This window comes from Lycorma delicatula, chromosome 3 (genome assembly GCF_047948215.1).
Source record: "Lycorma delicatula isolate Av1 chromosome 3, ASM4794821v1, whole genome shotgun sequence".
Classification (NCBI taxonomy): domain Eukaryota; kingdom Metazoa; phylum Arthropoda; class Insecta; order Hemiptera; family Fulgoridae; genus Lycorma; species Lycorma delicatula.
The window spans coordinates 62,362,300-62,488,446 of NC_134457.1; the positions used below are offsets into that span (position 1 = coordinate 62,362,300).

General features: G+C 29.1%; 1 protein-coding gene across 1 annotated transcript; it reads right to left on the reverse strand.

The window, feature by feature from the left end:
* Positions 1–2,992: 2,992 nt before the first annotated feature.
* l(2)k05911 (CLIP and Tryp_SPc domain-containing lethal (2) k05911) lies at positions 2,993–109,045 on the reverse strand. The gene is made up of 8 exons (XM_075359902.1): positions 108,911–109,045; positions 25,211–25,431; positions 23,104–23,643; positions 22,215–22,303; positions 16,930–17,065; positions 15,743–15,881; positions 9,065–9,210; positions 2,993–4,908 (listed from the first exon to the last, which is right to left on the reverse strand). The coding sequence occupies exons 1-8, from the start codon at positions 108,990–108,992 to the stop codon at positions 4,753–4,755; spliced, it is 1,509 nt and encodes a 502-aa protein (XP_075216017.1). The 5' UTR covers positions 108,993–109,045; the 3' UTR covers positions 2,993–4,752.
* Between the last annotated feature and the right edge of the window lie 17,102 nt (positions 109,046–126,147).

Consider the following 126,147-nt stretch of genomic DNA (forward strand, 5'->3'; position numbering starts at 1 on the left):
AGTTGTGATAGATTCCAAAATTTCTTATGCATTTGAATATTTAAAATGAGCACAAAAACTAGCAGTAACAAGAAAACGTCTAGAATAGAAAATGAGGATTAAAAGAGAAACAAAAACATATTTCTTGGAAATGATTAAAAAGATGAAATGTTAAACTCTTGTATTTTAGAATAGGCAGAACAAGGGACAAAGATTGTCATGGAAAACTGCTACATTAAGAGTTGTTTTGTCTTTGCTGTAAAATCAGGAATCAAAGTTTTAAATTTGTTTAATCAGAGAATAAATGTCTATACACAAAATGTAGAGAACACAGATCTAACAGTGAAATGGATATGAAAAGGAAAAAAGTGTAAATATGTGTAACAATTTTTGAAATTTGATTGAAAATATGTGACGCAGCTTACATAAAATAAGAAAATAATTATTTGAGATTATTGTAAAAGGAATAAATTATTTTTATTCTGTTTAATTAATAACTTTTTTTCCCCCTACATCCCTGGGCCGGACATCCAATTAAGTATACTCGGCCCAGAGACGTGTCTTTTTGACTCTAAGGCGGTCTTCCCGCCCACCGGTTTTACACCCGGCACGGCAGGTCAACCGCCCCGGTACTTTTACTTTTCTTGCCTGCCTCTAATTCCCGCCGACGAGGGCAAAGCCCGGCTATGCCGTTCCCCACCACCGCCGACAGAAACCGGGTCTCGGTCTTTATGCCATTTGCCTCAAACCAGCACAAGGAGCGCGCGCACCCCCAAAACCAGCCACGCCGGCTGGGTCTAGGTCTTTTAATTTTATCCCCGCGAAATCTCCTCGGAGTCCCCGTCCCCTCACCGAAACCTGCACGCCAGGGCATACAGGCTCTCAGAGACGGGGCTGTCCACCTATCCCTATTAACGATTGAACCTAACGATTCCTTCGTCGCGCCTCCTCTTCCTTAGTGCGAAGAACCGTACCGGCGAAATTGTTAAAAACGTTTCAGTTCTGCTCCCTCCTTAGCGACCACTCTACTATGTTATTCGCGTTCAGGTTATTGACTGCTATGAATTGTCTGTATTGTGCCCATCTTTTCGGCATTCGAACATCGTATGCTCTGCGTCGTCCACCTCCTGGCAGTAGTCACAGTTGGGTGTGTCTCTCTTGCCGCATCTTTTTAAATAGTAACAAAAACATCCATGACCCGACATCATCTGTGTTATGTAAAAGTTCACCTCGCCATGTTGGCGATCCAGCCATGCGTCCAAATCACTTATTAACCTTCTGGTCCAGACCGCAGTGTTAGTCTCTGCCCATACTTCCTTCCACCACTGTCGGGTCATCGCCTCGGTCTCAGCTCTACTACACCCTTCCGCTCTCGCTTTCCTGCTCTTGATCTGAAGTTCTATCGGCGGGACCGACGCAAGCACACATATAGCTTCATATGACAGAGTACGATACCCTGCCACCACTCCTAACAATGCCGTTCTGTGCATTCTTCGCAGTTTATCCTTGTTTCTTTGTATCCTGATTGCATCAGCCCAAACCGGCGCCGCGTATAACGCCGCAGACACCGCCGCCGACGCAATCAGTTTCCGTTTGGAGGCCCTCGGTACTGTGTGTTCCACGAATAATCTGATGGCTTTTATGGTGAGCCCTACTTTTTTGCACACATTTTCTATATGCCCACCAAATTTGAGACTTTTATCTATTGTCACCCCTAGGTATTTTGTATCCTTGACCTCAGTTATAACCTCTCCACGGATCACGACCCGAACGCCGCGCAGTCTTCTCCTACCCGTGAAGAGGATACACTTGCTTTTTGCCGGGGACACCTCCATGTTGTTGTTTATTAGCCAGTTGTCTATGACTTGGAGGGAGCGATTTGCTTTATCCTCTGCATCACCAATTTCCTTATCTTCCACCAATAGTGCAATGTCGTCAGCGTAAGTGACTACGCTGACTCCTTCCGGATAAGGCAACCGGAGCACCTGGTCGTAAAAGATGTTCCATAGCAAGGGGCCTAACACAGACCCCTGCGGAACTCCACCGAAGACCGGAAATCTCACCACCCCCTCCAAAGTGCGAACCTCCGTCCATCTATCAGACAGGTAGCAGTCAACCTGGTTTAGCAAGTGGTCACTAACATTCATTTCTCTGAGCGCCGCTACAATGGCCGTCCACAGTACCGAGCCAAACGCATTTTTGATATCTAACTGGACCATCAATGGGATCCTTCTGGTCCTCGAAGTACCGCTCCGTACCTCCGCCGCCCAGCTAACCACCCTGTTTATCGCATCCAGTGTCGATAACTTAGTTAAAACACAGCTAACTTAGTGAATAAACTAATAAAAAATACCTTTGATTGTAGTTAAATTTATTATCATTATTGACAAGTTTCTAAGAGCTGCAGATTACATTATAAAAAGTTTTAATCAAGATTTGTCAAAAAAAACATGTGTAGAATGTCAAAGGTTATATTCATAGAAATAAATATGTAGATATATTTATCATACATTGTTTAAGTGTTATAACCGTAATGTTTGTGGGCAATCTAACACAAATCACATGTTACTCCTGAAAATGTCTGTCACCTTCAAAAATAACAAACATTCAATACAGGATTATTAGAAAAAGTGAGGAATGTTGTGTTTACCCATTGCCTTTTCACAGAACCAAACATATTTTTCCGTATCAGCCATATCATTTTTCCATACCATTGTAGTTCTATGCTAATCTTACCAAATAATAAATATTATTACCTCATGAGTGTTGCAATCATATGGAATTGTTTACATTTCTTAATATGTCTTCAAAAAACTACATCCTATAATGAGTATATTTTAATCATACTTAACATTAGAGTGATAAGTTCAGTGTGATTATTCAACCTTTTTTTGAATATAAATTAACCTTTTTGTTAATTTTTAAAAAATAAAATATTTCATAAAGGTTTGCTTATTTATTAAAATAAGTGCACTTTTTAAAATAAATTAAAATTTTATTTCTTACACAACATATCAACTATACAATCATTTCTAACTACACTTATTTAATATCACACTTCTCCACTTAATAGTATTAAGCCTGTTTATTGTAAATTGCTTGTCATGGTAAATTAAATGTCAGTAGAATGTATTTAATTCTATCCATTTATTAAAATTAAATCTTGCTTTACATTTAAAAAATGAACACTTTCCATTGATCTGAGAAAAACTCATAAGAAATTTAATTTTAATTTATTTATACAATAAAAGTTTAAAGATTTGAATTTTTTACATTGTAGTATTTAATCACAGCTACATTTCTTTGACTAAATAGTAAAACTTTTCATAGCTGAAGTTGTTGGTGTAAAATTTGTTCATGTTTACTTCTATATATTAGCGAAAAGATAATATTTTTATTTTACAATCTGTTTTAAATCAGATATTCAAAGTAATTAACTTTAATGTTAGTAGTAAAATTATTTATTAAAATAATATGATCTATGTTTTAAGAAAATTCTGGATTTTAATTTTAAAAGATATGCTTGTGTGTGTTTATTTATTGTTACTGATCTAATTAATGTTTATTATCATACATAGTAGATATATTAAAATAATAAAAGAGTTATTTTCTGTATTTCAGTACCATCTGGAAAAAAGTTATTCTTTGAAGCTCAGTAAATTAGCAGTAATATTTAATGTATAGTTTTATGGCTGTATGTTGGTTTCAAAAAAAGTAAAACCATGAGAAGATTATGCAAATTAAGTGATCGTAGGAGGGTAAAGGACAAGGATGTTCTAAAGAGGTGATACAAGAAACGTTTAATGATATCAAGATTGGAAAATGAAACTAATTAGAGCATAACTGAGGAAGGAATATTTTATGAGGGGTATATTGGGAGGTAGAGTGAAGGTAAGTAAAAAAAAAAGAGGAAGGAGGATCAAATTTGTTTAAGATGTGAAAGGAAAATATGAATATATCAAGATGAAAAAAAAGGTGTGGATATATAACCATAGACCAACAGCTAGAACCTGAAGAGTAAAATCCAAAGATTATAACATGCAGTTTGAAAGAGTTTAGATATGAAAAGGATAAATAAAACAAAGATTTTTTAAAAACCCTAAAATTTAAGAAAATTAATTTTTATTTTATGATTTGATAATTCTACATTATCAAAGTAATTTTTACAAATAACAAGCATTAAGTGCCAATCACTTCAGTTACTCTTTTCATATTATGTTATGTAAATGAATGCAGTTCCTGTATTTGTTACTAAAAATAGTCTTTATCTTGATGTAATTTTTTAAATATTTAATAAATATACTTAAATATTTAATACTTTTTATTATTCCCTTTCTTAACATACTTATTCTAACAATTATTTTTCTTAAATTTTTTATGTAGTTTTTTAAATAAACATTTCTTAGTGTAACTGTGTAATAAAAGAAATTATTCATTAAAATGAATTATGTTCTTATTTATAAAAGTAAGAAGGTTTGTATACTAAAGATGAATGACCTAATTGGAGTGATTTATCAACTATTTTTGTAATAATCGTGATTTTATTATTTATTACAAAAATATTAATTACTGGTTCTAAACAAAATTATCACTTTTTTTTTAAATTTCCCTTGATCATAGTAACAAACATTAAAGCAGATTAGTTTTATTTCTGGTTTTTAGATTCTCAGGCGCAGTTGTCGTGATGTTAATATACTTATTGTAGTAAAATATTTTTGATTACATTGAATTGAAGTTTCTTGGTTTATTTTTATTTATTTATTTTTACACAAGTTATTTGAGATTCTTGCTTATCCAGCCCATAAAATGAGTTACTCTTGTGTAAACTCCAGGATATTGTCCTTTTCCACAACCAATACCCCAACTGACAATACCTACTTGTGTCCATTTACCACCATCATTCACCATTAATGGTCCTCCACTGTCACCCTAAAACATAAGAAATAAAGTTATATTATGAATAAAACTTTACACTTGAATTAATGCCATATCATAAACACTCTCATATAAGTTAAGATTTTGGAACTAAAATGCAATATAAAATGTAGGAGTGAATTTAAAATAATAATTCAGAGCTCAAATTAAATTGCTCTAATTTGTAGGTTATTTATTAAAATGTAGATGACCATAACAGATTTTTTCTTGTTTCTCTAATTTAGACAAACAATCTTTGTCTGAGCATGCAGCATATTTTGAATAAGGCGTTTTAAAATAATATTTTCATTTTATTCCCAGTTACAAAACAGTTTTTTATTAATACTGTACTTCAGTACCAACTGGCTACTGTTTGATTTTTTTTTCAAATATTCTATTTTAAATAAACTTAGGCATTATTTTCATGTTCTACATTGCTTATTGAAAATATTTGACACACAACTATAAAAATAAAACTATTCTGTTAAAATTATTAAATGCAAACCATTCATTTTCAAAGTACTAGACCTTTTTCAAAAGAGTACTGCTGTTAAATAACAGAGTTATTTTACTGAAAATCAAACAAATATGCTACTGAATGAACGCATACAATTGAGATTAAATTATAACACTGGCTTACAAAACTAAATAAATGGTAACTAACACATTTTCAGGAAAACAATTCAATAGGAGTAAAGATAAAATGATAAATTATTTAATGCATAATTTCAGCTAAAATATATAGAAACTTCTTTCACATTTATGGCACTTATAAATTATTAAATAACCTAGAATGTGTTCTTCCATAGGATCTTTCAGAGTTAACCAGCACTTCTTGTAGAAGTGGATTTATTGATAACGCTGTAGTTAATGGTATTTGTCTTACAAAGGTTTGGAAATCTCTCAAGCAGACAACAAAATAATATACTTGACCATGTCATGTTTTGTTTAACATATTGTTTTAGTCATCTTTGTGATCATAATTTTCAATGGTGTTCAAGTGTGTTGAGATTTGGGTTTTTATGTTCTGTGTGTAACATTTTTATATTGTATTTTATATCTTTGTATGCATATCTTGTTTCTATTAAATGATTCACAAATATTCTAACCTGTTGATGTATGTAGTTCCTGTGATGGGGTGAATGTGTGTACATCCAGTCTGTCTAACATATTATTTAGTGTAATCACTCCCAATTTAATTTGTAAACGCTTGTATTAAAGTTTCAATTTTTTTTTTTTAAATTAACTGACCAAGGTGGGTAAATTATGTATTGCTTGTTATAATCTACCTTGTAGAAGATATGAACTACAGCTTTTACTGGCCTGAAAGATATTAACCAACCTAATATAATGTATTCAGTGATGAAAATGAATTAGAAATAAGTTAAATGAATTATTTAATTAATTAAATTTTTAATTAGTTCTATTTACCTTTCTTTGGGTTTTCAACTACATCTTGCCTCAAAGTGTACTTAATTCCTTTTGTTAAGCAGATGAAAGCTGTGGAGACAAACCTGGTAAAGCCCATAAGCATGGGTTTCATAATAATAAATAATAAGAATGTTTTTTATAAGTATTACTGTATGGCTTAAACAGTGGTCATTATATAAAAAATAAATATGATGTATGTAGTCAAACGGATTTGTAAACCTACTTATGTCCAGCAGAATTTGTTGGACAACACATTGTTCTACTGTGGACAACAGAATTTGCTTACTCATCCTTAATAAATTTCAAAATTTTCAAAAAAAAATTTTGATAAAGTAACAAATCATAAATAAATATGTTTTAATATAATTATAGAATTTAATAACAACTGAAGATGCAGGATACCGCAAAAAGTGATTCTTGGAATTAATATGGTAAGTTTAACTTATCTATTTACTGTTTGGTGGTTTATATTTCATTTAATATTATATTTTATTACCACAGTGTTCATCAATATGTTGATGAATTAAAAAAAAAAATAATAAAATAATATATATATATATATATAATATATCTACAATTTTACATTGTAGAACAATAATGTTTGTTGTGGCATTTTAATAATTGATTAATTAAAAACCTAATGTCTTATTATTACTTTATTTTTAAATATTTCTAATATTGTTCTGTTCATATTATATTTGTGTTTAAGTTAATGTTGTAGAATTTTTCATAATTCATGGACTTCATTTGGTTAATAAAAAAACATTTATATATATATATATATATATATATGTATATTAAAAATTTGTGAATGATACCATTTCTTTCTCAGAGGTGTTGTAAATGTTACTACTCATAATGTACTTGTCAAAAAATGGTTAGGAAACCTATTTAGTACATGGTCAAACATAATATTTGTGTGTTGTATTTGTTCATTTATTAATTATGTGTTTTCATTAAATTTAGAATGTTTCTAAATTGTAGATTATTCAGATGTGTCAACTTTGTTACTTTTATATGTTTTGTGCCAAATTTGCATATTGTGTTATCCATTTATAATATTAAATTATGTATCCATTTGTATGAAATTATTTGAAAAAGTTACTTCTGATGTTACATGCATTCATAGTGCTTTTTTGTAGATAGCCCAATGTTGTGTTTAGTCGAGTCATTGCATTTTTATTTTTGTTCTTTATTAGTTATGTTATTTTGTTGCATTTTTAAAGTAACAGAATTTTTTTTTTCCTGATTATGTTGACAATACTATTTCAGTGAGATCTGGTGGTATATTCATACTGTTAATGGTGACTAAGGGTATTATGAATAAGTGTGCCAGTTGTGATAGGTTTTATATATATTTTGAAAGTTTGCTGGGTCTCTACTCTGCATGTATAATATCAATGGAGTTGAATATTTAAGTGTATTCATATTCTGCAGTAAACTGAAAGGTGATTTGTAGTTTGTTTAAGAGTTGCAATAATTTCCTTAAGTTGTTTTTATATAATTGCATGGTATCATAAAATAGCATTAGGTTAATATTTTGTCTGTATGTTTTGCATTTTATAGTCCTCATCTACTTTAAAGGTAAAAATATTTCAGCTAGTTGGTAGGATTTGTAAACTGTTGGTAGCTCAATGGGTTATATTTATTATTGCATGGGTGAGACTTTTTTGTTGATTTTGAGTTGTACTTTTAGTGGCAGACCGAAATTCATAAATTAACCTAAAGTCAGGGGTATGAACTGAAGTAGAGTTCACTAAGGGAACTAGGACTAAATTTTGTTGTTGCAAACAACATTTTTGGTGGTATGTTGTTGTTAATTTGCCTCGAATTTCGAGATATTTACTAGAAATTGGCTCAATTAAAGTGGAACTAGGCGCGGGGTTTGTGCAGAAGCACGAACCCTGCCACACGGGTGGTGTGGCGACCGGAAGCGTCACAAGGCAGATGTCTTCCCCTAAAGGGTTGGGATGTACTTTTAGTGCAGATACTACAAGGTGTATTTGAGGTGATGTTTGTTGTGTTAGTACAAAAATAATTATGCTATTTAACTGTTTAAGTTTTGTTAAAAATGTCATTGTAAAGACATTTTACTTTGATTAAATTGTTTTCGTTAATATAAACAATGAACCTATAAATCTTTAAAAAATTATCAGATTAGCTTATTACTCATGCAAATTTTATATAAAAGTACAAAAAACTGAATTCAACATAACTATAAATAATATAATATTTACCTACTTAACTTATAAATACAACATACTAAATGAACAAAATAGCACACATTAATTTTAATAATCAATATACCTAATTATGTGTTTGGGTGGTAATAAATAATATGCAGTTTTCCCAACCACAATACCAATAGTGGTATTGCAAATGGTGTTTTTAAAATGGTGCTCATTAAAAACACCATTTTAAGATGAGTACCATTAAAAACACCATTTCCAATACCACTAAATGGGGGAAACTGCATTACAACATTTACAATAATGAAAAGATCTACAGGTATATTTTCAAGCGTGTAGTAAGTTGTATAAAATCGACTATAACTATTTTTAATGAAAGTATACATTACCTCCAGTCTGTTAATAAATGTAAGTATTACTCAAATATCTTTTGGACTTAGACATTTTTAAAGAATAATGGCTGATAATTATTTAAATCAAACATAATGTTTGATTTGTTATAAAGAATAATTACTGACAATGAAAAATGTGTTAATTAAGTAAAAACTTACACTACAAGAGTCCTTAGCAGCTCTGCCAGCACAGAGGAAATGATCAACAATACCACCTGGTGCTGCTGGGCCATATTTTGATTTACATTCAGAATTTTTCCAGATAGGAATGCTCACTTCTTGTAATATACTGGGCTGTTGTCCACCTGAAGAGGTAAACAATTTTTACATAAAAAATATTATTTTAATTTATCTTTTAATTAGTACATATCTATGATATAGATATATCATAATTTATTATGATATAAAATTATTAGTACTGGCCTCTTGATTTTTGCATGAAAAATTTCAGTGAAAGAATTTATCTGTTTATTTTGTTTTAACAATTACATTTGCTTTTTTGTATGATAGGTGAGTAATGGATTTTTATAGTGTTTATAAAAATGCCAAGTCTGACTGGAATAAAAGTGAAGTACTTATCGAAGAAAAAGTGAATACACTTCTACTCTACCACAGAGGTCAATTTAATAGGAAAAGGAATAAAAATCTGGAATCTAGAGTCTTAAAGTCGCTGTTCATTTCTTTACAATTTCTTTAACCTCTTTTTAGCCCATGTCTTAGCTTAATGTTTTGGATTTTAGTTGAAATTCAATACCATACAAACTAAATTGATTATCAAACCTTTAGAAGATATTGGCATAGAGCTTGTGCATGGATTTGTGATATGAATATTTGCAGCTGTGAAAAATGATGCTGTGCCCTGACTGGGGTTCAAACCCAAAACCTTTGAGTGAAAGGTAGGATGTTACTTACCATTTTGACAAGGAGATTGGCCTTTGATTCATTAATAGGGGAAATATATTAAAGAGGATCTGTCAGTTGAGTTCTTTGAACTGCAAGCATAATATAGTTGTAGTTTGGCCAGGCAAAACCAATCATTTCATTCATCTCATCTTTCTTGTTAAAATATGTGCAAATAAATGTCTGAGGTCATGTAAAAAACATAAAAAATAAAAATGGTTAATCTTTTGTTAGCTCTCTATATATTATTTAATATATACAATTAACTAGGTTAATTAAATAAAACGGATACGTTTTTGTAGAATTAATCAGGTCTGAAGTCAGTCAAATTATGCTTCAAGTGTGTTTGCAGTTTAGTATCATGTTAACTGTAAGGAAAAATTAGTAACACAATGATTTTTTTGCATCATTGTGTTCCTGGAATTCATAACCAGTTAAACATATGATGAAGCTGTGTCTAAGCAAAATGAGTTCTCGCTTGTAACGAGAACATGGTTGTAACAAGCAGAATTCCGGGGTTTGTTGGGATTTCTATCGCATTAATGATAAATTAACCTGCTTTTATGGAGGTATTGACGCATCATAAACTTGCTTATTACGAGCATTTTCATTTTTTTAAATACTGTAATTCAAAAATGTTAAATAAAAACCAAATATCTCAACGCAAGGGAAATGCCATTTCTTCATTTACGAAATATACATTTATGATTTATACGTAAAGACTAAGATATTTTATCTTAGGCTTGTTCAGGTTAAGTCTGAAGGGTGAACAAAAGGTTTTAACAGGACGTTGTACAGTACAAGTTCCATCGCGGTATTACAAAGGCTGGTAGTTACAGTACTTTAGTTACTCGGGTTTTTCTGTTTGCGAAATTCCAGAAAGACTGGGGCCGAATAATGATCCGCCAAAACTACCCAAACAGGTTCATCAAACTCTATAGCACATTTTAAACGATTTAAGTTAAAGTCTGAAGAGGGGAGTGGTTAAAGTTAAATTTACCTGTCCTATCCCTACTGGCAAATTCTGTAGTAATAATTTTCAGATTAAAAATACAGTACTGCACCATAGAATCAGATAAATAAACAGTATTGCGATAAAGTGATCAATCGGTTAAAGTGATCGATACCCAATAGCCAAATACAGTACAGTAATACTGTAGTCGCATCAGTGAATGCGTTTTCATTTTAGTGTTTCTTGCCAAAAAAACTGTACAGTGTGTTTTGCGACAAAAAATCAGCCTTACAAGAATACTCAATAGATGACCACACAACAGCATACATACTGTACATACTACAGAAATTCCGACTGATGAAGACTTTATTACTGAGGTAACTCATAGTCGTGCAGGTGATAGCTAAGCTGAAAGTGAAAACGAAGATGAATCTACTACTCAACCAGCCGTATCAATAATTGACGTCAAAGAATGTTTTAAAAAATTACCGGAGTTTAGTGAGACTAATAATAAGTGTTCAATTTGTGGAGTACTTGAATAAACTTCAGAACTGCTTTGATGATTACAGGTTTAAGATTATCAAACAATAAAAAATAAACGATTATTTTAAGGCTAATTAGTTTGTATGCGCCATTAAGTGTTGACGTATTTTGTTACAATGAAGAAAAAATAGATTAGAATGATTTTTTAAATTTAATAATTACAGTTTGTACATAAAAACGTGACAAATTTTTGTATTGTGTTCATTTGTTACTCGATGATTTTAGTAATTTCTACTACATACTTATTACTGGTTTTTTTTGGTAATTTTTTGAACGCTAACAATTTTAGTTAAAAGCAAAACGTATTAGCGTCTAAATATTGTATTACATCTAAATTTTATTTGTTAGTCTATAATACAAAACACACTGAATTTTATTTTAAAACAGCTTCTTCTTAAGTATTAAGTATATATTTTGTATTATAATAAATAATGACGGCGTAAAAATTTACTGTTATGGCAACTCGGAACAGAACATTCGGATGTAACGCCCATATTTGATCGGCTCTACTGTAGTTTTTGAATTTAAGTAGAAGAATGGCATTCATGATGAAGAAAGGTCATTCTGTAATTTTTATAACTGGCTTCTGATTGAATATGTTTTAAGGAATAACCATGAACTCTGATCTGCTGTAGACCTAGAATATGACATGAAAAACAATGTAAAGCAGACAGTGAGGAATGCTGATGTAAAGACACTGATTATATTTTCTGTACTCCAGTAGTCTCACTCCACTAGTCTGTAAAGACTACTGGATGATAAGAATCAGTTGCACAATATTAACATGTCAAAGAAGTTGTTGCAGACCTTCAAGAGGAGGAAGTTTTTTTTGTAATTTTTCTCTCAGTCTGGACCTTGCATTATGCTATTTGTTTATAAAGGCCTTTAAGTAGGAAGTTTTGGGCAACCTTTGCGTTGCAGCCTTATATTAAGTTGCTTGTTTATAGTGCTGAAAGAACACATGCATGAGATAATTTATCATGACGATAACAAAGCACAGGCAACTGTGATGGCATTTTTAAAAGCAGGATTATGTTACTGGAATCAAGAAACAAGTTCTCAAGTTCATCAGATATACTAAAGAGTTCAACAGTGATTATATTAAAAATAAAATTGTTTTAAGGGTATTCTAACTTTCACAAAATAAAATAGTTTAAACAAAATTATGGCCTTGTTCTTTACTTATAAATATTCTCCTTATATAGATTGATTTATAATAATATTTGTGTGATAATGACATAAAATTTGCATTACAATTAATTACTTAGTTATCAGTTATTTAACTCCTACTGTAATAAGTTGGGTAAAGCTGTACTTCTGGATTCAACATGATCAAATTCAAAGTATTGATCTGTAGATTACTGTTCAATAATGTTAAATAAATAGTGATACACATTTAAAATAATTTACACCATCTAGTATGCTTGCCAGTTACTTAGAGCAATGTACTATAGTTAGTATTAGTAACAAAAAAAAAGTAACTTAAACATTTTGAAATTTTGAATAAAATTAGAATTCTATTAAATAAGATATACTGACAAAACAATATTTTTATTAGCTTTATTAGAAATTTTAACCATACTTATATCTTCCTTTACCTATTTTGAAAAATCAAAGCCATTTTTGTATATTATATTTTTTCACAAATGGCTTATGCTTAGTAATTTGATAATTGATTTCTTGTTCTGTCCAAGCTGAATGTTCTGAGACAACATAAATAAGTCCTAACAACTGAAGTATACCATAATTTGGAAATTTAAATATACATTTATTTTCCATTTGTGATGTTATCCATGTATAGAAAATAATTTTATTATAAATATCACATTAAAAGATATTCAAATGATTAGATATTCAAATGTGGAAATAAGTAGTTAAATCTGTATAGTTTTGCTTACAAGTGCATAACATGTGACTTATTAATAAATAATAAAGTTAAATTTAGTAATTTAATATTACTTTAGTAGTTTATTAATAAATAATACATAGTTGCAATAAAGTACTAAAACATAACTATTGAGTCTATTATTATGCTTAAAATGAAACTACTATTCTGTAGTGATGTGTTTTTTCAGACCTTCATTACATTAAGGTACAGCTTCCAGAATAATAAAAAATTTAAACTATAGTTAATTTGTTAACATATTTTGTCATCACTACTGATTATGCTCGCAAAATTGCCATGTTATCTGGTCTAAGTTTAGGTTTGAACTTAAGACTGGATTCCAGCAATTTTGTTTGCTTTTTGTAAATATATGTTTTAATATGTAATATTAAAATATGTGTTTTTTTTAATAATACTAACAAAACGCGATGTGAATAATTTTCATTCTCTGATGATGTGGACTCAATTGATAAAGGAAAACATGTAGGAGAAAATATTGTTATGACAAATATGTGGCAAAACAATAATAAAGATTATATATGTGTTTTTAATAAAAAATAATATATATACATACTATAAGATAAAAAATGATGATCAAAAAGTTTATATATATATATATATATATATATTAATATAAAAGAAAAAAAAATATATATATGTATATACAAGGTGATATTTAATATGGAAACAGCTTTACACTGCATATCTGAAAGGTATATGAAGGCAGAAAGAAGTGGTTCTACATAATTAAAAAAAAAACTGCATTATGGTGGGTTTTAATTATTGTCTGCCATCTTGGATACACCATATTGAATCAAACATAATTTTTTTAGATATGTAGGTGGACATATGACACATGATTTTGATTTCAATTTTTACAAGAAAAACAATGGTAAACCTCGTTTTTCTATTAATTCCTTTGTTATCAAATTATCAGCATTCAAAGTTGCAATGAATGAAAAATCGTGTTAACAATAAACAAGGTTAAATGCGCTACATGAACTATTTTATTACATTTTATTTTCATAATGCATACAATACTGAACCTTAGACAGTGCTATGATATTGATAATAATAAACAATAACTAATAATTAACAATATAACAACAAATTAAATGGCTATATCAACTGATATTATTTACTTTAAAGATTACAATATTAATTTAAAATGTTAAATAAATGTTTTTGATCATAAATTGCTAATGAAGTGCATTTTGAGAGCACACCATTCTACAATAAATGTTCAAAAAGCTTCCCTCTGCAGCTTGGCAGAGTGCTAACCTCAAATAAATAAATCCGTTTATAGCTTGTATCATGTCTGTTGGTACATGAGCAGATTTATCAATTATTTTTCTTTTTCAATTCATCAGTGTTTGCAGGATTTGTTTTGTAAACATTATGATTATCAAAAAAAATTGTTGATGATTTTTTAAATTTTTTTGATGATTATCAAAAAACATAATCCTCAGGAGACAGATCTGGGAACCTGGCAGGCCATTCTATGGTTCCTCTACGACCTATCCAGTGATTTGGAAATAGTTAATTTAAAATTTACCGTTTCCTTAGATAATAATGACATGTTGCCCCATCTTGCTGAAGCCATATGTTATTATTTAATTCTTGTCTAACATTTTTCCGGATATTTGGTAAACTCCTATCTGCTAACAAGTTGCACTAAGCATCTCCTGTAAGACTGTCATCTAAAATAAAAGGCTCTAAAATACTATGATCAATGATTCCTGCCCAAATGTTCACTTTCCGAGGGTGCTGTGTATGAACTTCCAACATCCATCTGGTTTTATTATTGTTCCAATATCAACAGTTTTGCTTATTCACATAACCATTTCACATAAAAGTCGCTTTATCCGTAAATATTATTTAATTAGAAAAATTTGCATCTACATCTAATTTTTGCATTATAATATCACAATGGTTTCTTCAAAGCATTTACTCGCTGGTTTCTTCAAATTGTTGTACTGTCTTGATCACAGTTGATTTACTTAATGGTTCTCTGGAAATCTAGTATTAAATCACATACCTCTAATAAAGGCCTTACTAATTATTTGTTATTGTTTATTATTATCAATATTATAGCACTGTTTAAAGTTCGTTGTTGTATGTATTGTGAATGAAAAATGCAATAAAATTGTTCTGCAGTATGTTTTACTTTGTTTTATTTTTAACACGATTTTTTCATCTTTGCAACTTTGAATGCATATAACGCAGTAATGAAGGCATAAACAGAAAATAGGTTTCACCATTGTTTTTCTTGTAAAATTTTAAATCAGAATCATGTGACATATGGTCCACCTTTCTATTTAAAAAAAATAAGTTTGATTCAGTATGACAGATCCAAGATTGTGGATAAAAATTAAAAATCCACCATAATGCAGATCTTTTTTTTAATCATGTAGAACCCCATTTTTTTGTGCCTTCAAATACCTCTTAGATATGCAGTATAAAGCTGTTTACATACTTAAATACCATCCTGTATATATATTCTTATTTTTATAACTAAGAAAAGATTTTAAATTAAAAAAAAATGATTTAAACTCACCTTCTCGAAGACTTCCCCATCCAATAACAGTTGCAGTTTTACCTTCATATTTATTATTTCCTGTGGGTAAACAAATCGAGCGGATTTGTCTGCTGTAACTCACTGGTGAATCCAATGTTAAAATTGCAATATCATTATACTAAAACACAAAGAACATAAGCAATCATGTATGTACCTATTGTAATGAAGATAGACAAACATTCTGAAAAAGTCTTTATAAAACCTTCTGTAAAAGTCTGTAGTGAATCAAAATTAGAAGCATTTAGACAGATTTTTATTGAATTATTTGCTACAAGAATTTAAGTAAATTATTAACAGATGTTTATTTTTGTCACTGCTTTTTTAAATTTAAATGTTTCCCTTAAAACAAGATTAATTTACTCTGCTTGTTTTTTAAAGTAGAACTTTCTTGATTCCAATTAAGTTAAAAAAAATTCTTCTTCATAGAAATGCTTTATACAGGTCTTGTGGACCTACACTTATCATGGAAATATGCCTTTATTTTAACATAATTAAAAATATCTAATAACATTATACATATTGTTAAGTAATCTGAGGGCTTGTAAACACAAAGATATTTAAGCATTTATGGCTTGTTGAATGCTTGATCATATGGTTTAATGAATGAGGTGGTCTGGCTGCCAGAAAAGATTGCAATGAGCTGTGTAGCCTGTTCCAATTGGCAAATTCTTTGTGAAATAATAATTGAAGACTTTCTGGAACAGTGACTGATCAGTGATAAAAACTGATAGACTTTGTTTGACTACATACTGAAAAATATTGAAGACATTATGCTAATCCTAGATAAACTAAGCCAATGCAAAATTAGCCCATGCTTATTTAAGAAGAACATAAAAATTGATCCCTGATTTCAACAATGTGAAAAATACAGTCTGAGCATATTTTACCCTAACCTGGTATTTCATAGGATACATTTTTCTTAATGTAAGATTTTTAGTAAACATTAGGTTAATGTTTACCACTTTAAACAGTTACAAAACTTCAAACAGAAAAATTACAAGTGGTAAAAAATGAAACAAAGTAAGCTAATAGTTTTATCTAGAAAATGTTTAACATTTATTATTTTGAATATTTGCAACATAAATTTTTTATAAAAATTTCAAAATATTTTTATTTGAAATTGCTCAGTAAATTAAAAAAAATACTTCTGTGATAATTTTTCTTACCAATGTTCTTCCATCAAATCCTTTATGTCTGACAACTCTTTTAACCTTCTTTTCAATATGTCGAGTTTCTGTTGAAGTTTTTATGTTATAATCACCTAGCCTTACAGTTACACGTGCTACATCCCATGAAGTCATACTGTGAAAATTAAATTATTCATGCCTTATTAAAAATATTAATTTATAATCCTCACTATTTAACCAATAATTTTATAAATAACACTTTTTGTCAGCCATTAAATAGTTGTGTAATAAAATATGAAATTTCTTTCATTGTACATTTTTCAGTATTTAGTACCTTTAAAGTGTAATAAAAACACAATATCAAGAAGTTAATTATTTGATATAAGTCAATTAATTCTAGGCAATACATCTATGATGACATCTTTTTTATAAGAACATAATCATCACTTTGGTAGTTGTGGATATTGTTACAGGCACTTACAGTTTTAAAAATTATTAATTTCAGCAAGTTATGGCACTTTTGGAATTACTCATCAGTGCAGCTGTCAAAACCAGTCTAATTTGAATAATTCTATATAAAAAATGGTTTGAATATTATTATTATTATGATGTTTAAAAAATGTTTGATGAATGAGGTGTCAATCACATATATTGTGTTTTATGTCCAAGGTATGTTACAGGGTTATTTTTGTCATTTCAAAAATTGTATGGTTCCTAATAACAAAAATTATAAAAAATCAGAAAACCTTATAATTTCCTTCTTTCTATTCTTTCATAATAAAAATAATTTATTTAATTTTTGGGTGTATGCTAATTCAACTGTAATGTGAAGTTTTGTTAAATCTTTTATATTTCCCCAAAGATTGTAACAATTTTAGTTTTTAGTTACTTATTAAATTTGCCATGTTTTTTTAACCAATTCAATAGTTCAAACAATACTGTACACTGTTGACTCAATTTCTCTGTGTAACTGACAGAGTGATAGGAAATCCAGAAGTTTTTAGGTTGTGAGAAGATGTAGATAACTATTCAGCTTTTCCCATTTTACCTACTTTTATAAAGATAACTTCTTTATGTCAAGCTGTTATTTGTGTGCATCTTAAATTAAATAACTGCAGCCTGATTTTTATTTTTTTCAGAACTGTAGTAAAATGTCACAAAAACAATAAATAAGAATTCATTGTAAAAGAGTGAAAACACTGATGAAGTATCTTTCCCTAAAAGATACTTAGCCAAATAAAAAGATTACAATTATTGACATGTTAGTTGTGACACACAGTAAATTCCTTTCTGTTCAGCAGTCAAGTTATTAGGGTTTGAATTATGAACATTATGAGCAATGAAGATAAAAATTATTTAGAAAATCAACTAAATTGATAATTTGAAAAATGTAAATACCAATCATGTTATACTTTTGGAATAAATAAATATTGAATATTTGTTTAAGAGAAACCATGATTATCATTTGAGAATGAGCAGGCTGTATATGGGTGGAATAACCCATTACTGTATTGGGTGGTATGAACTTTTTCCTGAGATGTGTGGTTAATTGAAATCAAACCACCAAAGAATACTGGTATCCACAATCTAGTATTCAAATCCGTATAAAAGGAACTGCCTTTACTAGGATTTGAACCTTAGATCTCTTGACTTCAAAATCAACTGACTTGCGATGACGAGTTAACCACTAGATTGGTCCAGTGGGCTTTTAAAAGTTTCTCTAAACATGAATCTATGTTAGAAATACACAAAAGCAAATTATTTTCAAATGATAAAGACAATTCCTATATTTAGTTTTTAGTGCAACTATAGACGAAAAACCCTTTTCAGAGAGGTAAGAGCAGCAAAAGGGATTAATATTTTCAGTGCTTCTGTGACTAGATTTCCATATTCACTTTGACAAGCAAGCCAAAACATTAAAACATATCTGAATCTTCAATGTGAATTGTAGTTCTATCATTTTATCGGCATACATTTTGATGAATTTCAACTGGTAACTTAGCAGTTGCAACAGCATTTTAACTAAAGGGATTCAGTACCCATCTCTTTGAGAATCATTTTTATCTTCTGGGAAATACTCATCCGACTGACTATTTTGCTCACGTAAGTGCATTTTCATGCTCTCCAAACTGTGGTGAATATTAGTGTCTTCTTCATCAAAATTCTTAGATATCAAGCTTCTTAATGAAACCATGAACTTTGTCTGTCATTAATAAAATGTTTTATCACATCCTTGTGAATTCAATTCAAGTCATTTAAATGTAAAAATACATCGGCTTAGTAAGTCAACAGCAACATACGCTCATTATTCTGTAAAATCAATGAGAATGGCATTTATTTATCCTGAAAAATTTTTATTGATTTAACTCGCAATTCCAATAACCAGGATGACACTTTCTCCAGCCTGATAACCATCTTAAGTTTTGTATGGAAAAGAAGAAATCTTTTCTTTTCGCTCTTTTTCATCGCATAATTTGGCATACAGCCTATTCTGTAATAGTCAACTTTTAATAAAATTAACCATTTTTACAGCTTTAAAAAGAATTTGTTTGAGATTTTCCCATATATTTTTGTGGCAAGAGCATGTCTGTGAAAGAAGCAGTGCATTCATTCCACCCTTAATATAAGACAATCTTTTAATTTTTTCAGAAATCCACTGTTCTTTCCTGTTACTACCTTTGCACCATCACTAAATATTGTAATGCATTTTGTACAATCTATGTTATAGTTTTTAGTAGTTTCATAAAAGACATTCTCCTGTTGCATGACAAGGTATTGATTTACAAAACAACATATTTTCTTTGACTCTGTCCCTATTGCATTAACATCACAAAACATAACGATTGAGAAATGTTTGCCACATCTGTTCATTCATCAAATTGAATACTAAAAATTTCCTTTGAACTCACTTACTGAATTAGCTGATTGTGAACATTGGCAGCCTTGTCATTGACTTGCCCCTTGATACTGTTTTGTTAGAAAGTGAATTTTTTTCAATTTTTTTGCTTCTTCCACACCTACTAAAACACTGATCATATCAATTTCAGCAGACAGTATGAGGTTTTCTGTAAATGCATGAGGTTTGGAAATCTTAGCTACTCTTAATGGTATGAAATAAGATGGATAGAGTGTACTTATATCAGTATGGCTTAATTCCTTCTTCGGTATTCGATGTGTGATCAATCCTAATTGGGGTCTTAACTTTAAGACCATGAGCATTCTGTATAAAGGTGTGTGCGAGGCTGTTATGCAATACGTGGCACCTGTTTGGATGGATAGGCTAAAATATAAAAGTTATTGGGACATATTATTAAGGGCTCAACGCCTGATGGTAATGGTAATGGGTGATTACCATACTATTTCACAGGAGGCAGTCTTGATGATTGCAGCCATGAAACTGATAGACTTGATTGTGACTGAGAAGCAGCAACGATATGTTGCTAAGAAGTCTGGTTATTTGAGTTCTTAGTGTTTAAGGAATTGTAAAACATGGCAGTGCCTTGTGGCAGGCCAGATGGTGGGCGTTATACGCATGATCTCTCTCCAAATGTTGTTGGTTTGCAGGACGCCTCTTGGGTGCACCCTAATAAATACGTGATGCAATTTCTTTCCAGATATGGTGCTTTTACGGACAGACTGCAGAAATTTGGCCTGGTAGATTCTGGGATGTGTCCTCAGTGTGGACAATTGGACAATACCTACCATATTCTTTTTTTGTTCCATGTTCTTTATGAGTGCTCGAAGTACGAGTTAATGCATATAGAGACCATCTGTCAGCTTGATCTTATCAGGTTGGCACTGGATCTCTGTGTAAACTGGAGGAGCCAGGCTGAATGGGCAATAGTGGAGAATTTTGCAGTGTACTTAGCAAAGGAAAGGATTGCTAAGGGGATCTACAGCTCTGCTTGGATTTCTCTTTTATTCTATTTTTGTTGATGTTTTGTTTTATAAATTATGTTTTTGTTGTTGTTCTTGTCCTTTGTTTTGTTTTCTTTCAATTTTACTGTGTTGCTGTTGTTCCGTGTAATATTTTTATGTTTCATGTTGTGTGTTGAGCTCACATTTACCTTCTACGGGTAGGTAGTTCAATTCCTTTGTTTAGTTAGGTATTTTCAGTCTTGCTTAAGACTCAGTGAGATGTGTTTTGTTTTGAGTTCATTAAATAGTAGTACACGGATGGGAATGTCACTTGTAGCATTTGCATCAGTGGCATCCTGGCCAAGGCAGACTAAAAAAATATGTCAAAAGCCGAGGTTTGAAGATGACCTCTGGTAAAGCTCAAAAGGGCTCGGAACGGAGGGGATGGCAGAGGGCGTCTTCCCCTATGGGGTCCGGATGTCACTGTACAATCTTGTCTTTTTACTACTTGATTTACTGAATATAGATAGCTCACTTAATTTTTTCACAAATTATCCATTTTGCATAACATGCCATGTTCAAACATATCATATGCATGTTTGAACATGTTGCTCTCACAACAAATATTACACAAGCAGACCAAATTACAAGGAGCATATACATATCAAGTTGGAACTTGTAAATTGCTCATGTTTGTACACTTCACATATGCATGTACATACCCATTGTTATCAATGCAGCTAAATAGTTTTAACTAGGTTTCATTGGGTTGGGATTGGCGGGGGTTGCAAAATACTCATATGATTTTTATACTTTTTGGGGTTGTGAAACTAAAAAGATTGAGATTCACTAATCTAGAAGATTTGAAGGTAAATACTCTTTGCAATTGAAAAGAAAAAAAATCAGAAATATAATGAAAGGATTCAGAACAGTAGAAGACTAAGAACCAGACCATTTGAGACTAACTAGACCTCAATTTAGAATTATAACGTGATTAAATATAAGATGCATCCCATCTGACTAGAAATGTGTAAGGAGAAGGAAGTTTTCAACAATTTGTAAATTTTGTAGAAAAGGGAAAAAATCATAGCATATACTTTGTAACCATGATGGTTTTTCCTTCTCTGTATTTCTTGGAAAAAGTAATCAAGATTCCTATGAATAATTATCCTGAATAATAGTTCAGGATTCAGTCTAAATGTTCTTAGTTCTGTGAAGGGAACTTGTAATCATAAACAGATAGAAGCGCCATATCTAAGAAGGATGTTAGATAAGGAATGATTCTTAACCCTCCCCCAAAAAGAGCTGATGGTTTAAAACTGCCTTAAGTATTAAGCATGCTTAGTTTATTTTTGTATTGTGCATTATATGATTGTATGTTTTAGACCATAACTATTAAAATTGTATTAACTTAACATGCCATATTAATTACAAATTACTTAAAAAATTCTTTCACCAGAACTTACTGAGCAACGCAGTGTGATGCTGTTAAAATATGAATGTTGTCAATCAAGGAACCACCACAAAATTGACGTGCTCCATTGAAAAGAGCTGCCTGGCAAAACAAAGAATTTCATTTGGTTATATTTATTGTACGTTTAAATTATAAAACTGTTTATTAAAAATGGTTCTATTTACCAATAGAATTAGAAATGTATTTTCTGTACTATCTTTTTAATTATATTAAGAAAAAATAAAAATTATTTTATTTGTTCATTTTAAAAGCAACGCTAACTTGATGTAATTACTTGAAGAGAGGATGTAACTTACATTTAAATAATACATTTATTTTAAATAAATATAAATTCTTTGTAGCTTTTTAGTTTTTTTTTTATAATTAAGTAGTAGTAATTCTTATGTAAAGTGAGCAATTACTGAGAAAAATCTATATTGAGATAAAAAAAATTACAAACAATTAAAAAAAAGATGGGTAAATGCAATTTAGCACATTACAGATTATAATTTCATAGTTTTTAGCAATGTTTATTTCAGAGATACTTCAGATAGAATCAGATTTACCTCAAATCTGATCTACTGCAATCTGCAAAATATATTCAGTCCAACTAAACATTACTAGAATGCTGCTGAAATGGATTTGTTTTAAAATCTTTTTTTATATTAAATAAAATAATATAATTTAGTAATATAAAGTAACTAAACGTTGAAATAAAACAAAAAAAATTAACAACACTAAAATTTAAGAAACCCCAAAAAGTTGTTTTTGAAGTCTTTTGTTTTAGCAATTAATAACTGAGAATCTAGTGTGTCAATCTGGCTGTGGCTCAGTTTAATATTTAAGTTTTAGTTTATTTTTTCTAGTTAATAATAGCAGATTTATTTGAAAATAATAATTACAATCCAGGGCCATTCTTCAAGATCCGCATTTTGTCCACCAACTATTCTTTCTTGATCTTGGTAGCCATTTTTAGCACCACAAGACAAATCAGTTGGATTGGATGGTGCTTCAACTACAGGAGCTGATGTTATCGGTGATGCAGTTGTGGTTGGTTTAGCAGGAGTTGGCCATGGCTGTGGACTTGGTGGATGAGTCGGTATTGGTGGTGGCCAATTTGCTGGAGGTGTTGGAGGTTTTGGTGGAGTTGGTGGTTTGGGAGGTTTAGTTGGTTTTGTTGGTTTTGCTGGTTTTACTGTTGTTGGTTCTGTAGAAGGATTCAAATCAGGCCAACCTGGTGATGGTGGGTGTGTAGGTAAAGGAGGTATAGTATGATCTGGTGGATGGGTTGGTATTGGTGGAGGCCAGCTTGGGACAGTTGTTGCCGGTTTTATTGCACCTCCTGTTTCCTCCTCTGAGCCTGGTGCTGGAGGTGCTGGTTCTACTGGAAAATTTGGTGGAGGAGGTGGATTAGGCTTCTGAGTGCAGCACACTCCAAACATCTGAAAAGTAAAAAAAAAAATTATATTATATTTGTAGCAATTTAAGGAATCCATTTTTTTATTTCTTCTTTATAATTCTTGGATTACTTTTTAGTGGTACTCAGAACTTTGCTATGGTGAGCAACTTCCCCACAATCATCTGCCTTTTATCTCGTAGTATGAGGTTACTATGAAATACTGACATTAAGATATAAAGAAACTTTTATAGCTGACAAGCTTTTTTAGAGTGTTGGGTTAGACTAACTTTAATTTAATTTTCTATTCAAATTACATATTTTTGATTTATCAAGAAATTAGATTGACATTATATTGTTATAAAAGTTGTTTAACAACAAACAAGTAGATTATTCTGAATTATTTAAACTTACAAAATTTTAAAGAATTTTAGATCTAATTTGTTAAACTGTACAATACATCTATCTTTCAGTAAGCTTATTTACTTCAAACTAATTATGGATAAAACAAGCCCAGTTGATCTAGATTAATAGTCCTAGTCTTCTTGAAAACCTAGACAACTCAAAAACTCATACTTCATTAAACATTTATTATTATTTTTTTTCATGTGTGGACCTCATGCAGTTACAAGCCATAATATCTTTTCATAATACATTTTGTATATAATAGCTTACATAACTAATAAAAATAAGATGTTATTTGATGTTCACCCTTCCATCACATATACTGTATTTAAATTAACCATTAGCACTAGTGGTGGTTAAAGAATTTTGATATAGATATTTTCATTACATTAAGTTATAAGGTTTTCAGAAAATACTTTTCTTAAATGTAACTTGTAAATGTATTACAATAACAAATAACACTTATTCACGGGAATTAATAGTAAACATATGGAATAAAATATGAAATTTTCCTTTTTCTATTATAAAGAAAACGTTGTTCTACTTATAGCTATCAAAATAAACTGTCTTTTAAAAGTTCACATAAACAAAAATTTTGGGTAAAAATGGTAGATGAAAAATGTAAATTTTTGATTCAAACTGGACATTTTTGATTTTCAAGAAACTAGATTGACGATATATTGTTATATGTAATTTTGTAGTTTATAGGAAATCATAATGTAGCCGAACATCACTGAAAAGTAATTTACTTACTTTGTTTAGGATGAGCTTAATAGTAAATCTTAATATATATGCATGATATTCATTATTATTTTGTTTCCTCGTTTGATCTCATGCATACTGAACAACAGCAAGGACATACAATATACAGATTGTTACATATCTGTGTCAATGTGCATTTAATGGGTTCATAAAAGAATCCCATGCTCAGAAATATTTATGATCAGACCTTAAGATTGTAACATGCTTAAAGAAATGCTTGTTATTACTATACTTGAGAAGTTTTATGTAATACAGAAGTTAAAATATTATAAATTATTCTAGCTTTACAAAATATATTTGCAATTGATTCTATTATGAATAAATTCACTATCATGAAATTTTCAATATTCATGAGGTAAATTTCATATTTGTTTTTGGCAAAATATTTGTTTGCCAAACAAATACCATTGTTTAAACATAAGTACCACTACATTGAATGCCCTTACCTGTTTACCAGATGGGGTAAAATATGTGCAAGTATCATACAATCCTATCACCCATGTTTCCCAGGTTGTAAGATCTGGTAATTTGAAGTATGGGTAGCATCGTCTAAAGCTAGTACATCTTCCAAAACGACCTTTACTATTAAAACAAGGCCCTATGGGGATCACATTTCCCCATAATCCACCTTCAAATTGACGTTTTTCTCTTGCTCCTAAATCAGCAGCTGCAAAAAAGAAATTAAATTAAAATGTATGATCAAGTTGTCTTTTTGTAATATTACATTATCTCCTATTTAAGTCAAGTAATCTTACTTTATTATGAAATTAATTCTTTATTATCATGGTCTCATGTATATGTACATGTATAGATGTGTAAAGATAACAGCTTGAAATGGACATCCATATGACTTTTAAATAATGAGATTTGCTTTTAGGAAGTGTTTTGAAACAAATTAATATTATGTGAATTAAAAGAAGAATTTAAGAAATATAATATAGACAACATAGACCTATATTTATTGTAAAGTTATCAAAACAAATATAAAATGTAATAAAATAAAATTAGCAAATTTCATAATTAATGGACTTAGTTACTGATATTCTTTAAAAAATTTTCAGCCTGAATCTATACAAGATCAACTGTTATTATTTTAAATCAAACTACCTCCTTTATAATTATATATTCATCTTACATATTCATTAGAAAATGAACTATGGCAGGGTGAAGTCCAAATTTTAATAATTATGCCTTTCCAAATCCATGTGATTAGCCTTGCAGATTCTATATTATTGCTTTTAATTGTTTATAATTTGTGTTTTTACTAATTAAACATTACTAATGGAACCATAGCAAATATTTAGTATTTCCAAAGTAAATTTGGTATTTGTAAAGTAGTATTTTACAAAAAAAATGCATGCCACTAATTAATGAGAATTGTAAATGCACTCAGAGAAAATTGTATAAACTTTAATAGTATATAATTTTAATAATATAAATTTTAACTGACAGATGAAAATTTATACACAATAGAAAAATATTGTACCTAGGAAAAATCTTACTGCCATTTTGAATTCAACTCAAAATTTTTAATTGAGGTTGGAGATGTACAATAAAACATATAAGACTATAACTACATACACAATTCAATGATGTTTTGTACTTTAAATTGTGAAAATTTATACAGAAATGAATATAATCAATGTGTTCTTTTATAAATATGAGAAGATAATGCTGGAATGCTCCTATATGTGAGAATGAATTTCTTTCATCTTGGTATCTGGAAAAAGAGGTTCATATATCGTATTTTTTAATTTCCCAAAAGCTAATTTGTATGGAAGTGTTCTTCTATCTATAATGAATGTTATTCCCAGTTCCATTTCTGAATCTTGAACACTAGATTTGCTTCTGAAAATCACATATTCATAAGAAAATGAACATAAGAGAAATAGATTGTGACTTTTTGTTTTCGTATCAATTATTGATTATTTTCTTATCAATTATTTTATAACATTTTATTATGAAAGGAAATGTCTAATTCTGTACAATATAGTTCTCATTAGTATACATGGTGTCAAGTGAACCGTTTAATAATTGGTATTGATTTCTGCTTCCTTAAATTTTGATTATAAATTAATCTTACTCCAGATAGCTGTTATGCTATTTAAAGAACTGCAATATATATTTGCCTAATGCAATATTTTTTAATTTATGTACAATTTGAAAAAAGTTGTTTTTTCTGTAGTAGAAGTCAAATGTAGAAATGTAAAAATTTAATTTGAATTTAAAAAAATAATCTTTAAATTAAAAATGTTTAATTTAATTAAAAATTTTCCTTTTCCTTATGATTAAAACTTTTGTCATTTAATCCACCTTATTACATTTGTCTAGTAATTTTTTTTTTGTATCTTACCAGAAAAGATTCATCTGAGAAATTAATAAACTTATTTTTAAATGGTCCAGAATAAACCTTTATATTTTTTAAATTTAGATAACACTTCAATATTTATTATTATTTATTTAATTTAGGAGTAATTGATTTACTGTTTTCTGCTGAGTGAGATCAACAAACAGTAGCAGATGAACAGATACATCAAATTTAAGTATGTAATAATACTAACAATATAAGTTGGAAAATTTGATGTTGGCTTTATAGAAGTTCTTAAGTTTAATTTTACATTTTTACATTCACAATTCCCTTCTTGAGTGGAGATAGTGAAGATAGTGTTTAATTCATTGCTTCTCACAGAAAGGAGTACATTAATTGTTTCTTTATACAATCTGTGATATTTTTTATTATGACTATGATGAATGTAAAATATCTGAGATACAAATGCCACTAATCTAAGTTATCCTATATCAAAGTTAGAATAATAGCTTGAATTAAAATTTAAGTTTCTGTTATTATTCATTTACAATACTGTCATCTCTCTTCTGTCAAACAAGTTGCATGTTGTAAAAATGAAGGCTGAAGCTTATAGTTACTAAAAGAATTTACTTCTACTATCAGAATAACATCTTCACTTGATTACCAGTAAGGTTTTGTCATATGCTTCTCCTGATTTTTTTCTATTCTTTTCCATTTTATAAAGAATTCTCATAGAAACTACTTAACAAGGGTAAAATGATCAGTAAAACTGTCATGTGCTTATTGCACAATTCTGTTTAAAAAATAGAGTGAGAAAATAATCTAAATAACTGTAGTACAGAAACAAATTTAAAAAAATATAAAATCTTGAATTAATTAATATTTCTAATCCTAGAATTTGAGAATAGGAAGGGTGAAAATATATCCTGTTTATATATATTACAGATGATGATATTCATTGAAACTAGTCTTATCTATTTTTGGAGATAATCTGAATAATGTCTGATTTATTGTAGTTTCACAAACAAAATAGTAGACAATTCATTTTATTTCTGTTTCATTTTTGGATTTAATGAACTTTATAAATATAAAATTTAAAAAATAATTTTAAAGATTTTTTAAATATGTTACTTTTGATCAAAAATATTTTTTGTTAATATTTTCTTGCATGAAAATCATTTTAATAAAAACGAATTTAATCTATAACATTTTGAACAGTTTTTGATATTTTAATTTTTTCTGTCACTGTTATTTTGATTATCCAAAAGGGGTACATTTAAAACATTTACTGCCATCATGCCAACCTTAATATTCAGCTCTGCAGGAGGTATGTCACAATTTTCATTGCATTCCTTAGCTGTCATTCTGCTGATGCATGATAAATTTGAAGGCATAAATCTATCTTTCATTGTAATTTCTTTATTAGGTAAATTAGTTTTATAGTAATATTTGTTTATAATAGGTCATTCATCTAATGTACCATCTAACTAATAGATAACAGCAAAATTTAAGCAGTCCCTTTGAAAAGGTGTCCAGTGAACTGACCATTGGAAAATATTATTATTACTTTTTCTGGTATGTGCCTTATTTTTTTTTATTTTAAGTAGTCAATGTAGTGAGTCATTGTATTAGGTCAATCCAGTTGGACTCTATGTCGTGAGTGGTAGCATCTCGGCCTTTCACCTGGAGGTCCTGGGTTGAAATCCCGGTCAGGCATGGCATTTTTCATATACGCTACAAAACACTCATCTCATCCTCTATGGAAAGAATTGTTTAACTGTGGACCTGGAGGTTAAACAAACAAAAAAAAAGAAGAAAAAAGGTTATTTTTAGCCACCGGGTTGGTCTAGTGGTGAACTCGTCTTCGCAAATCAGCTGAATTCAAAGTCGAGAGTTCCAGTGTTCAAATCCTAGTTAAGACAGTTACTTTTATACGAATTTGAATACTAGATTGTGGATACCGGTGTTCTTTGGTGATTGGGTTTCAATTAACCAAACATCTCAGGAACGGTCGACCTGAGACTGTACAAGACTACACTTCACATACACTCATACGTGTCATCCTTATTCATCCTCTGAAGTAATACTTGATAGTGATTCCCAGAGGTTAAACAGGAAAAAAAAGGTTATTGTTAGCAGTCAATGCTGGTTACATGGATCACCCTTCGTTAAGGAGAAGGTGCTTAAAAGAAGAAGAAGTCGATGTTTGTACTGATTAACATCTTTTAACTGATAGTCAGAAGGACACTAAGAGCTGAATTTACAGATCTTCATTTATGTCTGCTATTTACTTTCTTATGTAATGTATGCTTTATAGATCTATCTATTCATCAGTATTCTGGTTAGAATAACTAGTTTTTGAAAAACTAAAATATTACTTTCCCAGAAATTAAATGTGGTTGATTTTCTCAGTTACTTCATAAATTATTTAATATTTCAAAACTTAAATTCATTTATTTCTTGTTTGGAATAAAAAAAAAAATAGACAACATGATTTTGATTGACATCATCTGATATCCATTATTACAAGGATTTTTTTTTTCAGTTTTATCCTTTTTAAAAGTTTGTATGTTTTATATAATGTATAAAAACCAGACTTCCTTTAAGATCGGTTACTTGACTTATGTATACAATGAAAAATTTAGGTAAAGATTTTTTAAACTTTTTAAAGCATCTTACTGCACTATGAAAAATTACATTCTTCATTCCATACTTAGCAGCATATTTTAACCCAATTACAATTACTGTTGCTGAAAAAAATTATTGAACAAAAAAAAAATGCCAAGCTTGTTTGGGAATCAAACCCAGAATCTTCCAGATGAAAGGCATAGACAACTACTCTACCATGTAGGTAAGCATGTTTAGGATTACATGATTAAGTATGGCTTGATATACAAATCCATTGTTATTTGTTTGTTTTAGAAAAACACTGCTATGATATTATTTTGAAAAATAAAATGAATTCAGTTTTGCTTTTTAAAATATGTAAATTCATGTTACACTGATCACATGAAAGTCTAATTACAATAAAATTCATTTTTCTAATGTATTTAAGTCAGTGATATTTAGTGTAAGTGGTTTTACATCTCATCAAGCTGTGTTTTTCTTATTGTCTTCAAACATTCTTTGATTTTAGAAGATTGTGGACCAACTCAGGGACCATGAATGAGTGATAGATGAGATAAAAATGGTTAAGCCTACGATTATTAAGTATTTTATCTGGATCATCCTGAGCGAGTTAGATATGCAAAGTATTTATAAAATATGAGTTGGATTGTTAATAGTTAAAATTTAGTTATCTTTATCTGGATATGAACCAAGATCTAGTAATGTCATGAAAAACTATCATAACAGTGTAATAACTTACAAGTGATGATGTAAATCATTAACCAGAATTGCACAATAAAATTAATTGTCTAATCTTATGAATAACAATTTAAAAAGAGAAGTGAAATTTTACATTTATTAACTTATTTAAAAAAAAAATTAAATTAAAAGTATTTTACTTTGTTATTTTACCTGTAGAGCTGTTTTGATGTAATTTTTAAAGGAGAATTTAATTTAAAAAAAGTAATAATAATAATACATCTTAATAAAATAAATGAATCTGTATGTGTTAAAAAAAGAAAATTAACTTTAAAAGACATATCCATTAGCTAAAATAATTCAGAAAAAATGTAGTAGATTAATGAGTTCTACATACCGGCTTTAATTACAATATAGTATTTGTAATCTTGTTATCATTATACATTAAACTAACATACTGATGATTTAAACAATCAAAAGTAATGGAAAAAATTCCTATAAGATAAATTGTGGTTCTTATTAAATGTCGTCCAGAAAAAAAACATGTTTCTGATAGTAGAAAGATCAGTAATGCGACTTGTACGTGTTGAGTAATAGGTTTAGTTTTTGTAATTATTAAAAGGTTTAAGTGAATTTACATTAGCATTTATAAATTATTAATAATTACATCGGTTATATAATTTAGAAAATATACTCATAATTTCCCTAAGTAAAAAACCCTATTTTATTTTTAGCTACAGACCAACGATTATATTAATAAAATATAATTTACTGACAAAAAAGAAGTGGCATTAAATTTTCAGAATTTTTTGAATTAAACTTTTTTTTTGTTTTTGTCCTTCTTTTCGTTATACATCCAAAGACATACTTTTCTGCACGTATATTATCGAAGAAGATGAGATGGTTGGAACGATACGCAAAAATAAAAATTAACGACGTTCTAGACAGATAACCAATGTAAAATACTTTTTTTTATTTATGGAGCTATTTAAATTTTATTAAAATTCATAGAACAAATTATTTCTGCTTAAAAATAATTATTTATTCAGGTCTTTATACTGCACTGTCAAAAAAAAGTACCGGGAATTGTTAAATAAAACGGAAAATTTTTGTTTATTCATCAGTTTTTTTTTGTCGCCTTCAAAGTAGACCCCATTTGATGCAACATATATATGCCAGCGTTTTTTCAGTCTTTGAATCACTATTTATAAGGGCTTACCGGTATAGCCTTCAGCTCCTTCCACGAATTTTGGTTTATGGCTTCAGTCGAGTCAAAACGGGTACCCCGAAGCGGCAATTTTAGCTTCGAAAACGACAGAGGTCACACGGGCCAGATATGGTGAATACGATGGTTTATCGATGATATTTATTGCGTTTTTGGCCTTAAATTCGGTTACAATTGTCGCTCTATGCGATGGCGCATTATCGTCGTGTAAAATCCACGAATTTTTTCTCCACAAATTTGGCCGTTTCTGACGGATTTTCTCACGCAAACGCTTCAATACGACCAAATAGTATTCTTTATTGACCGTCTGTCAATCTAGAATGAATCCGTGATGCACCAAACCACGAATATCGAAGAGAACAATGAGCATCACCTTGCCTTTTGAGCGACTTTGACACGGTTTTTTCGGTTTCGGTTCGTCTTTTGTCTAACGATGACTGTTGACTTTTTTGTAATTCAAACTCGTGTACTCATGTCTCATCACCAGTTATGATGCGTTTAATGAATGTGGGATCAGAAGTAGCGCGATCCAGCGTGTCTAAAGAGACCTGCTCACGGTACTGTTTTTGAAGAAAATTGAGCTCTTTTAGAACAAGCCGTGCTGTGACACTCTCATGCCCAAATTTTTCGCAAAAATCAAACGAACAGACTCGTGAGAGGTGTTAAGGTCACGAGCTTTCTCTCTTAAGCTAGAATGGCGATTATCGAGCGCAATTCCTTCACTTTTTCGATATTTTTATCGGTTGACGAGGTCGAAGGTCGTCTAGAACGAGGCATGTCTTCGACGATATTTCGGCCCTCCACGAACGCTTTGTACCATTCGTAAGCACGTGTTTTTGAAAAAAAATTAATTCACAATAAGCCTTTTCTAACATTTCTAGCGAGTCGGCATACGAAATTCCGTTCGCAACACAAAATTTCAGGCAAACTCTTTGTTCATTGTAAAAATCGTGAAGCACTTCTGAAGTGGACTGATTCAACCACCTGCTGTTAACAAACTTTTCTTTTCTTTTCTTTTTCTGTTTAGCCTCCGGAACCACCGTTAGATATTAATTCAGAGGATGAATGAGGATGATATGTATGAATGTAAATGAAGTGTAGTCTTGTTCCGTAGGCTGTAAACGAACTGGTAAACAGATCGTGCTCGTTTTGGGCGTTGCAATTAAATACACTATTTTACGGAAAAAAATATTTAAAAAAAATCACTAACGCGGCCCTTTTAAAATAAAAATTCCCGGTGCTTTTTTGACAGAATGTATGTTCAGAATATTCGTATGTATATAAAATTAATATAAATATATGTGAATAAAGGATTTGTTAATTCATCTCAGTGCTTAAAAATAAAGAAAAATGAGATGTATTTTCCTTCGCTTTTCTTTATTATTGGTATGAACTGTAGTGTATTTAAAGAAAATTCATAGGAATTATGGAGAATCACATATAATGCACCTAATTTTTCACCTGATTTCCCAGCAGTACAATTCCAACATTCTATTAACTTTGTTAAGAGAGTGTAAAAAAATTTAGTGTGCTTAAAAATAAGGATGATTTTTTTTTTTTTTTTAAGAAAAAGAAGTAATTTTGGCTATCAGTAAAAATAAACAATTTTTCTTTCGCACTGAGCCGTGTATTTAACACCACTATTATTACAGATCTTACGTAGTTAAGAATTTCAAGCAATATGATGCTTGAAATTGTTATGACGATCAAAAGAATATCACCTAAAACTGCTGCGAACCTCAGTCGTCTGTTATGAAAGAATGCAGCCGCATTGTTCAAGTGACTACTTGAAGAAACAGCTAAGTTATTTATACTGAAATTTATGCTTAGGTGAAACGACAGTAGTTTTTCTAACAGAGCTATGAGTTCCTAGTAATTATATGGTTTTTTTTGTCTAGTTTCGCAACTCGTTTTTCTCTTGCAATATTAATTGAAATTATGGATATGACGAGGCGTCATAATAGTACATATTTCAATGCAAAAAAATATCTCGTATTCGAAGAAAAATTTCTCGTATTCGTTGAAAACTGCCGCCAAATTTAAGCCAACAAGAAAATTACAGAAACTAATTTTAATTAAGATTTTAAACTGATACTTTAATCATACATGAAAATTATTCTACTTAGAAAGCAGGCGAAAATGGTACATTATTTATTGTAATTCCCATGGGTATCTTAACATAAAATCCAACTCATAATAATAACTCAGAAAAGAATCGGATTTAATATGGTATAAATTTAATTTTTTCATCCAGTGGTTTGTAAGATATAATTCAAAGGCACGATTTTTCTTTGGTGATGCATTGTAACAAGTGGACACTGTTGTATAATGGTCAAAGAATATTTAAAATACATAAATGAATGGGTTATTCAACTCAACTGAAAAATAAGATGAGTGTAGTTTAGCTTGTTAATAAGGAATTCCTTTGTTTGTAATGAGGAAAACTCCATTCTCAATAAATTCCGTACTTTTTTGTAAGATTATATATAACTTTATAAGTTATACTTTAAAACTTATAAGAATTAAGTTATTTCATATTCATCAGATAAATTACTGATATTTTCTTATTGCTGTTTCTATAAAAATAATCGTACAATTTAATCAATAGAAAAATTTGGATATGAGGTATTAGCTGTTTAATATGATGCAAGTAGCAATGAAAATAAAAACTTCTTCCTATAATAATAAAAAATTATCATTAATGCTTTTTATTTCCTTGTACGAAGTAAAGGAAGTATTGTGTTAGCGAAGAATTTCGGTTTTCAGATTTCAACGGAAATATCCATTTTGACCATCCCTGAATCCATTTTGTTTAGTTTCGGCCTGTCGTCTGTACGTACGTACGTATCTCCCATAACTCAAAAACGATTACCCGCAGGATGTTGAAATTTTGGATTTGAGACTGTTGTAACATCTAGTTGTGCACCTCCCCTTTTGATTGCAATTGACTGAACCAAAAGTGTCCAAAAAAACCCAAAATCCAAAAAATTGGATTTTGGAATTTTTGTTAACTGTAGTAATAAGCCCTCATTGAGAGGTTTTTAAAGATATATCATAGGTGGTACTTATTTTCATTGGTTCCAGAGTTATAGCCAAATGAAATTTTAATTAATGAAATATTTTGATCTTATAAGGAGGAAGGCACATCGGTTCGAATCAGACTACATCTCCTTTTATTTTAATTTAAATTTATTGATGTATTAATAATTATTAACATCTGATTGTAAAAAAAAAAATTACCCTAAATAATAATTCAATAATGACAATAGAAAAAACTATGAAAAAATATCAGAAGTTATTAATGAAATAAAATTTTATGTATTTTCATTAAAAAAAATTTTATGTACTTTTCATTTAAAAAAAATGTTTATATGTAATTTAATAGGCGTACAAGGAAGTCATATGGTGTCCACATTAGATTTTTTATTTTCGTTAACTCAGTGGATTAAGAATAAAATGATAACGATGAAAGAAAATTTTCACACAAAATTCCCGCGCACAAGCTTTGAGCTTACATGAGTAAGCTCAATCTAATTATGAATTAATCATGAAAAATACATAATATCTGGAAAAAATATCTAATACAATAAAGTAGAAGTATCAAAATATATAAGGATATTAAAAAACATGTTTTTATGCAAATTTAATGATAATAAAAATAATGTTTCTTTTTTTAACAGCTGATGTTAATCACACAAACTCACAAAATCGATTCTATAAATGGGTGATTTGTAATTAGAAATATAAGGAGTAGTTAATTGACCGTACCAGTTTCTTATAAAAAAATAAGCTAAGTTATTATTCTCACTGGTGTTTTATACACATAATGTTAACGTTCTGAAGTTGAATCCATATTAAAAATCTTTAAAAAACCACTTTAAAATATGAGTACATTATAATCATAAACAAGTGTATTAATAATCCACTCATTTTATCTTAGTACATCTAGTCCAAAGATTAGAGTTAACGATATTTAAAAGCACATGTTTAGGATATTTTGTGGTGGAAAGACAACGTTTTATTTACGAAAGAGTTTTATAAAAAAGTGTTAACATTATACAGGATTCTAAACAATAATTCAAGAAGTGAATTTTTATTAATATAATTTAAAGTAAGCTCTTTTATTGAGCAGTTATGAATTACGTATTTCTGTTTGTGAAATTAATTTTGTTGACATTTACCTACTCGAAGTAAAAACAAAATTGTTCGTCAAAAATTAACCTACTAAAGGTATTATAATTGATCATTATAACTCATTAACAGTAAACGAGAAGACTGCCGCCATGTTAACTGTAATTTTAACTGTTAAAATAAATATTAGTTAATGACTATTTAATGAAATGGCTGTTCTTATTTATTGAGGAAATTGCAAAGCAAAATTCTAAAAATAAATAAATTATAAATTGAGAATAATCGATGCTTTTAAAACTTATATCAATAACTTGCTGGTAATTGGGTAACTAACCCATTGGATATCGCTTAATTGCTATCTGATGCTACTCGGAATCCTGGGTTTGATTCCCAGGAATTTTTGGTTATAATATGAATATTTTATTATAAAAAAAATTAGTAGAAAATTAGACTTAAAATAAAAAAAATGGATGGAACTCTACTTACACGGCATGGTAGTCTACCAGGTTACATATACCAGCTAGTAAGTAAATTCTACAAAGAAGCTGTCCTGGAAAATGAATTAAGTCCTTTCTAGAGAGGTGAAGCTTCGAATATATTTAGTAGTAGGGCTTACAAGTATAAGTAAGAGTGAGGTTTAATGCTTGTAAAGAGTGAGATTTATAGAAGCTTATAAAATATATATCTTTTTATATATATTTCTTGTGTGCGTGTGTATGTCACTGAACTCCTCCTAAACGGCTGGACTGATTTTGATGAAATTTTGTGTGTGTGTTCAAGGGGATTCGAGAATGATTTAGATTCACAATTTGGTCTACTGGAAAATGTTTATTTAATTAATTTTTTATTTATAAGTAGTTGTTGATTTTGGAATGTTTTGCGTTGGATCCGGCAGACTGCACTACCATCGCAGTATCGAACATTCAATAATATTCTATTTTAATTTTAGTTTGTCCCGACAGTTGGTGCTGCGATCAAATTGAGAAAAATATTTCGTAATTTTGTGTTATTATTGTGTTACAAAAAATCGCGAGAAAACAGTTTTTTAATAAATAAGAGGCTAATAAATCAGATGGAAATGTAAACAAAGGAAAACCAATCAGATCAATGTAAGATGGCCGCTGTCAAACACAACGACCAATCACAAAGAGCCCGTATGGCCGTTGCCAATGTAAAAAAAATCACAACTGATTAAGTAACAAGTAGGCAGCACTGCGATCGCGTTTAGAATTGTGAGCGTATTGAGAGATATTATATTATATTATTATTTATTGAAATAACGTTTTAAAGTGTAATTAAAAAATATACATTGTGCAAATTTGTAAGGTACAGTATTGAAGTGAAAATGTTTTTTAAATTTATTTATGTGTTGTTGATGTTGGGATGGTTAAGGTTCACAATTGGGTCCGGTAGGCAGCGTGTGGGTCCGGTAGGCAGAGCTGCGATCGCGTTTTAGAAGTTTTTTTAATTTCTGGTTTATCAGTCAAACCCGGTAGTTGGTGCTGCGATCGGATTCTAGGAATTTTTTTATTTTGTTGCTTTTTCTCATATCAGTTACTTGCGTCGTAGCTTAGTGTTGTTCTTACATTAAAATTCGTATTTAGAGAATAGTTTGAATTAAATCCGATAGGTAGTGCTGTTCTGACAATTGGATTTATTTACATTCTGAATTTTATAAAGTTAAAGGTGAAATTTTATAAGGTTCCGTAATGTTTTGTAAGTTTCTTAATGTTCAGTATTAATTGTAATGATTTTGCAGCCACAACACTTTTCGTTAAAAAATTATTTTCCACCGAATACTGTGATTAGAGAGAGGTGTGAATTAAATCCTGTAGGTAGTGCTGTTGTTTTGCCATTTGGATTTATTTACATTCTGACTTTTATAAAGTGAAAGGTTAAATTGCTAATGTTCAGTTTTTTAAGGTTTTATGAAACTTTCAATTGTTGTCATTTAATCTGTATGTATACTCAGATCTAGAAATAGCGAAGCATTGCCGAGTCTGCTAGAATTACGCGTTTATGGAGAATATTATATTATATTATTATTTATTGAAATAACGTTTTAAAGTGTAATTAAAAAATGTACATTGTGCAAATTTGTAAGGTGCAGTATTGAAGTGAGTATTTTACATGATTTTTCATGAATTTTAATGATGTATACACGTGCATTCAATAACAATCAACTTAACTTACAAATTTTAATTGTCAGTTCTCATTTGATTCTATGCAACTTATGAAGTATTGAACGGCTGTTTGAAAATAAAAATGTCAGTTTGTAAAATAAATTATAACATTTATAAAATTAAAATATAAGTTACTTATAATATCGGCTGTTTGAAAATAAAAATTTCAGTTTGTAAAATAAATTATAACATTTATAAAATAAAAATATAAGTTACTTATAATATAGTTTAAAGTATATTTAAAAAATTGGATTTATAATGTTTTAGCTGATTAATTTTATAAAAAGTTTTCTAAAATTATTTTTAATTTACTATTATCTAAAATTTGGTAAAATAGATGTTAAAATAAAGAATGAGAGAAATGATAAAGTTTTCTACTAAAATTTTAACTACGTTGCTTTTTTACAGTGCTTTAATTTTTTTATTAATTGATTAATTAAGCTGTTACATGGTTATGAAACGTCAAAATTATTAAATTTAAAAAAAAAAATGTAGGAGGTACTTTTTTAGAATGATGTTAAGTAAAAATTAGTAGTAATGTGGATGAAAATTTATTAATTACACTAATTATTAATTTACGACGTTTCGATTTTTTTATTCAATTTTTATCGGTCATCTCAATATTTAGTGAAAATAAATATTAACCATACTACACATAATTAATCAATAAACCCATTGCAATAATACCACAATCACAAACTGATAATATCATACTAATAGTCATTTTAATGAAATTTACAACACATTCCTGCTAATTTTAACTTAATTAAGTTACTTATATTTATGTGTTGTTCATTTATTACAGAATAATGCCGCTCAGGACAACGTCTGTCCGCTAGTATGTACAAACAGTACATATACTACTTAATTTTTTTAATTTTACTACTGTAATTTTTGGGACCCAAATTAAGCGGTAAAGTTGGTAGTTTCTTATCTAATTTGAGCTGGGAAGTAGGATAAGTAGGTCCCAGAACTGTAATTCTGGTAGTTTTTAAGATATCCGACGTAAAACACAAAATTCGGTGTCGAAAAACAATTTTTTTAGGTTTTTTTGTACAGAGCTTTGTTAAATGATTGATAAATGTGGAAGATTTAGTAATAAAACTGCAGAGAATTTAATTCTGAGAAAATTCATGTAAATATTCGTACACCAATAAAAAGTAAATAAAACCTTTTAAAAATCGGTTTCTTATTGAAGCAAAACAGACAAAAAATGGACAGAAAATCTTTTTTTTCTTTCTGTACCAAAAAAAAATTATTCTTAATAGAGCTAAACAAAAAAATAAAATACACGAAATGATAAACGGTAACAGAATAACAAACCTCAGTTACAGTAATTAACCGAGATTCACTCCTTCACAATGTACACAGCAGTCAGCTGTGTTTTTTTTTTCATAGAGTTTATTACAAAATATATTCAACATACAGTTTATTGTGTAATTAAATGTGTAACTAAAATTAAAGAAGATATTACGTCTGATATTATTATTAGCTACCCAAACATATACGACTACTTTTGCGCCCGTACACAAACGAACACGATACACACACACACACACACATACACACAAACACTTCTTTTTGTGGAAAGGAAATTTTCCATAATTATTATTAAATTAAAATAAAAATGAAATTATACAACTTTTTTATTGTTTACTTTGTACAATTGAGGCCGTGGTTATGCTGTAAAATAATAAATAATGTCAATTCACATGACATTCCGATCCCAAGCTCTGAATAATAAGAATACGTTAAAAATAAGTAAAATATTAAGTTTTTATCGTGATTAAAATTGTCACTAAACTCCACAAGATGTTAAAGAAAATATAAACAAAGCTTAGGACATTCCGCCATACTAGCTATCGTACCCATATAATTACGCAACATTGACATCAAATTATATATTTACTAATCTTAGTAATGATACAGTTATCTACACCAGTTACGTGTTCGTGAACTAAATATAGATTCAGGATTTAGTTAACTAACTGTCTTAGCCGACAGAAAGTACTAATTTATTGCCAGGTTTTGTCCGTTGAACAATTTTTTACAGGGTTGGGAGTATTCTTATATCGCAAATGCAGCTATTTATTCCTCAAATGAAAACTTCAATAATTTATGTAGTTTTTTACTGTTGTTTTATTGATAGTGAGTTGAAATAATTTACTCGTTCAGATCGTTTGTTTTTTCAGTAGAGAACTTGAGGAAATGAATTTTCTCATATTGATTACTAATTTACAATGCGGTCTTAAAATAGTCAACATCTACGGTCATATGTGATATTGTACGCCATAAATGTACTGGATAAATGTACGATAATCGTTACCATTTTATAAAGAATGGTAAATTCTTTTTACGTTAGATAGAGCTATATTATAGAAATCATTAAGATATCTATTACCGATATGAGCGTTTGTTGGTTTCTGCATCTACTAAAATTACTTTCGTAGGCCTGGTTTAGATTGTAACCAAATTTCAATTTGAAACTGATCTATTTTTAGCTTCAACTTTCTTTCGGAACATAGTAATAATAGTGAAGAAAAATATACGGTATATTCATATGAAATCCTTTACCATTTTTCTTGTAGTAAAGTGTAGAAAAATAAAAGATCCATAACAGTTTTTAAAAATTATAATGATTTTTCTTAACGTAGCCAATCGTATTCTTTTACATGCTAACATCCACAACGTTCAACGTTTATATTTACATACAAGCAAACACACACACATACACACACACACACACACACACACACACACACAGAGAGAGAGAGAGAGAGCGAGAGAGAACATTATAATGTATATCTTATAGTATTTGTTAATTTTATTTAAAATTAGAGTAGGATTACAAAATAATGCTATTTCTATGAAAGGTAAACTGTTGGCAAGTTATGTTAAAGGATAGGAAAATGAATGTAGATAAAAATAAGAAAAGATTTGCAGAGTCGTTACTCTACATTACTTAACGTCGTTACGTTAAGTAATTACTACCAAAATGTAAGCTAAGATTGTCTAGAATGCAGTAATAAGTACTTATTTTTTCTGCAAGTTTTCCAACCAACTTTTCACGAAAATTTACTGTGAAATAGAATATCAGTGCAACTTAAGTTAACGCAAATTTTGCAAATCAATAGCATATTAAGTAATAATGACGGTAAAAAAATAAATATTCCTTCATCAGATGAATTACCGTTTAAATATCTTCACTGATTTTATTTGTGAGAAGATTGCTGAGGGACCACTAAGGAACTTTCTCCATAAAATAAAAAGAATCATCGAAATCGGTGCATTTGAATAAGGCTAACAAGAAACAAGTTGAGAACTTTCCTGGATGTAAAGGATAGGAAAACTGCTTTTCAGCTTCAATTGATAAATCTACTTTTTTTAAACTGACTAAACATAACATTTTCCTACTTGTTTAAAATGAAGATGGCAGTCCGGTGCGATATAGATTAGAACAAAAAGTTATATATATATATTTTTTTTTATTTCATGAAAGGTTCTGGTACATATTTGATGACGTTTTAACCGTTCACATTATTATTATTATTATTATTATTATTATTATTATTATTATTATTATTATTATTATTATTATTATTATTATTATTATTATTATTATTATTACAATGAATCTTAAAGAAGTGGCTTCTTAAAAAAAAGCATTTTTTACGCTAAGAAAAAATATAAAAAAATTAGGTTACTTATTTGTATACAACCAGTTGTTATGTTATTAAAGAATAGTTTTATAAATTTAATTGTAAAACTCTTAAATACTCTTATGTACGAAATTTTGTAATTAATTTTTTGGCATTTAAATTACTTTCGACAGGTTAGACATCAATATAGTTTGATGTCGACAGTTAGTATGATTAGATGAATTTTTGAAAAATCCTGATCCATAGAACGAACTGAATCCGGAACCAATCGAACGATAAGAAAATTACGTTGACTATTAAGCGAAATTATTGGCCGTTATTAAAGCCTAAACTGACTGATTATGTTGAAAAATAAAACAAGAGATTTTTCCTTATTCTTTCCTCGTAAGAGTAAATTTGTAAATCAACTCATGTGTTGACAATTTAAGGAATTAAAAATTAACTAAAAGAAACGAGAATAAAGGAAATTTCAAGCTAATAGTTACGGTTAGTTTTCCTGGTAATTTAAAACGTAGAGTGTTATTAGATGTGAGATGTCGAACATAATACCTAATTAAATAGCACGTCTAAATGTCTTCATATGTTTAGGTTATCTGGTATGTGTGTATATATTTATAAAATATTACTTAAGCAACTAACTATAACTTAAGTAACTCTCTTCTGAGCAGTCAGCACAATGTTTTTTCTGTGTACATCACAGCAACATTAAAATCTGTTCAGTTGAAATTTATATTGATAGTAAATAATATGATGAATATTTTACAGCGATGAAAGTATCTAATTAATTTTATTTTGAAGCTAAATTAAGTAAAGGGTTTTTTCTTAAAAAGTGGCATAAATTATTAAAAAAATTTACGATGTAGTTAATTTTGATCGCTAAACTTAAAAGATACCATCGAATTGGGGAGGTTTAAAGCAAAATAGTTTTGATGGTGATTCGGGTGTTCCTGATACATGATATTAAATTTAAAGATTTTTTTTTCTATTTAATTTCATATTTTGGTACTTGAATTTGTTGCAAATTATCAAGGAATTTTGCAAATTCGTTTTAATGTGTTACTTTTGAATCGTTCTAAAATTGTAATATCAGAGTTACTGGATGTTTTCCAAAGTCACATATCTCTACGCTAGTTTCGGTTCCCTTAATAAGTGTCAATTTACTTGACATGGATGTCCGGTGATCAAGGCCCAAGTGTAGTCTATCTAGAGGTATAAGTTATCTGTGTCTGAATATTTGTTATAATTTTTGCTAAAAGTTAAAAAATCTGATATACACTGAATTGGGAATTCATTCTGATATTATTTTGTTAAAAACTCCTTCATACAGCAACTAATATGTTGTTAGCATTCTCAGAAAATTTGGGAAAACACTGTTTTTAGCCCTTTTTTAATATATTCAGTTTATCATTTGATATGCTCGAAGTTTATAACAACAATAAAATAATTCCGTAATGGAATGTAAACAGTATGTGTTAAATATGGATTTTTACTTTCACCTTTCTCAAATTTCAGATTACTTCTTTTATGTAGGCCTTTTTTGAAAAATTATATTTCTTATGCAGTTATAATATTGGGTTGAAGTGATTTTTCCAGTAGTAAACATTTAAAAAAAAAATTACAATTGTTAATTACTAACTTATAAGAGCTTAAAAACCCGGTTCTGTTTTATTTTTTACCAGATTACAATGCGTTTTACGGAAATTAAAAGTTTCTTTTTTTTTAGAATATTTTTTCTCTATGTTAAACGACGATTTAGATGAACATTCTAACACATTTTCTTCAAAAATATTCTACACAGCTATATCATTTTTGTAATTATTTCATTATTATATATAAACGTATAATAAAATGATGCGGATGAAAATTGTAAGCGAAAGAATACATATCCTCGCTGGAAATCGAATCCGAGACCAACTGAAGCATACTATCTACTACGAAAAACCATCATGAGAATTCGAAAAAATTATAAAATAATATATAAATTAATTGACAATACTTTATGCAGTAAATAGGAATACTGAACTCGAAATGAACTTTAATATGTTTCGTTTACATTTTGAGGCAAAATGATCGATAAGCAACAAAGGCTAATTGTAAATAATCTAATATATCCGAATTAAATGGGTCAAAATCGATAGTTTAGATGGTTGAATATCAATTTTTTGATTTATTATCAGTAGACAAGTACAGAATTATTAAGTTAATTCCTCGACCTAGACTGACATACTTATCCTACTTTTAAAAATTTCGAATTAGATACTTATTAGTAAAACATCCCACGTAATTCAACAATAAAATATTGATTTTTCTTTTTCTTTTTATTAAAGTCCATGTGTATTACTAATTTTGTTCTTAATTCTGAGTATATTCTTCATTAATTCTATTGATAAAAATGCCTATAATATTAGGTCTTCTTCATTGTAAAATTATGTTTTTTCATTAGGTCGTAAAATTTTTATCTACTTTTATGTAGTATGAATGTTTTGATCAGCTGATAACTAGTAGAAATTGTCATTTATTCTTTATTGCCGACTATAATGTTTGTTTTGCATAATTCAATACGCTGTTGTTTGGAACTATACTTTGCAGTTGAAATGTCAGCTTGCTGATAAGTATTTTACAATAGGAGTATAATTTTGGTTTTAAAGAAAGAGTACAAATTAAAATAATGTCAACCTTGGATGATTAATGTATTTAAATAAGGCTAATCAATATGTCGTGTCATCAAAACGGTTTTATAAATGTTTCTTAAATGATATGTTTTGAAAGTAGACAACCATCTATCTATAAATGGGCTTCTCTGCTAACACAATCATAATATATGTATCCGTAATTGGACGTACTGCCAAATAAATCCTGCTGAACAATCCGGAGTGATTTTATAGCTATAATTACGCTAGGCTTGACACTGGCTAAAAAATTAGATATAACCTCCTACATTCCTCATAATTTTTCAGGATAAGTCCAGTACTAAAAAAATTATAATCCCTGATTCAATGGTCTTTTCTTTTTTCTCTTTAGCCTTCGGAACCACCGTAAGGTATTACTTCAGATGATGAATGAGGATGGTATGTATGAATGTAAATGAAGTACAGTCTTGTACAGTCTCAGGTAGACCATTCCTGAGATGTGTAGTTAATTGAAACCCAACCACCAAAGAACACCGGTATCCACGATTCAGTATTCAAATCTGTATAAAACTGCCTTTATTAGGATTTGAACTTTAGAACTCTCAATGAGTCAATGGTCTACGATTGTATGAAATATCTATCTATAATCGAAAATAAAGAAGAAAGAAAAGTCGTAGACATTAGGATTAAATCCATTACACGGGCATCACTGAAAAAGTTTGTATATGTGATTTTATTTTTGAGTTTTGAATTTATAATAATTTTTTAATTACGCTTCTTATTTTATGGATAAAAGTTTTTAATTTTTCAGCTTTTTTAAGTAGGTCGTGGTTTGATTAACGCTTTTTGACAAACACTCTTTCATACAGTGTCAAACTTAAAAGTATAATAATTCGAAATTATCTTAATTTCTTTCCGTTCGCATAAATAATGCAAAAATGCTCTGAAATTTGCTACAAACTGAGGTAGTCTTCTGGTTTGTTCAGAGAGTCAAGTGACGGGTTACGCAAAATATCTGAATCGATTAACATTAGTGACTTACTTCAGTTAAATAGAAAATACTGACTTCTAGAAATTAAATTATTGCTAAATTTAGTAAAAATAATGCCTTTACTACAATAAAAAGATCAATAAGAAAAATTTACTTAGTGACCCGAAATCTGTAAAAGCTTCTTTAGGAGATTTACTTTGAATAAGAGTCAAAAACTAAAATAAAAAAAAATAATAAAAAAATTATTGAATTTAAAAAAAAAACAAAGAACGTTACGGGCATAATATTTTTTTATATCAGTTACTGTAGTTTAGGAATGAAAACAGCTGATATTAGCTGGATTAGATTAGATAAACAAAATTCTATTGTTTGTAATTTACTTAGAATAATCTACGAGATATTTTCGTTTCAAACAACACCAAAGTAACTTTCTTTTATGTTATGTACACTTCTCCTTTAGTCCGTACTTTGTGGGCGAGTAGTAGGGGCGAAAAGTACACAATTTACGTTCCATCCTATTGATATTTTCATAGAAATTACAGTAGTAGTTTTTATAAAATAACCTTTAAATATAATACATTAACTTAAATTTTTAAATCATTATATTCTAACAGATTTAAAAAAAAAGAAAAACCTGAAAATTATTTTAAATATTTTAAAACTGAAAACAACATTATTTAAAAATTGTTATTTTTAATACAGTTGAAAAGAGCAGTTAATTTGACGTTATACATGCTCTATATATTTTAATAAAGGCTCAACCCTTATACTTATACTTACGACTGTGTGTAATGATTTCGATGATTACTTTTTGTATTTTTTGTTTTTTTGGAGACAATTCAACCCTTATACTTATACTTACGACTATGTGTAATGTTTTCGATGATTACTTTTTGTTTTTTTGGAGACAATTCCTTTCTGATGAGTCTTTGTAAGTTTTTTTTCTAGATAATGTATATATTATCTACTTAAACGACGTGAAGGAATATTCTTTTAATTTTTTTTTTATTGGTTACTCTTTCATATAAAATTAATCGAACAAGTAAAGGAGACAAAATAAAAAACCGCGAATATAGTCGGACGAACACAACTCCTAGAATTGTAGCAACCCGTTTCATATTATTGACTGAGCGCAGCGAGAATAAACATTTCAGCTGGATCTTTTGGAATTTTGCTTGTTTGTTTGTCTGTGATGCAGTTATGGGAAAACGCGTTTTCCGATTTTTAGGATACGATATATGAGTATTCAGAAATAGGATATGTACATTCTATAAACGTGCAAGATATTCGTCTTACCGATAAAATAAGTTGTGTAATACGTAACTGATCATATGGGGCTAAATGCAGCTTATAGAAATATTTTTAATTCGTTAGAACTTTTTTATTGTTTTTAATCTAATATTGTACTTAAAATCATTTTCTACTTTACTAATTCAGTAGGCTTCATATCCTTCATGTTACTGAATAGCTTCTAAATATCTATCTACAAAGCAATTTGTCCGGACGAGTGATTTATCAACACACAGCAAAAACTACTGAAGGTAATTCGATTAAATTTTGAAAATATATTCCTACCACGTCGCAGGCGCTTACTAAGAAAGGATTTTCCGAAATTCCGAATTTAAAGGGTTTAAATGAGGTAAACGTGTATTTTACATTTTCAAGAATTTCTCGAGAACGAATTGAGTTATCGATTTGATTTTTGGAGTGAACGTTCTTCTTATTAATATCTAAAAATTGATTCCTGGTTTTTCCAAAATTCGACTATTAAAGAGGTGATTTAAATAAATCATGTCGTTACGCGATGACATATGACCACACTAAAAACCTATACGTTAGGCAACACATCGACGCGTCAACAGAAACAACAGTTTACCAACGGGCACGCATCTCCAGTTACAGCAGCAGCACACACCAGTGAATAACGCAGCAGCAATTAGTACTTCCCTCTCACCAACCGACCATCTAGCAGTGAACCGCCTACTCGGTAGAGGCGGAGGGAACATATTCCATATCTCTTTATTCTAGGATTTCTAACCTCTCAGTCTTTATTCGAAACGTTGATAGAAGCGGAACGAAATAGAGGAATAGCATTTTGTAAACGCATAGATTTTTAAACTTTACTTTGTTCTTTTAATCTGTGTTTAATACAGTTTATAATGGCAGTCGAGTATTTAAATATTAATGGAGAATTGTTGCCTCATTCAATTATACCAATTGTAGGAGATGGTGCGTGTCCTTTTCAATCTCCTCCAGCTTATGTACAATATATACAGCTATTGGCGGCCGAAGTAAACAGCTATTGGCTGGAAATAATTGTCACATGACGTGGAGAACTGGACGCGGAAAATAATTGGGGTCTCAACTATTCGGCCTCCGATGAATATTTTGTTCAAATGTTCAAAAGTTCGACTTATGATGGATTGTGTGAGCTGATAGTGGCTGGCAGATTATTTCTGGCAGCCGCAATCAACTTTTTTATATTTTCATTAAATTCTACGATGTTCACCACAATAGTGAACTTTATACTGATTTCGGCAACGATGTTCACCCTGTACTAAGGATGAGCTTCTCTGGTGATTTATTCATTAGTCATTTTGAGGCATACAAACCCTTACCGTTTACTGACCACCAACATTTGACAGCGTCATTTGCTACCAAGGCAACATCTAGAAAACGACGAGCGAGATACGCAGATGTTACACGAAAAAAAAAAAACAGCTCAAAAATGCGGCCACGAAATATCAGCGAACACACCCTGAAGTTCATAGAGCAGCAGCGGCCACTAGCAAAATAACCCCGAGGTTCTAAACTATGAAATGGTACCAGACTATGTAATGTTACTATGAAATATCTAGGTACTCGAGGGGAGTCGGTTTTAATACCACACATATCGCTCTTATACCATCAGATTATCCTTTTGAATTTAAACGGTAGCAATTCCCTCTTAAGGTATATTTTGCTTTAACGATTAATAAGCCTCATGGATAATCATTGAAGTTGGCAGGAATTGACTTAAGAGAGGACTGTTTCTCTCACGGTATGGCTTACTCTCAACTTCACGCAGTAGCTTATTCATTCTAGCTCCACAAAAAACTGTCAATGTAGTTTATAAGGAAGTCCCGAAATAAAACTATCTCAAACACTTTTCAGTACCACATACTAAATCGTCTATATATCAGAATCATATATATTTAAGCGTTGGATAATAATTCGTTGTTTAACGTATATTTCTTCTATACTTTTAATAAAAAATGTTATTTACCGTTTTATCAGGATTTAATGAAAATCTAAAAACAATTCTTGACTAAATAATTTTTATTTGTAAATAAATATTTTGCTATTAAAAAATACTGCGGGTGAAGCCGCGATAGAGAAGCGCTAATATAATTTATATATATATGCGGGTTGAATCCCTCATCAAACCTTAATGAGTTTTACCAGTTAGTTTTTCTAGTCTTTAAGTACTTTCGAATAATAACTATGCTAAAATATATTCATGAGTCAACACAATAAGTTAGAAGTATGGAGATTTCATATTGTGAGATTGAACGTCTTTTGACTACTTAGTTCTTTATTCAAAATTCTTTCACTACGAATGATAAAAATTAATCAAAATTCACAATTACTATTTTGTGATCATTTAAAACGAAGGAAATTCTTATGAATTGCTCAGTCAGTTTAACCTCTTTATGTTTTAATTATTTGGAGTTAGATTTTTAAAAAGACTTCTTAGTGGGTTTCTAAAGAAAGACTGGAGGTATTTCAAATGTTGGTATAGAGGAGACTGGAGAAAATTAGGTGGATAGAAGGATGAAAAATGAAGAAATAATGAAAAGAGTGAAGGAGAAACGGTAGAAGATGTAAAAAAGAGAGGCGGAAAAGAGAAAAGATTATAGATGATGTGAAAGGAAATGGAAACTATCAAAAGCTTAGATGAAAATAGAAGAGAATGAAGTGCACATAATGCAAGAGTCGTGCCTAAGAACAGATAACCTTTTAATAAATAAATGATGATGATATTATAATAATGAAGAATTGGCTTAAGATAATTTGTAACGATGCTTTATTGCAATAAAAAAATTTAGGAAAGCATATGTAGTAAAGCATAAATTTACGAAAGTAGAAAAAAGGAAAAATAAAAAAAAATTACGTTGAAAGTTGCTAGATTACTTAATTCTACAAGTAAAGAGAACACAGCAAACGTGTACCCACACCTTTTAATAAAGTCATATATTTTTCCAATCAAGAGCTTTTTAGTTTTAATTTTTTCGGTTTGTTAGTGGTGATTATAACTGAATAATTAATAAAGCAAATTATTTAAAACATCGGCAGATTTGTAAAAAACTAACAAAAGAACAAATGAAATAATATTAAGAATCCAAAAACATTATACGGAAATATTCTTCTGGTGCGAATGATGTAATTTGACAAAATGGGGAATATCGATGTGTTAGTAGAACTAATATTATGTAATAATCCTTAATAAGTTTTGTGCTTTGAATTATTGATGAACAAGTTTTAGTTATTGCTGTCTTTCTATGTTCTGAAAGATATAAAGCAGTTTATTCTGAGAGGCTATTCGATATGTCCAATAATTCTTTGTTTACGGTTTTGCGCATCATGTTTCTTAGGTACTTGTCATCCAGATCGATGGTGTACGAGTATTACCGTATTTCTGTTAAATAAAGTTATTCATGATAAAGTTGTTTATAATAGAAAGGAGAAGATAAAACATAAAGGTGATATTAAGATTGTTTATAAATCCTTCAACTTAAAAAAAAAAAAACTACGGTCCTAATATGTATATAATTTATTATAATTATTATCCTATTTTAATAGAACTACTTTTCATTTGTGTTAATAGGTATTTATTTATTAAAATAAACCGGTCAATAATACCACGTTTTATAATAATTTTTTAATAATATAATTATGTGTTTTATCCAAGAAACAAATGGGGGTGTAAAACAGTTTTCCTTGAAGGCTGAATGACATTCAGTTCGACGAACTTGAAAACTGGTTCTTATAGAGGCCCTCACACGCCCGGTTTCTAAGCTGACGGCCGCAATCTTTATAATATTATGATCGCAAACAAATTTTAGAACAATTTACCTATCAACATCATTACAGGCATGTCATTAACGTGTTCTAATGGAATTTAAACTTTATACTTTGTAATATTCTTAGAATAAAATTTAATTATCGGGAGAAACATGGTAAGTTATTACCTGTCACATCTGTACATTTATTAATTTACTTATATTTTGAAGTCAATTCCCATAATAACAGTAGATAAATCGGACGATGTTTGATAACAATAAATCCAAATTATTGTATAAGATTAATTAATTTTTAACTGACTAACTTGTGAGTAAAAAATTGATTTAAATTAATTTAACTACGTTAAATTAGTTTAACGCAGAAAACCCGTGCAAAACCCGCACAAAAGACCTATCTACTATATATATATATATATATATATATATATATATATATATATATATATAATATATATATATATATGTGTGTGTGTGTGTGTGTGTGGTGTGCCTGCGCGCGCGTGTGTGTGTGATTGAATAAATTAAATTTCAAAATTTAATTTGATTTAGAACTAATAAGAAATTAACATAATGATGTTGATGATGTATCGATCAACAAATCTGTAAGAGACATAAAAATAACACATCGATATTTCTTATTTTGTCAAATCACACCATTATTACCAAGAGAATATTTCCATGCAATGTTTCTAGATTCTAAAAATATTATTTTATTTTAATTTGTTACAAATCTGCCGATGTTTTATCTTTAATTTAAGACCACTCCAGAAAAGATCAGAAAACAAAAAAGGATTAAAATTATTTTTAAAAAAAAGTGCGAGAAAACTAAAAACTTTTTTTGGGGGGAATCCCCCCCAAAAAAACCCATACAATCCATGTGTCATTATGTTTGCTGTGTGGCGGTTTTAGGCTCATTCAATGTTATAAAATTGATCGTAATTTCTTGATAACGCGCAGTTATGTCACATGAAAGATAAAAATAAAACTGATAATTTTCCTTCCGATTTTCACGCAATAAGATTGTTTCTTATGTAAGGTTTAGATTCTCAGAACTCCAAATCCTAATATTTTGACTAACAAATACACTACGGTGGAATCATGCTTAGTAGATAAAATAAACTAAAATCTTCCTAAAATGTTTACATTATTTCTTATCTTTATAATGGTCTGCAGACTCATCTTGAACAAATACTCATTAAAATTGGTCCACTTATAAGGTATACGGACAACAAAAGACTCATAAAATCATAAGGATGATAGGGGAAAAAAGTGATAATTTTCGATTTTTACAATATACAAATAATTAATTATGTTGTAGGAGTCAAAGTTATATTAACTTTTAATAATTGTTAATATGTTTAGTAGAATAATAGAAATATGTATGAACTGACCTTTTTAGCGAAGCAACCGTAGTAGCAATGAATATGTTATATAATTATTAGTATTCTGGTTCGATATCTCCATTGGTTCGTTTAGTTTACATTATTATCTATATTATTCTTTATTTTATATTTCGTTATTTAAGTATACTCTTAGCGAATTCGACCAGTTTACGCGGGCTATTGATTTTTACCTAAGAAAATTCTGTAATTCATACGATAAATTCCTTTTCCATAAATCTTTACGAATAGGATAAATTTCGGAAATGGGGTACGTTTTAAACCCACTTTAGGAATGGAACATTATCATTAAACTTCCTTAGACGAATAGTCGGGAAAATTACGAAATTCTTTATAATGTGGCATTTTCATTACTTTTCGGTTTCACTAGTAGTTATTAAACTTTAAATTATATAAATCTAATTGAAATTTATCATGTAATTAACATGTAATAATTTAATAAATTAACATATAATTTACATGTATCGTGTAATTAGATGTATGAGATCATACCTTCTCGAGACTAAAATCAGAAATGTAGAATAAAAAAAAGTAATAATACATTTTTATCCTGAGTAAAATTAAAAAAAGGTTGAAATCCTTTATCTACTATTACATTTTATTGTAACTGATTCTTTTTTGTGTATTATGTAACACTATTAAACTATACCCATTATTAATCATCAAGAATTCTACTAACAAAGCTATTTAAAAAAAAAAAAATTCATTTAAGAGTTATTCTCTGCGATTGAATCGGAAACATGGACATGTGACTGCCCATACCTACAATACTTAGTCAACATGGCATTCCTCTTTCGTATGATTCATCAAATTTTCTCCATCATAAGTTTATAATGTATATAAAATCGTTAAAAATACACGTTTGTAGAATTCAACCCGCACAGGATTAGATGCCATTCATCAGTACAAAAAAAGAAAATAACACTTATCTGTGTAATTAGATGTACATCTAATTACATCTCTTTTGGACTTTATAAAACCTATTAGGATTAAAAAATGCTATTATATATTTTTCTAATGGTAAGAAAAGAATTTATGGCTAAGGCGTATTTTTTGTTTTGTTTGATTAGAAAAGTTAAAGTGTAAGTATGCCCCAGGATTTGTCTTACATTCAGTGTTTGTTCCTATAACAGAACTCATATTCAAATTTTTCAAGGGATACTTTTTCTCATACTATCTTCCAGTGATATGCTTGAAAATTTGTTGGGCACTTTTTTAAATACTAGATACACTAAACTAGGAAATTTTGCAGTAAAAAATTTCAATTAAAAAGAAAAATAATGATAAAAAGGTGATTATTTTTTTTTTTTAATTAGAAGAAAATATTTCAAACGCAGTTAGATATTTATTTTCATTTTACTAAAAAATAAACTGACTAACATTCTCTGCAAACAAGTTACAATTTAACATTGTAACTTTGGAATTTTTTTTCCACTCTTTGTCGAATAATAGATATCTTTACAAAGGGAATTAAATGCTTACTCTCAACAGGATGCTATAAAAAAATGTATTAACATTTCATGTATTATCATGTCCCTTGAGTTTGGAAACTGCAGAAATTGACATCAGACGTACAAAAAGTGATTTAGAATGTTATTATAATTCTAAAATCCAAATGAAGCTTTCATATTTTATAATAACACCCGTCCCATGTGAAGCTAACAGTCACTTAAACCTATAAAAGCGTTGAGTAAAATAAATGCAATACACCAGTGGTCCCCAAAGTTTGCGCCTCAGCGTCCTGGGGAACCGGGACTTCCTCACCGGGGGCAGCAAAATATTACACAATTCTCGTAATTTTATTTCAATTTCAAATTTAATATCATGGGACGCGATATCTAAGAGAGGTAGATGTCACTTTTTTATTTATTGTAAAATGTGTTTTATTTATTTTTACCTAATCCTTGAAAAAAATTATTTGCTGTTTCACAAAGTGTCCTTGTTCGAATTTCATATATAGGGCGCCTTGTGAAAATTTGGATTTAACAAGGACGCCGAGGATTGAAAAGGTTTGGGAATCACTGCAATATACGATTTCACGTAAAACATGATGATCAATCAACTAATGACGCTTAAAGAGTCTATCTTCCCCAATAACAAAAATTACCCTGTTGATATCTAATCAAAAGCGTAATTTTTGTGGTAGAGACTAACTTGTTCTATCAGTTTCGCATCGTATCGAATTTTTCTGAGGATTCAGTTGAAGATACTCTCAGTAAACTGATGCAAGCTACTTGATCTATGATCACTGCAATAATATATAACTTGAAATTAATTTGATCCACCGTATATCGCTGACAATCAGTTCCATGAGAAAGGTTATTACTTTATATTTATTATCCTATAGACAGTTACATGAGATAAAATTACCTGGAGGTCCCGGGTTCGAATCCCGGTCAGGCGTGGCATTTTCACTCACGATATGGCATTTTCACACACATCTCATCCTCTGAAACAATACTTAACTGTGGATCCAGAGGTTAAAGGAAAGAAAAAAAATAAAGCATGAGATTTGGGACATATTGATGTGAACAACATGGTGCGAACAACAAATGAAACGAACAAACAACAGGTTGATGCGAACAACAAATGATAGTGAGTACCATGCTCGTCGGAGTCCGCTATTTTTCGACAGTGTCAAAACTGGTCGCGTGTTACAACAAAAGGAGAGGGATGCGAAGGAGTGAAGGACAGCCTCCTGTGAAGCTGCTGTTCGTCCGTATTTATATGGATGGTCAGCAGTGATGAAACAGGTGGACTTTGGAGCTCCCGAGCCATCCCGATAACCCACCGGGTTGGTCTAGTGGTGAAAGCGTCTTCCCAAATCAGCTGATTTGGAAAGCCAAGAGTTTCAGCGTTCAAGTCCTAGTAAAGCCAGTTATTTTTACACGGATTTGAATACTAGATCGTGGATACCGGTGTTCTTTGGTGGTTGTGTTTTCAATTAACCACACATCTCAGGAATAGTCGAACTGAGAATGTACAAGACTACACTTCATTTACACTCATACATATCATCCTCATTCATCCTCTGAAGAATTATCTAAACGGTAGTTACCGGAGGTTAAACAGGAAAAGAGAGAGAGAGAGAGAGAGAGAGAGAGAGAGAGAGAGCCAATCCCGATGGCAAGGAAGACAAGTTAGTCAAAAAAAAAAAATGAGACAAGTTAGTCAAGGAAGACAAGCTGGAAACCAAGAGCTCCAAGGACAGAGGTGAAAACAAAGGCTGGCGAGCGAGGGGGTGACGGACAGCCACCTGTGGAATCGTCGCTCGTCCGCGCTTGCGTGGATGGGCGACGGTAATGATACACGGAGACTGTAGATCCTCCGAGCTCGAAGGTACCTCCCGGGGCTGTGATATGCTTAATTGCGGGTCCGTCCCCGGGAGAGGAGTTTATGAGGTGAAGGTTTAGTGTGTACGGCGCAGGTATACATACGAGCCGACTTCCATGGCGGGAGTGGTAGCGTCTTGGTCTTTCATCCGGAGGTCCCGGGTTCGAATCCCGGTCAGGCATAGTATTTTCATATACGCTACAAATAATTCATATCATCCTCTGAAGCAGTACATAACGATGGTCCCGGAGGAGAAAAAAAAAGTATACATACATATTTAAAAAAAAAATCTTGCGGAACCTGTTAGCGAGCCCAAAATTTCGTCCGTAAATGGGATTTCTCCCCTCACCAAAGAAAAAAAGGCATAAGATTTACGTTAATTATTTTTTCATATTTATGGTAAAAATATGTATCACAGTTGTCAGCGGTAAAAATTGAAGTACCATTTATAAATACATTGGTGAGCTTGTTTCACATTAATGCGAACCAAAGAGCGACCTATGTAGAACTGCGCACTAATCAGTTATACTGTGAACTGGTAGGAGGATGGATGAGATAAAAAAGGTTAGACAGCAGACGGTTAACAATAAGAATAACAAGAAAGAAGAAAAGTTCAAACATTTGTAATTTTATTTATAAAAAGACAATAACATAATTAATGAAGATACAAACTGGTTACGATGTAAGAAATGTTTTGTAAGAAAATCTTCATAAACCTTTCTCAAGGATTTTTTCATGTTAGAACTTTTATTAAAAAAAAGAAATTTTATTATTAAAGTCTGCTAAAACAAGAAATTCTTAAAAATAAACATGATTAGTAAGTAACTACGTTGTTTATTAAGATGTTGGCCTGAGCACATATGCGTATTTGCGTGCGCTTGCTGGTATGTGCTATGTTGTTGGTATATGTATTACTTGCGTGGGCAAGGTCGTGGTGTGAACGACCCAAGAGTAGCAGGTAAGAGAAACATAACCGATAACTTGTGCAATGAATCATATAATTATTGCTTATTTGAACATTTTAATAGCTAACAGTTAATCTTGAAACAGAACTAACATTGAATACTACGAATTTGCACGTATGAGACGTGTTAACTACTAAATAAATATTATAGCAATCGTTTAGACCCACCGGTAAGACAATATATGCAGTCTGAAAGGTGCGCCTGACTCTTTATTGATGTTGCAGCTATAACGGAATAATTTAAAATTCGTTTTACCGTAAGAAATAAAAAAATTTTCTGCCTAAAATAACTTGAATACTCTTAATGACAGTGATCTATAAATGAAAAAAAGTACATTAAAGTAAAATAATGAAGTATTATTTTCTACGATCTAATCATAAAATACTTAATGCAGTAAGTAATCGGAAACAGTTTCCAAAGTGCTATCACTTTTTCATTTTTGTTTGTAGATTTCTTTATGGATTGTTTTTTAACTATTAAATCAACACGTTGTTGTGCGTAACGATTGCCGTCAACTGACATATCTAGCTTTTGATGGGAGAAAAATAAACGCAGATAAGGACTAAATGCTTAAATTCATGTAATTCTAGTACAAAATTCTATCCAAAACAGGAAAATCTATGTGAAAGATAACGAAAGTGGGGAAGAAAATGATTAAAGGATAAATGTAAACTTTCTTAAAAGAAATACTTCTCCACCTGATAATCTAATAATGTATAGACATGAATGCTATCCAATTATCTATATTAATGCCTTTTATCGGGAAGTTTTTGAGTTCAACGTAGTTTTCCTCAAAAATTATTCTTAATGTTCAAATAAATTCAATAGTCAAAATAAAGTCAAAAAATGAGTTACAGTTCTGATAACCATTTTTTAAATAATTTCTGATTAAATAATGTAAAAATATACTTATCTTTTACCGTAATTTATGTCTAAAACATCTTAGCACTACATTATGTTACCTGCAGAGCGAAAATCAGGATGAGATCTTGTTGGAAGTCGTAAACTCAAAACAAAGAATTTCCTAACGTATGTTTGTATGATTTTTCTTTCTTATTTTTAAATATTCCATCACTTCTCGAATAAGTTTCCTTTCCTGATGGAAAACAATGCATATCTGTATATATATATATGTATGTCTCTCTCTCTTTCTTTCTCTCTCTGTTTGTGTGTGTGTGTGTGTATGTATGTATGTGTGTGTGTGTGTGTGTGTGTGTGTGTGTGTGTGTGTGTGCGTGTGTGTGTGTGTGTGCGTGTGTGTAAATACAAACGTTGAACAATGTGGATGTTAGTATGTTGCATGTAAAAGAATACGATTGGCTACGTTAAGAAAAATCACTATAATTTAAAAAAAAAAATGTTATGGGTCTTTTATTTTTCTACACTTTACAACAAGAAAAATGATAAAGGATTACATATGAATATATGAGTATACCGTATATTTTTCTTCACTTTTATTTCTATGTTCCGAAAGAAATATGAAGCTAAAAATAGATCAGTTTCAAATTGAAATTTGGTTACAATCTAAACCAGGCCTACGAAAGTAATTTTAGTAGATGCAGAAACCAACAAACGCTCATATCGATAACAGATATCTTAATGATTTTTATAATATAGCTCTATCTAACGTAAAAAGAATTTACCATTCTTTATAAAATGGTAACGATTATCGTACATTTATCCAGTACATTTATGGCGTACAATATCACATATGACCGTAGATGTTGACTATTTTAAGACCGCCTTGTAAATTAGTAATCAATATAAGACAATTCATTTCCTCAAGTTCTCTACTGAAAAAAACAAACGATCTGAACTGAGTAAATCATTTCAACTCACTATCAATAAAACAACAGTAAAAAACTACATAAATTATTGAAGTTTTCATTTGAGGAATAAATAGCTGCATTTGCGATATAAGAATACTCCCAACCCTGTAAAAAATTGTTCGACGGACAAAACCTGGCAATAAATTAGTACTTTCTGTCGGCTAAGACAGTTAGTTAACTAAATCCTGAATCAATATTTAGTTCACGAACACGTAACTGGTGTAGATAACTGTATCATTACTAAGATTAGTAAATATATAATTTGATGTCAATGTTGCGTAATTATATGGGTACGATAGCTAGTATGGCGGAATGTCCTAAGGTTTATTTATATTCTCTTTAACATCTTGTGGAGTTTAGTGACAATTTTAAACGCGATAAAAACTTAATATTTTACTTATTTTTAACGTATTTCTTCAGAACTTGGGATCGGAATGTCATGTGAATTGACATTATTTATTATTTACAGAATAACCATGGCCTCAATTGTATAAAGTAAACAATAAACAAGTTGGATAATTTCACTTTTATTTTAATTTAATAATGATTATGGAAAATTTATTTTCCACAAAAAATATGTTTGTCGAATTGTTATGAAAACCATGAATTTGAATTTTTAACCAGATTTGATGTTAATGTCATTCAATAACTGTTTAACAAGGCCTATTTATTAATACAATATTTTTTCTATTTTCTTTTAATAAAACAGAAAAAATTAAATAATTTTCTGTTTGTTTATTAACGATTTAAATATTATAATCTTTTATTTCTTGTTGATTAATTAATAAATCTACATTACTGATGAAAAAGAGAAAAAAAACATCATTAAAAAACAGCGGTCCGACATGGCCAGTTAGTTATAATGTAACTTTCGGTTCATCCAAGAATGATTTGCTCTTATTTTGCGAATGGTACATTGACCCGCCCATATCATGTAAACATGTTTTGCCGGTTTATATTCATCCATCAATCCTTACCCTCTCTAACTACATCTATTCTCACCCTACCTTTTTTTTCTTAGCATTCTTCATCAGAATTGATTACAAAATTAAACCGATCAATATATATATTTTTTTCACTAACGGGCATTATAAATTTCCTTATAACTTATTCATTTAATTATTTTATCATACGAATATCATTTGGTGTCTTAAAAATAATTTCCAGTCCCTTAGTAATATAAAAGACTGATAAATTTATGTCAGACGAGGTAAATAGCTTACAATAAAAACGGAGAAAGAATATTTTCATTAAAAATTAATTATAGATTTGATATGGTAATTTATAATTAAAAAACCGTCATCTTCTTTAATAACTTAATTTTTTAAAATTTGATTTTTTATTGTAGGAATCTTTAATCCACGCTATTCTCTAGGTGTTGATATTAGTAATTCTTCCCAACAGAATTAGTACCTCATTACATATACAATAAACACGCACGTATGTATAATTATCATAAATTATTTTATTTCTGAATAAAATATATATATAAATCACTAAATTACTTTTAAAAATGTAATTATTTTACTTATCATTTTTAATTGCTGCTTAATAAAGGAAAAAATCTGTTTCCTTTTATCAGTCGATTTATATTAGTTTTTCTCCAACTTACAAAGATAATTTTTGTAGGAAAATAAAAGATGGTTCATATGTTATAGGTAGTTTTCTGCTGGAAAAAAACGCAGATCACGACAAGTTGGAGGCGTGGGGCCAACAATGGAGGCGCGGATGGAGATAAGACACATGGGGTGCTGTGATAATACCGTAAGGTGGGGCCGGCATCCCTTTGTAGTGGAGGAGGGGTTTTAGTGGGTTGGCCCGTAAGGGAGAGTCCCACACTACTATGGGTTATGAGACCACATGATTCCTATAAAAGATTTCCCCCCTCCGACAAAAAAAAGTAACTCTGCTAAAAGAAAGAAAAAAGATTATTGCTTTTTTACCAGAAATAAAGGAGGTTTGTTTTAAAAAGAGTGCAACAGAAGGTTTGTTTGGCTAGTGGTTTACTGTTATAAACTGTAGGCCATGTGTGAAACCAGACCTGCTCGCCTACTCCTCTGATAACCAGCAGGATAAATATCTCTTCCATTTTTTAGATAAATGTTGTAATGCCGGCCTCCGTGGCGCGAGCGGTAGCGTCTCAGCTTTTTATCTGGAGATTCCGGGTTCGAATCCCGGTCAGGTATGGCATTTTCACACGCTAAAAATGGCCATTTCATCTCATCCTGAAGAAAATTCTTAACGGTGGTCAAGGAGGCTAAAAAAAATTTGTAATGAATGAAAAAAGGAAAGCGGTTTAAAATTTTTTTAAAAAATAGGAATGAAATTATGACCATCTTAAATGGGAAGGCAAACTGAGGAAATTTAATAGCAAAGATTAGTGAAGGAATGAAATATGTAGGATTCTTGATAGAAGAGTATCATTATATAGAGAGATTTTTTTTGTTTCTTAATCTTTTTTTCCTTTCCTTTAGTTTCACAGGGGCTATTAATTTTATTAATTAATTTTTTTTGGTGTTATTTTCAGCACTCGTTAACCAGACTGAAAACCATTATAAACCATTATTTGGATATTGTGGTTTAAAATTTACATTTCTCTTTAAAATTGAACGTTGTACTTTTTTCAATTTATTTTTTATTTCTACAATAAAATAATCATTTATTATTACATGATTCATGGGTTTTTTAACACAAAACACTAGTTAGATCGCATATAACAAAATCTTTTTTTTTTTTTTTAATTTAGAATGCTTTGTTGTTCGGAATAAAGACAGGAAAAGTTCAAACGTAGCATCCAAATCTATTCAACGAAACGTTTTTCATTATTAAGAACCAAATTTCCAAATATTATATATGATTTGAATTTTTCACGAAACAATTTAAAATTAATGCGTTTAGACAACAGAAGAATCATTAAAAATCAACATTTTCTCACCATTTTCTTCATGGTTGTTACTGTATTCGAGACAAATTTTAGTATTCGATTTTTAGAATATTATATGTTTTGGCGGTTTTAAATAGAAATTATTTCAAAATATGATTCTACGGGAAGAATTATTCAGACATTTAATAAAGATTTAAATTTTTTTTTAATTTAGATTGATTTTTTCTTCAAATGTTAAATTGGAAATTTCTCGTTTAATTAATACCTGAATGTTTTCCAATGATGTTATATTGCAACAAGACCGGTATAACGGACCTGAGAACGGATTCCTGCCAATTAAGAAGAAAGTAGTAGAACATATAATAATGGGAGAAATTCAGAAAGGGGCTAAAAGGAACACTTTTAGTAAAGCTAACAGGTCCGTTTAACAATCGTTCTTTGTAATACTGCTCGCAACAGATGTTGTTCAATGAAAAGGGGTTACCGAACCAGGATAGGAATCTCTGGGAAAATGTGAGCATGGACGATCATTCTCACGCTTCGAGTTGGTTCCGGTCCTGTAGGTAAAGAGGATGGGAGTATAAATACTCCGGGGAAGACCAGTTGACGATCAGTTCTGCGAGAATATAAAATAAATTCTGGGAAAATATAAAATAATTTAAGCGAGGAGTTATGCGAGTTTAAAGCGAGAGTATTCTACAAGGAAGTCAGTGAAGGAGCGAATCTCTAGTGCGTACAAGTTTAACGCAAATAAGGGGATGTCACAAATAATTCCAGTACACGAAAATAAGAAGTGGTTCGGTGAATTACTGTTAGATAAGTGAAATAGATAATGTACTAATTTTCATCCATAAATTGTTAGGGTATTTTTATTTGTGAACAGCAAAAGTATTTGCTGTGGAAGAACTTTATAGACGCATCGGCACATATGTTGGCGCAGGGACTGAAAGCCTACGCACTAGCATTTTGCATGCATTTTCTCTGTTACAAGCAAACTAAAAATAATGTCATTTTCTGTATGTCTTTTGTGGTATAGTAATATATAAAAACAGGTTTCATAAACTTGCTATAGCGTATATAATTGTTGAATTTTAGTCTAAATTATATATTGATGTTGTGATCTAGACCTGCTTCCTGTTGTATAGCAACTAATACTAGAATACTAATAGTAGAAACATTCATGAATCATACATACATGACTAATGTGCTATTTATGATATGTTGTAAACGCAACACGCAATCCTAAGAATTTCATTTACTTATTTTTAATCTACTATAATTATTCTGATATGAAGAATCATGTCATACATCGCTTGTATTTATGTTCTAGAAGTGGTTATCACAAAAATTTATTGCGGTGTATATTTTACTTAATGAAGTGAATAGCTGTTAATGATTTATTTTTAATGTTTGTTGTGTTGTTTTCATTTAAGGCTTTGCGATAAATTCATCATTTAAATTTTTAATATTTCAATGCAGTTATTTGCTTTTAAAATTCCCAAGTTAGGAAGAAAAGGTGCAGTAGTTCATAGTCAGGCGGGAAATTTTATTCAATGTTTACAATTTCTTTTTACAAAACAATGCCGGAACCGGAATAGTGAGGAAAACAAAAGTGCTGAATACGACTGTTCAAGCGACAAACAACTTTGAACAGTTAACTTTGGTTGCCCGTTCATTTTGATAAACAAAACGAACGGTCCACAGAATTATAGCAGAAGGGAAATAAAATGAAACTGAGAAGCCATCCGTATTCCTTTCGCCGAGAAAACGTGTAAATCGCTCCAGGACTATATGCAATTTAGATTTGTTTGACACCGAATCTTTAAGGCATTTAATAAATAAATAAAATAAATAAATGTAACCGAAAAATGCGTTCCTACTGTGAAGAGAATTGTGCAAAAAGTCCGCGAAAGTGAAATTAGTTTCAAAGGGAGTGAAATATCTTTAAGGCGAATATTACGTAAAATGTGATTTAGATGGAAAAAACAGAAGACAACTGGAGAATACTGATACAACGACATGATATTAAAATACAAAGAATGAAATTTCTATGAAAAATTTCCCTGGTTTGCAAAAAAGGAAAACCGATTGTATACACAGATGAAACCTACATTCATAGTAGTCATGCGAAACCAAAATCGTGGGTAGACACGACAAACCTTCGTGAGGGACTGAAAACACCAGTATCCCAGGGCTCAATATTAATAATTGTTCATGCCGGTTGTAATAAAGGGTTCATTAACAATGATTTACTTATAAAATAAATAATAAAAGAGATTGTCACAAATTCATGGATTCCGAAAAATGTAGGAAATGATTACAGGAGAAGTTTATTCCCAACTTGCCACCTCGGTCGGTCATTATACTAGATCGTGCTACAAAAGCAACCAAATTTTAACTTTTTAAAAAGTGATATGATAAAATGGTTAGCTGAACGACGAATTAACTGTTCTCCCGCTATGATGAAGACTGAATTATCAGATATTATAAAATTACACAAAGAAAATTCTAATAAATGATATTTTCGAAAATTATGGTCACACAGTTCTACGGTTGGCACCTTATCACTCTGACTTAAATGCTATTGAAGTGATTTGGAGTCAAGTGAAATGGCAAGTAACTAAAAGAAATACAACTTTTAACATGTCGGACGTTCTTAAGTATATTGAAGAGGAATTTCATAAATATATTGTCAGAAGCTGAGTGGAGCAATGTCTGCGAGCATGTTGTCAACAGTGGAAAAAATACATTGAAGATGAACATTTATATGATGTGCACATCGACAATTTTGTGAAAAATGTGAATTCAGAATCTGACACGTGCTCTTTAGAACCTACCAACGACAGCGACTTCGGAATTTGTGAGCTATAATAATAAAATGAGTAGAAAAAATAATAATTATTATTATGAGTATTATTAATGAGTAAAAATAATAATTATTGTTATTATGAGGGAAAAAATGATTATGAAAAGTACTTTAAAATAATATTGAATGGGATACTAGAGTAGTTTTAATTAAATAGCATCTTATATATTTTTTGTTATAAATATCAACTATATTAAACTGACAATGTTTTCAGTCGGCCTAGTACCGTGCTAAACGTTTGCTGAATGCTAATAATTTTTGTGCAAAATTACATGCCGATAGTTATACTTGTCTTATCTATTGTACTATTGTTGTTAATACAAGACTAGTTATTAAAAGTATTAAGATTAGCGGTTATACTAATATTGTCTCTTGTCAATGGGACTGAATTCTGGTTTTCAATATTTAACTACCTGTAAATAAATCCTAACGATTACTCTAAATTCTGATCTCTACGTAATCACTGTTCATTATTGTTATTAGTATTAATTGTTTCTTTGATAGTGATTACTATTATTATTATTTGATTATTATTGTCGTTTATTATTATTATTATTGATTTGTCTTATTTTACTTATGTTTTTAAACCAATAAATTGTAATTATATAAACATTTTCATTGTCAATGTCTCAATATCCTGATCGAGTCGCGAATACGCTACAGTGTTAGACGGTGCAAGGACTTGGTATGTAATAAATGTATGTTATATGTTTTAAACATTACATATTTCTAGACTTGAGGAAGTTTCCTAAACAGTAAAATATATCTATTTATCTTTTTCAAATTGTTTCAAATAATAACGTTTTAATATTAAAAGTGAATTAACTGGCAATAAAATAATTGCAGTTTAATAAAAATAAGATTGAAAAAATTAACACGAGAGTATGAATGTAAATAAATAATATTAATTTTCATTATCATTAACTGATTTCTCTTGCCTTTATCGATCAATGATCATTGTATTTCTAGATTGAGTTGTAATGCTGGAGAGCTGGGTAGTGTTAGCAGTTAAACCTCGTACAACACAGAAACGCTTCTCAATTGTCTACTGTCCCAAAAAAAAATCTTATTTGTTATCCAGAAAAAAGTAATATATGCCGTAGAAATAATTATTATGAGATGTAATTTTATTGTAAAAGGAAACAAATTTCATTCAACTGCCGACCTCTATGGTGAAGTAATAAGGCTCTGCCTTTTGGTAAAAAAATTTCCATTTCGTTCAGTTTTTACAACTTAAAATTTCCCACGTTTTATGCTTACGCGATGAATAATCGTAAAAAGAAGTCAATTTTCTTAAACGAACAATTTGATTTATTAACAAAAATCTATTGGATTTTTACGCGTTCACCTAAATTTTTACGTATAAGAGAATTAAACAATTTTTAATAAGTGACTTAAGAAAAGTTTTAATTAGATAAAAAACCTATATATTTTAAGTTACCAGTATAAGAAAAAATAAATGTTCAGAGAGGTTGAAATTATGTGAAATTAGTATAGCCGAGTCAAATTTATGAAAAATTTCAACCTTGGCAATTTATTACCATATATCTTTTAGTATTACATACCCTACTTTAAATTTCCTTGTTCGTTTTTAATTAAACTTTCTTCTGCACTCCAGAGTATTGTAATATTATTGTAAAGAGGTTGACTTAAGGTTCACAACGCACTACTTACTGTACTGTAAAGAAAAATTACTAAGCTAAAGTTATTGTTGTTGAGCTAAAACACTATAAAATAAGTTAATTGTTGAGTTCAAAATTAATATTGTAGCTTTAGGCAAACATCTTTAGAACTGTGTGCCCTGTATAGATTTTTTGATTTCATATATTTCGACTCACTGAGTTTCGGGTGAAACTAAAAATAAAAATATCAATAACTTTCACTACTTGAAGTTGAAATATTTCAACGATTCTTTTAGTTCCTATTTTTACATTCTATGAGGATTTCTTACACATTTACTTGTAAGTTATCATTATCATGAACATTTTAGACTTCATTTATAACTGTCTGTATGTAACTTTTATTTTAGATCCTTTTAAAAATATTTTTAGGTCATTGACTTCTTATTGAAGACATTAATTTATTACGCGTAATTTGTGATTTATTGTAGTTGTCAGTGTTTTGCCGTTAAAACCACTAGTATTTATTATACGTATTTACAGATCATTAGTTTTAAGTAGGGAACATCACCTATTCAAGTATATTCATAATATTAATTAAAGTCAGAAGTAATAAAAAGACAGTTACAATTGTTATTGCATTGGTTTTCAATAGAACAAAGATAAGGTACTTACAATATGAAGTTATATTTCACATTATAAAATTAACATTTTATTTATTATTTATGTCGTTGTTTTTATTATTATTATTATTATTATTGTACAGTATAAAGTTTAATCCTATAACAGGAGTAAATTTTGTCTATTTTAAGTATGCAATTTTAAATTTATTAAAATTTATAATGACAAAATTACGGTACTAAATGTTTAATTTATTCTCAAGGTTTTTTCTTATATTAAAAACTGGATATTAATATCATAAATAGACAATTTTATCCATGATAAAACTTATAATCAGATTCCAATAAACAAAATTGTAACTAAATAACCCTAATAAAATAATTTAAGTGTTATTATTATATAAATGTTTATTAGTGATGAAGATAAAGAATAGATTAATTACTCTATTCTATTTCAAAATCTATTTATCTATTTTTTTTTCTCTATTTCAAAATTATGTTTATTTTTCGAAAATACATCAATAATACAGATAATGAAGAGATTCTCTGACGAATTAGAGTAGAAAACTGATGAAAAATTACATTAAAGAAAAAATAATAAGTTGCGGATTTTTGGTTGAAGAAGAACATTTGGAAACTGTTGACGAAGTTATATAAATAAAAATACATAAAAAGGTAATTTATGGTTTAAAGTAAAGAAGATATTTTGAAATTAAAAAGATTGGCTCAGAATAAAAGGGGAAGGAAAATACATTAAACTAGTCAAATGATTAACGAAAAAGACTACCTGACAGTTTATTCTAAAACTACGGTGTCCAGTAATTAAATCTATCGTTGAAAATTTTTTGACGATTTTATTTTTATAAATACTTATTCATTTTTTCTCCAGTTATAGCTACCCCACTCTAATTCCTATTTTTTTATAATAAGAAATGAATTTTCTGTGAGTTTAAAATTACCCATTTATCTTGATATATATGCTATTTTAATTACTTTTAAAATTTCTGCATGTTAAACAGGTAAAAAAAAAACGGCTAAACTAACAACGAAATTAATTCTTCTTTACTTTTGTCTAATTCTGTACTCGGCTATTCGCATCTTAAACTATTTTCTTTAGGTTTTTAAGTATTATTATTATTATTATTTTTTTAATATTCCCTAAATATTATTTTTATTTATCCCTAAAATACTATTCTGTTCAGTAGCTGTCTTAGAAAAAATTTAAATCTCATTAAAATGAAATGGCTTTATAATAACATTTTTTTTTTATAATTTTGAGCTTAGTTCTGGCTCTTCTAAGGGAAAAATGTCGATTGTGCTTTTGTGTATTTTTAGGCAGAACGAAAGGAGAAAAGCTCATCATAAATGACAAAAATAAAATATCGAAGAAACCTTTAGATACTCTATTTTTTCATCTCAATCTAAATTTCCGCGTTTTTTATCTGGTTGGATCGGCGATTTATGTGATTTAACCAATATTTTTTTTAATGTAATTTCCTTCATAATCCAATTCTCTTATTAATACGACATAGAACTTATAGAATAATTATTAGTTTAATTTTAATAAGGTATGTATTTTTTGACGAAATCTTGATCTCGATATTAGTTTATATCAATCTGATTATATTTTTCGATCAAATAATACGTTGTCACCGACTGCCGGCCGCTACTTTCTTCATCGTGGACGTTCGTTCGTCTTTCTCGAAACGAACGGCTCCACCGTCTTAAGTCACTCATAATATTCAGCATGTAAATGTCACAAATCTGCTTGTGAATTTCAGCCGCAGAGTTTTTTTTTTTACCATTAAAAATCGGATTTATCCTCGTACTTCATAACTGGCGAGATCACGAATTGTATCACTCATTATGAATGGATGATTATAACAAATAACTACAAAATTACTAATTATTATTATTGCTAACAACTGACTATTGGTTGGAATTACTGAGCTAAGCAAAGTCATCTGTTTACATCACGTATGTAGGCGGCAAATTCAAAACTGACTCCTTAAAGTAAGGACTTTAAAAAGACATCTCGTATGTATATTTATGTTGTCCATCACCGTTTCTTTGATCTAATCAATAGGATGAAGATTACTTCATATAATCGGTGATATATTAGTGAATAAAGAAGTTGTAAAGGTAACTGGAAGAAGTCAGAAAGTAGGAAAATGGAAAGCACGAGGTCGTTTACAGAAAAAGGGTTATAATGTTAATTAGATTAGAAGTGAATATTTATTCAGACTTTGTCTAAAATTATTTACTTATTGTTACTAGTATAAATAATTATTTTTTTATTTTTCATCTACATTTTAAAAATTACCTATATATAACAAAGCAAATGAAATCATTAAATAGGGACTAATTTGTAAAAAAACAAACAAAGAAAATGAATTAATTTTTAATTCGGAATTAAATAAAGGAAAATTTTCTAGCTTCTTTGTGTTATAATAAGCGCTGTTGGGTATTTAGAAATATTTATTACATCAACGTACCGACATTTTATATCAATTTATGCTTTAAAACTACATACCTTAATAGAACTAAAATGTGTTCTAAGAAATGTTAACGTAATTATTGTATTTTATGGACAGTAGTTATAGGTATGGAAAAAATAAGTGTTATAAAAAAAAAATACAGCTTTAAAATAATTACGAATTGCCTAAAGAAATGTAGCTTTAGGGTTAAAACGCTTTTTGTAAACAACAACAATGTTGTTAAATGCAATCATGATTTTATTATTATGTAGAATTATAAGTATTTCTTTTATTATAAAAAACCGGAATCACTAGATACATCGGTGGTTTAAATAAATGCAGTCTAGGAAGGAATGAAAAATAAAACAAAAGTATAAGTATGTGTCTGGTTATTTTGTTGTAATTTTTTTCTTTTTATGTACTCGAAATAGTCGTTTCATATACTACGCGTATATGAAACGACTAACCTTCAAAACGTGGTGAAAAATTCAGTTACTGAATCGATTATATAACGGTATAAATCGATAGCCTACGTATATGTTACAATAATACGAAAATTATTTTTATTAGGTTATGTGAAACAATTTCTTTTATACTTCTTTCTTTTCTTCTTTTTAAAATTTGTAAATGGTTTATTTAATGCTTTCATAATTTAGTTTAGTTTACTGCTTTTATATTTGGTTCGATGAAGATTATTCATTAGCTTTTTGTTGTTTATGGGGAGAAGGGCATGGCTAAAATTAGAATCAAATCATTGTACTGCATTGGAATTATTAACATAATTTCACGATTATTTTGAGGTAAAAATTGAAAGAATGTTAAAAAAAACTCAAGATTACTTACATTTGTGGTAACATAAAACCGAAAGCTAGTACATATACGTTTTTATTACTTGAAAACATGCTTTGTAAAGAGAGGAAAATAAAAATTAAAGTAGTACACAAACCGTTTGAATTTAATGATGTAATACCGTTTAATGATGTAAATTAGTAAACCATAGCCTGGTAGCTTCAAAATGTAAACCTTGTAAAGGATATGAGTGTTTTCTCTTTCCTTTATCATTATTTTTTCTGATTCATTTCGTTGTTCCCTTTTAGTTTTTTAAATGTTAGAAACAAATGTTTGAAATGTTATAGAAACTAAAATAAATATCCAGTTCCATAACAATAAATAAAATCAGTAGTTGAATTAAAACTAACAAATTTGAAAATAAATACCGTTATCAAATTCTCTTTAAACATTACAGCCATTTTCAATTCATGATTAAAATTATAACAAACTACCTATGTTTTCTAAAAACATAATTCCATTAATAATAAATGGATTTTGCTTTTGTTTGAAAAATTAATTCGTTTATTGTATAATCTATTTAGAATAAGGTGTAAAACCTGCTTAATCAGAAATTAATTTCTTTTATGTTTGCTTACATAGCCAGAATAATCCACCGGTTTGTTCTAGTGGTAAAATTGTCTCTGAAATCAACTACTTAACAGTTGATTTTCGAAGTCGAAGGTTCTGAGGTTCAAATTCTAGTAATGGTAAGTTGCTTTTGTACTGACTAGAATACTAGACAATGGATACTGGTGTACTTTGGTGGTTGAGATTCAATTAATCACACACTTATCAGGAATACTCTGCACAGAACCTACAAGACTAGACCTCAATATCATGTCATACACATAATTCTCACCTAATTGGGTCATGGGGTTGCTTACCGCTCACAAGTTGAACAAGTTTCAATGAAAATATTAGGATAAGAAAATAAAATATAGCCATAAAGAAATGGAAATACTATATTGGAAAACGATGAAAATGTTTAAATTGTGATAACAGCGTAGCTAAAAAGAGGTTTTCTCTGCAAAGTTATTTAACAGAAGAGAATTATTTGTAACATGAGAAATTTTGATTTTTCTAGTTCATAAACAGGAGTTGGACCTTATTTCTTCGATGAAACTGTAATCGATCATGTCTTGACATGTTATATTAGAGTCATTAAATAACCCTGTGTTTGACATCGGTTGTACCTATTTTTGGTAGTAAAATTGGGCACTTCCTTACAATGGTCTTTAAGTTTAAAACTACTTCAATCTCAAAATTTTTCTCTGTATGAATAGGACGCTGAGAGGCAGTTGAATATGATTCATGATTGAAATTATGACCAAGTACCTATGTAGACTATTTACGTGATTTGACGCCTCGTGATTTCTCGTTTTGAGAAATCACTTAAGACTGTTCATGTTTTCATTAAAAAAAAATACAAATGTCTGAACCGTTTCAGATTGTTTATTGACAACCAAGAAGATTTTATAAATTTTACAAATCTTTATTGAAAGAGATGTGTAATTCAATGGTTAAACGCTGTTACGATTGCATAAGGACAACAATTTAAACTTTTCTCAGATTTTTATTAAACACTTTTACTCTTTAACTTTTTTCTTTTACCAATTTTCTTACCAGTGACTTTTCGCCTGTCCGGGAAAATTCATAATGTATAACTTTTACAGTGAAAGAAATACATTTGATAAGAATCCTTTTTTATTTGTGGGATTTTTTTACTTCCTTGTACGAAGTAAAGGAGGTATTGTGATCACGAAAAATTTCGGTATTCAGATATCGTGCGTATGTATCTCGCATAACTCGAAAACGATTAGCCGTAGGATGTTGAAATTTTTGATTTAGGACTGATGTAACATCTGATTGTGTACCTCCCCTTTTGATAGCAATCGGCTGAACCAAAAGTGTCCAAAAAAGCCCATATTCGAAACAAATTTGGATTTTGGACTTTTTCTTAACTGCAGTAATAAGCCCTTATCAAGCGCTCAAGAGCTTTTCAACGATGTGTCATAAGTGGTACTTATTTTCATTGGTTCCAGAGTTATAGCCAAATAAAATTGTAATTAATGAATTATTTGGATCTTACAAGGAGAAGGCATATCGGTTCGAATCCGACTTATTTATTCTTTTTTTAAAAGTTTTTTTAATTTAAATATATTGATTTATTAATAATTATTGCCTCTGATTGAAAAAAAAATCAGAAGTTATTAGTAAAATAAAATTTTATGTAATTTTCGTTTTAACTCAAAAGTCTTTACAGTGGTAAATAATTATTATTAATAAATCAATACATTTAAATTAAAAAAACTATATGTATATGAAGTCGGATTCGAACCGATGCGAGTATGGTTACCGATCCGACACGTTCTCACTTACATCACATAACTACTTCAGCGACGTAAAACAAAATTAATATATAAACTAATATAAAATGCTGATATGGACACCACAAAAAATTAGATGCACGTGGTGTCCACCATAATGCAATTGTGTAACTGTCCACTTTATTAAAGAATTGAAGGATTGTATCTGACTTTCAAGTGAAATAAGTTTAAGTGAAGTGCCGCAAAAAATGTGTATATGTAATCTAATAGGCGTGAAAGGAAGTCATATGGTGTCCACATCAGATTTTTTTTTCTTTGTCTTTATTAAATTAATTTTCTCAGAATAAAATTCTCTACGTTTTGATAATAAAATTTACGCATTTGTTAGTCATTTAACAAAGTTATTGTACTTCAAACCTAAAACAAAAACATGTTATTCATCACCGAATTTTTCTGTTTTATGTTGGATATCATGAAAATTACGGGAGATATAGTTCTGGGATCTGTTTTATTCGATTATTCAGATCAAACCATAAGATTCCATCAAATTTACTCCTTTAAATATATCGCCTTAAAAATTTCGATATGACCTTATTTCAACAAGGAAACTGAAATCCAGGTGAAACATTTTGCTTGCCGTAACTCGTTAATAAAGCATTTTCGGATATATATTTGTATGAGCTTTTTTCCTTATTTCAAATTCTATAATCAGTTCACAAACTATCTCATTTTCCTTCTGAATCACTCTGTATACCTTTTCCGCAGAATCAGTATTTACTGATGATGATTATCTAACAATTAAAGTTGCTGTTTTGGTTTAGATTTAGTTAACATTTTTTTAAACGGGTTTTGGACCATAATATTATTTCCTACTTTATTTTAATAACAGTTTACCACTGGTCCCTATTTTTTTTGTAGTGATAGAAGAGTTAAATTTTAAGTTCTATGCTAATGATGGGAAAGTTCAGCAAAATCGTTCTCAATGCTTTTAATGTTTGTAAGGTTTAAGGAAGTGGTGAACAAATTTACCGTATAACATTTTATTTAGTTATTTTTAAATTTTATTTAAATAAATACAGTTGAGTTACCGTTGTAGGTAGTACAGTAATAAAACGTGCAAGATTAGTGTTTAGTATTCTGGCTAGTTATTTAAGTATATGTTTACAGCTTTCTTATCATACTATTGCAACTTCGGGAATGGAATATATATATATATAAACATACATATATGCAGTATAGGTCATTGAATGCGCTAGTAAATAATCAGGTCAAAGCCCTGCTCAAACAAATGAGTCATTCCATGCGGAGCTCTCGAATTACATTCAGGTATTGTTCTAATTCAATCATCAATGAATCATTAGGAATCAAAGCAATCGATATCGCTCGAACTGACTTAATAAAAAAAATTATGTTAAGTACTTTTAAATTACTTTACCGCGAACGATGTGTTACTTTCAACTTTTTGAAATTATATGATTGACTTATCTAAAAAAAAAATCCTAACCAGTCATGAACCTGACCGATTAATAGTGAGTTAACTGTTAACCTGAAGGCATTTTCTTCGAATAGTACGTATTTTTTATCAGGCTGTTATAATTTCATTTCTCTTCTGTTTAAAATACTAAAGGTGGGAGGAACAGGTTATATATCTGTAACACTCGCGGGTTTAATACACTTTTCAAGTATTTTATAACCTGTGTTCGTATAAGAGCTGATTTCCAGTTTTTAAGATTAAAACCCGGTTTTATGAGGGTTTATTTATCACGAACATATCATAAAACGGTATATTTAATAATTAATTCCATCAGGAGATGATAACACGATGAAGACTTGAGAGAAATTTGCTTAAAAGAAGACACAAAGGAAATAAGGCGCGCGCTTATTTTAAAAGAAAGTGACGTAAAGATGCAAAAAAGGTTTCTTTTGTTTTTAGAGATTTAAAGGTAAATATAAATGCAGAATAATTTGAAATGATCACATTTATCTTCTGATTAAAAATGTAGACTTTTTTTTCAAAAAGCCTATAATAATAATTAATAATTCATCTTTTTTTTTCTTGAATAACAGCGATATACTAAATGAATGTAGAATGTCTTAAAGTTCAAGATTTTATAAAGTCTTCTCTTTATAGACTTTTCTGAAGTTGATTTTATAATTAAGTTGCAAAACAATTAAAAGCTATTTACAAAAAGTTTTACTTAAAATCCAAAATTAAAATTGACAATCTAAATTGGAGATTTAATTGATTTGGATATATTATGCTAAATTTACTTTTTCGATAAAAATGATCGATCATCCGCATTGCAACAGTTAAAATACTTTAAAACTCATTTTTAGTTAAAAAGTAAAAATTTTAATAGTTTATCTATATTTATGAAAATAACATATTATAATAAATTAGATGAAAAAAAAACTGTTTTTATCGTGTCAATAAACAAATCTTAATCCTAAGATTAAGATTTGTCCAAATACAGTAATCCAAATAATTATTTGTAATTTTTTTCAGAAAATTTTACTATTTATTTTATTTTAAAGTGTAATAACTATATTAACAGTCGTGGAAGTAAATATGAAAACAAGGAAATGATAAAAAACCATTTACAAAAGTTTTGCTTAAAATTTAAAAATTGATGCCCGTTTTGATTATTAAACAATCATCATCAGTAGATATTAGCTGTACACAAAATTAAAAAAAAAATTTAGCATATAAAAGAAAAAATATATATTTAAAAAATAGAGTAATAAAAATGGTTATGTGTTCCTGAAATATTTTTAATATGTTTTCAGATGAACTAAAGAATTTTTCATTTTAAAAGCATCTTTATAAGGCATTTTAAAGGTCATTTCTATATTTACTTATATGATTACATACTATTTCGCTTATTTTAAAATTTAGCTATATTATAATTCTTTATTATATTTTACTTTAATGTTATTTTGGCTTTCAAATCTATGTACAGATAAGTTATCTTAGCAGAACATAAATATTCTTCAGTCTCGATTTGTATTATTTTCTGTAATATTTATGTATTCTGATTTAAATGTAAAATATTAATTGACAAATAAAAATCACTATAAAACGAATAATTCTAACAATGTTTTAAATAAGAAAAAGTAATACAAACAACTGTTATTATTTTAAACTATTCCTACTAAAAGCTATCTAAAGCAATGAAAACTAGTCAGATTATCTATATTTTAGATCTTAATAACATTTTTTCGTAAGTAGGTTTTGAACGATTTCTTATGACCCATTTCAGACATAAAAATGGTTTTATTCAATTATTATTTACTTAAAATTTGTTCATCGATTAGTTAGAACTATCCGTTATTTAGAAATCTTGTAAAAATATTAAAATAATTGCTTTTAAATTATTATTTCTAAATTAGAAATTTCCCGATTGACGTGGAACAAGCACTGTTATGTTCACGAAATTTATGAGCTTTTGATGACGTGTGTAATATTTCCATAAAAATAGATAATTTAGCTGGATCAACCTATGAGTTGAAACTATTGTAGATTGACAGGCGAGGCGGGCGATCTTATTTCTCAGTTCTTCAGGCAAACCGCCTCAAAAACGTCCTACACTTTTATGGTAAGGAATATTTGAAAGGAATTATTTCACTTAGTAGTCCTAGAGGAAAGACGAGAACTGTTAGTAGTAGTAGTAAAGTAGACTATTTAAGAATCTATAAAGAACATTACTAAAAAAATAAATAGAAGTTGAAAAAACTCAGATATGAGGGAAAAAACTCTGAAGTGAAGGAAATATAAAATTGGAAAGAATAAAAAACATGAGAAGGTATTACCTCATCGGTCGTATGAAGAATTGCTGGAGATGACCTAGCTTAGGTAAATTAGCAAAAACCTTTCAGGGGTTTTTATGATGTACGGTATATACGGGACTAAATTTAGCTTTATAATAATTATCTTATTTAGGATCAATCACGTCATTAATCAAATCCAAAAACAATTTTGGTTATCTGAATAAGTCATTAAAATTGCACGTTATTTCTAATCTCCTGCAGGAGTTGTCTTTTTATAAAAGTAAAACTTCATAAGTAACAAGATAAAACACTTTAATACCAAGGCCGTAACAAAAAAAAAAAACACCTAGGAAATTGACTGTAAGAGTAACATTTTATAATCATATTTATTAAAACAACTTTTTATTTGCGAAAGTAACATTAACAGAAATATCTTAACGTGTAACATATCGATGAGTTAAAAGGTTATTTTTGTAAAAGGTTACTTAGTATAGTTTATCATCTACACCAATTTATTAAAAAAATTGATTTCTGCATTACGTTTGCTAAGGAAATCCCCATGAAGTAATATTTATCAACAGAGATAGACATACATCCAAAATTAAGTGCTATTATTTTTTTCTGAAATAAATACCAGGAACCGCAAAAGGATTGAGGAGGAGTCATGACAACCACGGAAAAGGAGGGAGTCAAAGACAATTGTCGTAACTGGCACCGGCCTTGGCAATGACCACACCTGGGTGTGGTTCTTCTCGTTGTCCAGCGCAAGGCCACCTCAGCGACCTTACGTCTTCAATCCTGAGAGGTCGGGGTCCTGTTTTGATACAGGTCCGAACTTATCCTCCTACGCTTCAGGAAATTCCAATCTAGATTAACGTTAAAATATTATTCGATAATTCTTTTTCAAGCTATGATTTATAAATGATTGCAAAATTTATAAGTATATATTTCTCCATAGTCTTAGATTTCCTCATGATCTTTAATTTTTTTGAATTATTTATTGCGGGCCTAAAGATATTTATTTGATGTATTTTTTTAAACGAGTTCACCAACGCGATCCAATAAGACATTCTGCTGAATAAATTACATTAAATTACAGAGTATCCACCTCCTAATACATGATACTGCAGCGGAAAATTAGATTTATATTGTACAAGCTCTGCAGATAAATTTAATAATCAAGTTATCTATTTTCATTCATGGCCTCCAGTAACAGATAAATAATCCATTAATCCTAAGTCAGAAGAAAATTTTGTTGATGAAAGGACATTTTCGGCGATCATTTTAATTTTACTAAAGGAAAAGAATGGCACTTAAATGTTTCGTTTAACACCATGATGTAGCAGATTTGATTCGCTTTCCAATTAACAGTACTTTTTCTTCCAAGTGACCTTTTGAAATTCTTTCAAGGGAAGGATCTTTTATAATTTTACCGTTCGGAATTAATTAGATGCATCATTAGGATTGAATAACATAATACATTAAAATATCTGGAGCAGTTAACGGCTATTCGCTCAATCTTATTGAGAACATGCTGTATAAAATGCAGAACAAAATAAAAACGTATTAGCGACAAAAAATACATAATTCTAAGATATGTCAACCAACAATCACGTAAAATTGCCGTTATTTTCAGGAAAGAAGGTTACTTATTTTCAGTAAATAAATCGACATGGTTGCTTTAAATCATCCTATTAATCTATATCCTATATCATCTTATACATTTATGAAGCCATAATTTATTATAGGACTATTATGAATACAACTTAGAAGAAATAACTGTACCGGCAATGATTTTTTTTTTTGTAATGAGGTGAAAACCTTTTAAAAAGTGTGTTCATGCCAAAATTTACGTTGGCATTCATCGTTTTTTTCAAACTGTACACGTAATGTAAATTTTTTTTTCATATGTTGAGTTAATCACCTTGAAAAGTAAAACTTATTTTGATCTGAAGGTGTATACAACTTTTTTTCATACATAACGAACCACAGAAATGTAATTCATTGGAGAGCAACCAAGACTGTGGTTTACGCACCTTATTCTAATGTGCGCGTGACAAATAAAACTTATCCGAGTTTTTGTGGTTAGAAAGTTATTAAAAATAAATAAGTGTTTTAATTATATTTTAACATAAAAATTTATGAATCTTAAGCCAATAATCATTTACCTCTTTTGATTTTTTAACAAATTATTATGCAAACAGACTGAAATGAATGCAGAAGTTTTACGTAATACGAATTCCGCGACTTAAATGTTGTCAATTCGACGTATTTTTATGTTTTTGGTTGTTCAAACCTTCTCACAACCATCTATTTTATCTATACTCATGAATTTTTTCATAAATTTTTTCCAATAATACCATTGGAAGATTTTTTAAACTAAAAAATAAATGGTCAGTATAGAACAATTTAGTATTTCTTTATTCTCATCATTACTTAATAATTTGACACTTAGTCCGTGCTACAAGAATGGATTGGTGTAACTTCATTATGTATAATCTGAAATCATTGTGACATAAAATTTCCTTTTTTTGTAATATCTTCAAATTGTTTCCATGACCAAAAAACTTTTTATTTAAAAAATCCTCCACTGCTATTATCTGAAGAAAAATTAAGGAACCACTGTAGAAACTCTTCTTCACAAATTACAAAAAAAATCACCAAGACTGGTCACAAAAAATTACACTAAAAAGTACATAGAGAGTGAATGAATAACTATTTTTTTTTTTTATAAGTCGGTTAAAATATGTTGATATGGGTCTAAAAGTACAGGTAATTGTCTGTTATATTTACACATGGTCTTTCTGTAGAATATGTCATCAAGAGATTTTCCGAACTATTCCGAAGCTTTTTTTAAATTCTCTTATTTTCAAAAAAAAGTCCGTTTTCGATGATCCAAAATTGCCAGGTAATCTAGAAATTTTCTCTAGAAAATCTTTCCTACTTATGTATAAATGATATTTCTCAAAACAGATCATTGGTTGTAACTTCTTAGCAAATGATATCACTATATCAGAAAATACAATTCCAGTATTGTAATTCTACCTTATAGAGCTAGAAAATTCTGTAAGCAACTTAAAAAATCATTCATTGAATGGATTGCAATTATTCATAACTCTAAATATGGAAAAACACTTTAATATCCTTTTCTGGTATATACTTATCGCTTGGAAGTTATTCTCATTAATAATAATAATGCCGGCCTCCGTGGCGCTACTGGTAGCGTCTCGGTCTTTCATTCGGAGGTTCCGGGTTCAAATCCCGGTCAGGCATGGTATTTTCACACACGCTACAAATCGTTCATCTCCTCCTCTGAAGCAATACCTAAAGGTGGTCCCGGAGGTTAAACAAAAAAAAAAAATATCGTGTAAAAATCATAGGTTCCTGATTTATGATAAATTTTCGTGTAATGATCAAATTGATTTCATTTACAACAAGAACGAATCATATTAATTCTCTTTGAATATCTTAATTAACTATTAAACCTATAACCCTATCATTTAATAAATATTTACAGCACAATTGAAGTGTAGTTTTGGATGTACTTGAAAAAGTAGTATGAGTTTTCAGGTAACAAAAATAGGCAGTAAGATCTTTTTTTAGTGCCAATAAATATGATTTATTATACTGACTGTAAATAAATTTAAAATTCTAACATTTGTGATGTTTATATTTACCAGTATTATACGCTCCTATAAAGAAACAAAAATTGCCATTTAATTCCAAAAAATTAATAATTTTTAATAGCATTAAACCAGATAACAAAACTATTATCACGTTATACAGTATAATACTTTGGCCTATAAGAAAGGACCTTATTATACTTCAGTTTCTAATTTTAATAAATTACATCCTGATCTGAAAGAGCTTTGAACTAATTTATTTAACATTAAATAAAAATCTCCTTTTATAGAAACAATATTATTTTTATTGATGAAATTTTATATGTCACTAATTAGATAAACCTTAATTTTCTAAATAATCTTTAATACCAAATCAATTATATAATCAGATACTTTTCAGTTCATGCCAAAATTAAAATTGTTATTTTATTCTTTACGTAGTTAATTTTTATTATTAGTTTTAATTTTTATTTCGTATAATTGTTATTTTTATGTATTAATGCCTGCTATAAACGATTTTATTTATTTTTTTAAATTAATTTTTTACTTTATTATGCTGCTCAGATAAAGGTTTCCCTTGATCTTTTCAGAAAAATGCTGGAGCAGTTCCTTTTTGTTACCTGTAAATTAGTACTCTTCTAGTCCTGACGTTACCGTTTACCTTTACAATATATAATTATATTCTGATATGTATCAAATTTTTATTTGTATATTTATTTGTTATAAGGAACTTTTCTTATTTATAAATACCTAAGAACTAGATATAACAAAATTAAATCTCAAAAAAATATAGCTCACAATCTAAATCGTTGCTGAATTATTAAATTATTAAATTACCGAATGCATTATTATAGTTTCTTTAAAAAAAAATAATATAAATGATTACTGAAGTAATTACTACTTTGTATTATACATTTTATCCTTATATTAGGAAACAATAATTTTTTTTGGATTTACAGATCAAAATGTTGTCTATTAAAATCAGACAATAAAAGTAACGAATTATTATTGCTATTAGAACTGTTTACCGGACATTTAAACATCATCTACAACTTATCACTTTAGACGATGTATCTCACACTCTAAGAATTAACCTTTTTCATAATTTTACATTTATATTTTATATTAAATTATTTTTATAACAGTACTTTTATACATTTAAAGAATTTTTATCAGCAGTGATATTTAATAAACAAAAAGAAAAATATGTTAAAAAATATTTATTTTCCGTTAAAAGGCTTTACAAAATAAAATACAAATTCGAGACAATACATCTGCGTTTAAAAATAATACGTCAACATGGCATAAAAACGACCATGACCTTTACAATCCAGTTGCAGATAGGGTCCTTGAGCAGTTGTTAGTGGCAAACCATCTCATTCCAGACCGGTGCACCGCCCAGCCCAGTTTAGGACACCTCCCTCCCCACGTATTCGACCATCTTGATCAAAATTATTACTCCATGAAATAACTTGTAATATTTTATATTGCATTATATTTATTAGTAAAATACATTTAATGTACTTACTAATACGTTTGACATTATGCTATATCATATGATATGGAAGAAAATTATTACTCCTATTAAATAGGAGGTCCGCCATTTTAAAGAATATTGCTTAGTTAAGCGGTCTTCTGATTTTAAAAAGCTTAACACGACTATGTTTTATAAATCGCAACATAAATATAAGATTATTTAACTACGTATTAATAAATAAGGGTGTTGAGTATAAAATATTACCTTTATGCTCGTAGTATATGAGCATGTAGTTAAAACGTTTTACATAAAAAACTACAATTCTTTAAAGCATTAAATTTATTTCGAAAGATAAAATTTGAGGAAGAAAAAATACGTTTAAAAATTAAAAATTGTTAAGTACGAATGCCTTCAGTGAGCTACGGGTCAGTAATCTCGCCATCTAAATTCCATCATTTTTATATGCTTTTAAATTTACTGAAACATTTCTTTTATTTGAGTGATTAAAAAAAAATCAAATTCAGAATTTTCTAATATTTTAGTTTTCAAAATTAGCATTTATATCAGATTTATTTGTCTTTAAAAGGAAGTCTTTAAATATAGAAAATGATTCTTTAAGACTAACAGAATTTAATGTATTACTTAACACAATTACGTACTGAAAATAATAAAAGGGTTTCATTGTCTAATTGATCAATCACAACTTTTGTTTAAATCTGTTTTTTTAATAAAAATCCATAGCGTTTGTATCAAAGGACAAAATATTGTTCCAGAACATAATTTATTGTTTATGAATATATATTACATTTTATATATAACACGCACATATATATTTTAGATAATAACAAAGCTATTACTATCAAGCTAAAAATGTTTTGACATTAATACAAAATTCCAGTAATATCGTGTTTAAAGAAATACGTTATTTTTCTGTTTGTATACCAGATATTATTATAAGGAGTTTTGCCATTTGAATGTTCAGATAACAGCAATATCTTCTTTTTTTCTTTTTTTTATGATTAATTCACCACATAAGCTTGAAAAGTTTTTGGATGGAAATTTTGTAGCGTATGAAAAATGCCATGTCTGACTGGGATCTCCAAACGAAAGGCTGAAACGCTACCACTCCGCCAAGGAGATCGGCTATGATAATTAAGTAATCATCCACTCTTAAAAAAAAAACTACTTTTCACTCTTGAGAGGTAAATTTATGCGTATGGATAAATTAAATCTATTATCAAAAAAATGTTTTCAACAGCTTTACGTAACTCGGGTATTCCATTACGAAGAATATGAAGGATATCATTAAAAGCCAGATTCTCATCAACAACTTCTAAGCTTGACTTTTAGGACAAATATGGCTGGCATTTTCATTATTAATCCTCTCCCCCCGAAAAAAAAACAACGCTGTATTGGGAACAGACTTGGAACGACTTGTAACTATTACAAGTTTAATGTTTAAATAATATTCTCTGATATTTATAGTAAGGTAAGATACACAAAGAGGTAGTCCAACCGTTCGTATAAAAGGAAAACTTTGGGTACAAAGTACAATTGGAAGAATGAGTGAAAACTACTTGTAATTAATGATATTCAGTAAGGAGGAACTAGACAGATGAACTAAAACATTCTGGAATTAGTTCTTACATACAAAAGAAGAAAAAGCGGCTTGAATTTGAAAAATTAAATAAGAAATTCGCTGTGAGAAATTAGAGAACAGATGAGAGATAAAGAAGATACTTCCATCATTTACATACCTTCATCAAATTTTTGATGTAAACTTGCTATTAAAAATAATAAGAAACAAATAAATAAATAAAAGGTTTATTTTCGGTAGTGTTAACAATAAATAGATTAAGATCAGCTATTAAATTAGGTTATGATGTTTATACATTGAATTTTTAATTACTATATAAATGCCAATGAATATGGTCTACAGTGTTACATTCACACAAAAATCAAAACTAATTTTGCAGACCTCATTACTTTATAGTAAACTTTTTATTAATTTTTTTCTTAATGTTAACGTTGCAGTCTGTTCAATTAGTGAACAATAAGCAGCACCCCCACGGCGCAATGAGATGAGGATGATTTGTGTAACGTATAAATGAAGTGTAGTCTTGTACAGAATCAGTCCTACCATTTCTGAAATGGTTAACTGAACCCAAATCATCAAAGTACAGCGGTATCTGCTATCTAATATTCAAATCCGTGTAAAATCAACTAAATTTTAATAGGATTTGAACCTCAATACCGTCGACTTTGAAAATCAGCTGTTAAACAACTGATTTGCAATGACGAGTTAACCATTAGACCAGTACGGTGTGACTATTCATTTTATACACTGAAAAAATATTTATCACATTAACATAATCTGAACTGATACAAAATGAACCACGGATCCGTTATAACTGATCAACGGTTGATGATCGCGAAAAATCTATGTCCTCATGATTTTTATTGTCTGAGAAGAAGGAAACGGAACTGATAAAAAACTGTCATAAGCCGGTGTCGAGGCGTATTCGTGTTTTACCCTCTATGGTAATAGAATGAACAATTTTGATAATTTGAGAAAATTACAATTTTTTTTTGTGATGAAATTTTCATGCTTTTTATCCAGTTTTCTCCAGAAAGAAGGAAAGTACAGCAAGATTACGGGTTGTCATAATTATTGAGCCTCAGAAATATCTAATATTGATTAAATGTGAATAACAAATTTTTATGGGTGTAAAGATTTACGCATATTTTTTTTATCGCAAAGTTACTTCAGCGATTCAAATTTCATTCTGATTTTATGACGATATATATGTAAAGCATGTTCTGCTAATATTGGAGATAAGCGTATGTTAAAATAAACGTATTTAAAGAAAGTAATATACTTTTCCACTAAACCGAACAAAAGAGTAAGAATTAGTTCATTAGTTGAAAAAGAAACTGTAATGTTAGTTAAGTAGCACATTTAAGTTTAGAAATAAACGATTCGGTTGTACAAAGAATTACAATGACTCAATAGGGTATGTGTGTATAACTGTCACGGATGTATCGCAGCCGTTGTTATATGGCGGTCTTGAAAAGAAGGTGTTTAGGTTATCGGAGCGAAGAATCTTTAAAACAATACAACTTATTGATGACATATTATTAATGAAAGTGCATGTTATTTTGTTCTTTTTTCTTGCATTTCGATTTGTACCTATGACATAGAATTGAAAAGGTTTCACTCTCTGTATGATTATTTAAATTTTTATCCAATTATTTTTGTTATAAACCCTAAAACTTTCAATTAATAATTTACAAAATTACAATAAATATTAAAGATTTTTTTTTAATTTACTACAGAATTATTTTTGCAAAATCATAATTGATGATATGTCGAGCTACAATAAAATTGGATAGATGGTTACGCATAGAGCTGAATAAAAATATATGTCACGAAATTTAAGTAAATTTTAATATTTATCATGAAGGTTTCAGCGAGTCTAGCATGGGTCCGAGTACTGTATGGAAACCAATCAACAACGTATGTAAATACTGTTATATCTCGAGGACCAAAGCATAATTAATTACTTTACTTCAGACAGTCTCCGATACGGCATGTTGTTAGCTTTAATATGAGTAATAATGATCCGTTTGTGTTCGTATTGTTCCTAAGAATATATTTATGAACGCATTTAATATTCAAGATAACAATAGAAGCAACGACGTAAGTTAAAAAATAAAGAAATTACTAAGACTGTATAAAAAAGAAAAATTTACGGACATCTAAATATAAAAATAAATAATTTTGATATCAAGAAAAGAAAATTAATGAGGACAACTATGATTATGTATAACTCAATTAAGGTAAATCAATAGTTTGAAAACTGTTTGATTAATTATTAGATGAAAATCAAATTAACAGCTCTAGTGAGCAGTGTGGGATTAATTTAAAGAACAACAATCGCCTCCGCTCAGTTTTTAAATTATTCGAGTACATCATTATAACAATAGAAGACTATAAAGAAAGAATTTATAACGGACAGAGAAAGCAAGATGAAATAAGCATTTTATTTTTTTTTATCGTAAAATATTTTATATTCCACATTATACCTGAAACAAAAAATAATTTTATATTCACTGATAAATGAATACAAAAGTATTAATAAAAATACAACTAAAACAGATGACACCTCTTCTGTAGAACCTAACGCCTGCCACAAACTCTCAAAGTCTTCTGTACTCGTAACTTTACCATAAATATTTGATTCCATACTTCAGTATTTAGAACTATTTCTAAAATAATTTTTTTTTTTAATGTTATCATGCTATCTGTTCTGGTATCTCTGCTTCTCATTGTATTTATTAGGTTACTCGTACAGTTGATGTTATGCAAGTCGTATGGGATTAAAATTCCGATGACTACAAATTCTAAGCGCACAACAGTCTTCTGAAAATTTACTAAATAATGACACCCAAATTTCCTTCCTCAGAATACTCTAGGAAATTATAATGAGGTTTTAATATATAGCTTAACGTATATGTATATAAAATTTTTAAAACAACTAAAATCATATAAAATAATATGTAATTTGTTCGTGATCGTTAGGATTTTATTACATTAACTCTTAAATATAAATGTATGAAAATATTACATCATTATTAAATAAGTCTTAACGAATAATATTACTAATTTTTATAAATTAAATATTAGAAAACTTGCTTTTTATTGGTTCTGATTTTTGTTGTTTTTAATCTAAAAGTCTATATTTATAATTGAAAATTATTTTATAAGTTCGTAGAAATCCTTCGATAAATATTTTATTTTACAAAAAATTATGTCTGAAATAGATATTTTTTACAAAATTTACCTTTCACTATTTTATAATTTCTTGATAACAATAATAAATTTTCTATATGAAAGTGTAAATTAATTTACCTAATTTTCACTTGCGATACCAAATGTTTATAGTATCTCAAATAATATACTCGTAGATAGTAAATTTATACATTTAATTATATATATATATATATATATATATATATATAAAATATACGTGAAATAATAAAATCGAAAAAACTACTGATGATTAAATTTGAACAAAAAATTGAAGCTATGTATTTATTTGATAGTGACAGGTAAAAAACAAACATTAACTAGAATGTGTTTACAAATACGCAGTATAAAAAAAAAATGAATAATTTTATAACACGGTCTAGGTCAGATTTACATATCCCGTTATTGTAACCATGTGCGAAATCCGTTAAGGGTGCCTCTGGATAATATTTTATACTAGCTGACCTAAAACAGGAGTCATTTGTACAAACACGAAAACAAACCGATTTTATTCGCATCTGTAAATAAAATAAGACAGGTTATGATATTAGAGTAGGTATGCAAATTTAAAGGCGAGTTTAAATGTGCATTTCTATTTTGAATTGAATTATTACGCTTTTTGCAACTTAGCATACATGTACTATTTGAATTTAGCGATTCATATTTTATATTTTGCTTAACATCTACGATGATATTTCTTTGTAGAGTTTATTATATATACAGCATGCATTCTTTTGCCTTATGAGTGAAATTACTGAATTAAGTTATTCTGTCTGAATTTATTTTTCCTTATATCCTAAATTTATTTTTTTGTTCTACAACTTCTTTAAAATTTTATTTTGAAAATAAGGTAAATATTTGCATAACCTGATCGATCGCCTTGGAATTGTTTTGTTGTGAGTATTATTATACTTAATATAAGATAAGTAATCATTAAAATTTATGTTTAATAATTTTGCCGATTTTTTGTGCATTCCTAATTTCTCGGCAGGCCTATTTAATTAATTTAATTTACCTGCACTCTCTATTTATTCTTTACGTTTCCTCATCCTACCCTAAAATAAACTAATAGGTCTCCGCTAAATTGTTTTGATTATACTGTACTTAAATGAAGTAAGCTTTTCTGTAGTAATTTCACTCCAACAGGTTTCGTAAAATTTTTATAATTATTATTAATAAGTAATTTTGGCGAGAAGAAACAAAATTTATTATAATTAACTAAGTAAACAGAAAAACGTTTATTCTTATATTAAGTCTGCAGATATATATATATATATATTTGGTTTGGATAGCACTCTTGGCTTCCTAAAAGTGCGTATAGATTTAAAAAACGATCATATTTTACTGCGTTTATCGTTGTTTCATCCAGCGCACCTATGAAACAGGAATACTAATAACACATCAGTATTAAAAAGAAGTATTAAAGTTAAGAGTTTTATCAATTAACATAAAAACAAAGATTAAGGAAATATTGTACGGAAATGATGGATATGCAAGTTGGATTGATTTTTAAAAACAACGTGCGACACGAAACTGTTCTGTACGAACCAAAAATATTAAAATATAACAACGTAAAATTAAATTTATTATCAGAGTTCAGAAAGATCAGTTACTGCGAAGGAAGAGGATGGATTGCTAGACCGTGGGTTGGGTTCTTGTTAAATATAACGTCCTGCCGAGGTACCCTATTCCCTCTAATGTACTACTAACAGTGCCAACACTACTTCAGACAACCACGTAGAAATATTACACATTTTTGTGTCTACGCCTTACTTACTATTAACTTTGACGAGAATTACTTATTTCGAAAAATAACAGAACTGTGAAAAGAATCGATGAAATTATTCAAACTGTTTTTGTCACTACAAAATTAGCGAATATTATAAAATGTTTTCTTCTTTTGTTTTTTGTAGAGATACGTTTTTAGAATTTACTGTTGTTCAGAGCCAATGATGTATTCATTGAACGTATTTTGAAAGTGATAGCTTACTTTTTTAATATTATCTATTACTTGTAGATGTGGATTTAATGAATAATTTAATGTATACGAAAGAAATTTCCGTAAATTAGAACTTAGTAATATGTATCCTAATAGAACAGATCAACAGGCGAATGTACGTTAATTCTTCATAACGCCTAAATATAAAGAATAATGAATAAACTGTGAAATAAAATTAATTTACTCGTAAACGAAGAACTTTTCAAATAATTTTTTATGAATCTAAAATTATCAGGAAAGAATTGTAATTAGAGCATTAATTGAAACGGCAATGGAAAATTACAGCGAATGTTACAAATGCACGATTCTGTCGTACGTAGGACTACAATACAACAAAAATATTGAAATATTAAAAATCTTTTTAGAAAGTGTTCAAAATTTTACTGAGATTAAAATATTTCTTTCTAGTTTTTGAATTTTATTATAGAAAGATAATATTCAAGAAAGAAAATTACAAAAAAGATATTTCTAAATAGAAGGGTAAGTGGTCAACAGCTTTATTTTGTTATTCTGTTTAACCTAAATTTGAATCTGAAGTAAGACTAATCAGCTGTGAATTTCATTAGAGGTTCATAAAAAGTGTTATAACTGATCAAGAAGGCTCACTTTTATACATGGCCATTACATAACAGCAAATATTATAATTTAAGATATTTTGAATGATACGATAGTTTAAATAAATTTCGAATTCTTTATTTTATTGAGGAATTAAAATCTGCATTGGTAAATCCGGGTAAAAACAAGAAAAAATATGGAAAATCCAGAAATTGTACAGGATTACAGATTCTGCAGTAGCTAATCGTAAAATTTTTCATGCTAATTTTTATATTTAATATCATCATAGCTATAAATTTGAAACTAATATCTATATTGAATGAATGATATTCCATTACATTATACTATTGTACTCTTAGTTCACAAAAACCAAAGGAAAAAATATTAGAAGACATACATTTTTTTAAGCTCAGTTTGTTTATTTACATTTTTTGCAGACAAGATTGACAAATCTAGCTCACTAAAAATAACTATCGGTTACGGAATCTTTTATATTTTTTATCCAGCGGTGCGGAAAAAAATGCAATTTTAAATGAAGTGGTGCCTTGCATTGTACGCTTATTTTTTATGAATACAACTTTTGTTTTTCTTTGTAGTGTCATAAAAATGTGTTTTTGTTCAGTATTTCATATATTAAATAAAAATGAGCTCATGCTTTCCGTGGGCATAAAAGCTGAAACAATATTTAGCGATCAGTAGCGAACTAATTTATATCCCCGCTGAAAATCTTCGTAAAACAGAGTTTACCGTAGTTGAATAATCGTAAATTACGAATAAGTTTATGAAAACTGGAAATTCGTATTTGCTGAAGAATACTCGGGAAAACAGAAGTAAAACAACCACTGAGGGGAAATAGTGCTGATTGCGTTACAGCAATTTAGATGTCCTTATGAATATTGTTTGAAATGGGCAAAGTAATTGGTCATTAAACTTTTAACAGATACCGTTATCGTGTAGTTTTCTTATATGTTTCTCAAATCTATTTAATATGGATTGCATACTGATGAGCGATAAAGTCTTGTGGTTACTTGAAATCTGGAACGAATAAGATTTTATGATCTCTGATCAAGTAACAAGCTTTTTGTGCGGATAGTTCTATATAAAATTACCGAAGCGGTTGCGTCGTCAGCATATTTTTAAACGTTACGGCTGATGAACATTTTCTAGAATTTCTACGAAGCTGGATTGCATAAGAATATTCATTTGCTCTACAGTGACGTGAATTATCTAACAAAAGAGTGTCGTAGAATGATGAATTACGGGAACATTATTTTTGCAAGAAGATGGATTTTCAAAAACTGAAAAGTGTTTCTTAAACTCAAAAAATATCCAACCTATTTGACGGTGTAATCATCAGTGGGATTTTTACAGTCAATAGTCACACTCTTCGAAAAAAAAATGAAAACAATTTACTGAATCCGCAATTATTCCACTATAAGTTGTATAATCCAGAGTTGGAACTCCGTAGTCCATCTAGTTGTAACCCCGTTTGATTTTCCAGATATATTTATTGATTTATTAAATAAATAAGGAAATCGTTTTCGTCAGTAATTATTTATATTCCAGTAAACATGTAGTAACGCTAATGTATCTTGTTGGTATTTATTTCAAGAAAGTTTAGAAAATAAAAACGTATTTCCATGGGTGATACGTTTTTAATTGTCCTCAATTAATGTGTTAATTATCTTCCGAAAAACAGCAACGTTGATTGAAATAATGTTAATTATATCAGATTTCTACGTACAGGTAGAAATTTTCTTTGTTAGAGATCTATTAAAATGTCGTTATTTCGTAAATTGCCAAGTAAAATAATGTAATAACTATTTAAATTAAATATATTCACACTGTTTAAGATTTGTACATTTATTAACTTAAATTTATTCATTAAATACAGAAAACTCAACAGTTTTAATTATTTTACTGTTTATTCTGCAGTGTTGCCTGTTTGGTATTCCTAAATTTTTATTTTTAAAATTCATAATAATAAAGTCCTAACAGAGGTCGTTCTACGTTAGGACGTAAAATATTTAATCCTTCACCAGTAAGGTAAAATTCTGTTAAAATTCTTTCAGATAATTCTTCTTTTTCATTTATTTCTTTGAGATGTTGGTCTAGCTTTTGAAAATCTCTGTTAATTTCTCGATCTGGTAAGTCGATCATTTTTAAGTCGATTTTGTCGGCCATGTTTAACGTCTCCTTATTAATGAAAGGAAGAATATTTCTAGAAAAGATTTTGTTGAAATAAACCAGGAGCTTACCATTAATTTACGAGCGGTTTATAATGTAAAAGGAGCGACGGGAAAATTGTTTAAAAACGAGGAATCACTGTATAGTATTAACTGATTTAAATACTGTTATTCTATAAGACAGTTTCAAGGATAAACTATTATTACACACACACTCCCGCGCGCGCGCACACATACACACACACACACACTCATATACAGATTACCTACATCATAATATGTTTAGACTATATATGAAAAGCTTGAAAATATATATTTTTTCTTTTTTTATTATTATTATTTTTTCACGAAAAATATCTTTACGATTATTAACTTGACCATAAACTAAAACAAGCTCAAAAAGACACACGTAAACATAAACTAAACTGACATTTGCGTAGTAGCGAATATCTGTAAAATATACATTTCGCTACAACAAAACCTGTCCTCGTATGTTTATGTTGTCGAATTGTATAAATTTATCACCACCACTTATTTACTTTTTTTATTTTGCTTTCAACTGATTTACTTTTAACGAATATAAAGATTTGTATTAAAAGTTTAATTAGTCTTAAAAAATTTAATGAATAAATTTATTAGTCGTTAATTATTTTTGGATTTCACATTATTATTATTATTATTATTTTGAAAAGTTTTTGAAGAGTTTTGGTTTTAAGCTGTTTAAATGAATATAAATTTTTACAAAATAATGATGGTAAAATTGATATCAAATGGTTATTTAATCTTGCAATCACTTCATCTTCGGGGTGAAGATTTTTATTATTTATAGTAGTTTATGTCAAACCCTGATTTATTATTTTTTAATTTTTTTTTTTAGAAATTGGTCGAGATGTGTTGAAAATAGGGATCCAGGAAATAAACAAGACATAAACTGATAAACGACCTTTTCATGTAGTCATCAGATTTAATATCGTTGAGAATTTCTAACTTCTTGTGACAAAATTTTCTAACAACATAAAAACATAATTTTCTAACAACATAAAATTTTCTAACAACTTTTTCTAACAAAATTAGACTGCTTATTATTTCTTATCCTTCGCATTTGCCATACAATTTCAACAAAACTTATCCAGAAAAACTGAAAATAAAAAATTCATCAACTAAACCTCGCGTTAGTGTTTTTATTTTCAAGCTGCTCCAGAAGAGTGGACTGTTAAATTAAATACAAGACTGTGGACTGTTATTAAAATACATATTTTAATTTTTATTAATATTACGAGTATAATTTTAATTACTACTAAGATAATTTTGAGTTACGAGTACACTTTCGGAATTTTCCCCCAAAAGTTTTCTATTTTTTTTTTTAACGATATATACTTTGTAATATTGTGCAACATCATTTTGCAAAAGTACCTGACTTTATTGTCGTTTATAATCTGTGTATTTAACATTAATTAGACAAGCGAAGCTAGCCTAGGTTATATTTTGTTACGTTATGTTGTTATAATCCATCGGGTTGGTGTAGTGGTTAACTCGTTATCACAAATCAGCTGATTTCGATGTCGAGAGTTCTAAGGTTCAAATCCTAGTAAATACAGTTACTTTTATACGGATTTGAATACTAGATCTTGGATACCGGTGTTCTTTGGTGGTTGGATTTCAATTAACCACACATCTCAGGAATGGTCAACCTGAGACTGTATAAGTTTACATTTAATTTATATGTCACACATATCATCCTCTGAAGTAATACCTACGGTGGTTTCGGAGACTAGATAAAAAAAGAGTAAAGGTTATGTTGATCTTCGTATATTCGTCAGTACACGGAATCAGCATAATCTAACCAAATATAACCCAAGCTCGCTTCGCTCACTAACTTCGTCTAATTGAATTTACAAATTATAGCTACTTTTTGATATTGCACAATATTACAAGTATATATCGTTAAAAAAAATAGAAAAATTTTGGAGGGAAATTCCGAACGAGTACTAATTTTTTCTTAATTTTTGAAATTCACCCCAATTACTACCTACACTTGCCTTTTTGACCTTATTTTAATTTTCACTTTGATCATTTACATTCGTTGAACAGGTAAGTTTGTTAAATCTATATATATATAAAAATGTTAAGTTCGTTTGTGTACGGCTTCAAAAACTCAAAATGTTCTGCAGCGATTGAGCTCAAATTTTAGCACGATATATAACCCGCATCACAGATTGTTTTCATCTATTTTTAATAAATCTATCTATCTATTTTTAATTTGTACATTTTTAATTTGGGATTGTAAACAAAGGAAAACCAATCAGATCAATGCAAGATGGCCGCTGTCAAACACAACGACCAAATTTCTTTGAATTATATTTAATAGCTAAAACATCTGTATTTTATTAAAAAAAAAAAAATCACGATAAAAAAAATTTTAGCACGATATATAACCCGCATCAAAGATTGTTTTCATCTATTTTTAATAAATCTATCTATTTTTTTTTAATTTGTACAGTTTTTTTTAATAAATAAGAGACTAATAAATCAGATGGAAATATAAACAAAGAAAAACCAATCAGATCAATGCAAGATGGCCGCTGTCAAACACAACGACCAATCACAAAGAGCCCGTATGGCCGTTGCCAATGTAAACAAAATCACAACTGATTAAGTAAAAAATTTCTTTGAATTATATTTAACAGCTAAAAGATCTGTATTTTATTAAAAAAAAAACACCTAAACAAAAAGAAAAACCACCAAGAAGGACTACCGCAGTTGGTGATGAAATGATTGATTTATAGCGTATGAAAATGCCATGCTTGACCGGGATTCCAACTCGGAACCACCGGATTAAAGTCCGAGACGTTACCACTCGCGCCACGGAGGCCGGCAAACATATACGTTAGGAGCCGAATAAAAACACGACTTACCAATATGGCGTTGTGTGTCAAACCAATTTTATACGGACTATAATTACTTTTAATACGCGAAACCCTTTGCAATGATTGAACATTAACTTAAACCTCTTCAAAAATTATTCCTTTTGAACTAAGCCAACACGGCTGGAATTCTTTTCGTTTAATGATAAGAAGCGTTGTCGAAGAAAATAACCGAATTCTCTTCCAAAGGACATAATACACCGCTAAACTATTTCTAAATAATTCAAATTCGTGTAATTTTTTTACGAATCGCGTTTTTATCAAAATCTCACCTTTTTCTCAATTGACCTGCGAGGTTTTGTTTTCTTTGGAGACCGTAATTCATTAGTAGATTCATACTCGACAATCTCGTTGTACACTGAACCAGCACAACTTCTACTTACGTTAGCAGTTTATTAACATCTGAAATAAACGCCGTTTGATTATTCTGTAATTTGTAAGCATTACACTGCTTTTATAAGCATTTAAAATGATGTGTTTTTTCGCACAACTTAAGGGCTTTTTTCGCATCCCACAAATTTTTATATATAAAAATGTTAAGTTCGTTTGTGTACGCTTCAAACACGCAAAATGTTCTGCACCGATTGAGCTCAAATTTTAGCATGATATATAACCCACATCAAAGATTGTTTTTATCTATTTTTCGCAGCAGTCACATACCCGCGAACGCGAGAAACAGTTTTTTTAACGGTCAGTTGTGTACCAGTGACCGCGCCATCTGCCGGAAGCGAGGGGAACACTCGCCATACTAGCTAACGACAACCGCAGTCACATGTGAAACAATACCTGTTCCCAATTACATTGTTTATTAACAAAAAAAAAAAAACGTATCCACTTGCATCTGATTCAGATTATTATACAATGTGAATTAAATATTCACTTTAATCGAGGTACTTTTGTGTGATCGTGTCGTGATTGAGCTGCGCCTTTCACCAAGCTCTGAATTTACTAGAAAACGACCAACAGTGGGATATATGTATTAATGACGGGTGTAACACTGCACATCCAAACCAAATTCGCGCATTATTCGCAATTATATTGACCGCTTGCTTCCCATCATCTCCCACAGAGTTATGGGAAAGATATCGATCACATATGGCTGAGGATATTTTGCATAGAGTACGCCTAGAAAATACCAATATGACCATGGAATATACAGAAGCATTTACAATGAAGCATTGATAAATATTGAAGATATTTATCAAGTGCTTAGATATTGCAAATAAAGTTCTTAGTCAATTGGGAATGCCAGCACCCACCCGAGCTGCGATTGCTTCATTTGATGTGGATTTACGCCGTGAACAGAGTTACAACATTGGTGATCTTCAGTCATATGTCCAATCAAACATTCCCAAATTAACGCGTGAACAGAAAGGCATTTATGATCGCATAATGCAAATGATAAATGACGGAGTTGGGGGGACCTTCTTCTTGGATGCGCCAGGAGGAACTGGGAAAACATTCTTCATTAGATTGATTCTAGCAACGGTTCGATCAAAAAATGACAATTATCCTGTTGCGGAATATAATTCAGCCAAAACTCTGCAACGGCACGCGACTTGCAGTTAAGAAATTGATGAATAACGTAGTGGAAGCAACGATTTTAACGGGGCCTTTCAAAGGTGAAGATGTCCTCATTCCTCGAATACCCATAATCCCGACCGATACACCATTTTAATTTAAAAGATTGTAATTTCCAATTCGATCGGCATTTGCAATCACAATCAATAAAGCTCAAGGTCAATCTTTAGAATTAAGTGGTTTAGATTTAGATGCGGATTGCTTCTCACATGGGCAACTATATGCTACGTGTTCCCGAGTCGGCAAACCAGATAGCCTTTATGTCTACGCAGACAGTGGAAAAACAAAAAATATTGTATATCCACAAGTATTGCAAAATTAAACTTCTATGAAACGTATGCTTTGTTTTGTTTCTCATTTCTCATCCATGCAACCACAATGTGCCACAGCGAAGCGTGGCGGGTAGAGCTAGTTCAATATAAAATCAGATGATTTCTACTATTCTCAGACCTATTAGTGATACAAATTAAATGAAATTGATTATAACAGTACTTTTATTTTTACTCTAAATTGAGTAAAATAAACGTGGTCGGTAACTAAAATAAGACCACCTTAAAAATTTACCGTAATATGAATCGAGATAAGTTTTAAACACATAGAAAAAAATATGTAGCACCAAATATAAGAAGCCATAATTAATCTTCGGGCTATTATTATTTATTAGCGTCTATTAGAATTAGCTAAGCTGTTGTAGATTATTATCCTGCTACTTCTACTCATTATTCAAATAGTCTTTATAAAATGCCATCATGTGATCCACGATTAAATTACTATTGAACTATTAAAGTCGCAATAAGTTAAACTTCCATTTGAAGTTTTGCCAAAATACAATTCGCCGTATTCCAATACTAAAAATTTTAATAGTACGCTTCTAATTTGAAATGCGTAATTTTTATTCGACTATCCAAATAGGTGTGTATTTAGGGTAAATTACGTAAGTTGTATGCATGTATATTTGTTCCACCGTAACAGCTCAACAGCTGAGCTGAACTGATTACCACTTACAGGCTCTTTATTATCCTATATTAAGAAGCAAATCAATGTTTGTCAGCAATTTTTTTTTGATTGTCGTGTTTTTTTTAATTTATAATATGTCTTCTTGTTTGCAATAACAAATATAAAACGTCGTAGCTATATAAAAGTTTTCGTTGTTTAAAAGATATGAGTTGTGAAAATCAGCTGGGCTCTGGGTATTTCCAAAACGCTTCAAACGAGGCACTCAAGATAGAAAAACCGTCACACGGTTTAATAATGAATTAATCCCAGGGTTTACGTAAGAGGATCGAGTGCACAAAAAGTGGTTAAAAAGAAAAAAATATAAGTTAAAAGTTTAATTTAAAATTAGTATTACAGAAATCGGTAAAGTAGAATTTGCAAACGAAGCGGAACAAAAATCAACCTTGTCTTTTAGTACATGTTTTATAAAAATATTTAATATATATATATATATATATATGTCAATAAAATAAATATGTGCTTATATTAGTCCTTCAAAGCAATCTTTATTTTTTTTAAATATATAAGTTTAGGGCTATTTGATATAGTTTTTGTAAACTTGTAAGTCAATATTTATATATTTAAATATTGACATACATACATTCGTATGTATCATAAACATTTTTAAATATATGCATTCCCGGTATCTTATTATTATATTTTTTAAAAGCAGTGATTCTGGTCGAATTTTAGACAATAACTTAAAAAACCGGTTCAGAAAGTCCAGTACAATTCCTCCCTTGTTAACTTGTCTCAACAAGCAAGGCCAAATTTTAATACAGTTTCCTAAAATAAATAATTTATGTGCTGAAATGTCAATTGAATACTTAAATCGGGATACCAGCAATCATTAAATTCAAAACCTCATGCAAAAAATTTAAAAACACAATATATAAATGAGTTTTTTCCAATTTACATAAATACTTACTCACGTCCGAGCGCATAAGTACGTACTACAAATAAATTTGTATAAATATTTATTTATTACATGTTGCCAGGATAATGTTAATTCAGATTAAAAACACGTAAACAATTATCCTTTGTTTTAGAACTCCTTTCCTTCTGGTTCTATCTAAAGAAAAACATTTTTAAAATAATATAAAAATTAGTTCTCTTCAGTAGTAGTAAAAATGATACACGATATATCATTCCAAAGAGAAATAACCTAATTTCTTTCTTATATTAAATCATGATGCATTATATTCAATGTAGTATAACTTTTATACTTTCATGACAATAAAAAGAAAGATTTTGCCTATATTTTAGAAAAATATAGGAAAAATCATAAATATTCATACTCATTATTTAAATTTCATCAAAATGGAATCATTAGGATTTTTCTACCTGAAATATTTCTTTCGGGAATCACAAGATAAGTTTCAAAATATTAAGAAGCTTCACCACTCTTCACGGCGATTGACTGCTCATTAAAAAAGAAATTCATACGCTTTTTAAGTTTGTATCAATGAAATTCCGGTGTAATTAAAGGTAATTTTCTTTAATTAGGATTACTGTGAGTAAAAAAAATCCGGAGAATTGATATGATTAAATATTTCACTTTTTTCCGTCAATATTACTTTTATTAAAATATTTATTAAGTGTACATTTTTGTATTAAAAGGTAGGTAAATCCAAAACCTGGTAAAATTATATAAAGCACATAAAATTTTAAATCTGATTTGACGTAAGATTTATTTTACGGTAAAATCAGAAATAAAACTCAATAAAACGTATAAAAACTATTCAGCCTGCTTTTATGCAACCCGATATACATCAGTATCGTAAACGTAAAGATGAGAGAGGTAACTGCTTGTTCCTTATTATAAGACACATATCACTTTACATAAACAGTATGTAATGTGTAAAGAGATATTGTTAATTTTAACGCATATAATTGACGTATTTTATTATTTTTCTCAGATTTTTTAAACAAAATAAAGTAACGTTTAAAAAGCCTGATTAAAAAACTATTTCTAATCCAGTACATTGATATGACTCGAGGCGTTTCAGACTGTTTTCACCTGGTATGGTATTATTTAATTCTATTACTATTTTATTTTTTTTTTTTTAGAGAAATTTAAAATATATTCGAAGTGCCATTTTTTAGCGACAGGAACACAAAAAGCACAAGAAAAAAACACAAAAGCAACAACAGAAAAAATTGTTAAAAGTAACACATTTTTATAACAACAAAATAGTTTTACAGACCCCCACACATAAAATTGTGATTTCAAATTGTATTGTAAATCTTCTGTAAATGAAGAAAAACTCCTTGTAAAATTCCATATTTTAACTTAATTCAGTTATTGAATTTACCAATGGAATTAATTACAACAGCTACAAATTTTATGATAGATCATAGACCACAAGCTACTTACTGTTAAATATCAACAATTTATAGAATGAATAACCAATAATCTGTAAGATAATGCAGTAATAAATAATACCAGAAAATTGTATAACGTAATGAAAAAGTACAAATGCAACGTTCAATTGTAGGGTAATGACAATACTGAAGGATGCTAAAGAAAATGAAATAAAGAATAACTAAAAACAGAGTTAATCTGCGAATATACTTCTATGCCTGTTTTGAAAAATAAAATTCTAGCTTTGACCTAGATAGATTGCCCGTAAGATATTAATTACCGTTCGGATGGTCCAAGGAATGCAATATCTCTGGGTGAGCAGTAAAATATCTGGTAATTATACGGATGAAAAATGTTAACTGTATTAAAACGAATTTCAAGTTGTAGCCGAACATCCAATATGTTGTTTAGATTACCTTTTTTTCATAAATCATTAAATATAATTATTAGATAATTTTTTTTTGTTGTTCATACTTATAAAATTTAGATTATAATAACATAACTTTTAATATTATATTAATATATAAATATAAAGAAAGAATTTTAGCCTACAGGACTTTTCTTAATAACGGTAAATAATGTCGTAACAAAAATCAGTTATTTTATTAACGGTAAAAATTATTTTGCAGCGAAAGGTATTTTAAAATCATCATTTATGTTTTTTTGACCAATTTTTGGATATAAAAGTTATTTTTTAATTGAAAATTATTTAAATTTGAAGATATTATTTAAAATTTTCTAATGACACACCGAACCAAATTTTATAATTTAATAATTATAATAACTTACTTTATAACGTCTCAGTTTTTATTGCGACTATCTTCTACGACTGGTGTTGCTGTTCTCACACTGGTGTCAATTAATGTTATTATTGGTAGATTTTTTTTTATTAGGCAGAAATATATTTAGTACGCAGTCGAAAAGTGTACTGTTTTTGAATTGTGACTATTTATTTAGTCTGTCTTGTTTTCTGTTTCACTCCTTAGCAACACAGTTAACGCCAACCAACTCATAGACACAAATCACAAATCTATCAGCATTGAAACCAACGATGCTGATACGCACACACAAAAAAAAGATCACACTTTAACATACTTGACCTTTATGAAATGTATGATTACACAGCAACGGCATTATAAAACAACAGATACAATTTAAATTCTATATACATTTTTACTATGTTCTAAATGATGACTGACTAATTTAAAATGGTAGCTAATAGTAATATCAGTCGACGTCATGGTGAGAACACCAACATCAGTAAATAGATATCGGTAAATCTTTTGAAGTAATTTATTAAAAAGGTGATATAAAATGTTTCTAGGTTTATTGTTGCAAAGGTTTATCGTTTTTTTATTAATATCATCGCCGACTGTAATTGATAAAAATAAACCAAATTATATCAGACCGATATAAATTATACATCGACCTTCATGACAGAGCGATAGCGTCTCTCTCTTTCATTCGAAAGGTTGTGGGTTCGAACTCCGTTCAGGCTTGATAATAATCATACACGACAGAGTTTGCCTCTCATCCAGAATAAAAATACAATAACTGTAATTACAACTTGAAGATACTTCATAAATAAATAAATAAATATAAAAATGTTAAATGTTTCTTACGGTATTATTATCCGTAATAATTAAAACGCTAACATTCTAAACACTTTTTACGTCGAGTATTGTATTATACCAATTAATACGATTGTTGAGTTAGTAGGAATCTTCACATATTTGTACAAAAAATTATCGAAGTATAGTTTTTCTTTTCTTTTTAAAATTGCTACTTTTAAAGTAGCTACTTAAAAAATCGTTCAATGTGGCTTCTACAGGAAAAAGTAGTTAATTATTAAATACTTATTCTTAATCTATTGTAACTACGGTTCAATTAGAAACGATAAACAGATATTCATAAGATCTTATGGACCTAATAAGCTTCTATTGACAGCGCTATAACAACAGCAATAATAAACTTATTATGTATTCTAGAGAATTAAAATTTTGCTTCCGTTTATGTATTTTTCTTTTGATATTCATATACGGAAACGTATCAGAAGAAATTAAAAAAGGTAAAAATTGGGGAAGTTCAAATTATAGTGAAATCACAGAATAGTACAAATTTTGCTCATAAATCAACGGTTAAAAGCTAGTAATAATTTAAGTACTATGAGTATTTATTTCTGTTGTAACGTACGTTACGACACGCCTATTATTTATGTATTAGTACAATACTGTTGTACCTGTAGGCAAAACAAAGCGATCCTGTCGAAGAGTGTAAGTTCAAATATTAACGTAAGGAAGAACAAGAGTGACACAGCCAAATTCCTTGATTTGCATATGGTTGACTGTAAACAACACCAAACACTGAAGTGATTCATGCTGCGCTCACTCCCAGATTTAACAATAGATTTTTTTAACTCAACCCCGGAGATCCTGCTTTGTTTCACTCTCCACGGAGTGAGAAAAAAACTCATAAATATTATCTTATTTGTTAAATATTATATATGTGTAGTCTTATTCGTATTAAGATAAATGATTCATATCATTATGATAACTTTTTGAATAATAATAAATTCATTTACAAAGAAATTTTATTATTTGAGCCACGTGTAATTTTCTCTTATTTTTTTATTTATTTAATAAACCTTCACCAATTATAAAATCATGGAATTAAATTTAAATAAGATAAAAAATACGAGAAAAAAGTTGCTAAATGTAGATTAAGTTAAAATGGGTATTTTTTTATGAAACCACCACCATCAGAAATATTATTTCAAAATATTTAATAAAAATCTAAAAAAATAAATTTTTTTTTGAGTGAGATAAATTAAAACTTTTAAGAAAACATTTTTGTAAGTATTTTTTATCAGTTTTATTAACATATGTTCTTCTTTTTCATTTTATTTTAATTAATATAATGAAAAAAGGTTTCAGGATGAATTATAACTTTTATTAATGAAAAAAAGAATTTGGAATGAATAAAAACATATATACAGAAGTTTCCTTGTTAAATATTCTTCCTAGGTTTTACATTTTAAATATATGCTATATTTAAATTAAATTACTTTTCATCAGAATGAAACTACAATAATATGTCTCTTAAGTAGTATGATACTTCGTTTACAGTGTTAATGCAATTTGTATTCGCGCAGTAAAACAATATTTAAATATAACTGAACAAAAATGATAAGTGAACTGGCCGATTGCTTTATCTGAAATCTAAGACTGAGGAAGAATATTCAATAAGGAAACTTCTCTTTTTTTTTATTCACTCTCTATTTTTCTTTTCTTTTTACGTGTGAATATGAAAATGAGAATTTTGTACGCATTGCCTGACCAAAACCTGGGAGTTCAGATAAAAGGCCGAGAATCTACCACTCCGCCACGGAGATCGGTATTTTATGATTAAACAGTAACACAATAATGAAATTTTTTACACTTGGTTTTCGCATTCGAAAACCAACCGTGTAGTAAAAGCTGGATTTCTACAAGCTTTAATGTTATATTACAATAATAAAAATAATAATTTCAGTTACATGGTAAAATAATAAATATCAGTAATGTAATTAACTAAGTTAAATAATTTATAAGTTCATTATTATCGTGAATATTTTATTTTATCGTAAACAAAAGTTATATGATAACTTTAGTATAGTTGTTTAAAAAAAATTCACTTAACTCCTAGACTATTAAAATATTTTCGCTACACTATTAAAATATATTTAACAATTTTTGCAGTACATAATTTGTAACAAACCTTCTTAAATATTGGAAAAAGGGGGGAATGATTTCTAACATTTTACTTTATTTTGGTGCATTTCTCTTCTATGTAGAAATGCCAGAAAATTTGTCTCAATCTTTTTTTTTGTAGCTCTTAGAATTTCAAAGAAATAATCATGACCCACATAATTAAAATCATTATCTTAACTTGTTTTCTCACAGATCTGAGCATACTTCAAGAACGAGTTGAATATTTAATTTAAATAATTTTTCTTTTCTGAAAAATGTTGAATTTCTGTTTAATGAATTTTCGTAAAAGATAATTAGAGTTACTAATAAGTAAGGTACTTATTATTACAAACTGAAAAAATAGGTTTAGTTATGTAACTAAACTTATTTCTATAATTTTAAATATTTGTAATTAATTATCATTCTATCATTTTCGTGATTCTGAAACGAAACAACAAAATTACAGCTAATATTAACGTCTGACCATTTCTCCTGATCAATATAAACAAAACAGTAGATGGTTTTTCTTAGGTTTACATCAGTTTCTCTATAAATATGTAATAAAACTTGGTAAGAATAGGAAAAAATGATTGGAAAGAGAAAACAAAGCAACAGTATTTGAAACAACTATATTATAAAATATGTTGCTTACTTTATAAAAAAAAACTAAACCATATGCAAAATGTTCTTTTATTTGTAAAACGTTCTCTCTAAGTATATCTGAATATCAACAAGGAAAGTACGTAAGAAGAGAAAAATAAATACATGCAGAATGAACCGCGACAATAAAATAAAAGCAATATTTTAATAAAAATTACTTCATATGGAGTAAGAACTAAAGAATAATATTGAATTTTTCTTTTAATGTTCTACTTTTTTAAATGATCGGCAAGCTGAAAACAACTTTTATTTTGTGCCTATTGCAAGATTTGGAAGCTAGGAAAATTGATTGGACTATTTTTTATCCCTAACGCATTTTTTGAATCAGTTTTATTTTTTCTTTAAAGAATATTCTATTTAAAATGTTTTAATTTTATTCTTATTTAAAATATGGGTAGGTCTCCAAAAACCGCTGTCCAATTGAAAAAAAAAAAAAAACATTTGTAAGAAATGGCAAAGGTGAGAAATATATATGTTGATAAAAATAAGGAAAGTAATGCAGAAAGAAAAACGTCATTTATTAACTATTACTGAACTTGAGCCAAGACTGCCTGCAATGAAGAAATATGCTTTTATTATTTCAAGTTTTCTATTTTCTTAAAATTTTGCATAAACATTAAAATTTTTGAATATCAGAATTATTTCTGAATGTTATATCTATAATGTTATATTATGAAAATAATGCTGAATGTTATATCTGATTGTAACGTATATTAATATGTTACAATCAGATACTAAGCAATGATAATGAAAAAAACTTAAAATGTATATATTTCACCATTTTATGCAAATCATCTAATTTTTTAACAAATTTTCCGCTAATGAAGAAGAAATCTGGAAGAATCTTACTACGGAGTAACCAAAGTAACTTCGTCTATAAAATAAAAATTAGAATCATCGAAATTGATAAAACTGATTGTGAAGTTATATATATATATATATATATATATAACTGTTTAGGTTTGCTCTCTCTATCTATCTCTCTCTCTCTCTCTCTCTCTCTCTCTATATATATATATATATTATAGCAAATAAAAAAAACTTAAGAATTAGAACGAGAATCTCCTTTTTTGAAGTAATCTAAATAAAAGGATCGCTCAAATTAATGTCCAATATATTCCATTTCTCCCAAGATCAATACAACGAAATGGTGCGCAAGTAATCTTTTTCTTTTTTAATGAGATATTACGCTGTAAATCCTGGTATCTTTAAAAAAAAGTAATTTTAAAACGTAATAAAAAATGGAATAAAAACTAATATTAATTTCAAATTCTGTAAATTAAATATTTTGTTTTATTTTTCATTCTTAAATTGATACTTACAGAACATATTTTCTTTTCGTTCTATTTTTAATAGTTATATAATTTTATTCAATGTGCGCGGGTGTGCGTCTGTAGACTATAAATAAAAAAAAAGAAATATGGTCTACCTACTCGTAAATTTCCAGTTTATCAGGTTGATTTACATAAATATTATATTCAAAAGTCACATGTATTCATGCGAAATATAAATTTGCTCTCGTATGAAAATGAATAAATTGATTTATTTTAGTAAGTCATGAATTTTAAATAAATTATGTCAGGAAGACAATTAATTAAATTGAATATAACTCTAATTCAATTAAATTCTTTCACGTTTTGAATTTCATTAAAGAAACAATGAATTTTAAACTAGACAATTAATAAAATTACGAAATATTTTGTATAAAGCATCATAAAAATAATATTTAATTTAGTCTTGGTTATTTGATTACCGTAAGAAATGTGGACCGAAGTAACTTCTGATGCAATCATTTAGGTAGTTTGAAACAAACTGTTGATGTGATAAAAAAAAAAAATTGAAATATGAAATTATTTAAGCTCATAATTATACTAACATATCTAAATAAAATAAAATTTATTGTTCTTTGAAGAGATAAAATTACAAATTTACCCATTTGCCATCGTTAATCCAAAGTTATATCTTGATCAGAATAAGGAAGATAAATAACAAAAGTTTAATTTACTTGGACCAAAACAAATTTTATATATAAAAATGTATAATCAAATTAGTAGGTAATAAGTAAATTATATTAATAGTGTGTGTGTGTGTGTGTGTGTGTGTGTGTGTGTGTGTGTGTGTGTGTGTGTGTGTGTGTGTGTGTGTGTGTGTGTGTGTGTGTGTGTGTGTGTGTGTGTGTGTGTGTGTGTGTGTGTGTGTGTGTGTGTGTGTGTGTGTGTGTGTGTGTGTGTGTGATAACACACATAATGAGTTTCTGCATAAATGAGTTCGAATACGTTATAGGCGATTAAATCTTCTGTAAGACAAAAATTTTATGAGACTTAAAGTAATCGATTACGTTTGAGACCATCAGTAGATTGATTATATGAAGGTATCAAACAAGAACTGCATTTAGTTTCCGATGTAGCCAGAAGGAAAAATCCATCTGTTGATAATTGCATCCATTTAAAACAAACCGTACCGGTCAACGATCTAAATCAGCAATATAACTTGTAAATCTGGTTGGCAACATTCCTTTGTACTAGCCCATGTTTTACTTCTTTCTTCATTATATGAATTCTGATCTGAATCACAAATAACGGAAGATGCAACTTGCATTCTTTGATGTCATTGATATTCAATGTTTAAAGATAATATCTGAATCATTTACGCATTCGAATACAAACATATATGCTTGTATATAAGGGAGAAAAGAAAATCGAAACTTGATCTGTTCATTAAAAAAAAAGAAGAAATTGGTAATCTTGCTGATTAAGCTTACCCTGTGTTTATGCAACTCAGTATACATAATTTAAAAAATCGTTAGTTATAAATTCAGCTCATAAATGTGCGATTTATTTCGTTATTATTTAATAAACAATTTGTTTTATGTTTTAATATAATGATTTATTAATTTTTCTTAACTTTAAGAAGTATAAATTAAGAAAAAAAACAAATATATATATTTTTTTTCATTTTACAGAACTTTAAAAGAAGTAAATCAATTCCGTAAATGACGTAAGTATCAGCAAATTTATTCATTACCACACAGTAAACTATGAAAAGAGAATAGTATTAAATCGATTTGGAGTAACCCCGAAACCGATTTTTAAACTTTCATTAGAAATTTGAAGTCACCTGTATATGAGTTTTTTAATTGAAGTAAGTCAATTAAAAATAGAATCACAAAGCTGGAATTGAAGTTGCAAATTTTAAGTTTGATTCGCACTCAGTAAAGAAATTTTCCTTTATAAAATTCCTTGATTTCGCTTAGGTTACCAGAGTAAAAATGTGTATCTGAAGCTTTTATAAATTTGGTGTTTTTACCTCTTGTGGAGTAACGAATTGTAACAATAGGGGTAATTTGGTCTACCAACAAAGCGGAACTGCTGTTGTCAGTGTCATGGCTGTTGAATTTTACGTTGTGTAATGAGCCGTAACAGTTTACTAAAATGACAAAAAAAGATTTATTAAATTTTAAGATTCATAATTGAATTACTTGAATGGAAATAAAGGATTTCAAGTTTGTCTGTATTAGTCTGCCTTAAGGGTTATACAACATATTCATTTATAAGTTTTATATAATTAAGTTTTGTAATTAATTCTTTGAGTTTAATATCTATCTCAATACTCATATATATTCATTATCTGACAGATATAAATATTGCATTTAAAAAAAAAAAAATTTGACAATTATTCTGATAAGTTTATATTATTAATTTCTCTCGCCTGAAAAGGTAGAGATCATTGAAAAAGCGCTCACAAGAAGGATAATGTAAAGCAGTAAACCGTAAGTATAAATTTTAACCTATATGAACATATACTGATTACGATGGCACGGTAAAACACTCACACTTACACACACGCGCGCGCGCGAACACAAACAAAATGTACGATATTTTAGTCATAAAACGAACCACTTGCTCAAAAACATATACGGGTGTAGGCTGTAACATATTTTGATAGTGAATGTAATAAATACGTGTACAAAATACATCTGTATTAGCGAGAATTGCTCTTTCTTTCTGGTGGAAGTTAAAGTTTACGAAATATTAAGTTAAAAATATGGTTAAATTCTGATGACCAGTTATTTTATAATTCCACTTCACTGCGCCATTCAACAGAAGTTATTAAATCTCTCTCTCTCTCTCTCTCTCTCTCTCTCTCTCTCTATATATATATATATATATATATTTCTATACATTTGCATAGGTGTATAAAACTATTGATATTCCAGTAAACCCTTAACATCTGTACTGATATTCATAAATTATGTGTCAAAATATCTGTAGAAGGGTTATCTTCAGTCATCAATTGAAAATCTATTATTATAAACTACTGACAAAAATGTTGCGCGCAGACGGATATTGCAGCAACCCTGTCAGATAATAATTTACTTAATTAACTCTTTTTAGACTTATTTAATTTTAATGTTGATATTTTGTTATAAATAGTAAAAATCAACTAAAATTTTTTTTAAACAATTTTTTTTAAAAATAAACCTAGTTGGTTCTTCATTTTATAACAAATATTAAATCATAAGACATTTATTTTACTAATTAACATTAAAATTAAATTACATTAATTTCTAATTAATTTAATGAATAATTAATTATCCAGCAAAATAATTAATAGGATGGACTTGAAAGTAATATATAATTTACTCAAAGTGAAACTTTTATAACTGTATCCAATAATAATAGACATTCATGTCTTAGATATTCCAAATTAAATACTTAGTAGGTTAAACTTTAATTGCTTCTGAATAAATAAAATCAACGTTATAAATAATATAACGTTGAAGAAGGCTCCGGTTTGGTTCTTAGATACGATCTGGCTTATTTCAGTCGCATACTACTGTTCGAGATCTTTGGGTTATATAAAACTAAATTATTAAAAAATTTAATTTATAAAAAAAATATTAAAATTGTAATAATAGGCTGGTCTACACATCTATAAATTACATAAATAATAATATTTATACTTACTGTTATTATTTCTACTATTGTTCACCACTCTTAAATTAATAAACAACGTAAACATTACAAAATAAATTATAATCTAAATAGATTTTATTAGAAATAATTATTATTTTATTACCCGGAGGTCCCGGGTTCGAATCCCCGTCAGGCATGGCATTTTCACGCGCTTCAAAATTCATTTATTATTAATTTAGTAACTGTAAGAGGGCCGGTAAGCCTGTTGTTACTATGTAAATAAATAATTGTATTTTATTAGAAATAATTATTTTAATTAATAACTATTTTATAATTATAATTTTCAAAGGTATAAACCAAAAAAAATATGCTTATTGATCATGTATCAACTAAAAACTAGTAACACGAAATAACTAATAAGACTGGTATAGCATTGTACTTACAAACAATATAAATCAATCGAATGCTGAATTAAAAAGATAAATAAATAAAAATAATATTAATTTTTATTGAAATATTTAATAGTAAATTAAATTTATCATTAATAAAATTGAACACAATAATAAATAATAATATTAAATAATTTGAACCAAGCAATATGTCACTTTACTGCAATCGGAAGTTTAATGAAAAAGTAACTAAGATTTATAAAAGTAATGGCAAGTATTTTGTTTTTATTTTTCTGTTTACAAAACATATTCCATTTTTTTACGTAAAGATCTACGGAATTACGTAAAACAAACAAAATATCCTCAACCAGTATGTTTGATTGCCTCAAGAGAGATAAAATCAAACATTAGCGGTATTTTAAATTCAAACAGAACTAGTATTTTATATTTAAAATTTTATTTATTAAAAATTGATGGTGTATAAAAATGAGTGTTTTACATATTTTCCGTACAAACTAACGTACAAGGAGGTATTAGGAAGATTAAAACTCTCCATCGACTTCTTCTTTTTTTACTTCTGTATGTAATTTTTACAAAGAAAATATGTATGCTAAACGCGCCAAAAAACTATTATGTAACTTGTATTATTTTTATACGTAAATAATCAGTTTAACTTCTTTTCTGTTAAGAAACAAACACAAATCTTTTAATTAGTTAAAAATAAAATATAAATTGTTCTATAAGAAGGTACAAAATTTTTAAATAAAGCTCTTTAAAATTTACAGTGTAAATTTTAAAGCAGTGTAAATTTACAGTGCAAATAACTGTATTTTACACTAAGAGCTAATTTAGCGGCCAAATCTTTTCGATCAGCATGTGTAAAAATGTACAGTGTAAATTTTAAAGCTGCATGTTTATATTTTATATTAAACGTTCTTTTAAAATAAACTATAAAACTGATAGTTTCATATAAGCAAATAAATAATAAATTATTTTATTGATTATTGAAGTATTTAAAATGTAATAATAATGTTTATTAATAATATTGTATCATTATTTGCAAATGAATACAAACTCATAATTAGGGCAAATATGTTATAATTATATTGGATTAAATGTAATATAGACTATCTAAAATTGTAAATCTTTATATACGTGAAAATTATAATTTAATAATAATAAAAGTTAAACTTGAACCGAGTTACTAAAATTAAATTAATAACTGTAAACAAATAACTGTATTTTACATTAAGAGCTAATTTAGTGGCCAAATTTTTTCGACCAGCATGCGTAAAAATTAAAAAAAAAAATTAAATTACAAAATCTTTAGTTTTAATTTTTGCGCAGTACTAAATTTTGGTGTATGTATCATAACGTGTGGACAGTTTATAACAGTTTTATATTAAAGTTAAAAAGAAAATAACCATTGCCATTTGCCGTTTATATGCAAAGTTTTTCGTGTATACGTTACTTTAAACGCGTTTTTTTTATACTTAAAAAGATTTTTATAACGTTGGCCTACCTTCAGTAACTACGGCGTCGTGGTAGGCAACGGCAGGTCTGATTATGAGTAGAACGAGGCTTAGGCCCAGGTACCAGAACATCTCACTGACCACGCCACTCGCCACTCTTCTGAGCCACAACACTGTCTGTTCGATTCTCCAGTCGGCGGCCGACTTGCCGTCCTACTCAGGTGGCCCCTCTCCACCATCAGTAAAGTTCATTGCCACCGCACACTGCCATTTAACATTACTATCCGGATTTGCCTCCCGATTGGATTTCTGCAAATAATGTAATAGGGTGTGGGCCAAACTCAGCATTTTTTCCATGGTTTACAGGTAAAGATAAAAAAAACGAGTTTTATAGTTTCATATTGCACCATAGAGAATTTATGAAATTACAAATTATTTATAAATTTGGCAAAAAAAAACAATCTTTACTTATCTTAGAAAAATTTCAGGACATAATTTTGCTAATACTAAGAAGACATCAGGAATATTTTGAAAATTCAGTCATTTGATTGCTTTAATGCAGCACTTGTCCTTTCCTTTGTATTCATTTCTAATACTTTAGCATTGACATAAGCTATTTAATAAGCAAACAAATGAGAAAAAAACAAATATTCAGATAAAATTAGATTTATTTTTCCTACTAAATTTGACGCACTTAATTCATCAATGTTCAAGGATCACTACAACATTTTTATTATCCAAAATTTTATGATTTATTCAACTGCTCATGATCAGTAGTTCGTAGCATCACAATCATCAGAAAATTTCTTTCCTACAAACCATCTCTTTAGTTTCGGGAGTAGATTGAAATAACAAGGAGCCAAATCTGGTGAGTAACAGACATCTTCCAGTCTTGATTGCCTCAGTCAGGATACCTCTGATGGGAATGCCACGAATGACACTCCTATCAGTGTACTACACTAGCCTAGTTAACCCTACAAATACTTTCATAGTCTTAAATAAGATCATCCCGATTAAGCTAATAACTAACCCTAGACCTACCTGAAAACAGGAAAAAGCGAGTCCCACAAGCAACACCAAGCAAGACACTAAAATAACAAACTATAAACTAACAAAACAAAACCTAAATACATAAACTTGAAATCCAATAAAATGTAAAAACATACAATAAAATAACAATAATTATCAAATTAACACCAAAACACTAAACCGAAACATTACCACAAACATAAACACATACACAAATAAAAACATAAATATGTAAATAAACCTAAACACAAATAAACATTTGACGACCTTTGTTTTCGCTGCTGGAAACCAGGCCACCAGGTGTACCAGGTGAGATCGTAGTGGCCATTTTATTACCTGTGGTGAGGCTGGTCATCTACGGAAGGACTGCCGGCAAGAGGCCTTGGTGTCCTTCCTCTTGGTTGCATAGACAATGCACCCAGGAGATAGGGGATGCAAGACTTCACCTGTGACATGAAGATGCGTGCTCAGTGCTGATGGTGTCTGTGGGGGACAGCCTGTCCAGGAGAGGTGGAAGGCTCCGGCGTCCCACCATCAATGATTGGTTGGGGACTTCTTCGCAGCACCTCTGGGGAGGAAATGTAAGACCGTAGTCCTGGTGAGGGATCCCCTTGGTAGTTCCCCATTAGAGGCTAGGCAGGCCAACTTCATTTATGTATGTGTTACATTTAGTTATTCATTGGTCCATACATTTTTTCATTGTATTATTTTTGTTCCTTGCTCATGCCACTGTATTAATATGACTTAGTGTCTTTAACCATCACTGTAGCTGATTATTCTTTACTTTCACAAATTAAAGTTGCAATCCAAATGAAGCAAAGACTGCAACCAAAATCTTCACATTATAATTAATGAATTATGTATATGATTCTAACCAGATTTAGGGCATTTGTTGTAAATGTCAGAAAGAACTTATTGATTTTGAAATATTTGTGAAAAAAAAATCATGGAGATAAAAAAATTAGATAAACAAGGAGACTTTATATTAAATAATGCACATTTATGAGACTATAAAAGCATTACACAATTTTATAATGTATTTACTCTGTGCATAATTAAAACATTGTGCTAGTAAATACCATGAGCAGAACATTCCCTAAAACTAAGTGACAAATTTTAATCTGGGGCAGCTTTTTTAATGTATACCTTAAAATCTACAGTGTGACAGCAACCACTTGCCAGCATGAGATGTAAGTATGAACTCCTACTTGTTAAAAGTAAAGAGATGAAAAACTAACTACTATTACTAATTTAAAATTTAATTGCCTTAAAATTATGTAGATGGAATATTTTTAAAGGTAGAAATATTATTCAAATTATATTTTAAACGTTGTACAATTTAAAAATAAGAAACATACAACTTCAAAGAACTATTTTTTTATTAAACTAGTTGTTTATATACAAAAGAAAAGTTTAAATGAACAACAGCTAATTGAAACGCATATAAATAACTTTTGATAATCCCTGACCTTAATATATGTAACACAGTTACACGGTTTAATATTTTGAATGTTTTTAAAAATATTTTTCTTTGTCTTTAGAATTAAAATAAAGTTGTGATATAAACACTGTTTGGTACATAAAATAAATTACTATTTAAAAAAAAAAATTGTAATTATTGTTTTCCTATGTGAATATTTTTTTTTTAATGCTATTTTGTTATATATGTATATAAAAACCAAAGATGTTGCATTCACTCACTATCATTATTAATTTCATCAATTAACTATTGTTATTAAAACAGTTGAATCAGTCAAATGACTAATAATAGTAAATTTTAAAACGACAGAAAACATTTTCATCAAATAGAATGATCATCTATATACTCAACTAAAGAAATCATGTTACAATGTCAACAATCAAAAGAATGTGCACTCATTTAAGCAATTTTAGGATTGTTGTGTATTAACATGGCAAAGGAATCTGAATAACTCTGGGAAATAAACCTACAAATTGATTTCTAAAATTGTGGATCAGCAGGAACAGTGTAGAGATGAGATGTTTTTCAGTCAACTACTTTCTTGTCATTTGTGCTTCCAGGCTCAACCACACCCACTTAGAAGAAATATCAAGGTGTCCCAACTGCAATAACAGAAGAGGCCACTGGATATGTTTTCTTCAGCCATCCTCTATTTGTGGATATGAAAAATAGACTGAGAGATGTCATAAGAATATACCCAACTGAGAAAGGGAATACTGAAAGTAAGGTTGAATTGGTTGAAGGCTATATGCCACTTGAGACGTTTGCTAAAGGTATACTAAAAGAACTGGAGAGAGAAGAACAAGAGAGCTAAAAATTATAGTTTATATTAGTCACCTGTTAAGTGAGTGTTAGTTAAGGAAAGAGTTTTGAACATGAGTGATTGAGTTTGAATTCTCATTTTAAGGTTCTAGGTGAAAACAAGATTCAGTGTGTGTTTTAGTAGTGTTTTGTAAGTAACAGAGATTAGAGAATAGGATACCACATAATGAAATAAGGAGCATTTTCAAGAGATAACTGTACTGAAAAAATGAATTTTAGATGAATAAGAAATATAATTAAAGAAGAAAGTATTTAATGAGGAGGGAGAGAAACAAGAACTAAGCTATATCTTCACAAAGAAATGCCTTTCTCTAACACAATACCTGCAGTTGTTATACATTTGTTTTTATCTTTTTTTTAACATGTGTTGCCTTTGAACCATAAACTTCAAAACAAAGATGCTATATAAACTATAATTAATTTTGTTATAAATTACCCTTACATTTACTTGCTTACTTGAGCTCAAGGTGGGTTATCTGTTTAATGCAGAACTAATTATAATTTATTTCAGTTATTTTATATTTTTGTAAAATAAAAGCCTAATTTTTTCATAATGTCTTTCTGAACCATCTATTTTAGAATAAATAGTTGAAAGTTCTTGAACTCAAATTTTGTCATGAAATTTTGAGTAAAAATGACTGGGCCTAACCTCACAAAAATAAAAATAATAGTCTCTTAAATAGTCTTAAAAATAAATATATAGTCTTAAAAATAAATAAATAAATAGTCAATTAAATATTACTCATATCAAGTTTCATACTTTTTTTTCAGCAATGAACATTTTGACTAGATATCTGCTTTGTTAATTTGCATTTGATGGGAAATGTTCATTGCATGTTACTTAATAGAAATCAGTTAATATATTAACCCAAAAAATAAAATAACATTTTAAATCATGTAAGACAATTCATAGGTCATAAAAATTCATTTGGAAAAAGGATTGACATTAACAAAGGAGAAGCCACTTGAAAATATATATTATTCATAATATATAATCATATTTTGAAATACAACTTATCAAATTCAGAAATTAAAGACCTTCTATTTAACCTTTAAAAAAGTGGCTAAGTAACATTTTTTTTTATTTGAATGACCTTTTATAGTAGGATCTTTATTTATAATAATATGTTTCTATTTCAAATAAAAGGAAATTGATTTCATTTTACATTTTAGGTCTTATTAAATCCTTAATTTCATCTTTTATGGTTAACTATCAATCCAAAGAAAATTAATAGTTTATCTTTGCTTAATTAGTGAATGAGTTATACTTAGGTTTTTGTCATTTAAAGTTTGCAAGTTTACAATACAAAACCCTCTAATATTTCATATTATGTAACACCTTAATCACTGAAAAATATAATGAAATTGAAGATTTGTATGAACAAAGTTACCTATGTTATAGACTTACAAGTTAGGTAAATTAGAAATATCTTACTTCATCCATGGTTGGTGGAATGTTTGATATTAAGTTAGTAATATGTAGTTTTAATGATTTTTACTACTCTCATAATAAATATAAAATTTATTTCATCTAGATTCATAAAAAACCTGTTACAGGATAGAGTACTATAAAATAAGTAAAAAATACATTTCACGTAAACATATAAAACAATGTAATAAATAACATGAATACAAATTATACAATATTATGCAATGGTCATACTTTAACCATATTCTTTATTTCATATTTTTTATTCAAACATGAAGTTATTAACAAAAAATATGATATGGATACCACATGACTTCCTTTTACACCTATTAAATTACATATACACAATTTTTGCTGCACTTCATTTAAACTTACTTCATCTGAAAGTGAGATACAATCCTCCAATTCTCTAATAAAGTGGACAGTTACACAAGTGCAGAAATATTAGTTTTTATTAATATCAAATATTTATACAATTATTAATTCAACAATCTTGCATGTAGTATTAGGATAGAGTAAAAGATCCTTTATTACTCATATTACTGGATCAGTATTATTAATATCTTCATCAGTTGCTAATTAAAAAAAGTTAATTTCTGGTGTGTTGTATAAAAGCTAATACTAATTAAACTGTTCCGTTTAGTTAACTCCTGTATACTGCTTACAAATGTTAATTTCGAACTTACAGTGTAAAATGTTCAGCTTTATTATTGGACTATTTGGTGAATAATCAAAAATGAAAAAGAAACAATCGTACAGGAAAAATAAAGAAAACATGATAAAATATATCTTAAAAAAATGACAAGATGAATATGAAGAGGAAGAAAATGTTACGAACAAGGGAAGAATAAAAAAATTAAGAGAATACGACAAATATAAAGAGAAAGAAAATGTTAAAATCAAAGAAAGAATAAAAAGATTAAGAGAGGATGATAAATATAAAGAGAGAGAAAATTTGAAAACTAGAGTATGTGTACACAAATTAAGATCAGAAGAATTATATCAAACTACTGAGCAATTAAATGATTGGCAACAAAAAACAAATAAATGGTGATCAACTCCAACTTAGAGAGAATATTGTCTTACAATATCAGAGGAGTAATGAACTAATAAACTAATATCAGAGGAGTAGAATCTTTTGCAATTTATTAGAGATCAGGCATGTATGCCTAAGTATATATTTTGTTCTTGTGAGGGTCTATTTTTCAGTCACTCTGTAGTTAACTTTAATGTAGATAAAATTAAACAGAAATTAAACTAGTAAATCCAAAAATAATACGATTCTAAATTATAATTTTCAATTATTATTAAATAATCAGATATTTCACCATATCTATTACATATACACATAGGTAATAATACCTATTAAATTACATATACACATTTTTAAAAGTACATAAATTCTTATTTCACCAATAACGTCTGATTTTTTTTCATATTTTTTTTTGTTATTTTTGAGTTATTTATTGTAAACAATTTTTTACAATCATGGGTTTAATTATTAATAAATCAATATATTTAAATAAAAAAAAAAATAAAAAAAATAAATTAACAAAAAGTTAAAAAAAAAAGGTGATAAAGTCTGATTTGAACCAATGTGCCTTCCCACGTAAGATCCAGATATTCATTAATTAAACTTTTATTTGGCTATAACTCTGGACTCAATGAAAATAAGTACTACTTATGATATATCATTAAAAATCTCTTAATGAAGGCTTATTACTGTAGTTAAGAAAAAGTCCAAAATCCACATTTTTGGGGATTTTAGGCTTTTTTGGACACTTTTGGTTGCCGATTGCAATCAAAAGGCAGGGGGGGGGGGTCGCACAACTAGATGTTACAATAGTCCTAAATCCAAAATTTCAACAACCTATGACTAATCATTTTTGAGTTATGCGAGATACATATGTACGTACGTACAGATGTCATGCCAGAACTAGTCAAAATGAATTCAGGGACGGTCAAAATGGATATTTCCATTAAAATCTAAAAACCAAAATTTTTCGCGATCTCTATACTTCCTTTACTTTATACAAGGAAGTAAAAATTAACATTTAAATAGTAAGAGATTTCATAGAACAATCTTGTTTGTTATAAAGTTACAGTAATTTATAATAATCACTCAGTTGTTTACAAGTAAATACAACTACCACCACTGTTGAGAAGAATTCAAAGACTTATGTTGATTTTTTTCTAATTTTATTGCCATTATTGTTTTGTTTTATTCATACAGTCTAAATTTACCTGAAATTTATGATTCTTTTTTATAAAAAAAAAAGTATAATAAATTTATTGACTTGTATAAGTAAACAGCTGTAGTTGAAACTGAGAAAAATATGATTTTTTTCTTGAATTTGTTTTTAAAGAAAACAATCAGGTTTTCTTTACATTTACATTTAGATTTGTTTACATTTTTTCTCATTTGTTTACATTTAGATCTCGCCACTTGTTTCTTAGTGGACAAAGCACTGCGCATGACATGGCATTTGTGAAAGATGGTGAGATACAAACTTTGTCAGTAAAGGTGTTCCCCAATCAATTTTGGATTCACTGTTATTTCTTATATTAGTTGCTGAACTTATAGTAATTATTTGTGCTGGTGATAATTCAATCGTGTGCTGGATGAAAATGATAAAGAACTTATGGAAAAGTCTGTTTTAGCTTCACAAGCATTGATTGAATATTTTGTGGCAAATAGTAATAATTAAAATATTATTGAAAAAATTTTATAAAATTTGTAACATGTAAAACAGTCCAATAAGATAAATGTATAATCCACTATACAATCATATATATACAAAGGGCACTAGGAAAGTTTTGCAATATGACAGAATGGATCATTTCAGGCGGTTACAAGTTAGCATGTGTTTAGACAGGTCCCAGTCTGCATTGTAGCCACTCTAGTCTCTATCTCAGTGTCATTTGCTTTTTAGCTGTGTTAGTGAAAATAAGTATTGGTATTGTTATAATTGAAAACTGATTACCAGGAATTTCTGCGCTACAATTTTGTCTGCAAATTAAGTATTAATCAGTGTTTAGAGGAAATGACTCCAATGCTTGAAGGGGATTGTCTTCATTGTACAACAATATTTAGGTGGTACCGAGAATTTGAAAGAAAAAATTTTGGTCTTAAGGATGCTTCAAGGTCAAGTTGACTGAGGGAAATATTGCTGCAGAACAAAAAATGAGACAGACAGGCATGTGACTTAACCAAATAGGTCCTTGGGCATTAATGCACCAGCAGTTTGTGGTATTCTGCGAGATCATTGTCAGATTAGAAAGTTCTTACCTTTTGGGTACTGTATAACTCGACTGATGTTCAGATAGCATAGTGTTTCATGGTGCTGTGAAATGCTGAAAAAGTTTGAAAATAGGAAATCTACCTATGTGAACAGTAATGTAACAAGTGATGAACTTGGCTGTTCTATTATGATGTCCTGACGCAGGTTCAGAATAAAGTGTGGATATTCAAAAATGAGGAGACCTCGTAGCTGTTTGAAAATCCAATTCAGTGAAGAAGAGTATAGTGGCTGTATTTTTTAATATAAGAGGAGTTTTACAGCAAGCCATGTTGGAGACTCAGAACATAGTTACAGGGAAATGGTATGCTGAGGAAGCCTGTCTAAACTTGTCAGAGCTCTCAAGAAGTTACACCCAAACTCAAGGATGAATACACAATAACACTCCAGTGCACTGCTCCAAAGTTTACTACGAGTATTTGACCAGCATTGGAAACTGTTAGAGCATCCTTGCTACAGTTCTGACCTCCTTCCATTTACTTTGCGCTGTTCCCCCAGGTAAAGAATAGACTGAAAGGGAAGAATTTTATAAGCAATGATGACCTTCTAAGGCATTCATTCTCAAAGTGGGTGATAACGCCACTTTGTGGGCACTGGAGGCCTTCAGGGCAGGGTGGTAGACGGCCCACAGAAAACTGGGAGCATTCAGGCGATCTCAAAAGGTAATGGCTGATTAAAAAAAAAAAAAAAAAAAAAAAGGCAAAATTATGTTATCCTGGTATTTGAAACTAAAATTAAATACCTACTACATTAATACAAAAAATTAAAGGGATACCTGTATTTTATAATAAAAAAATGATTGTAGTCAAACTACTTTAACTTTGCTAGCAAGAGGCTTAAAGAGATGAATAAAAAAAATTTGAAGCTTGAATACTTTACTTTTTGACAGTATACTTCAGATTTCAAAAATCTTAAGACTTTAGCTTTAATTTCCTCTTTTTGTATGTCTCTATGATTTTTCTGAACCAAAATATTCCACTTTAAAGAGAAAAGGCCACTTTTCTCTTTAAAATGCATTTCAATGATGTACATCTCCCAATCTAAGCAACATATTGATTCAAATAAATATGGAAATTAAAGGGCTTTGATCTATCTGATCCAGCTTTAATGACAAATTGTGGGGTCTTTAATGTAGTGTTGCAATTTCTGTCTTTTGTTGATTTTATACCAAGATATTGAATTCTTTAAAGATTGAGACTGCAACATGTATCACCTGCTCTCAGCTTAACCCAAGATTAATTGAATATGTTATCACTATTGTTCTTATATAACTATATAGATACATTTGTAATTTTTTTAAAGCAATTTTAATAAAAATACTTCGAAATATGATTAAATATGGGTTTTAAATGCTCTCATTTAAAATGTAAGTTTCAATTCATAAATAGGATATGCCACATTTAAAAACAATAATTGCAGTTACTTTTTTTAAGAGTGCACCTTTTTTAACAGATGTAAATCTAAAAATTTTTGGGGGACTAGAAAATTCTTGATTCTCAATGTTGATGGTTGGCGAAAACCACCAAGTTTGAAAATCAATGTTCTAAGGGCTTGGGAAGATGAGTGTGTTCAGATCTCTGAAGAAACATAGCAGGGTTTTTTGAAGACTGGTTTTGAGGAATGGAGAAGTGTATAATTTGTGGTGGAAATTATTTTGAAAAATTATGAAAAATAAAGTCTAATTACAAAACTTTCTTAGTGCCCTTTGTACAGGGCTGGGCACGTGCTTAGGACATCATGGGAAGGGGCACCATAGAATTTCTGCTTTAGTTAGATGAAAAATTTAATTTAAATTAATTTTTAATTAGTTTTCATGTTTTTAGTTTTTCTTACTGTTATCTACCTTTGTTTCAATGAATAATGACGTGTAGAAGACCTCAGAAAACTTTAACCATGTGCTTGATGATCTGTTTACACTGTATTATCATTCATGACACTTACTGGCACTACCATTGCGTCTTCTTCTTATAGTGTCATATCAAATCTCCTGATATTGACTATCAATATTCCTGGCATATTACTCTCTGTTCTGAGCACTATGAAAGCACTTTTGCACCTTGGACACTGTCCTGTCCTTAATATTGTCCAACCAGTAGGTTCGTCTCCTTCTAACTCCTATATGCCCCTTAATATTTCCTTGAAGAACCAATTTCAAAAGTTGATACTGGGTCTCCTCTAAAATATGATGCAAATAAGCCAGCTTCCTGCACTTAATAGATGTCAGGAGCTCTCATCCAATCCTGGCTCTTCTCAAAACTTCATTAGATCTCCATTTCGTCCATTGGAGCCACATTTCAAATGCTTTCACTTGCTTAATAGTTGCTGTTTTCAATGTCCAGACTTCACACACACATACATCAGCTTACACCAACTCTCTCTTTTTCTGTTTAGCCTCCAAAACCACTGTAAGGTACTACTTCAGAGGATGAATGAGGATGATATGTATGAATGTAAATGAAGTGTAGTCTTGCACAGACTCAGGTCGACCACTCCTGAGAAATATGTGGTTAATTGAAACCCAACCACCAAACCTTTAAATTCAGATTATAAAATTATTAAATTCTTATTATAAAACATGAGTTTCATTCTAAAAACATTTTCTCTAGCTATCTCTATTCTTTGTTTCACCTCTTTATCTGGATCCAGCTGGTTGGTGATGAAGCAGCTCAAATACTTGAAGGAAGTAACTCTTTCTATTTGATGACATTGACATATAGGCTGGCATAGGGGTGTTGTCCATGAATGAATACCATGAATTTAACTTTGAAAAGTTAGTATATAAACCCATCTTCAGTCCAGCTTGTTTAATTCGATTCAGAAATAGTTGAAAATTTTTAAATCTATCACTTAAGATGACAATAATATCAACATATCTAATTGTATTGATAACCTCTCTGTTCACTCTTACCCCCCATATGTTGTCCAAGTAAAGCTTCCTTAAAGACTTTATCTGAGTGCAAATTGAATATTAGATGTGAGAGAATACTGTCTTATACCTCACTGAATATCACATTCAGTACTTGTTTTATCTCCAAATCTTATTTTCACTCTTTGCCGCAAATACAAATTCTTAATAACTCAGATGTCTCTGCTATCAATATTTATGTTTTCTAACATTTCTACAAGTTTGTCATATCTAACTTTATCGAATGACTTTTCCTAATCAATAAAACAAATGAAGACATCTTTTTTTTTAATGTACACATTTCTGTAGTATATTGAATTTTTAAAGTAAGTGTAGTATATTCATGTACATTTCAGTAGTATATTCAAGGCAAAGAGCGAATCTTGCTTTCCCAGACAAATTTCTAAAGCCAAAATGTGAACAGTAACAGTTTCTCCTAATTCTTCCATGGATGACATGAAGAAAGACGTTCAATCTGTGACTCATTATATTGATCAAATGATAATCCTTGCAGTATTTAGCTCTTTATTTTTCCGGTATGATAATGATAACAGACTGTAGCTAATCTTCCAGGATGACTTCTGTTGAGTATATCAAGTTGAAAAGGTTTACCAATCATTGAATATTGTTGTCTTCAAATACTATAAGAAGTTCCATGGGGATGCTGTCTGGCCTAGTAGCCTTCCTTGTTTTACTCAATTTAATAGCGTGTAATAACTCAGATCTCAGAATGTCAACCTTCAACATCTGTAGTTTCTCGTTAGGTATGTCAGCTCTGTCATTCTGAAATGTTTTAGTCAAATAAGATGTCCAGGCCTGGCTAATCTCCTGTTTACAAAAAATAACTCTGTCTGAATCATCCACTAACGAATATGGTTGACGTTTTTGAACATTCCAGGAATCTCTTTGAGCTTCTTGTGCAAATTGAAAAACTCATGTCTTCCATTCAGCTCCTTGATTTACTCACAGTTAGCCTTCAATTATTCTCCCTTTCCCTCTGTGTGATTTTTTCTTGATTTTTCTGTTTAGTTCTTGGTAAGCATTTACATTATTTTTTACCATTCTTTTTTCTATAAGATAAAAATTACATCTGTCATCCATTTCCTCTTCTTCTTCTCCACTTGCAAACTAAATTTAGAGCATGTGTCAATAACATCCTGTTATGTATTTTCATCTGAAGCAGCAACACATAAATGGTCTTTAAGGGTTACTTGAGATCATAAGTCAGTTTTATTTATTTATAGTAGGTTAAATTGCAAAGTATGGCAAAGGAAATCCTTCTTACCTGTTCAGAACCACCTGTATGGAACTCACTCAACTGATGGCACAAAGGTTCATGTGCTTATTGTTAATGAAGTAAAATATTCTGGTCTATGAAGCAAAATGGTTACTTTAATTTGTCAGTTGATTCAACACCAGATCATTAAATATCAACTAGTTAAGTGTTGTACTTATGTAATTACTTATTGAATGCTTTTAAATACCCCTGGAAATGAAAAGCCATGCTGATGAGGGGATGGCAAATCAGGTGTTACAGTACTTACAAAAAGTTTCTTAGTTAAACTTTACAAAATATAGGAATCAGTCTTATGACATTGTTGCTAATATGTCTGGACATTATAAGGAGATGCCATAAAATCTTTTAGAAAAAACAAGTTTGGTAAATATGTGTCTTGTGCAGCTCATTCACTAAATATGGTAGGCCAAAGTGCTGTTAACTACTGTCAAGAATCATATATTTCTTTAAATGCAGTTGCTTTATACTTTTTTCAGCCTCAATAAGCCAGTAGAAAATTCTTAAAGGCTGCACTGGAAATGAAAATGTCTTAAAATTCTTGTCTGATATCAGATGGGAGGCACATGCTGTTGTAACAGCAGAAATCTTTCCTTCAAATTTTAGAAGCATTAGACTGTATAGCTGAACACCAGTCTCAAAGGGAGACACTAGAAGAAAAACAGTTAACATTGCAAATAAAATGAAAGAGCTAGAATTTGTTTTTATGTTTAATTTTTAGAATAAAATTTTCTAACATTTTCATGGAGTAAGCCAAGTTCTGCAGAATGAGGATGTGAACTTAAAAATGTTGAGATCTGTGTGGATCTGTGTGGATCAACTGTGCACTTCACAAGATGAATTTGAAAGAATGAAGTAACTATAAAGGAAGTGGTATTAAATGTTGATTATAAGGCAACTCAAACTTACAAACATATCAGAAAGAAGGTACCCAATGGGGTAACTTCATAACTTTCTTTCTTGGTCATTACCGAGATGCACTAGAAGTATAACTGTATACCTGAAATAAATCTTGTACTATCACCTTTTACACAATTGTCAACAAAGATAAAAAGATGAGAGATATACAAAGAAATATCAGAGAAATTTTTTTCTTTAAGTGATGTGCTACATAATATTACTTCAGTGATTTCATAACCTACTGAGATTGAAAGGTGTCCTCAGTGTTGTTAAAAGCCAACTGATTCTTACCCATAGGACTTACCCACAATACTAATTTCTCAGCGAGCTTCAAGCACTTTCACTCATATGTGCACCGTAAGTTCAGTGCCACAAAAGATGAAATAAAATTCAGTCATTCTGAACTTTATAAAAAATTATATAAGACAATATTGATTGTGCTTTTACAAATGTAGACATTGCCTTTTGTATATTTTTAACATTAATTGTCACAAACTGCTCAGCTGAGTATTCATTTTCTCATTTGAAGAATATTAAATGAATGTTGCCATCAGACAACTTCTCAACAAGACAGATTCGATGCTTTACCTTACCTAGTATAAAAGAAGAAGATGTGTTACATAAGAGTAATTTTGAGGATCTGATCAAAGAATTTGCAGCCAAAAAAAGTAGAAAAAAACTTTTCAAATCTAAATAAAATGGAATTATATAAAAATAAGTATTATTTTTCATTTAAGTTTTGTTTCATTCTGAAAAATAAACATTTATTTTATATAGTTTTTTGGCTGTTTTGTATATTTTGAATTACATATATATGGGACACCAAAATTTCCTAAGTGCTTAGGGCCATTATGGATCTTAATCCTTTGCATATCTATTCCTTTGCAAATAATTATTTAAATTCTATTAAATAAACCACCTAGTACAAAATATTGAGATAAGACCCTAATTTATCATGGAAATACTTTCATAGTATCATGCATCCTCATTAATTATTTATTAATATAAATAATATATTAATTATTTCAATTATGATTGAGAATGCTGGATTCCGCAAAAGTACTTTCATGATGATTAAGGTATGATTTGTCTTATCTCAATATTCTGTACTAGGTGGTTTATTTAGAAGAATTTAAGTACAATTTAACAGTACAGAGCAATAATATAAATCTTAAAAAGACTAATAACAGGAAAATGAATATTATTTAATGTATTATATATATAGACTATTACATACATGTTCTTAAAATAATTTTATAAAAAAAAAATCAATACATAAACAAAACTCTCTTCAAAGCTTTTATTCATCTCCATTGTTAAACTAATATAACTTCAACTTTTTCAAAAAAATTGAAGATTGTCATTTGTATAAAAATCTTTAATGATAAAAAATACAAGTCATTCATTAAACATGCTAGAATTATTGAAACTATTTATTAATAAAGAATGAGCAGGAGTTCACGTTTTCAGTATTTTATAAGCTTGGGTATATACTATGTCAGCCAGTGATGGTAATTTAGAGCATTAGTTTGAAATTAGTGAAGTTATTGATGTTATATCAGTTTTACACAATCAGATTTCTGAAGCAAATTGGTATGTAGTACGTAAGTTTCTTTATCTTAGCTTAGTAGTGATGTTGTTTTTAAAAAGTAGTTGTTAAAAATATTACAGATATTAATGGAATCACTGAAAATTTTCATTCACAGAAAGCTTAATATTAGCTCAATCAAAGGCTTTTTACAAATCTACCAAATATTTATTTTCTGCATGTAAAATTTTGTTAAATTATGGTTTATTTTGTTTTAGTTTATTCATCTAGTGTATCATTTTTTTGCTTCTTGAGTTGTATTTAAATATCTCAAATTTAAAAAACGTATAAATAAGTGTGTATCTTTTAGTTTTATCTTAATTCTTTACTTAAAAGGAAAACTATTACCACTATTTGAAATTAAGTCAGAATTTATAGAGCAAGCTTTCCAAAAAAATATGAAAAAAATATGGTAAAAACTACTCCATTTATCTCTTGTTTCCTTTTTCAAAAATAAGAAATCCAGGTTTGATCTTTTTTTGGGGGATTTTCTTACATTATATTGCAATATCAAATTTTATGCAAATGGCAATGCCGCCTAATTTGTACTTTTTTATATTGAAATGATTCACCAGCTTATAATAAACAATTTCAATATTATATACTCAGTGTTAAATCCAATTTTAAAGTAATTAATAAACATTTATTAACTCCTTTAATTTTTTTTTTTGGGGGGGGAGCGAAAAACACTTTTGCATTATCACCTGGATCATAATAACAAGAGGCTCCTTCTTGGACATTAAAATCTTAGTAAAATAGGGTTAAAACTATGATAAAAACTAAGATAATAATAGCAATAAAATTGAAGTAGCAAAACAAATGTAATTAGGATAATACATGTAATGTGAATAATAAAATATCAAAATTTATGACAAGTTAATTCTTATTAAGTATATTAATTCTTCTTAGAATTAACAATACCTGGTCTATTACATTCTTGTCATTTCCTAGGATGCACTGTATGTCCCTTAGTAATTTAAATTTGTGATATAAGGTCGCATTACATATGCAGTCCACAAGGATGTGGTGCACAGTCAAGCAACAGTTGCATTGGAAGCACAGTGGTAGACTCTCTGCTGATATTAGGTGTCCGTGAGTAGCTTCGGTATGTCCTAATCACAACTGGCACAGGACCACTTCCTCTCGGAAAATCTCTCTGCATGAAGAGTCTCATGGTAACACCATATCTTTGATGTGTCTGAGTTTATTAATCGCTGTAGTGGTCCAGTCATCTTGCCACCTTCTTTGAAGTGTATGTTTAATGGAATTAATAAAATCAATAATTGTGTGGTGAAAGATGGTTGGTTACATGCATCTTTAGCAGCGGAATCCAAACATTCATTACCCTTTAAAATTATTGTCAACTGTCTTCAAACATATGATTACCAGTTTTGTTGAGATGTATACTTAATATAATTTCTGTTAGATATCTCTATAATTCTAGCCCTCCCAACCCAACTTGGTCTAGTATAAATCTTGACTCTCTCCTTCAAACTGTCTGTGTAATTTTAATGTAGTCTTTTTATAAGTTTATTATTGATGTGATTTTCTTAAAGATCATGAGTATGTGGCAAAACATTTGTATTAGATATTGTTTATTAATATTTTTCAAAACATGAGGCAATTTAAACTTCAACTGATTGAGAGGAATCCAGAGAAGAATTATTTTAACTAGCAGTCAGTACATTATAATCCCTTTTAGAATATCATTTTATACTAAGCTTGTCTGATCTTTTCTTAGTTACATAAGCAATGGGAGAATTTGCCTATACTATACCCTTTACAGTACAGAATTTATCAAAAGTATTCTTTAAATAACAATGGCTATCAGAAAATAATGTAGCCTTTCCTTTGAACACCCTTCTTATCATGTACATCATTAAATTCTGATCTGCATTTATGATTTTTTTCATTTTTTCCATCAGGTAACTTCTTTTGATTCCTTGTTCTCTGTAACCTCAAACAACTTGCCTGTAAATAAGGCAAACACATATGCCTGAATTTTGGCTCTGTTTCAGTAGAAAAACAGTTCATGCCTTTTTTCAATCATTATGAAAAATATTCTCTAACATGATTATGTAAAGCAAGCTTTAAAATGAGCTACCTGGCTTCTTAAAGGATGGTTTTCCTTCTTGGTTTTTGAAAGATCTCTTGAAGTTGTTTTGAGCAAGCTCTTGAATGCTTCAATGTTTTGTAATTTTCCCATAAGTGTGGTGAGGATTATAGTATGAAATAAATCACATTATTATGAACAATGATATAAGGTGAAAGTTCTTATGATAATCTTTTTCATTTTTCTCATCAGCTATAGCCTCTCTAATCTCCCTGCTACCAGCATGATCAAGCTCAACTTCTAAATTCTGAGTGTTATATTAATTTGATTATTTCATTTATATCATTATGATTTTGCATGATTATAACTCACTTGAATCATACTCATGTTACCCTATACCTCTGGCCAGTCTTTTGTGCAATTATAGTGCATAAGTTTTATGACACCCTGACTGGCATTCATTACATTTGAGCTCATAACTTTTACTA